The sequence below is a fragment of the Neoarius graeffei genome, chromosome 12, assembly GCF_027579695.1.
Source record: "Neoarius graeffei isolate fNeoGra1 chromosome 12, fNeoGra1.pri, whole genome shotgun sequence".
NCBI classification, from domain to species: Eukaryota; Metazoa; Chordata; class Actinopteri; order Siluriformes; family Ariidae; genus Neoarius; species Neoarius graeffei.
This window is the reverse complement of record NC_083580.1, coordinates 64,787,810-64,931,988: the sequence shown is the minus strand read 5'-3', so window position 1 is coordinate 64,931,988 and position 144,179 is coordinate 64,787,810. Positions and strand designations below refer to the sequence as shown.

At 39.1% G+C, this 144,179-nt stretch overlaps 2 protein-coding genes across 4 annotated transcripts; both read right to left on the bottom strand.

The window, feature by feature from the left end:
• Positions 1 to 1,565: 1,565 nt before the first annotated feature.
• Positions 1,566 to 23,600, bottom strand: ncbp3 (nuclear cap binding subunit 3). Its single transcript, XM_060936238.1, has 13 exons — positions 23,282 to 23,600; positions 22,652 to 22,717; positions 22,454 to 22,559; positions 12,235 to 12,360; positions 12,013 to 12,141; positions 11,712 to 11,875; positions 11,508 to 11,616; positions 8,827 to 8,926; positions 8,518 to 8,627; positions 8,027 to 8,336; positions 7,752 to 7,930; positions 7,475 to 7,657; positions 1,566 to 7,374 (listed from the first exon to the last, which is right to left on the bottom strand). Exons 1-13 carry the CDS (start codon positions 23,462 to 23,464, stop codon positions 7,067 to 7,069), a joined length of 2,073 nt encoding a protein of 690 aa, XP_060792221.1. The 5' UTR covers positions 23,465 to 23,600; the 3' UTR covers positions 1,566 to 7,066.
• Positions 23,601 to 52,035: 28,435 nt separating this feature from the next.
• On the bottom strand, positions 52,036 to 141,077 carry rap1gap2b (RAP1 GTPase activating protein 2b). Of its 3 annotated transcripts, XM_060935169.1 has the most exons (24): positions 140,888 to 141,077; positions 114,294 to 114,329; positions 82,936 to 83,020; positions 80,839 to 80,874; positions 80,630 to 80,677; positions 77,793 to 77,825; positions 77,456 to 77,674; positions 74,623 to 74,726; positions 74,417 to 74,495; positions 74,160 to 74,213; positions 72,972 to 73,055; positions 71,029 to 71,129; positions 70,592 to 70,721; positions 69,953 to 70,108; positions 67,022 to 67,093; positions 66,842 to 66,928; positions 65,725 to 65,865; positions 65,463 to 65,606; positions 61,434 to 61,549; positions 57,572 to 57,679; positions 54,896 to 55,013; positions 53,274 to 53,367; positions 53,027 to 53,097; positions 52,036 to 52,934 (listed from the first exon to the last, which is right to left on the bottom strand). In XM_060935169.1, the coding sequence occupies exons 1-24, from the start codon at positions 140,929 to 140,931 to the stop codon at positions 52,926 to 52,928; spliced, it is 2,169 nt and encodes a 722-aa protein (XP_060791152.1). In that variant the 5' UTR covers positions 140,932 to 141,077; the 3' UTR covers positions 52,036 to 52,925. The 3 variants fall into 3 exon arrangements, with proteins under 3 accessions (XP_060791152.1, XP_060791150.1, XP_060791151.1); XM_060935167.1 differs by lacking the exon at positions 80,630 to 80,677; XM_060935168.1 differs by lacking the exons at positions 52,036 to 52,934; positions 53,027 to 53,097; positions 53,274 to 53,367; ... (1 more) ...; positions 61,434 to 61,549; positions 80,630 to 80,677 and having other exon boundaries at positions 57,645 to 57,679.
• Between the last annotated feature and the right edge of the window lie 3,102 nt (positions 141,078 to 144,179).

The following is a 144,179-nucleotide window of genomic DNA, read 5'->3' as shown; positions in this document are numbered from 1 at the left end:
TCCAATAGCAGCATATTAAGAAGTGTTTTATTCCTCTTATACCACAGCAATTTGCCAACCCTAACAATTTGTAGGGACATTTCATGGTGAGGAACATCTGTGAAACAGGTTAGTTCCTGTTATCACTTAAGTTGCATCAGCTATACACAGCTGTTCCCTCACCATCCTCCTTTTTAACTCTCTAGATGTTAATAATAATAATAATAATAATTGCAAACAACTAAAACCTCATGTTGTACCTCTAACTATTACAAACATGCTTAATAAACATCTTAAATATAATTCCCGATAGAAATAATTACACAAGTTTTAAACTCATCACAGAGCATCTGAAATGCAAATCTCTCTGTAAGCTGTTGCTATAGAAACAAGCAGAACTTTAGAACTGGATGCAAATGACAACACTAAGCCTAGTCCTTATTGTTACTAATGTTTACCATAAACACCCTTAACCTTCCATCCATCCATTATCTGTAGCCGCTTATCCTGTTCTACAGGGTCGCAGGCAAGCTGGAGCCTATCCCAGCTGACTATGGGTGAGAGGCGGGGTACACCCTGGACAAGTCGCCAGGTCATCGCAGGGCTGACACAGAGACAAACAACCATTCACATTCACGGTCAATTCAGAGTCACCAATTAACCTAACCTGCATGGACTGTGGGGGAAAACAGAGCACCCGCTGGGCTCGAACCTAGGACCTTCTTGCTGTGAGGCGACAGCGCTAACCACTACACCACCGTGCCGCCCCACCTGTAACCTATACTTCAAAAAGGGAGGAAGCTCATCTCATCTCATTATCTCTAGCCGCTTTATCCTTCTACAGGGTCGCAGGCAAGCTGGAGCCTATCCCAGCTGACTATGGGCGAAAGGCAGGGTACACCCTGGACAAGTCGCCAGGTCATCACAGGGCTGACACATAGACAACCATTCACACTCACATTCACACCTACGGTCAATTTAGAGTCACCAGTTAACCTAACCTGCATGTCTTTGGACTGTGGGGGAAACCGGAGCACTCGGAGGAAACCCACGCGGACACGGGGAGAACATGCAAACTCCGCACAGAAAGGCCCTCGCCGGCCACGGGGCTCGAACCCGGACCTTCTTGCTGTGAGGCGACAGCGCTAACCACTACACCATCGTGCCGCCCCCAGGGAGGAAGCTTTTGAAGAAAAACCATTTCAGACACTTGACCTTGCTGTGACCTTGGCCCTGGTTAGATCAATTCCAAAATCTAATTAGTTCATCTGCTGGTTACAGTGAAAATTCCATATAAAACCTACAAGCATTCAACCACTTGTTCTTGAATTATTGTGCTAACAATGATCTTGGATGGACATCCTGGAAAACATAATGCTAATGAGTGGCAGATACATAACTTATTAGGACTATACAGAAAATTAGACAAGATTTACTCAAATTTCCTTTTTAGCCAAACTGTCTCTTGATGAATGCAACAGAACAGAAAAAAATTGTAGAAAAAGATACACATTCATTACAAACCACATTGCCCCATTAAAAATATCCAACTTGAGTTGAAGAATTGCACCATATATTTCACAGGATTATGTAAAAAGATGTTTATTTGCACATACAATATATTTTCCTTGCTTGTTGAGCTGACTGACCACATACTGTATGGGAATGTAGACCACTTTATTTACTCTGAAAAATGATTCATTGGCTACAATATAGTGAACCACCTTCAATCCTGAATTTGCACCACAACATCAATCAACATGGATGTTGATGTACCTAGCGCATGCACCTCGGTCAGGGATGCACATGGACATTGTGGAAATGGAAGGTCAGAATCCAGCCAAGGTAGGTCGTTTCTCTGACTTTGGGTGTAAACAGGAAACCCACCAAAGTTCAGTGGACTCTGGTGCTCCAGACTAGTTATCTACCCCTGATCTGTATGGTGTGCACCAGTGAAATAATCTGTACATCCCAAGCCAATTCTCAACTACAAAAACCTAATACATTTAAGAAGATTCACTGTAAGAATCTTAAGATTCTTTCATTCAACTTCAGTAACCATTTTACCCTGGTCAAAGTCGTGGTGAATCCAGGGCTTATTCCAGGAACACTGGGCAAGAGTAGGAATACATCCACTCCTTCACAGGGTACCATGTACACATTAATTCAGACCTAGGGCAATTTAGAGTCATCGATTCACTAACTGGCATGTTTTGGGGAAGGAAAAGGAAAACCTGGGTGGAAACATACAAAACTCCACCTCCACAGTAACCCAAGCTCAGAACTGAACTGGGGACCCTGGAGCTGTGAGATGGCAACACTACCTGCTACTGACAATATTTTCATGAAAAGTACTTCCTAGAGACACTGCATGTTTTGCTTGTTTTAGATCTAACATTATTCTCAGCCTGGCGCATCACCATAAAACATACAGTCAGGTCCATAAGTATTTGTACAGTGACAATTTTCATATTTTCGCCTCTGTACACCACCACAATGGATTTGAAATTAAGCAATTGAGATGTGACCAAATGGTAGACTTTCAGCTTTAATTGAAGGGGTTTAACCCCCCCAAAAATATTGCATGAACTGTTAAGGAACTAAAGCCTTGTTGTTGTTTTTTTAACAGTCTCTCCATTTTCACAGGCTCAAAAGTAATTGGACAAACTAATTTTAACAATTACTGTGGTATGCTTTGGGTCATTATTCATCTGTACTGTGAAGCAGCATCCAATCAGTTTTGCAGCATTTGACTGAATCTGAGCAGAAAGTATAGCTCAATACACTTAAAATTCATCCTGCTACTTCTATCAGCAGTAACATCATCAACTAGAAAAGCACTCGGAGAGCGCAGACCTCCGCCAAGAATCCTTTAAAAAAATCCAGGATCCAGAAGGTGATCAGGATCACCGCCAAAATTTAATGGATTGTTACTTGTGCCCAGTCACACCTCTGGAAAAAATTTCAGAGCAATCCATTCATTACTTTTTCCGTAATGTTGCTAACAGACAAACCAACAAACAAACACTACCGAAAACATAACCTCCTTGGCGGAGGTAATAATAATAACAACTAGAATGCATTTCTGGAGAAAATGCGAAAGTGTGCTTGCTCAGGTGCGCCGCCATGGCGACCGGCCAAGAGAGGCGACCGCACGCCCACACGACAAGTTTTGTGTCAACACGCGAAAGTTTGGCCAAGACACAAGGCGGATTGTCATACGGAGATGACAGGCTGGCAAGGTTCTTTACAGGGACATCCCAGAGCATCACTAACATGAACATTTAGATGCAATTCTAAATCCGTAAAGAGATATGACCCAAAACACGTTTTTTTGCTCATTGTAGCGCCCTCTAGTGGCCAAATGACACCAAATTTGATGAGGATAAATGAACTGGTGCCGAAAGTCATCTCAACAAATATGGTCTTGATACATCAAAGCATTTCTGAGATATGAGCTAAAATACGTTTTTGCTAATTGTGACGCCCCCAGTGGCCAAATGACACCATATTTGATGAGGGTAGTTTGGATGGTGTCCAAAGTCATGCCACTAAATACTAAATATGGTCTTGATACGTCAAAGCGTTTCCATGATATGAGCTCACTTCCTGTTTGGTGGCGTCGCCATCGAATTTGATTGGCTGCCATGGGCGAACCCTTCAATGTATGAGAGCGAAACGAGTATCATTAATTAGGCATGGACTGGAGATCATGTGTGCCAAGTTTCGTGATGATCGAACAAAACATGCGGCCAGGGTCACTCTACCTTCAGTTTGGACAAAATTCAAAATGGCGGAAAATCTAATTAGGCGGAGAATGACGTCATAGGGTGCGTTGGAATCGTCTAGCTCCAAGGATTCCAACGGCACCAGACTTATGAAAATCGGACATTCGGCTCAAAAGTTACGTGCATGAACGCATGTAAGATTGTGATCAGTTGGTAGCGCTAGAGCGCGAGACGTACCAACATGAAACTTGATGAAATCAATCAGGGTCCACTCCTCTATCAGTGTACCAAGTTTCATGACTTTACACCTTACGGTTTGGCCTACAGAAGGAAAAATCTTTTTTTTTGCGTCGCGCGCCCATTCACTTCAATGGGGAAAAAATTAATCCTTTAAAAAAATCCGGGATCCAGAAGGTGATCCGGATCACCGCCAAAATTTAATGGATTGTTACTTGTGCCCAGTCACACCTCTGGAAAAAATTTCAGAGCAATCTGTTCATTACTTTTTCCGTAATGTTGCTAACAGACAAACAAACAAACCAACGCTACCGAAAACATAACCTCCTTGGCGGAGGTAACAAGAAAAGCACTCGGAGAGCGCAGACCTCCGCCAAGAATCCTTTAAAAAAATCTGGGATCCAGACGGTGATCCGGATCACCACCAAAATTTAATGGATTGTTACTTGTGCCCAGTCACACCTCTGGAAAAAATTTCAGAGCAATCCGTTCATAACTTTTTCCGTAATGTTGCTAACAGACAAACCAACAGACAAACCAATGCTACCGAAAACATAACCTCTTTGGCGGAGGTAATAAACACCACTGACCCAGTTCCACTGGCAGCCATGCATGCCCATGTCCAGATGATGTGGTGTGCTTCGGATCATGAGCCTTCCTTTCCTTCTCCATACTCTTCCCATCATTCAGGTACAAGTTAATCTTGGCTTCATCTGTCCAAAGACTCTTGTTCCAGAACTGGACAGGCTTTCTAGCAAAGTCTAATCTGGTCTTTCCGTTCTTGAATGTTACCAGTGGTTTGAATCTTGAAGTAAACCCTTTTGTATTTATATTTATGACGGCATTTGTTCATTGTAGACTGACAATGATGCACCTACATCCTTGAGAGATGTTCTTGACTTGGCTAGATGTTGTCAAGGGGTTTTTCTTCACCAAAGAAAGGATTCTTCAATCATCCACTTCAGTTATCCTCTCTAAGCCTTTTGGTGTTGCTGAGCTCACCAGTGCATTCCTGCTTTTTAAGAATATACCAAATTGCTGATTTACAGAGATGTGATTGAATCAAGCTATGATGAGCATTGTTGAAACGAGCCTTGGGCATAGGGATCACCATCACACCATGCTCTGCATATTTTCTTGGTGGTTTTTTTTGTTCTTTGCCATTCACATGCTTGATTTAGCCACTCCTAAAATTTCTGCTCTCTCGCTGATAAGTCCGTTTTGTTTCTTTCAGTCAAATGATGGTCTCCTTCACTTGCATCCACATTTCTCTGGATCACATATTGGCATTGTTTCACAATCATGGTTGTCTTTTTGTATAACACCAACTAATTCCTGCAACTAGGTCCAGTGTGTGTGTGTGTGTGTGTGTGTGTGTGTGTGTGTGTATATATTTTAAATTTATTCATTTTCTGGACCTTCTTATACCTTATTTTACAGGGACACACCAGCCCTGCCTACAGCATTAATTTCCCTTATAATTTCTTATCAATATGTTTGTAAGCGTCAAATGCGGGCTCAGGTTTGACCTTATAGTCATTTCATTTAATTCTACTTTAATTATTACATTTATATTTTACTGGTTAAATTCAGGATTGCATTTTTAGCATTAACTAGGTTTCACTTTGGGACATACTGTACTTTCATTCACAATAGAAAGATATTTAAGTGGACGTTACGGGTTTTTTTGTGAACTAAGTACCTCTGACAGGATCCTTTGCCCGTCAAAAACGTCCTCTCCGAAAAACGCTCACTATGAGGTAAATGATTTTTTAAAGAAAATGTTTGTCTCTTTTGAAGCAGAACACTGTCGTTGCACAGTTTAATAAAAAAAAAAAGGACTTGAAACAGATGTGAGACAAATTTGCAGCAGAGCTTCACATGTAGTTGAAATGTGAGTCTGTCAAAAAAAAAAAAGTGTCCTCTCCGGAAAACCACAAGGATCGTCACCACTTTAGTTATTATTACAGTTATCGCCGTGTACAAATATTGCTGCACAGTACTTGAAAATTGGTACTTAAAATCACATCTATTTCAACACTTTCACTTTATATACCTCACTCTTGCAGACTATAAGAAAGCTGGTCAATTTTAGAAATACACTATATGCCATCTTCTCACCACAAGTAACATTCCCACTATATAACCTTTAGCTCTGAAATTCTGCGCAATTAAATTTCCATCTCAAAAGGTACTTTTTAGCCGCAAAGAGAAACAAATCTGAGCTTTGATTTTTAGACTACTGTGGACCCGAAGTGTGTACCCTGATTGTGAAACAGCCCATTGAAGGTTCCCATGAAGAGCTACCAAATGCAAATTCAATACTTGGAATTGACTCCAGACCTTTTATCTCCTTAATCTGTCATGAAATAATGAATCTCATGAGTCAACTGTCAAATAACTTCTGAACCTGTCAAAATGGAGGGACTATGTACAAAAAGTTGCTCGAATTCCTAAATGGTTAATGCAATATTGTTCAACACCTTGAATTTAAGCTGAAGTTCAACACTTCAATCATGTCTTGAAAGCTTCAAATCCACTGTGATGGTGTACAGACACAAAACGATCAAAACTATCACTGCCCAAATACTTATGGACCTGGCTGTACATCGGTCTTGTACGTACCACAACCAATCCCACTCCCACTCATTTAAAGGTGCAGTTCATAATTTTTAAAATGGTTTTCCAAACCTGTGCAAATCAGGGGAACCAACCCCAAAACTGATTTGCAATATTGCCATGCAGTGTGAGGCATATGCTTGTCAGTGTTTTCATTGCAAGTCAAATTCACATCACAAGCAGCAAAGGGCTCTAAAAATTATAAACTGCTCCTTTAAAGGCAGGACCAAACGATGTTTCTTCGTCACTGACCCTCACTGAAGTCGAGACAAAAACAAACTCTGGCATCCCCTCTCCTTTGGCAGGGGGCTCTTTCTGAGTCAAGTCTGTCAGGTGCGTTTAGAGAAAGACAGAGAACAAGAAAGGATGTTGGCAGGATCCATGTATGGACTAGGGCTGCAGAGTGAAACTATCTACTTGTAAGCTTTATTTTAACAAGTCAGCAGCGTTTTATTTCCTCTCTTTTCCGCCATATCCCTCTATTTTCAGTCTCTCGCTCCAGCTCAAGAGTCACTGTCGGAGCCGTTGCTGCTGTCTCGGCTGATCTCGATCTGCAGTGACGGAAGGTTGTCCAGACGGCTTTTTTTCATTTTATTGGACCGCTGCTCCTTCTGCTTGATCATCGCTCCCCACATCTTCTGCAGCTGTGAATCCTCATCTTCATCCTCAGACTCATCGACTCCGTCCGAGTCTGCATCATCTTTCTGCCGGCTCCCACGTGAGGACGCCACGCTGCTCCCTAGCCTGCCAGAAAGCTTGCCATCGCTTTGGCTATCTTTATTTGACGGCCCCAGTCGGGTCCACAGACCACCTGACCCAAAAAAACCCACATGCAGAGTAAAGTGGAGCACAGATATCAGAAAACAGTAACGTGTAAACTGACCACCGGGATGAGAGTTGCATTGTCTTACCTGACTTTTTGTCTTTTGTGGGCTCCGAGTAGAGACCCCGTGATTCATGTTTAGTTGTGCCGAGTCTGCTGTGCACGTCAGTAAGAGGCTCTCTCCGTGCGGCTGTGTTTCTCGGAGGGACGGGAGAGACAGAGCGGCGCCTTTTTGGAGAGTGTGGCCTCTTCCCCAACCTTTGTTTCACATCTACAAAGAAGTCTTCTATTTATAGCTAAATGTTTAATTCATTGAATAAGTAATGATTGTGTTTTTATGAATGATCACCTGAGCACCGTCTCACCTGTCTTTCCAGAGGAGGCCACAAGAGGGCGCGTCCTCTGTTGTGAAAGACCCTGTCTTTTCTCTTCCAGTAACTGCCTGACATCGGTCACTTTTTCTGAGGTAGGTTTGGTCACACTGCTACCAATGCGACTCCGTATACTGCTACTCGATGAGCTTGAGTCACTCCGAATGGAATTTCTAGAGGAAGCAGAATGAGAGGGTTTTTTTTTTTTGTTAAATGCCCATGTTTGAAAAGGCCTTTTAAAAAGCACCCATTCTTTAAACCTCACATACCTGATGGTCTTGAGGTTATTCTCAACCTCGTCTGCATACATGGTCATTTTCATGCTCTTTTTAGGTGAAGGTGTTGAGATCATCTTCAGCTCTAGGTCGTAGTCCATTTCATCTGAATCTGAGGACTCCGAGAATGAGCCCCCCAGACGGCTACGGAGGCTCCCTTCCCCGAGTTGCGACCCTCGCTCCCTGTCTCTATACTCGACAACTCTGTCATCAGCATCCATGTCTTCCTCTCCGTCCTCTTCTTCCTCCTCCTCCTCCTCCTCCTCTTCTTCTATAGGCTCCTCTGGTAGATTCACCAGATCAGCTGTTATGAGAAAGAGAAATGCTCTAGTGTCCGGTAGGAGGTGTTGACAAATTAAAGAACCATCTACGGCATGAGATTGATTAATGAAGTGCCAGACTGAATGACTAAGCACATTCATCTAACCGTGAGCCAGATTAAATCCATCAGAGCTGCCACGGCTGTCTGTAAATATGACTCATACCTGAATGTCGGTGTGTGTACGGTGGAGTGTGTCCCATACTGTCTCCTATTAAGGACTTTTTGGTCTTTAGTACATCGCGCTGGATTCTCCGTGTATGATACCTACGTTTCCTATAAGAAATATATAAAATTAACAGATTATACTAAAACTGCTAAAATAGAGCATCAATTCAACCTTGATTTCCATTTCAGAAGCAACACCTTGTCATGCTTTGTGTTCATTAAACTTCCTAAACACAAGTTAGAAGTAAATGAGTGAGGCAGTTTTCTCCAAAGTAAGTGTGCTAAGCAATCAATTATATCATCTTACCAAGAATTACTCAGGATGCCCTTCATGCCCCCATAGTTTGGATTGCCATATTTCATATAGTACCGACTTCGCCTTGCAGCACCCAACTCCTTTTTATCATCTGTTGAAATGAAAATCAAAACATGCATTATTGCATTACCTCTGGGACTGTTCGAAAGCAATTTTAATAATTAACTGCTAGACTAAACCAGCATAGTACATCTTATATGTACAGTTGCACATGCATCTGTTCTAATTCAATGAACTCTAATTAGAGGTCTGCGCGGGACAGAATTTTCAGTCCCGCTCCCGCATTGTGCAGTCCCGCTCCCGCAAAGAATTATGATTTTCAGTCCCGCTCCCGCCCGCCATATTTTGTCCCGCTCCCGCCTGCAAATCCCGCATGATGCAGACGTTCGCGTTACTTCTCACGAAAGTTCTTGTCATTGGTTTGGGGAATTAAACATGCTGAGCTTAGCTGAGCTCTCCACTGACCGATCCTTCACATAGCGAGGGTGCGCGTTGCCAGGCGGCATGCGCAGCTGAGGCTTTACAGAGATACCCAACACACCTACCAAAATCTACAGTGGATATTAAGAATATTGTACATAGCTTATATGTCACTCCTCACATTTACATTCTAGGAAATACAAGTAGGCCTATAAGAAATTAATATAATTTAAAAAGACACAGCTTGATGGTGCCCCGCCCCCTACTTTGAGTGGATTTGAGCATAAATATCTACAGCTCACCCATCTTAAAATGTTTTTATTAATGCCAAATAAAATATCCAGCACAAATTATACAACCCCGATTCCAAAAAAGTTGGGACAAAGTACAAATTGTAAATAAAAACGGAATGCAATGATGTGGAAGTTTCAAAATTCCATATTTTATTCAGAATAGAACATAGATGACATGTCAAATGTTTAAAATGAGAAAATGTATCATTTAAAGAGAAAAATTAGGTGATTTTAAATTTCATGACAACAACACATCTCAAAAAAGTTGGGACAAGGCCATGTTTACCACTGTGAGACATCCCCTTTTCTCTTTACAACAGTCTGTAAACGTCTGGGGACTGAGGAGACAAGTTGCTCAAGTTTAGGGATAGGAATGTTAACCCATTCTTGTCTAATGTAGGATTCTAGTTGCTCAACTGTCTTAGGTCTTTTTTGTCGTATCTTCCGTTTTATGATGCGCCAAATGTTTTCTATGGGTGAAAGATCTGGACTGCAGGCTGGCCAGTTCAGTACCTGGACCCTTCTTCTACGCAGCCATGATGCTGTAATTGATGCAGTATGTGGTTTGGCATTGTCATGTTGGAAAATGCAAGGTCTTCCCTGAAAGAGACGTCATCTGGATGGGAGCATATGTTGCTTTAGAACCTGGATATACCTTTCAGCATTGATGGTGTCTTTCCAGATGTGTAAGCTGCCCATGCCACACGCACTAATGCAACCCCATACCATCAGAGATGCAGGCTTCTGAACTGAGCGCTGATAACAACTTGGGTCGTTCTTCTCCTCTTTAGTCCGAATGACACGGCGTCCCTGATTTCCATAAAGAACTTCAAATTTTGATTCGCCTGACCACAGAACAGTTTTCCACTTTGCCACAGTCCATTTTAAATGAGCCTTGGCCCAAAGAAGACGTCTGCGCTTCTGGATCATGTTTAGATACGGCTTCTTCTTTGAACTATAGAGTTTTAGCTGGCAACGGCGGATGGCACGGTGAATTGTGTTCACAGATAATGTTCTCTGGAAATATTCCTGAGCCCATTTTGTGATTTCCAATACAGAAGCATGCCTGTATGTGATGCAGTGCCGTCTAAGAGCCCGAAGATCACGGGCACCCAGTATGGTTTTTCCGGCCTTGACCCTTACGCACAGAGATTCTTCCAGATTCTCTGAATCTTTTGATGATATTATGCACTGTAGATGATGATATGTTCAAACCCTTTGCAATTTTACACTGTTGAACTCCTTTCTGATATTGCTCCACTATTTGTCGGCGCAGAATTAGGGGGATTGGTGATCCTCTTCCCATCCTTCTGAGAGCCGCTGCCACTCCAAGGTGCTCTTTTTATACCCAGTCATGTTAATGACCTATTGCCAATTGACCTAATGAGTTGCAATTTGGTCCTCCAGCTGTTCCTTTTTTGTACCTTTAACTTTTCCAGCCTCTTATTGCCCCTGTCCCAACTTTGAGATGTGTTGCTGTCATGAAATTTCAAATGAGCCAATATTTGGCATGAAATTTCAAAATGTCTCACTTTTGACATTTGATATGTTGTCTATGTTCTATTGTGAATACAATATCAGTTTTTGAGATTTGTAAATTATTGCATTCCGTTTTTATTACAATTTGTACTTTGTCCCAACTTTTTTGGAATCGGGGTTGTATATGATAGACATAAATTAATAATTTATAAATTTTATTTTAAACATGTTTTTAGTTAGCGGGACTGCAGCTTATCACCTCTCCTGCCCGCTCCCGCATTGTGCACTCCCCCTCCCGCACGTGCCCGCAATGAGCTTTCAAAATTTGTCCCGCGCCGCAATGCTTTGCGTCGGGTCCTGCGGGACTCCCGCGGGAGTGCAGGGCTCTACTCTAAATGTTGATAATCGTAAGTAACAATGTTTGAATCATAAAGTGGAGAGTCACTTATAAAGGACGCTTCCTATAGGACTAATCCTCACCTTGTGTGGCAAAACGCAGGAACAGTTTGTTGCCTTTAAAGGGTTTGGTCGTGGGGCGCAGGTCATTGCGGAGCAGAGACTCATGCTCTGCCTGAGACAACTGGTCTGTCTGTGGACCACAGAAAACATCAACCGTAAACTCCCATCACATTTTCTCAAATAGAACATTAAACTTGGTTTTAATTAGAGAAACAGTTCATTTACCTGGGAAATTCCCAGTGTTGGTTTTTTCTCTGTTTCGTCGTCACTGTCTTTTCCTTCACTGTCATCAATGCTTTTGTCTGCCTTCACCACATCATCATCATCATCATCATCATCATCAACCTCCCCTTCCTCTTCCTCATCATCCGAGCCATGATTTCGTGTCACTAAAAGAAAATAATAATAAAAAATGAATACATAAATGAAAAATCCATGTTCAGTAATAACATCCAACAGTGAGAAAAATAATATGAAGCCAAATGTTCTTGATGTAAGCAACGTTTAGAAGACTGACAGGACCAACCTCTCTCTTTTTGGACTCGAAGGTCACTGGTTTTGGAGACAGCAGTGTTAGTGTCGTCTTTGTCAGGCATCCGGCTCATGTTAATTAGAGCTCGGGTTGAAGTTATGTCATCCAGCCAAACGACGTTACCTAGAAATTCATATTCAAATTCTCCCTCAGACACATTTATATATAATAGCAAAATTAAATGGCAATATTCATTCTACATGGTACTGAACTTACACGATGTGTCATCAATCCACTCAATATGTGCTGGAGGGTACTCTTGAAAGTAGCTAAAAACATCCTGGGTGCTCATGTCATCCACACCACTCAGGTGCAAGGCCTCCAGTCGGATCTTAGGAATTGCTAAAAGGAGAAAAAGGGTTGAACATATCAGTTTAAAATAATTTTTCAGGGTTCCTCCTGGGTTCTGAAAAAATATTCTCCACTTTTTCATCTCATCTCATTATCTCTAGCCGCTTTATCCTGTTCTACAGGGTTGCAGGCAAGCTGGAGCCTATCCCAGCTGACTACGGGCGAAAGGCGGGATACACCCTGGACAAGTCGCCAGGTCATCACAGGGCTGACACATAGACACAGACAACCATTCACACTCACACCTACGGTCAATTTAGAGTCACCAGTTAACCTAACCTGCATGTCTTTGGACTGTGGGGGAAACCGGAGCACCCGGAGGAAACCCACGCGGACACGGGGAGAACATGCAAACTCCGCACAGAAAGGCCCTCGCCGGCCACGGGGCTCGAACCCGGACCTTCTTGCTGTGAGGCGACAGTACTAACCACTAGGGCTGGGTATCACCAGATACCTCACGATACGATACTATGGCGATATTTTGCCCACGATAACGATAATATCACGGTACAGCGATTCTGCGATAATCGATATATTGCAAGAAATTTCAACCACATCACGATATCTGTGTCACTGAAGAAAATCAGAATTTACTGACCACTGTAAAATTACATTTCACATACATAACTACACACTCTTGCCAGACATATATTTGTCTCTATTCCACTGCTGGCAAAACCAAGAGTTGCTTCACTACAACATACAGAAAATTCCCATTTCTGTGCTAGTATTATCAACTTTTTTGTAAGCATGGACACATCAGTGCTGCTTAACAAGCAGAATCAGATTGTTTTATGAAAACTTACACTGCAGACTGCACATACATTTCAGTGCTAACACTAATATCAATTTGTTCTTTGTAAACTTGAGAACATATACCTGAGAACATTTAACTTGTGCTTATTTTGCAGGAACAACACACTGTCTGAAACACATTGAAAAGTGCAGTGGGCATCTTAGTCTCCCTGAGCACAATTATGAAACAAAGTGCAGTGTGGGTCAGTGTCCACACACTGAAACTGAACTGAAACCTCAGTGAATCATGTTTCTTCTGAACTTTGAGTAAATACTCAAAATAAAATGCAGTGTCTCACACACACTAAAATTGAAAATGCAAAATAAAGTGCAGCTTCTTGCCTTTGGCCTTAAATGACAAAATTAAGTTCACAGTTACAGTAAGTCACACATCACTGAAGTAGACGGGAGGACTTTGGTGCTGTCCAGTGTAGTTTGCTTCGGGTCGGGTTTCGGCGGCTCCGGCTGAGCTAATATGTCGGGGTGGTGTCGTGCTAAGCAAGTTCGCAAGTTTGTTGTGTTACCTGAATATCTAATTGGAGCGAAACAGGTTTTGCAGAGTGCATACTCTTTGTCCGGCTCACTGTTTTTTCTCCTTTCCTTTGGAATCCAAAGTGCCTCCAAACATCTGCCTTAAAGTTCGGCGGCGTCTCTAGGTTTACGTTAACAGCCATGCTTGCTTGTTTTTTTTTCCTCACTGCAACCGCCGGGGAAAAAAGAGAAGATGAAGAGTGCCTTGCAGTGAGGGAGCGGCACAGCGACACCTCGCGGAGCGGAGGTGCGGAAGTCGTATTGGATTTACAACCCGTCTGAAACATGATTTATTATTTGAAAAAATATCGATATTCAAATTTTGAGTATCGATATTGAATCGGAAGACAAAGTATCGCGATATATCGCCGTATCGATATTTTTGCACACCCCTACTAACCACTACACCACCGTGCCGCCCCTTTCTCCACTTTTTTCCTTGAAAAATCAAGTCAAAGAAGTATTCTTCACTTTTCCTTAGTTTGTAATTTCTTAGTTACCAACTTATCAAAGTGGACTTAATCCAGGTTTATACCAACCAAACTGCCACAATTCAAATATTTGTACAGCTAGGCCTCTCCATTACATATAAAATGTGGGCTCTACTCCAGCCTCTAATAAGAAAGACTTGATGTTGGGCAACCTGTGCACTATCAAACTAAAATAAACCTCTTTAGTTTGAGCTTATTTCAGGTTATTTTAGCATGGAATTATTCAAAAGAGGTCGTCGGAGTCCCTTTCAACAGAAAACCTGATTTGACCTGATTGAACAGAGTCAAGAAGAATCTTGGGACAACCAACAGTGAAGGAATCTGAATTTCCCATTGACTTAAAAACCGAGCACAGCATGACACCCCATTTTTTATCATGCGTTAGTGAGACCAGGGACGTTTCTATTCTAGCTACTGAACAAACCAGGGGCTCAGTCCAGTTTTCCTGGGCCTTGTATTTTTTTAAAGGGACACTGGCATGGATAGGTTATATCTAACTTTACAAGATAATATGATCACCCACACACATTCAAATGTTATGACATCTTTATTACTAATTTTTGCACTGCTCTTTTTAAAATTTATGTACTTCAGTTTCTGTCTCCTCATTATTCAGTTATTATCAACAGCCATAATGTCTCAGGAAACTGAGGCATGTGTCAACTGACTTAAATATCACTAGTAAAATGTATCATCGGTTTAATAAACATCTCATTTCTCTCCTTGAGGACCACAAAGACACCAATTCTAAGCTAAATTATTATATTACAAACATTCAAAATCCCAGATGACATCCAAGTCCAGTGGTCTCAAAGTTTAGGGGCATAAAAGGGTACGAGGCAGAGAACAGGAGGGTACAATTAAAAAGGCTGATGCCCTTCACTGTGAACCGTAGGCAAGAAAAATGGAAAACTGCATACCTGCCGACCTGTACGCATCTTGCGTAGCCGCTACGAATTTTTACCTCATTGTACGACTGTACGTTTCCACATTAAAAAGCATTTCAGTCAAGTTCTCGCTGAAGTTGATACCGCTGATCTGTGAGAAAACTCAAAGCCAGAATGGAACGCTTTGCCCAATCCCCCCGCCCCTCTTCCAGAGCGTGTGGCTCTGCCCTCTTCAGCCCCTCCCCTTCCTCCTTCGCGTCTCTGACTTGAGTGCAGCGGTGCAGCCAGGTGGCTAGAGCGAGTCGGGGATTGAAACGTCGGTTAGAGACGTCGTTTTTATATTTGTAACAGAAACGGTTGTGTTTCACGTGTTCTCAAGAGCTTCCTAGACGTTATTTTGTGCATTTACAGCACCAACGGTACAGGCTAGTTCTTCATTTAACTTCGAAGCCGTCACTCGAGGTTGCATATTCGATGCGGTAACCAACGAAACCTGATTACAATTCCTCTCGCGCTCTCATTGAATCACTATGATAAGTACCACTTTATTGATGTGCTCAACAAAACGTAGCGTGTTGTATATCTTAAGGGCAGTCGGTAATTTCTGTCAATGGTAGCCTAGAATGTTTGCAGATGATGTGAAGTCGAAAACTGGTCATCCCTCTTATGAAAAAACCTGCATGGTACTGCAGTATCAAATGCTTTTTTTATACAGTATTACTGCAGTAAATGCAATATTTCTAATGCAAATGCAATAGTTTGCATATGAAAACGGCATAGTACAAAATACTGCAGTGTACTGTATAATGCAATATTTTTACTGTATAATGCAATATACTTCCAACATGTTAAAAAATGCGAAAGTCTAAACCTATTGCATGGGAAATTTGTGCATACCATGTTTTGTGTTGAAAGTGCCTTTTTTACATACTGTATAATAATAATAATAATAATAATGTTAAATTTATATAGCGCCTTTCAAAAAACCCAAGGACGCTTTACAATTATCAAGGAAAGAAAAAAATAAATAAATAAAAATATTATAAAAAATAAAAAGTAAAAAGTCCACCAAGTAGGGGTCAGGATGTAATTCCCGTGGTGTAGCAGCCACAGTCCCACCAAAAGGCACACGAAAACAAGTCCCACATCTTCAGCACCACCGCCGTGACACCGTCAGCAACATCGCTCGAACACCACGCCGTGGATCCACACAGCGAGCAGAGAAGCTCCGCCACGCAGAGCGCTGGTGTGTCCCAAACCGCCTGCACAGCCGCCGCGACGCCACCGAGCAACATCGCCCGGAACATCACACCAAGCATTAAAGCACAGAGCGCTGGACAACCATGATGTAAATTGAGCAACGAGCTCACTGCAGTCCACAGCTGGGAGCACAGGCATCGCCCACAGCAAACCAAGGCCTGGAGGGAACCGACGCCCAAAACTGGGTCCGGAGCTACACCACAACCGGCGGACAAAACACTCAAACAAACACCAAACTACACAAACACACAGGAAAGAAAAAAAAAAATAGAAAAATAAAATAAGAGCTCCGGTGAGAAGCGGCAGCCAGAACGTGCACGACATACTCTCAACCGGAAACGGAAAAAACTGTATTAATTTAATGTGTTATTTATTTTGAAAGAGTGGCTCTGGTTTAATTTCATTTCATTTGCACATGTATTTAATGTTTGTTGTGCTGTTCAAAACGGAAGGAAGTTCCCAAGAGCCATCAATAACAGTTTCCCAAAGTCTATCAATTGGAATGTTTTACAAAACTGGACTATGTTCCCAAGGTCAATCAATAAAACTGGATTGGAAGTGTGTTTTTGGTCTGCTGGTTGTGGTCTGTGGGGGCGCATTCGCGCCGGGTTGGGGTGAGGTTGACGGGGGGGGGGGGGGGGGGGGGGGGGGGTGTACTCATGAAATTGTACTCAAAATTTTTTCAAGGTTGGCAGGTATGAAAACTGGGTTTATCTGAGACAGTTTCAAGGCATTTGGGGAGGAATTTCCAATTTATTGTAAACAACAAAACAGAGTCTGAAGTGATGGTAATCAATACTAAAAATTTTAATAGAGCTGCCATATAGTAATGAATCAAAAAGAACTCTGACAATACAAAACACTTTATATATCTTTGATGTTTACAAAATCAAGTAACAGTTACAATAACGATTTTGCAAACATCAAAAATATATTAAAAAAAAGTTTTGTATAGTCAAATTTCTTTTTGATTCATTATTCAATTTCTGAACAATCGGAGTACTGATCTAATACTAAAGCTTCTATAACAGTGTTCAGGTGCTGAACTTGATTCAGGTTTTTACATGTTCTATCTTCCCCTTTATCCTTCTTTTCTTTGAAAGGAACCGCTCTGTTGCCTTTTGCACAAGTCTATTCACTTCAGATGAATTCAAATTAGGTATATATAGCGTGTGATATCCCCGTTATATTAAGGAGGTTCAGAGTTCAAAAGATTTTTCAGATATTTTGAAAAAAAAAAAAAACATGAATTAATTTATCATAGTATTTTCATTTGGTATAGCACTATATAAAAGTTATAATAAGTGAATCTATATTCATCGGACAACGAGTGACAGTTCTTGCAACAGCAAGTGTACAAAAACAGATACGTATAAACCTGTATATATTTATAATTTTAACAATTACCGTTAACATCAACTGCAGGACCGATGTCAAGTCTCGATATGCGACTCCCCTACAAGGATACATTGCATTCCGTCGCAAGATAAAATGTAAACCATGTCAATGCACCAAGCATGCTGAGTGGGCGGGTTTGACCCAAAACAGGCCGCATACAATAATGGGATAGCGATCGATATTTATAATGTAATCTTTAGCTGATCAGCATTTATATGTGGGCCCATACACACACGTATTTCACTCGGTAATCATAGTGATGGATAAGATTACACTTATGCGTGGTTCGAGGCCTTTTTGAAAACCAGCCCTCTAACGTGCCGCTCCACTTCTTAGTCGCCATTTCTAGCCATGTGGTGGCGCGGCTCAATCACAGTACACGAAACACTGTCAACACCTTGTCAATCAGATTACATCTTAGTTACAGCACACGGCAGCATAATGGCTGCCTCTATTTCCTACGGACGTGCTAGTATTTAGCCATTATTTAGTTGAATAAAACTTTCACATCGCATGCTGTTCAGTTTTGTACAGATATGTAAACAAAAATATTTTTTGTTACTCAGTGAAAAATAGACGGCGGCAAATCCTCCTACAGACGTCGATTTGCCACCGCCAACCGGCTACTTTTGAGACCTCTGCAAGTCAATTGTTTTCTATTAATCTCTTTCTTTTTTTGAGGGCGAAAATACCCGGAGCTATAGCCCTGAGTGATGGGGCCTAATGACGCCACAGTGTTAGCTACAGGAACTCAACACGCCATGCCACCTGAAACTTAGAGCCCTTCAGTTGCTTGCTGGCTGGCAACACTTTCATTTTGTTGTTTTTTTTTTAAACCAACCCCGTATTACTGACACTGTCCGATGTGCTCGGGGACAGTAGGGACTCTGACGCTACGTTCACACTGCAAGGCTTAATGCTCAATTCCGATTTTTTTGTGAAATCCGATTTTTTTGTGAGGTCGTTCACATTAACAAATATATGCGACTTGTATGTGATCCTCAGTATGAACGAAAAGCGACCTAAAAGTGTTCCGCATGCGCATTGCAGGATACGACGACGTCACACGCAGTGAGCATGGCCAGTGTTTACGGAAGTAAAACCGCCCGGTTGCGGTATGACCCATCCAATCTAGCTTGAATAGCTGCATCCCCCCAAATGGAAATCAGCTCCCTAACCTCTGCGTCCTTCCATTGAGAAGATTCAGAACCTTCACAGCCCGAAGCGTCCCTCGCATTGATGTCATGCGCAGGGGTGCAGATACGTTTTTTGAACTGGGGGGGACAAAGCTGCCAGCAAACCAACCCCAACCCCAATATGCCTGTCAAACTTGTTGTGGGTTACCATAGCAACCAAGCTTGAGCTCGCAACCTGTGCAGTCTACGCAGCTCAACCAACCGAATATCAGTCTTTGTTTTGTTTTATGTGAACTGTTGCAACTATATATACACTGCTGTGCACCTCAATAAACCGAATGGTAATTAGTCTTTTGATTTTTCCGTGAGGTTTGCCTTATGCAAAGAAAGACAGCACAGACGTTTTTTCCTCCCTATAAGTGGGGGGGACCGAGCGAGGTGAATTTAAATCTGGGTGGGACGAGTCCCACCCTCTATCTGCGCCCGTGATTATGCGCCATGTTGTTGTAACTTTTTTTGAGAGACCCGCCGCCTACTTCAGCGCAGAATAGTGACGTTTGTGGCTTGTTGATGACGTGTAAGTCGGATGAATGCGACCTGGCGGTTCAGACTGAAGTCGCATATGAAAAGATCGGATAGGAATAGGAATTAGGACCACATATCCAAACGGCCTGGGTCGGATTTGAAAAAAATCGGATCTGTGTCGTTCATATTGTCAATAAAAGATCGGATACAGGTCACATATGGGCGAAAAGATCGGATTTGAGTCACTTCAGCCTGCAGTGTGAACGTAGCCTGAGTGTGCCTCCTTCGTGGCTGTTTCAGCTCTTAAATCATCTTCGGTGCTTGAAGAAGACTGCCCAAAAACTTCACCAGCTTAGACTGCGCCATTATTTGGTTCACATAGAGATAATTACACCACCACACCAGGCCGATTAAGACACACTGCGATTGGTCAAAAGCTTGGTGCTCATTTGGTCATTATGTGTAGTTGATTTTTATTGGTCACAAGCACGTGCTCATTGTTTACACTCTGGCTTCCCGCCGTCTCTTCACTGGGGTTGGATTCTGGCAAACGGAGGGATTTTTATAAAAAAATTAAATATGATAAAGATGACAAATACATTCGTCACTGTGATGACTGCTAGTAATTTTCTCTTTGTCAGTGACGGATTATGTTCGTCAATGACGAGTGTGACAAGCGCCAGCAGGAACCCTGTTTTTTAAATTCTTGAATTACTGGATTTAATTTAGGACAGTCTCATTGAGACATGCCTATTTACAGTGATGTCATTTCCTACATATATAGCGCGCTGCACCAGCATTGTTCAGCATGTCAGAAATATTTTTGAATTACAAACGTTTTTCCAGAGGAAGTTTGTTAATGCAATTTGAAGGATTTGACTGACAAATCATAGCCTGGCTAGGTGGTGGTAGCTCAGGTTGGTCAAGACACTGGACTACTGATCAGAAGGTTTTTCCTTTTCTTCTTCCCATTAGGGGTCGCCACAGTGTATCTGTTCCAGATGTCTGATTTGGCATAGGTTTTACACCGGATGCCCTTCCTAATGCAACCTTCTCCAATCTATCTGGATTTGAGACCGGTACCAAGTACCCAGTGGCTGGGTATTTTTTTACCTAAAATGCATGTCCTTGAACTCTGGGGGGAAACCGGAGCACCTGGAGGAAACTCATGCAGATCGGAAGGTTGCAAGTTCAAATCCCATACGCATCACCAAAGCTGCCCCTAAGGGCCTCTGCATGCTCTTGCGACAAGGCTTTCGCAGATAGCTTTTCGCAGACAGTTGTAATTTATCGTTGAGCGGGGAGTAATAGGCATGCGTGATGTTATTCACCACCACAACGCAAGGGGGCGCGAAGTCACGAAATCGCTAGGAGTAGTTGGTGGGTGTGGTTAGTGGAGTGTTTATCCTCCGGTTACTTATAATGACTAGAACTGGAGTCGTATAGATGTACGTACTTCCTCACTTCCTTGATCAACCGCTCTTCGTGCTGCTCCATCTTCGCTCGTGTTTTTAAAAATGGCGGTCGTGAAAACAAACCAAACCGGGAAAGTAGGGAAGCAGAAGTGTGTGTACAGCGGATGTAGAGTGGACCAATCAGAGCCCTCTTGTCTGCGACGCTGTCTGTGAGGCTTCTGCGGTGGTCACAATTTTTGGGAGGTGCGCGCAGAGCGTCTGCGAAGGGGGGGCTACGCAGACGCCATCTGCGACGCCATCTGCGAGGACTGCGTTGTCAGCATAAATTGGCCTTAATGACTAGAACTGGAGTCGTATAGATGTACGTACTTCCTCACTTCCTCGATCAACCGCTCTTCGTGCTGCTCCATCTTCCCTCGTGTTTTTAAAAATGGCGGTAGTGAAAACAAACCAAACCGGGAAAGTAGGGAAGCGGAAGTGCGTGTACAGCTGATGTAGAGTGGATCAATCACAGCTCTCTTGTCTGCGACGCTGTCTGCGAGGCTTCTGAGGTGGTCACAATTTTTGGGAGGTGCGCGCAGAGCGTCTGCGAAGGGGGGGGCTACGCAGACGCCATCTGCGAGGACTGCGTTGTCAGCATAAATTGGCCTTAAGGGCACTGGATAAGGGCATAGCCAAATGCCATGGATGCAGGGCTGTGTCAAATTGTGTGTAGGGCCCAGGCTTAGAGAATGTGGCTTAGCCACATTTAGTCAAGATTTCAACGATACTTTCCAATCTGCTCATCTCATTATCTCTAGCCGCTTTATCCTTCTACAGGGTCGCAGGCAAGCTGGAGCCTATCCCAGCTGACTACGGGCAAAAGGTGGGGTACACCCTGGACAAGTCGCCAGGTCATCACAGGGCTGACACATAGACACAGACAACCATTCACACTCACATTCACACCTACGGTCAATTTAGAGTCACCAGTTAACCTAACCTGCATGTCTTTGGACTGTGGGAGAAACCGGAGCACCCGGAGGAAACCCACGCGGACACGGGGAGAACATGCAAACTCCGCACAGAAAGGCCCTCGCCGGCCACGGGGCTCGAACCCGGACCTTCTTGCTGTGAGGCGACAGCGCTAACCACTACACCACCGTGCCGCCCCAATCTGCTCATATTATTAATTAATCAATCTTATCCTGTGTTGTCATAATCATTGCATAGAAGAAAGAAAGAAGAAGAAACCTTTTATTTTACTTCAAGCACAGTGAAATTCATCCTCTGCATTTAAACCATCTGAAGCACACACCCTCAGAGCAGTGGGCAGCCACACCAGAGCGCCCAGGGAGCAGTCAGGGGTTCGGTACCTTGCTCAAGGGCACCTCACGTCAGCCTAACTGCATGTCTTTGGACTGTGGGGGAAACCGGAACACCCGGAGGAAACCCACGCAGACACGGAGAGAACATGCAAACGCCACACAGAAAGGCCCTCGCCAGCTGCTGGGTTCGAACCCGGGACCTTCTTGCCGTGAGGCGACCGTGCTAACCACTACACCGCCCAATATATCCTTATGTGAACACTATGCCACACTCTAGACAAGACAGAAGAAATCGTGTCCCATCACACACCTGGACCACATGTTTACTGCTTCTCTTACCTTTTTTCATGAGCTCTCTGTCCAGCACCACGTTTCTCTGAGCGACGTTGTCGTCTGCCCGGAAGTGGAATCGCCTCGCTCTCTTTTCCTTTTTCTCAATTGCTTCCTGAGTAAAAGAGTCACACACAAAGACTAGGAGTCAAACACGACTAAGACAATTTATTCTTCTTTTGACTATTAAAACGATATGGTAGATACCTTGGATGTGACATCAATGCCGGTAATAAAAGCACCCGCCTTGTTTTCATATCGCCGGCTTGTGTCCTGAGAAAAGGTCAACACAGGAGTGACTTACTCAGGCAGCTGTGTTACATGACGCTGTCATTGCCATTATCAAAAGGTAACTCCATCATCCATTAAGGGGGACATATTTCACTGACTGATACTATACTAGATGCGGATCTGAAAATCAATCCCGAAAACGAACTTGCATAAGAGTTGCGATCACTTTCTTTTAGGAACTTAGCATGTTACTGTACTGCCATACAGCTGCCAGTTAACAGGCAACACTAGCTCGCTGTTTAGCAACAACTAGCACTAGCAAGAAAACTTACATTTTGTGGCAATTAACACATTTTGTTACACGGTGAATCTATGGCGCATGAAAATAAATCGCATCCCATGATAGGATATAATACATAATATATAATAGTGACTTTGATACAGTAAAGCTAACGCTAGCTGACTTGCTAATCGTAAGCGCTCTCCCTACACAGGTTCTACCGTCCATTCTGCACCAACCACCGGACACTTTCACTACGCGACACCGCGGCTCTGAGGCCTTTGCGCAAAGCGTTCTCATTAGTTAGCTAACGCTACCTAGCTTACCGGCAACAATTCCTTTAAACGTCGGCGGACAGGAATGGATTGAAGCTCAAGCTCTCCCTCCTCGACCTCCATCGGCTCTGCTTCACGAATATTCCGATCTGAGTCGGTGTCCGAGTCGGAGTCAGAACGGTCCGACGCGCTTTCGTGTTTCACAGAAACCCGCAAACTGCGAACAGCCGCCATGATGTAACGGACTAGCTAATAAGCGACCTAGCTAAAATGCTAAGCTTCTTTTTCATTTAACAGAGTGAACTGAAAACTAGTTAGCTCTGCTAGCTAACGCGCCGAACTCCGCCTCGCGAAGCCCGACGGCGCAGTGTGATTAGCGCACTGAGCTCTGAGAGGAGGCCACCTGTTAGTGTCGTGCTGCCTTCACGAGCGATCGAGATTAGTGTAATTCACGGTTCCAGATCTAAAATGGTGCCTTCAAATAAACCGTGAATTTGTGTTTTCGACACGAAAAGGCGAACTCACTGGATAGTTACGAAAAGTTGTAATAACATTGTTACTCTCTAGCATGAAGCAGACAGTTATTAAAGCAGTAAGCATGAATAATAATGTAGGTAAATAACAATTAGCTGTGTCTTAACAGATCCAATGCTAAGACAAGATGACAATCCCAATATGTCAGGGGTTTTCAAAGTGTGGGACAGTCGTTGTACACATTTTTATATTTTTTCTTTTACACATTTAAAACATATGAGCTTTATTAAAACATTTTTTACACATTTTAAACATCTGTGCTTTTTTAAAACCTCTTTTTTTTTTTACACATTTTAAACATCTGTGCTTTTTAAAACATCTTTTTTTTGCACATTTAAAACATATGAGCTTTATTAAAACATTTTTTACACGTTTTAAACATCTGTGCTTTTTTAAACATCTTTTTTACACATTTTAAACATCTGTGCTTTTTTAAAACCTCTTTTTTACACATTTTAAACATCTGTGCTTTTTTAAAACCTCTTTTTTACACATTTTAAACATCTGTGCTTTTTTAAAACCTCTTTTTTACACATTTTAAACATCTGTGCTTTTTAAAGCATCTTTTTTTACACATTTAAAACATATGAGCTTTATTAAAACTTTTTTACACATTTTAAACATCTGTGCTTTTTTAAAACCTCTTTTTTTACACATTTTAAACATCTGTGCTTTTTAAAACCTCTTTTTTACACATTTTAAACATCTGTGCTTTTTTAAACATCTTTTTTACACATTTTAAACATCTGTGCTTTTTTAAAACCTCTTTTTTACACATTTTAAACATCTGTGCTTTTTTAAAACCTCTTTTTTACACATTTTAAACATCTGTGCTTTTTAAAGCATCTTTTTTTACACATTTAAAACATATGAGCTTTATTAAAACTTTTTTACACATTTTAAACATCTGTGCTTTTTTAAAACCTCTTTTTTTTACACATTTTAAACATCTGTGCTTTTTAAAACCTCTTTTTTACACATTTTAAACATCTGTGCTTTTTTAAAACCTCTTTTTTACACATTTTAAACATCTGTGCTTTTTAAAACCTCTTTTTTTTACACATTTTAAACATCTGTGCTTTTTTAAAACCTCTTTTTTTACACGTTTTAAACATCTGTGCTTTTTTAAAACCTCTTTTTTATACGTTTTAAACATCTGTGCTTTTTAAAACATCTTTTTTACACATTTTAAACATCTGTGCTTTTTAAAACATCTCTTTTACACATTTTAAACATCTGTGCTTTTTAAAACATCTCTTTTACACATTTTAAACATCTGTGCTTTTTAAAACCTCTTTTTTACACATTTTAAACATCTGTGCTTTTTTAAAACCTCTTTTTTACACATTTTAAACATCTGCGCTTTTTTAAAACCTCTTTTTTACACATTTTAAACATCTGTGCTTTTTTAAAACCTCTTTTTTACACATTTTAAACATCTGTGCTTTTTAAAACATCTTTTTTTACACATTTAAAACATATGAGCTTTATTAAAACTTTTTTACACATTTTAAACATCTGTGCTTTTTTAAAACCTCTTTTTTTACACATTTTAAACATCTGTGCTTTTTAAAACCTCTTTTTTACACATTTTAAACATCTGTGCTTTTTTAAAACCTCTTTTTTACACATTTTAAACATCTGTGCTTTTTAAAACATCTTTTTTACACATTTTAAACATCTGTGCTTTTTAATACCTCTTTTTTTACACATTTGAAACATCTGTGCTTTTTAAAACCTCTTTTTTACACATTTTAAACATCTGTGCTTTTTTAAAACCTCTTTTTTTACACATTTTAAACATCTGTGCTTTTTAAAACCTCTTTTTTACACATTTTAAACATCTGTGCTTTTTTAAAACCTCTTTTTTTTACACATTTTAAACATCTGTGCTTTTTTAAAACCTCTTTTTTACACATTTTAAACATCTGTGCTTTTTAAAACATCTTTTTTTACACATTTAAAACATATGAGCTTTATTAAAACTTTTTTACACATTTTAAACATCTGTGCTTTTTTAAAACCTCTTTTTTTACACATTTTAAACATCTGTGCTTTTTAAAACCTCTTTTTTACACATTTTAAACATCTGTGCTTTTTTAAAACCTCTTTTTTTTTACACATTTTAAACATCTGTGCTTTTTAAAACATCTTTTTTTTGCACATTTAAAACATATGAGCTTTATTAAAACATTTTTTACACGTTTTAAACATCTGTGCTTTTTTAAACATCTTTTTTACACATTTTAAACATCTGTGCTTTTTTAAAACCTCTTTTTTACACATTTTAAACATCTGTGCTTTTTTAAAACCTCTTTTTTACACATTTTAAACATCTGTGCTTTTTAAAGCATCTTTTTTTACACATTTAAAACATATGAGCTTTATTAAAACTTTTTTACACATTTTAAACATCTGTGCTTTTTTAAAACCTCTTTTTTTACACATTTTAAACATCTGTGCTTTTTAAAACCTCTTTTTTACACATTTTAAACATCTGTGCTTTTTAAAAACCTCTTTTTTACACATTTTAAACATCTGTGCTTTTTAAAACCTCTTTTTTTTACACGTTTTAAACATCTGTGCTTTTTTAAAACCTCTTTTTTATACGTTTTAAACATCTGTGCTTTTTAAAACATCTTTTTTACACATTTTAAACATCTGTGCTTTTTAAAACATCTCTTTTACACATTTTAAACATCTGTGCTTTTTAAAACATCTCTTTTACACATTTTAAACATCTGTGCTTTTTAAAACCTCTTTTTTACACATTTTAAACATCTGTGCTTTTTTAAAACCTCTTTTTTACACATTTTAAACATCTGCGCTTTTTTAAAACCTCTTTTTTACACATTTTAAACATCTGTGCTTTTTTAAAACCTCTTTTTTACACATTTTAAACATCTGTGCTTTTTAAAACATCTTTTTTTACACATTTAAAACATATGAGCTTTATTAAAACTTTTTTACACATTTTAAACATCTGTGCTTTTTTAAAACCTCTTTTTTTACACATTTTAAACATCTGTGCTTTTTAAAACCTCTTTTTTACACATTTTAAACATCTGTGCTTTTTTAAAACCTCTTTTTTACACATTTTAAACATCTGTGCTTTTTAAAACATCTTTTTTACACATTTTAAACATCTGTGCTTTTTAATACCTCTTTTTTTACACATTTGAAACATCTGTGCTTTTTAAAACCTCTTTTTTACACATTTTAAACATCTGTGCTTTTTTAAAACCTCTTTTTTTTTTACACATTTTAAACATCTGTGCTTTTTAAAACCTCTTTTTTACACATTTTAAACATCTGTGCTTTTTAAAACCTCTTTTTTTTTACACATTTTAAACATCTGTGCTTTTTTAAAACCTCTTTTTTACACATTTTAAACATCTGTGCTTTTTAAAACATCTTTTTTTACACATTTAAAACATATGAGCTTTATTAAAACTTTTTTACACATTTTAAACATCTGTGCTTTTTTAAAACCTCTTTTTTTTTACACATTTTAAACATCTGTGCTTTTTAAAACCTCTTTTTTACACATTTTAAACATCTGTGCTTTTTTAAAACCTCTTTTTTTTACACATTTTAAACATCTGTGCTTTTTAAAACATCTTTTTTTACACATTTAAAACATATGAGCTTTATTAAAACTTTTTTACACATTTTAAACATCTGTGCTTTTTTAAAACCTCTTTTTTACACATTTTAAACATCTGTGCTTTTTAAAAACCTCTTTTTTTTTACACATTTTAAACATCTGTGCTTTTTAAAACATCTTTTTTTACACATTTTAAACATCTGTGCTTTTTTAAAACCTCTTTTTTTACACATTTTAAACATCTGTGCTTTTTAAAACCTCTTTTTTACACATTTTAAACATCTGTGCTTTTTTAAAACCTCTTTTTTACACATTTTAAACATCTGTGCTTTTTAAAACCTCTTTTTTACACATTTTAAACATCTGTGCTTTTTAAAACCTCTTTTTTACACATTTTAAACATCTGTGCTTTTTAAAACCTCTTTTTTACACATTTTAAACATCTGTGCTTTTTTAAAACCTCTTTTTTTTTACACATTTTAAACATCTGTGCTTTTTAAAACCTCTTTTTTACACATTTTAAACATCTGTGCTTTTTAAAACCTCTTTTTTTACACATTTTAAACATCTGTGCTTTTTTAAAACCTCTTTTTTTTACACGTTTTAAACATCTGTGCTTTTTTAAAACCTCTTTTTTACACGTTTTAAACATCTGTGCTTTTTAAAACATCTTTTTTACACATTTTAAACATCTGTGCTTTTTAAAACATCTCTTTTACACATTTTAAACATCTGTGCTTTTTAAAACATCTCTTTTACACATTTTAAACATCTGTGCTTTTTAAAACCTCTTTTTTTTACACATTTTAAACATCTGTGCTTTTTTAAAACCTCTTTTTTTACACATTTTAAACATCTGTGCTTTTTTAAAACCTCTTTTTTACACATTTTAAACATCTGTGCTTTTTTAAAACCTCTTTTTTACACATTTTAAACATCTGTGCTTTTTAAAACATCTTTTTTTACACATTTAAAACATATGAGCTTTATTAAAACTTTTTTACACATTTTAAACATCTGTGCTTTTTTAAAACCTCTTTTTTTTTACACATTTTAAACATCTGTGCTTTTTAAAACCTCTTTTTTACACATTTTAAACATCTGTGCTTTTTTAAAACCTCTTTTTTACACATTTTAAACATCTGTGCTTTTTAAAACATCTTTTTTACACATTTTAAACATCTGTGCTTTTTAATACCTCTTTTTTTACACATTTGAAACATCTGTGCTTTTTAAAACCTCTTTTTTACACATTTTAAACATCTGTGCTTTTTTAAAACCTCTTTTTTACACATTTTAAACATCTGTGCTTTTTAAAACATCTTTTTTTTACACATTTAAAACATATGAGCTTTATTAAAACTTTTTTACACATTTTAAACATCTGTGCTTTTTTAAAACCTCTTTTTTTACACATTTTAAACATCTGTGCTTTTTAAAACCTCTTTTTTACACATTTTAAACATCTGTGCTTTTTTAAAACCTCTTTTTTACACATTTTAAACATCTGTGCTTTTTAAAACATCTTTTTTACACATTTTAAACATCTGTGCTTTTTAATACCTCTTTTTTTACACATTTGAAACATCTGTGCTTTTTAAAACCTCTTTTTTACACATTTTAAACATCTGTGCTTTTTTAAAACCTCTTTTTTTACACATTTTAAACATCTGTGCTTTTTAAAACCTCTTTTTTACACATTTTAAACATCTGTGCTTTTTAAAACCTCTTTTTTTTACACATTTTAAACATCTGTGCTTTTTTAAAACCTCTTTTTTACACATTTTAAACATCTGTGCTTTTTAAAACATCTTTTTTTACACATTTAAAACATATGAGCTTTATTAAAACTTTTTTACACATTTTAAACATCTGTGCTTTTTTAAAACCTCTTTTTTTACACATTTTAAACATCTGTGCTTTTTAAAACCTCTTTTTTACACATTTTAAACATCTGTGCTTTTTTAAAACCTCTTTTTTTTTACACATTTTAAACATCTGTGCTTTTTAAAACATCTTTTTTTTGCACATTTAAAACATATGAGCTTTATTAAAACATTTTTTACACGTTTTAAACATCTGTGCTTTTTTAAACATCTTTTTTACACATTTTAAACATCTGTGCTTTTTTAAAACCTCTTTTTTACACATTTTAAACATCTGTGCTTTTTTAAAACCTCTTTTTTACACATTTTAAACATCTGTGCTTTTTAAAGCATCTTTTTTTTACACATTTAAAACATATGAGCTTTATTAAAACTTTTTTACACATTTTAAACATCTGTGCTTTTTTAAAACCTCTTTTTTTACACATTTTAAACATCTGTGCTTTTTAAAACCTCTTTTTTACACATTTTAAACATCTGTGCTTTTTAAAAACCTCTTTTTTACACATTTTAAACATCTGTGCTTTTTAAAACCTCTTTTTTTTACACGTTTTAAACATCTGTGCTTTTTTAAAACCTCTTTTTTATACGTTTTAAACATCTGTGCTTTTTAAAACATCTTTTTTACACATTTTAAACATCTGTGCTTTTTAAAACCTCTTTTTTTACACATTTTAAACATCTGTGCTTTTTAAAACCTCTTTTTTACACATTTTAAACATCTGTGCTTTTTTAAAACCTCTTTTTTACACATTTTAAACATCTGTGCTTTTTAAAACCTCTTTTTTACACATTTTAAACATCTGTGCTTTTTTAAAACCTCTTTTTTACACATTTTAAACATCTGTGCTTTTTAAAACCTCTTTTTTACACATTTTAAACATCTGTGCTTTTTTAAAACCTCTTTTTTACACATTTTAAACATCTGTGCTTTTTAAAACCTCTTTTTTACACATTTTAAACATCTGTGCTTTTTTAAAACCTCTTTTTTTACACATTTTAAACATCTGTGCTTTTTAAAACCTCTTTTTTACACATTTTAAACATCTGTGCTTTTTTAAAACCTCTTTTTTACACATTTTAAACATCTGCGCTTTTTTAAAACCTCTTTTTTACACATTTTAAACATCTGTGCTTTTTTAAAACCTCTTTTTTTTTACACATTTTAAACATCTGTGCTTTTTAAAACATCTTTTTTTTGCACATTTAAAACATATGAGCTTTATTAAAACATTTTTTACACGTTTTAAACATCTGTGCTTTTTTAAACATCTTTTTTACACATTTTAAACATCTGTGCTTTTTTAAAACCTCTTTTTTACACATTTTAAACATCTGTGCTTTTTTAAAACCTCTTTTTTACACATTTTAAACATCTGTGCTTTTTTAAAACCTCTTTTTTACACATTTTAAACATCTGTGCTTTTTAAAAACCTCTTTTTTTACACATTTTAAACATCTGTGCTTTTTAAAACATCTTTTTTTACACATTTTAAACATCTGTGCTTTTTTAAAACCTCTTTTTTTACACATTTTAAACATCTGTGCTTTTTAAAACCTCTTTTTTACACATTTTAAACATCTGTGCTTTTTTAAAACCTCTTTTTTACACATTTTAAACATCTGTGCTTTTTAAAACCTCTTTTTTACACATTTTAAACATCTGTGCTTTTTAAAACCTCTTTTTTACACATTTTAAACATCTGTGCTTTTTAAAACCTCTTTTTTACACATTTTAAACATCTGTGCTTTTTTAAAACCTCTTTTTTTTTTACACATTTTAAACATCTGTGCTTTTTAAAACCTCTTTTTTACACATTTTAAACATCTGTGCTTTTTAAAACCTCTTTTTTTACACATTTTAAACATCTGTGCTTTTTTAAAACCTCTTTTTTTTTACACGTTTTAAACATCTGTGCTTTTTTAAAACCTCTTTTTTACACGTTTTAAACATCTGTGCTTTTTAAAACATCTTTTTTACACATTTTAAACATCTGTGCTTTTTAAAACATCTCTTTTACACATTTTAAACATCTGTGCTTTTTAAAACATCTCTTTTACACATTTTAAACATCTGTGCTTTTTAAAACCTCTTTTTTTTACACATTTTAAACATCTGTGCTTTTTTAAAACCTCTTTTTTTACACATTTTAAACATCTGTGCTTTTTTAAAACCTCTTTTTTACACATTTTAAACATCTGTGCTTTTTTAAAACCTCTTTTTTACACATTTTAAACATCTGTGCTTTTTAAAACATCTTTTTTTACACATTTAAAACATATGAGCTTTATTAAAACTTTTTTACACATTTTAAACATCTGTGCTTTTTTAAAACCTCTTTTTTTTACACATTTTAAACATCTGTGCTTTTTAAAACCTCTTTTTTACACATTTTAAACATCTGTGCTTTTTTAAAACCTCTTTTTTACACATTTTAAACATCTGTGCTTTTTAAAACATCTTTTTTACACATTTTAAACATCTGTGCTTTTTAATACCTCTTTTTTTACACATTTGAAACATCTGTGCTTTTTAAAACCTCTTTTTTACACATTTTAAACATCTGTGCTTTTTTAAAACCTCTTTTTTTTACACATTTTAAACATCTGTGCTTTTTTAAAACCTCTTTTTTACACATTTTAAACATCTGCGCTTTTTTAAAACCTCTTTTTTACACATTTTAAACATCTGTGCTTTTTTAAAACCTCTTTTTTTTACACATTTTAAACATCTGTGCTTTTTTAAAACCTCTTTTTTACACATTTTAAACATCTGTGCTTTTTAAAACATCTTTTTTTACACATTTAAAACATATGAGCTTTATTAAAACTTTTTTACACATTTTAAACATCTGTGCTTTTTTAAAACCTCTTTTTTTACACATTTTAAACATCTGTGCTTTTTAAAACCTCTTTTTTACACATTTTAAACATCTGTGCTTTTTTAAAACCTCTTTTTTTTTACACATTTTAAACATCTGTGCTTTTTAAAACATCTTTTTTTTGCACATTTAAAACATATGAGCTTTATCAAAACATTTTTTACACGTTTTAAACATCTGTGCTTTTTTAAACATCTTTTTTACACATTTTAAACATCTGTGCTTTTTTAAAACCTCTTTTTTACACATTTTAAACATCTGTGCTTTTTTAAAACCTCTTTTTTACACATTTTAAACATCTGTGCTTTTTAAAGCATCTTTTTTTACACATTTAAAACATATGAGCTTTATTAAAACTTTTTTACACATTTTAAACATCTGTGCTTTTTTAAAACCTCTTTTTTTACACATTTTAAACATCTGTGCTTTTTAAAACCTCTTTTTTACACATTTTAAACATCTGTGCTTTTTAAAAACCTCTTTTTTACACATTTTAAACATCTGTGCTTTTTAAAACCTCTTTTTTTTACACGTTTTAAACATCTGTGCTTTTTTAAAACCTCTTTTTTATACGTTTTAAACATCTGTGCTTTTTAAAACATCTTTTTTACACATTTTAAACATCTGTGCTTTTTAAAACATCTCTTTTACACATTTTAAACATCTGTGCTTTTTAAAACATCTCTTTTACACATTTTAAACATCTGTGCTTTTTAAAACCTCTTTTTTACACATTTTAAACATCTGTGCTTTTTTAAAACCTCTTTTTTACACATTTTAAACATCTGCGCTTTTTTAAAACCTCTTTTTTACACATTTTAAACATCTGTGCTTTTTTAAAACCTCTTTTTTACACATTTTAAACATCTGTGCTTTTTAAAACATCTTTTTTTACACATTTAAAACATATGAGCTTTATTAAAACTTTTTTACACATTTTAAACATCTGTGCTTTTTTAAAACCTCTTTTTTTACACATTTTAAACATCTGTGCTTTTTAAAACCTCTTTTTTACACATTTTAAACATCTGTGCTTTTTTAAAACCTCTTTTTTACACATTTTAAACATCTGTGCTTTTTAAAACATCTTTTTTACACATTTTAAACATCTGTGCTTTTTAATACCTCTTTTTTTACACATTTGAAACATCTGTGCTTTTTAAAACCTCTTTTTTACACATTTTAAACATCTGTGCTTTTTTAAAACCTCTTTTTTTTTTACACATTTTAAACATCTGTGCTTTTTAAAACCTCTTTTTTACACATTTTAAACATCTGTGCTTTTTAAAACCTCTTTTTTTTTACACATTTTAAACATCTGTGCTTTTTTAAAACCTCTTTTTTACACATTTTAAACATCTGTGCTTTTTAAAACATCTTTTTTTACACATTTAAAACATATGAGCTTTATTAAAACTTTTTTACACATTTTAAACATCTGTGCTTTTTTAAAACCTCTTTTTTTTACACATTTTAAACATCTGTGCTTTTTAAAACATCTTTTTTACACATTTTAAACATCTGTGCTTTTTAATACCTCTTTTTTTACACATTTGAAACATCTGTGCTTTTTAAAACCTCTTTTTTACACATTTTAAACATCTGTGCTTTTTTAAAACCTCTTTTTTTTTTACACATTTTAAACATCTGTGCTTTTTAAAACCTCTTTTTTACACATTTTAAACATCTGTGCTTTTTAAAACCTCTTTTTTACACATTTTAAACATCTGTGCTTTTTAAAACCTCTTTTTTTTTACACATTTTAAACATCTGTGCTTTTTTAAAACCTCTTTTTTACACATTTTAAACATCTGTGCTTTTTTAAAACCTCTTTTTTTACACATGTTAAACATCTGTGCTTTTTTAAAACCTCTTTTTTACACATTTTAAACATCTGTGCTTTTTTAAAACCTCTTTTTTACACATTTTAAACATCTGTGCTTTTTAAAACATCTTTTTTTACACATTTAAAACATATGAGCTTTATTAAAACTTTTTTACACATTTTAAACATCTGTGCTTTTTTAAAACCTCTTTTTTTTACACATTTTAAACATCTGTGCTTTTTAAAACCTCTTTTTTACACATTTTAAACATCTGTGCTTTTTTAAAACCTCTTTTTTACACATTTTAAACATCTGTGCTTTTTAAAACATCTTTTTTTTACACATTTAAAACATATGAGCTTTATTAAAACTTTTTTACACATTTTAAACATCTGTGCTTTTTTAAAACCTCTTTTTTTACACATTTTAAACATCTGTGCTTTTTAAAACCTCTTTTTTACACATTTTAAACATCTGTGCTTTTTTAAAACCTCTTTTTTACACATTTTAAACATCTGTGCTTTTTAAAACATCTTTTTTACACATTTTAAACATCTGTGCTTTTTAATACCTCTTTTTTTACACATTTGAAACATCTGTGCTTTTTAAAACCTCTTTTTTACACATTTTAAACATCTGTGCTTTTTTAAAACCTCTTTTTTTACACATTTTAAACATCTGTGCTTTTTAAAACCTCTTTTTTACACATTTTAAACATCTGTGCTTTTTAAAACCTCTTTTTTTTACACATTTTAAACATCTGTGCTTTTTTAAAACCTCTTTTTTACACATTTTAAACATCTGTGCTTTTTAAAACATCTTTTTTTACACATTTAAAACATATGAGCTTTATTAAAACTTTTTTACACATTTTAAACATCTGTGCTTTTTTAAAACCTCTTTTTTTACACATTTTAAACATCTGTGCTTTTTAAAACCTCTTTTTTACACATTTTAAACATCTGTGCTTTTTTAAAACCTCTTTTTTTTTACACATTTTAAACATCTGTGCTTTTTAAAACATCTTTTTTTTGCACATTTAAAACATATGAGCTTTATTAAAACATTTTTTACACGTTTTAAACATCTGTGCTTTTTTAAACATCTTTTTTACACATTTTAAACATCTGTGCTTTTTTAAAACCTCTTTTTTACACATTTTAAACATCTGTGCTTTTTTAAAACCTCTTTTTTACACATTTTAAACATCTGTGCTTTTTAAAGCATCTTTTTTTACACATTTAAAACATATGAGCTTTATTAAAACTTTTTTACACATTTTAAACATCTGTGCTTTTTTAAAACCTCTTTTTTTACACATTTTAAACATCTGTGCTTTTTAAAACCTCTTTTTTACACATTTTAAACATCTGTGCTTTTTAAAAACCTCTTTTTTACACATTTTAAACATCTGTGCTTTTTAAAACCTCTTTTTTTTACACGTTTTAAACATCTGTGCTTTTTTAAAACCTCTTTTTTATACGTTTTAAACATCTGTGCTTTTTAAAACATCTTTTTTACACATTTTAAACATCTGTGCTTTTTAAAACATCTCTTTTACACATTTTAAACATCTGTGCTTTTTAAAACATCTCTTTTACACATTTTAAACATCTGTGCTTTTTAAAACCTCTTTTTTACACATTTTAAACATCTGTGCTTTTTTAAAACCTCTTTTTTACACATTTTAAACATCTGCGCTTTTTTAAAACCTCTTTTTTACACATTTTAAACATCTGTGCTTTTTTAAAACCTCTTTTTTACACATTTTAAACATCTGTGCTTTTTAAAACATCTTTTTTTTACACATTTAAAACATATGAGCTTTATTAAAACTTTTTTACACATTTTAAACATCTGTGCTTTTTTAAAACCTCTTTTTTTACACATTTTAAACATCTGTGCTTTTTAAAACCTCTTTTTTACACATTTTAAACATCTGTGCTTTTTTAAAACCTCTTTTTTACACATTTTAAACATCTGTGCTTTTTAAAACATCTTTTTTACACATTTTAAACATCTGTGCTTTTTAATACCTCTTTTTTTACACATTTGAAACATCTGTGCTTTTTAAAACCTCTTTTTTACACATTTTAAACATCTGTGCTTTTTTAAAACCTCTTTTTTTTTTACACATTTTAAACATCTGTGCTTTTTAAAACCTCTTTTTTACACATTTTAAACATCTGTGCTTTTTAAAACCTCTTTTTTTTACACATTTTAAACATCTGTGCTTTTTTAAAACCTCTTTTTTACACATTTTAAACATCTGTGCTTTTTAAAACATCTTTTTTTACACATTTAAAACATATGAGCTTTATTAAAACTTTTTTACACATTTTAAACATCTGTGCTTTTTTAAAACCTCTTTTTTTTACACATTTTAAACATCTGTGCTTTTTAAAACCTCTTTTTTACACATTTTAAACATCTGTGCTTTTTTAAAACCTCTTTTTTTTACACATTTTAAACATCTGTGCTTTTTAAAACATCTTTTTTTACACATTTAAAACATATGAGCTTTATTAAAACTTTTTTACACATTTTAAACATCTGTGCTTTTTTAAAACCTCTTTTTTACACATTTTAAACATCTGTGCTTTTTAAAAACCTCTTTTTTTACACATTTTAAACATCTGTGCTTTTTAAAACATCTTTTTTTACACATTTTAAACATCTGTGCTTTTTTAAAACCTCTTTTTTTACACATTTTAAACATCTGTGCTTTTTAAAACCTCTTTTTTACACATTTTAAACATCTGTGCTTTTTTAAAACCTCTTTTTTACACATTTTAAACATCTGTGCTTTTTAAAACCTCTTTTTTACACATTTTAAACATCTGTGCTTTTTAAAACCTCTTTTTTACACATTTTAAACATCTGTGCTTTTTAAAACCTCTTTTTTACACATTTTAAACATCTGTGCTTTTTTAAAACCTCTTTTTTTTTTTACACATTTTAAACATCTGTGCTTTTTAAAACCTCTTTTTTACACATTTTAAACATCTGTGCTTTTTAAAACCTCTTTTTTTACACATTTTAAACATCTGTGCTTTTTTAAAACCTCTTTTTTTTTACACGTTTTAAACATCTGTGCTTTTTTAAAACCTCTTTTTTACACGTTTTAAACATCTGTGCTTTTTAAAACATCTTTTTTACACATTTTAAACATCTGTGCTTTTTAAAACATCTCTTTTACACATTTTAAACATCTGTGCTTTTTAAAACATCTCTTTTACACATTTTAAACATCTGTGCTTTTTAAAACCTCTTTTTTTTACACATTTTAAACATCTGTGCTTTTTTAAAACCTCTTTTTTTACACATTTTAAACATCTGTGCTTTTTTAAAACCTCTTTTTTACACATTTTAAACATCTGTGCTTTTTTAAAACCTCTTTTTTACACATTTTAAACATCTGTGCTTTTTAAAACATCTTTTTTTACACATTTAAAACATATGAGCTTTATTAAAACTTTTTTACACATTTTAAACATCTGTGCTTTTTTAAAACCTCTTTTTTTTACACATTTTAAACATCTGTGCTTTTTAAAACCTCTTTTTTACACATTTTAAACATCTGTGCTTTTTTAAAACCTCTTTTTTACACATTTTAAACATCTGTGCTTTTTAAAACATCTTTTTTACACATTTTAAACATCTGTGCTTTTTAATACCTCTTTTTTTACACATTTGAAACATCTGTGCTTTTTAAAACCTCTTTTTTACACATTTTAAACATCTGTGCTTTTTTAAAACCTCTTTTTTTTACACATTTTAAACATCTGTGCTTTTTAAAACCTCTTTTTTACACATTTTAAACATCTGTGCTTTTTAAAACCTCTTTTTTTTACACATTTTAAACATCTGTGCTTTTTTAAAACCTCTTTTTTTACACGTTTTAAACATCTGTGCTTTTTTAAAACCTCTTTTTTACACGTTTTAAACATCTGTGCTTTTTAAAACATCTTTTTTACACATTTTAAACATCTGTGCTTTTTAAAACATCTCTTTTACACATTTTAAGCATCTGTGCTTTTTAAAACATCTCTTTTACACATTTTAAACATCTGTGCTTTTTAAAACCTCTTTTTTTACACATTTTAAACATCTGTGCTTTTTAAAACCTCTTTTTTACACATTTTAAACATCTGTGCTTTTTAAAACCTCTTTTTTACACATTTTAAACATCTGTGCTTTTTTAAAACCTCTTTTTTACACATTTTAAACATCTGTGCTTTTTAAAACCTCTTTTTTACACATTTTAAACATCTGTGCTTTTTAAAACCTCTTTTTTTACACATTTTAAACATCTGTGCTTTTTAAAACCTCTTTTTTTTAAATATTTTAAACATCTGTGCTTTTTAAAACCTCTTTTTTTTACACATTTTAAACATCTGTGCTTTTTAAAACCTCTTTTTTTACACATTTTAAACATCTGTGCTTTTTTTAAAAAAACATCTTGTTTTACACATTTTAAACATCTCATAGCATCGTTAGCTAGCACCTCTTGGCAGACAACACACTGTGGCAGTGGAGCATCTTCAGATCCAGTCCATGAAAATCCAAACTTTAAATAATCGTGGTCATACTTCCTTCTTTTTTTTTTTTTGTTTGGCCCAGACTCTGTCTCCTCACTCACTGTAGCTTTAGGTACTAAAAATCGATCCATTTTGTCTCTAGCAAAGGCTAGCTGAAGTTCGCTAAATGTCCGCAATAGTAACTTATTCTGGTTTATTTTTCCTCATGTTGTGCCCCCCCGAAGAACTCTGGCGCCCCCTAGGGGAGGCGCGCCCCACACTTTGAAAAGCCCTGCAATATGTAATAGTCTTCACGTTGTGGTAAATTACTAAGGGTAGTATCTCACTGGGCTGCGACAGCCCGTGACTAGTTGGAGACACAATTACGATAAAATATGCGAATTAGCGACAATTTCCACTTGGAATCACACTGAATTGATATTCGCATATTTTACCGCAATTGTTGTGTCTCCAACTAGTCGCAGGCTGTCACAGCCTGGCTTTCCCTCGGCAAGCAGGGAAGTAGAGGAAGCCTCACGGAAACTGACTTCAGAAGGGTTTGCGACACCAGCGACGCATTTGCGGCTATTCAGGCGCGGTTATAAGGGGTGGCAAAAGGTGGCAGTTGCCACTGTAAAAATATGTCTTGCCACCACAGTTGCCCCCCATTTTAAAAATAATTATTTATTAAAACACATTTTTGAAATTCAATTATCTATCTACAGAGATACTAAGCCCTCATCTCATCTCTACCTACCGTTATTTATGTTATTTCACACCCCACCCCTGGAATTTTGAAATGATTTCACCCAGAGAGAGACGTTCTTCTGTTATGATTCTTCTGAATGCTCGACTTCTGATGAGGCAACGTCATTGGTTGGCTGTATGGAGTGCTGTCTCGCTAGGTTCTGGTAGTAGCTGAGTCATTCTATAATTAGGGGTACATCTCAAGTCCATGTGCTGTATTTGTCAATTTCACTAACTATTAACTTCAGCCAATGATCTTTTGTACATTAGCACACATTTCTCTTTTATATAATACAAAAAGTCAACAAATTACATCATTTTACTCTGCAAAAATGCATATATAATACTGGAATTTGGTGTTTTTATGCTGTCCGATTTTCCAAATGTCAGGTTTGGTCTTCATATTTACATTTTAAAAAAAGGTTTTTGTTTAAAATTTTTACAAATATTTATTCATGGTAATTATTATAATCTGACAAAAGTGTTTAAAAGCCTAAAATGCTTTATATTATAAATTAAATGAAGAATTTTGTGTGCATCCGAGAAACTTATGTCAACTGTGTTACCCACTGAACCCCCCCCATAAATCGGCAAATGGTTTGGTCCTAAGTCATGTGACCAACATCATGTGATGTCATATCCTCTTTGGTGGGAAATTTGAAGACCGTGTGGTAAGTTTTGAGTTCACCTCTTCAATATTTTCATCAATACTGTTGTATAGTCCTAGAGAGGGTTAATTGTCTGTCAACTGTGTTGTCAACATATTCATATAAACCTGATTTAGAAATTGTATTTACAAAGTATACAGCTAAAGATAATAAAAATATGAATTGATTAAGGTCTTGTAGTGAAAGCTCTGAGGTCTGCAGTTAGCACAACACTCTAAAAATGGCCGAAATGTCAACTGTGTTACCGTCAACTGTGTTACCCATCAGCTATGACACAGTTGAGGAGGAGTATGTTTTTGTCACTTAATCTTCATATTGACAGACAAACAAACAGAATGATTTAATATGTTCAATTTGTTAAATAAGCTACGTTTCTCTGAAATTGTGTCTAAATGTTGTTTTAACAGTTCACCTGAATTCATCAGCTTATTTGTAGTTAAATTTAAAACAATAAAAAGCTCTTTTTATCCTAAAAAGTGTCCTCTTGTTCTTCTGCCCTGTCAACTGTGTTACTCCCGTCAATTGTGTTACATTGCCTGTCAACTGTGTTGCAAGTGTTTTTTGTGCTATAAATCTCTTATGTGTTTGATGAACTGTAAAATAAAAGATTGGGGATTATCTCTGGATAGGGAAGTCTTGTATAAGGAGGGAGAACAACTCTAAATTCGACGTAACAAGGATTTATGTTGAAAAAAGTGTCATTCTGCATCACAGTGAACCATAAAATCCTATTTATGAAGCTCAAAATTCATATTTTCCATAACAGTTGTACAGATTAATTAAAAACATCTTGTTAATGGACTTAAGCACTTTCAAACAAATGTGTTTTCAAATGTGTAGTATTTTTATATATGTTTAAGATGACATAACATTTGTCCGTAACACGGTTGACAAAATAAACAATCAAATGTTCATTTTCATTAAAATATTTTAAAAGTAATTTAAGATTAAGCTTGGCAATTAATTTGTTTAGGAACTTGAGGGTATATACCATGGAAACATATAGGTTATTTATTGAAAAAGAATACTGATATTTTGAGATTTTGCTTTACATGAAATGTACCCCTAATTATAGAATGACTCAGCTATACCTGTAAGTTATGTTTTACTTTCTGTGTATGCTAGGCAACGAAATGAAAGCTAATAGTTTTGTAAAGTGATAGGCTTTAGAAAGTAAACAACTTGTGTGTTGTGTGTTAGCATTACTAGCAGGTCAGCCTAGCTCAGGTTTTCGCCTGTGTGCTATTCAGTTTAGTGATATACTTAATTTGTTTCTTTTAGTTTTACGGAAATCGAAGATGAACACGTCTGTATAAGTTTGAAGTCTTCAGTAAAGATCCACAATATAAACCGTTCGCTATGTGTCTATTTTTTGATACATCGCTAGGGCAGAATTGTTCCATTCATTGCTTGGGAATATACTTTCAGAAAAGATGGTTTAGACGGTTGATTCCGTTTTCCTTGATGGTACAATAGCTCAATACATATTTGACAAGATGACTTGATTGTGAGTCTTTCTTGAGCGTAAGTAAAAATGATTTCTACGATTTGCATAAACTGCTGTATCGACAACCTATGCCCTCCTCCTGGAACCTATGCCCCTCCTTTGCCACCCTAAGGAAAAATCTCTGGAGCCGCCACTGTGGCTATTTTGAGAGAAATTTTGTCGCACGAATTTTTTGAACATGTTCAAAATTTCAGCGACGAAGGAGCAACACTTTGCGACTAATGCAAGGAAATTGAGAAGCCCCGCGAATGTTTCAAGACACTTTTGAAACTCTCTCGCGAATAATGTTAACAATTTGTCGCAAGCTGTCGCAGCTCAGTGAGATACTGGCTTAAGAAGTGTCTGCATGGGTTTCCTCTGGGTGCTCCAGTTTCTTTCCATAGTTCAAGGACATGCAAATTAGGTAAAAATACCCAGCCACTCGCAGTGGGGGTGGGGGAACTGCCCCCCCAAAAAAAATTATGTTGGGGGGGCTGCACCCCCCAAGTTACGATGGGAGTCCTTTGACTATTTACAAGGAAGAAAAGGAGAGAGTAGTGTGAATAAGCAGCCCGCTGCGTGCCTTTGTTTTCCCTTATTAAATCCCGCTGCATCCCAGCGGCATCCCTTTTATAATGTAGGTTGGTAGCACCCATTCGCACCAAAACCGATGCAAATTAGCCTGGCCCTGACGTCACCGATTGTCTCCGCTTTCCAGGATTTACACAGAACTGCAAAACCCATCACTTTTAGTAGACGAGCTGATTTATGAATATTCTGTGGACTACTTAACCCGTTGCTGTGGCAACTGTCTAGACATGTCTGGTCTCCTTGGATACTCGCGCCAGAGTGGGGACCCTGTGACAGCAAGGCTATGACAGTGTTGCTACATTTGTATCTGAATGATAACTCGTGTCCTGTCCGGATGGCTAGATAGTGTTCACGAGGCATACAAGCAGTTTTGGGCGCCCAAAAACTCGATGCTGCTGTAGATCTACATGAATTCACTTGCTGCCCTGACCACTCACTGAAAATCAGTATGAAGAGGAGTTTCAGACAAATATTCATTGCAAACTTTTTGGGCTCGACAAAGGCACCCAAATTGCTTGATGATAACGTGGTAAGTTTTCAGTATAAATTTTTTTAACATCCCAAGTCAAATTTCACAAACCAAAAAAGGAATGACTGTTTACTCGCACTGAAGACTAAAGGAAAGACAGTTATTCATGCTCTTGCTTTATACCATGTAGCTGAGCAGGTAATACCTGGTAGATACCAGGTATACTAAGTAGACGTAATTACGTTATAGTATCATTGGTTCCGTTTCATATAGAAAAAAAAATACATGGACGAAATGTACTATAGTAGAGACATTAAACTTAGCTTTACTCCATCAAAATTTGCCTCTCAAAATGCGGGAAAAAGCGTTTTAGAGGGTTAAAAATTCCAAAATTTCCTAGGGGGGTATGCCCCTGGACCCCTCTAGATTTGGTATGCCTTTGGTGTGCAACACATCGCCCCCTCCCCCCCAATCCAAAACTTCTTGCCGCTGCTTCTGACTAGGATAGTTGAAATCTTGGCTAACCCACATTCTCTAAGCCTGTGCCCTACATACCATTTGACACGACCCTGCTGCCATGGTATTTGGTAGACGCCCTTATCCAGAGCCCTTAGTGGCAGCTTGGCAGTGCATCTGGGATTTGAACTCGCAACCTTCCGATCTACATGGGTTTCCTCTAGGTGCTCCAGTTTCTCCCACAGTTCAAAGACATGCAGTTTAGGTGAAATACCCAGTCACTGGGGTTATACAACCCAGTGTATACTTCGTGCCGGTCCCAAGCCCAGACAGATTGGAGAGGGCATCCGGTGTAAAACCTATGCCAAATCAAATATGTGGAACAAATCCACCGCGGCGACCCCTAACGGGAGCAGCTGAAAGCAGAACATTACAAAGCAATTACATGCAGCATTGTGATTGAGATACAATTTGTGTTTCACTGATATTGCATTTATATGTCAATTTTATTATGCATTTAAATATACACCTTATAAAACATAACTTTTACAACATGTGTGCATGTTTCAGATAAATAACTTAATATTTAATTAAACCTACCTACAACACTTAGAAAACAGCATTTCACCTGTTCCAGTCCACTATAACGACACTTTATCTTCAAATATAACATCGTTAAAATACTTTTAAAAACATTATTTATTGCATTAATGTGCGAGTCTATTTAACGTCTGATGTTAAAAACATAATTTGTTATGAATCGTCTATTATAGGATATTAAAGAATGCACATTTTAGTTCTTTCAACCCTGTTACATTCACTGTTGAATTTCCTGAAGATCATGGAAAGAAGAAAAGTAAAATCTCTTATTCTTTTTTCTTTATATTCAGAGATAAATTGATATTGACTGGAAATATCACAATGAAAAATAGAAACCGGCTACCAAAAATTATAGAAAGTAAATTAGTAATTGAACAATTTTTAAAGTAAATCATTAGCATGTCTTTAATGTTAGTTAAACATATTTGGTGCCTTTGCTGTTTCTATGCTAAAAAACAAACAAACTCAATATTGATACTCATTTAAGGGCAAAATGCTGCTATTGTCAGCAAAGGCACACTTAAAAAAAAATAAAGTTTAATTTTTATGACTTACAAGATCACAAATACACAAAGTCATACACAAAGTCGTGTTAAAATGATGTACCGAAACTGCAACTCGGAGAAATCACAGCTGTTGCAAAACTTTGGCTTTCTGTTTGGGAATTACAAATCGGAAGGCCAAATGGATTTTTTCCTATTTAGGGTTTGAAAAAGCAGCATCAAATTATTATCCACCCTCTTCACATGAAAATACTGCACATTAACCAAGATGATCAAGAGTGGAAACTAACATTATTATAAAATGTTTTATTTATTTACCATACATAAGAAAGACATTGACTGGGAATCAATGAGTAATCTGTACCACAAATATTCAAGTCACCTGAACTACATTGTGTAAATCGGTGTTTTTCTGACAAAAATATATAGAATAAAGATCAAAACAATACAAAATACAATTATTAATTAAGAAAATCAGTCGTCATAAAACACAAGTAAATATAGTTTCTTAAATAAAATATCAGAGGAATTACCCAGACTATAAAAAACTGAAATATTCTACAACATAATGTGTTTTTATACCAGGGTCTCTCACTGTGGCCACACAACGGCATCACTTTATTGACTTTATAATTCCTAATACTGGAGGGATTTGATCAAAACACCCATCACCTCACAACAATGATTTAAATTAACATTAGATCAAAATAATTCATTACGTCTGCATGAATTGTGAGGACTGTTAGATCTCTCAGATAATATGAGGTTGGAGTTGGCTTGCTAATTGGAGTGCTAAAGTTTATTTTAGGGATGGCATGTTCCACGCTGTGACACTAGTGTGGCCATGGTTCTGGTCCAGGACAACCACTACCCTGTGAATTTTAGTTTTCTCTGCTCCAAACACAACCCTATCCAGAAGTCATCATCATTTTTTTTTTTAACACAGTACTAAACTCATTATTATTTCTCACAGTTTCAGGCAATTTAGCAACAAAATATTGTTTTATTGAACTGTTTTATATCATTTCAAATCAACAGAACAGTTTCTTATCAATTATAAATTCTTCACTTATGGCTGAATGCTTGAATCAAAATCCAACTGCTCCTGAGTTGCGATATTTAATAATTAGTCCACGAACTTGAGAGGTACAGGAGCTGATAGCCGATGAGGCGTGTAGCACTGAGTTGGCTATAATCCTTATACGACAAGATTGAGTGGAATAACTGTTTTATTCTATCCACATTCACTGGATTTTGAGAAACAGAGCATTTTTATTTTTTGCAAATTCGATAAATAAAAACTTTATACAAAACGTCTGACAAAATCATTTCTGCTTAGAAAGTAAACAAACCGGCGAAATGACAGTAGCAATTTGTGAAAAATGCTATAATAATTATTGAAAAATAAAAAAGATACGTTCTCACTATCAAATACTTTTATTCCATATTTTGTTGCCTTTTTTCATTTTCTGGGGTTTTGTTTGTGAGTAGAGTTTTTATTTTGTCCTTGTTTGGTACGGCAACATGCTCTGCCATTTTGTTTTTCTCTACTCATGGTATATGAGCTGATAGCCTAGTAGTAGAGTAGCCAATCAGAGCGCACGATTGCTCATATTCAGTGAATGTGGATGGAATAATTAAGGATATCTTTTTTATATAACCAAACAGTGAGTCAGTGAAGACTGAAATCTAATGTTAACTCACTAACATTTCAGTAAGTTACAATTCATTGATTGAATGACTTAAAAATCTTACGATTAGAATACGGCCTCGGCGAATTGGATCAGGCGTGTTGGCAACAGAGAAAACTTGAACCTGTGCATATCAGTGGACCTCCAGAGTTGAGAGCTAAATGTCTTTGTGGATTAGTGATTAAACCTCTGTTTAATAACATTCTGATGTCCTAATTGATATAACAAATATAGATATTTGTGAATTTATTATAGTTATTATATTTATAGTTATGTCAGTCAGGGAACTAAGAATGAAAGGATTTGTGTGGTGGTCTGGAAAAATCCATCAGACATCAGTGTGACTGAATTCTGCATGGAAAATAAGATTTTGACCAAAATTCTAATTCAATTTTTGGATATACACAGCACTGTGCAAAAGTCTTAGGCATCCTATTTTTTTTCCATACAAACTTTGTTATAGATTTATATTTTATGACTTCTACATTATCGAGTCAGTATAAAAACATTTTAGAGTTCCAAACGTTCATTTTCCAGCACAAAATTAAACGTTACAGAAAAAAAAATGTTTGTATCTGAACAGCATATGACATAAGAGAGCACTTTTCAGATTAAAAAAAGAAAACATAATGAAGGCTGCTGGGTTTTGCTGCAAAATGAAGAAGCGAGTGTGACAAAGTGTCCAGAAGAACTGTGGCTGGTTCTGTAAGATGCTCAGTAAAACCTACAGCTCATTTCCTTATCAAACTGCACTCATTGTACCTGAGACTACTATTTTTTTAAAGGTCCCATGGCATGAAATTTTCACTTTCTGAGGTTTTTTAACATTAAAATGAGTTCCTCTGACCTTCTTAAGTCACCCCAGTGGCTAGAAATTTCATAATGTGTAAACCAAACTATGCCCAACATTTGAGAATGGCGCGTCAAAACGGCGCGTTGATGAGCTCTTCCCTTTACTACGTCAGCAAGGGAGATGATCCCCACGCCCCCCCTCTGGATTCCCACCCACTGTATGGATTGCCCCGCCCAGTTGTAGTGAGGAGACCATAGAGGACACAACAACATGGCATCACCTAAGCGAGCGAAACATGGAAATTGCGCTGTACATGGATGTGACAACACAGAAAAGAGTCTGTTTTTACTGCCGACGGGAGAGCCCCTGAAGACGCAGTGGCTTAATTTTATTTACTTCAATAATACGCCGTCGAGTCTACCTAAGACGGTGTATGTTTGTCGGAAGCATTTTCCTGAGGAATGTTTCCACAACTTGGGACAGTACAGGGCAGGTTTTGCACATCAACTGTCACTGAAGCCTGGGTCCGTACCAAGCATCCCTGCCGCATCAGCAACAAACACCGAACAAGTAAGTGTATAACTGGTCGTTTTGCCGTGTTTTAAAATCGGTGCGTTAGCCTAGCAATGGCTACATTAGCTGTGCAGCTAACCGCTTCCTGCAGTTAGCCAGGTAATCTGCGCTACAAAACTAAAGAGCATGCAGCATGCTCTGTTAAACTGAGTTTAGTCTGGAAATTGACTGTAACTTATGAGCTTATGTTTGACTATTGCTCCGCAATGCATGTCTTCTGTTGGATAAGCGATATGTTGCTGTAGTTGCTGCTTCTATCCTCTTTGGTTATGGAGTGCGTGTTCAAGCCTAGGGTATTATACGTTCGTAAACTACCACTCCGAACACTCTCACTCTCTGTTCTCTGTGTCACGTTGAGTTTACGAAAGGAGTCCGAGGGAGAACGGGGTTTTGTCTTAGCAGCGTGGCTACAGGCGCTGATAGCAGCGAGTATGTGTGTGCACGCAAACACTATACTACTATACTATACTATACTACTAGTGTTGTACACACATTTTCCCACTCCCTTATTTAGACTTGTGAAGGAACCTGATTAGTGGTCATTTCTTCTTATGTTATGTATTTCTCATATTTATTTTTGTGTGTCCGTAATTTTCTGTCAGTATGTAGATCAGTATCAGTATTGCCATTGCTACTGTTCACACACAGCTAGCATGGCCGCAGCTTGGTCAAGCCCCTCCCCCCATGGCCTGCCCCCACCCTCTACCCTTCCCCGCCTCCTGCTTCTCATTAGCAAAACGACGCACTTGGAAAAGCGCTGAAATGGGGCTTTCTCCCAGGAGGCTACATTTACGTGCCGAGGGTTCATTTCGAGAAAGGCTGTGGATATAACATCCGGAAGCCTCCACGAGCCCGTTTAAAGCATCAACAAACCACCATGCCATGGGATCTTTAAAAGCAAAGGGTCATCTCACACCAAATATTGACTTTGTTTCATTTATTATGGCTTACTGATTACTGTTTATAGTATTTTTGAATGTTGAAACATTTCATTTCATTATTTTTAAGCCATTTTTGGTCGACTGCATTTCTTTACATGTGCCGAAGACTTTTGCACAATACTGTGTGTCATAGTGAAAATTTGGCCAACAGAATAGAACTGATTGAATTAATCAGCAATGATTTCTCCATCACTGTTTCAGTGTTCTCCACTGATGAACAGAGATCATTTGAGTGAAGAGACAACCATGATGAATTGCTTATTTCAGGTAATGAAACAGAGACTGATGTTGATGATGCTCATAATCAAAGGGGCAACTCATTTCTAAGTGTAAATGTATAATTCTTTTTAAAATATAGCAGAAATGTTGTTTTTCCATAAGTAGGTTATAAGTGTACAGGCAGGCGAGGCGTCTTTCATTGGAATTGGAATGAAATATTTAACTGCGTTTTTCCTCCTTTTCACATTTGATAAAGTTTAAAGTGCTATAACTTTTCTTATTGTTGAGATGCATGCAAAAAGAGAAAGATATTAAATTTAACAGCCTATAACCTTGTAGTTTTCAGAACTAATGTGATCATGTGAAAGGTTTTCCCAGGCCACCATATAACTGGGGAATTTCCTCCAGTTTTCATAATCATTTAAAAGTATTATATAGTACAACAAATAAAAAAGCAAGCAATGTGTAAGGTGCGGACTGACACACAAATGTGCTCAAAAATAAAGCTCTATCAGGTAAGAATGAAAAAAAAAAAACCCCAGTTCTGGCTTTATAGTACAAACAAGTGCATTTCCTTTCAATAACATCCTATCTCTATATGGCATTAACAATTCACAAAGTTAACAGCTCATTGTATTTGTCTGGATCAACCATTACAATACTCAAGTTTATTCCAAATCATTGTGCAACTAGAGTAAATATGTATATAGAGATGTAAAAAGGTGATTTCTAAAGCGGTCGTATTCCTCGAGGTCTGGATTCAGTACCAGTTTATTCTCTAAAATGAAACTTTTGCAGAAATTTGTTTCCTGGAAATTAAACCTGCACTTATGGTGAATGGAAGTTTTCTCTCCTGCTGAGGAATAAACATTTGTTATTTCCAAATTTTAATCCAATTGTTTTCTCTGTCATGCATGTCAATAACCGTCCTCACTTTATTTTTATTTATTTAATACCACAGTGCATCTGAATGCTTGATTCCGATTGGTCAAAAGATGATTAAGTTCCTATAACAGCAGTTCTGAAATCACAAGTTTATATCAGGGCTTTGAACCGGTTCAAGGAACGAAAACGAAAACCGGGAACTTTTTCTATTTCACATGGAACAGAAACGAAACCAGAAACTTTATTATTTTTTATGCTCCAGAACAGAAACGCTTATTAAAAATAATGGTAACCGGTTAATACCGGTTTTTATTTCGTTCCTCAAAGTTTCCGTAGCCTACAAATAAAAAAGTCATTCTTCTCCTGCGCAAGTTTCTACGACCCGCTGGGGTTCACTTCCTGTGTGACGTTCGCTGACTGAATGGAGAGAGCGGGAGGGTGGACTACTATCACGTCTCCACATCTTAAATAAGAGGTAAATATTGCAGTCTATCGTTATTCAAAAACGTCAATTTCAAACACGATATCAATATATTTGTCCACGTTAATGAGAGGCTCGCAAACATTAAATGACGTTAACCTCTGTTAGCCTATCAATGCATAGGGCCTGACTAGCCTTTGGTAACACACTAAATGAATTATCTTTCATTTTTGGCACTTTTTCTGTTTGTGTAGATGGGAAGACATACTGAGAATCCAAATCGCCAACATCTGAAATAATAATTGTTTTGAATTATTTCTTGTCTTATTTAATGAAGGTTGTAATAGAATTAGCCTACATTTGGCTTAAGCTGGATGAGACAGAGACATAATTTTATAGCCATTTGTTAAACAGCTGACAGGGAACGTAATTAACCGTTCCGGAAACGAAATTTTTTTTGTTCTAACCGGTTCGGGAATGTCTATTTAATAGTGGAACCCAAAACCGGAAACGTTAAAATTCCGTTTCTGTTCGGAACGAACCAATAGGAAAAAAATTCTGGTTCAAAGCCCTGGTTTATATTAACTAGTTATAATACATTGTGTTACTTATCTTATTTACCCTTTATTTAACCAAACTAGTCACACTGAGGAAAAAAAAAACTCTTTTTCAAGTTTGTTTCTAATGTTTCCATAGTAACAAGTCATACAGGGACTTGTATCTTGCGCTGCAGATTCTCTACAGAAATGGATTAAAATTGATATAATGAGGTGATGTTTATTTTGCATTGATGGAAGGAGCCTCTAGCATCAGAGCCTTGTAATAGTTAGATTTAAAGCTGTAACTTATATTTTTTGAGTCTCTTTGATGACAGAGGACATTCCTGTTTCTCATACCATGACAAACTTCAAGAGAGAGAGAGAAAAAAAAATGAGACGGTAGAGAGGGAACAACTGTTTATCACTGCTAAAAACATTAAACATAACTACAAAAATAGATAAGTAGTATAAAAAAGTAGATAAGTCGTATGATACTGTATGTCATGTTTTAACACAAACTTGTTAGGGTTGGCAAATTGTTGTGGTATATATCAGGAATAACACTTCAGGACATGCTGTTATAAGAAACTAATCAATAATCAAGGAACATAATCCTTACTTAATTGACAAACACAGATTTAATCAAGTTCTGTTCAGTAATGCAGTGGCCACTGGGACTCTGTGATATTTAGGCAAGGGGCCAAAGATTCTCATCTCATCTCATTATCTCTAGCCGCTTTATCCTTCTACAGGGTCGCAGGCAAGCTGGAGCCTATCCCAGCTGACTACGGGCGAAAGGCGGGGTACACCCTGGACAAGTCGCCAGGTCATCACAGGGCTGACACATAGACACAGACAACCATTCACACTCACATTCACACCTACGGTCAATTTAGAGTCACCAGTTAACCTAACCTGCATGTCTTTGGACTGTGGGGGAAACCGGAGCACCCGGAGGAAACCCACGCGGACACGGGGAGAACATGCAAACTCCACACAGAAAGGCCCTCGCCGGCCCCGGGGCTCGAACCCAGGACCTTCTTGCTGTGAGGCGACAGTGCTAACCACTACACCACCGTGTCGCCCCGGGCCAAAGATTATTTAAGATTATTTTTTATTAATGTTGTGATGATTGTCTAGTTTCATGCCAGCTACTACTGTAATATCTATTATTCTATCCACATTCACTGGATATGAGCAGTCGCGCACTCTGATTGGCTATTCTACTACTAGGCTATTAGCTAATATACCGTGAGTAGAGAAAAACAAAATGTCGGAGCATGTTGCTGAACCAACCAAGGATGGAATAAAAACTCTACTTCAAAACAAAACCCCAAAAATTGTTATCAAGTATTTAAAAGAAACAGAAATAGCTAAAAGAAAATATACCGCCCCCCCATATCTCGTGTTCCACACTCCAGCCCAGTTGGTGGCGGTAATGCACCTTTAAGTTGGTTTGCCAACCGTGAAAAGAAACCCTAAAGAAGAAGAACCCCCCCAAAAAAAAATACAAAAAAAGAGCAACAAAATATGGAATAAAAGTATTTGATGGTAAGACTATATCTTTTTTTATTTTTCAAGAATTATTATTATAGCATTTTTCACAAATTGCTACTGTCATTTCACCGGTTTATTTCCATTCTAAGCAGAAATGATTTTGTCAGACGTATCGTATAAAGTTTTTATTTATCGAATTTGCAAAAAATAAAAATGCTCAGTTTCTCAAAATCCAGTGAACGTGGATAGAATAAAACAGTTATTCCATTCAATCTCTTCATACATGGCTTATAGCCAACTCGGTGCTACGTGCCTCGCTGGCTATCAGCTCATGTATGACTCGATTTCGTGGAATAAGTGTTAATTATTTAGTTATATATGTAACTGGTCCTTTAAATTGAAAGGGTTTAATAAAAGCTATATAATATACAAGCAATCATAAATAATTTGAACTTGAATCTAAGTGCAGTATTCTTAACTAAAACTAAGAAAAGTATTGTAATGATACAAAATCAATATTCTGACACAGTGCAACTGGTGTGAGTTCTTTGGGGGAAAGTTCAGGAATGAAAATCTCTCAATAAATCTCTATAAATAAATAAATAAAATGGCTCATATTTGCTATATTTTTATCATATTTGTCATAATGCTCTTAAATATTTGTATAGTAGGATAATGCTATAAAAAATAATAATCTGTGCTGAAATGATAAGGGTGTCTGAGTTTTGTTCACACACAAAGGAAACCCAGGCTGCAAAAAGGTTGTGAAATCCTGCAACAAGTTACTTCATCTGCTTTTCATAGGCTTGCATGGTTTTTACCAACCATAATAACAGATTTGAGGGGCAGTAAAGGGGCTCTAATCTCATTCAGCTGAAATGTCAAAGGCAATAAAGCACAATGTGCGAAATATAAACCATGAACAGAAATATTAGGTGTCTGGAATACTTTGTTGTTTTGAATTAAATATGTTGCAGCTATGATGTCCTGCATAACGTTCACTGTTCTGTCTCAACAGATGATATCTATTGCTATTAAAAAAAAAAAAAAAAGCTCTAGCATCATCCTAGGAACTCATCACAAGCCTTTGTTGTGAAAAACTTCATCAAAAGCATAAGCAGAATATTCCAGGTCAACAGGATCAGTGGTGGATAAACCTGCTAAGCTCTAATAACGTTGTGTTATTTGTGTATATAACATGTAAGTGATCACATGACTCATGCCACTCATGCCATCTTGGAGGCAGGTCACGCTTTAGCAATCATTCAAATCCAGTGTCCCTCTTCCTCAGTATTTTGTCTTATTCCACAGCTCATGTTTGGCTCACACAGTGCTCCTGGTCTCTCTTCATTGTCTGGTCACTAGTGCCCCTGTCCACAATGACAACATCCAGGAACATCAGAGTCGAATACAATAAAAAGACCGGTACAATAAACTGAAGAATTACGAAATAAGATCTTACAGGTGTTGAGTGGGTCAACTTGTCGAAGCGGAACCTCAGGCTGGATCTGGGAGAATTCTTATTCTTGAACTCTTTATTGTGACAAAGCAAGCAAATGATTTTTTTTCCATGAAATGATCTCTTATTTGTAAGCAAACAAAGGATGAGAAATAAAACACTGGTGACTGGTTCTTAACTGTTTAACAGCATCTGAAGTAAAATTCAATTCAAACATATTAAGAAAATGCTCATATTTTCAATTCATTACCTGTGGGACTGCGGCACATGATAACAGGAGTTCCTACACTTTGACCCTCCACACCGAGAGAGGAGCCACACATGGGTGATAAACTGGGGGAAACCTGGAGATTGTTTTGAAGAGGAAAAAAAAACCCAACGTTGCTTATAAATCCTCATTTTGCAAATTTATCCATTTTCCTTCAACCACTATCCACTGTGCCATGAAAAGGACGTTTTGAACACAACCCAATCATCATTTAACTGGCTTCATATTATACATACTGTCATACATACTGTCACAAAGTAGCTTTACCGAAACCTGGATGTAAATTTAGATTTTGGTGTGTAAATACACAGAACCCCTATGGAATACCATTGGAAGCCAATATTAAAAAGACATAAATATGATGCAATTCATTAATTAAAGGCAGGGTAGGTAGTTTTAGAGAAACCAGTAAGAGTATGCTAGATTTTGAAAGTATCTAAATGAAAAATCCCATCCCACCCCCTCACTTCAGCACTTACTCCAAAGTCACTCCTCCAAAACACATGAACGCACACTGCCTGATTACTGCTGGAGTACGAGTCCATAAAATAGGGCATTGGGAGGCAGGGGTGAGTGTCACGCGTCATTGTCATATCCATCGACATCATTTGTCATTCACAGGTCAGAAAACATGTAATATTATCAAACTGAATGTAAAAAACGAACATGGTTATTAGCTCATCCGGCCGACAGGCGATGAGTTTATGCCGTCATATGTTGTCCGTCGTCCGTCTGACGTCCACGTTTCACAAAAATCACTTCTTCTCTCTCAATTCTTCACTGATTTTTTTTCAGGATTTTTGGCAGGAAGGTAGGTCTGCCTTGGGTGCATAAAACTTCTACCCAAATTTGCGTAATTGCAATTAATAATGAAGATATGGAGTAATTAAGCCCTAGCGAGCAGTTTCCACACAAATCACTTCTTCAATTCTTCACCAATTTTGATTCTTTCTGGCATGAAGGTAGGGGTACCTAGGGTGCATATAACCTCCACCCAGATTTGCTTAATTACAATTATTAATGAAGTTATGGACTAATTAAGCCTTAATGAACAGTTCAACAAAAATCGTTTCTTCTCGGTCAGTTCCTCGCCGTTTTGGATTCTTTCTGGCAAATAGGTCGGTATTCCTAGGGTGTATATAGTGTCTATAGCTTGCAACATTTATTGCACAACATGGCCCACTTTAGATCATTCCTTCTGGACTAGACAGGGCCGGAGTGAGCTACGCCGTCATTGACGGTCTTGTTGTTCGTACTCACAGTTGATGACTAGCTCACTAGCTTTATCAATATGTCTGCAATATGTCTGCCTAACCTTGTGGAAGACAGGCAGAGTGGGTGCATGGAGGCAGGTACGGTAGGTAGGTAGATAGACAGGCAGATAGGCCTGATTGTCCAATCTGATTGGATGGGCTTCGGAAAAAATTACCTACCCTAACTTTAATAGCATCATCCCACAATAATAGTCCAACTTTAATTGGATTGTGTAGTTCAGACAGCCATCTGATGCTCTACTGTCATGCAACAATAACTACTTGCATAGCTCCCATAGCATGATGAGTTGAGATTAAACTAATATAAACTCTGCCCACACACACACTCACAGGGTCTCCTTCCTCAAGGGTGTCCGTATCTCCAGCCACACTACTGAAGCTGCTTGTGCTGGATGGAGAGCGAGAGATTTCTGGGCTTCGAGTGCACTCCTGGAGCTTCAGAGTTGGTCTACAGTCAGACAGGAGAGACAGACAGAGAATGGAAATACGTTTGAAGAAGAGTAGAAGTTCAAGACATGAATTAGACCCACTAATAAGTAATGTAAAACAGCACAAAAGAGAAGTCTAGTAAGTAACTAACTACATGTAAGTCAGCGTACAAGATGGCCCTGCTTCATTCTGTTTGCTTAGTTACAGAAAAAAATATCAACATACAGCACCAGTCAAAAGTTTGTACACCCCTACTCATTCATAGGTTTTTCTGTATTTGGAATATTTTCTCCATTATAGAACAATACTGAAGACATCAAAACTATGAAATAACATATGGAATATACACTACCGTTCAAAAGTCTGGGGTCACCCAGACAATTTTGTGTTTTCCATGAAAAGTCACACTTTTATTTACCACCATAAGTTGTACAATGAAAAGAAAATATAGTCAAGACATTTTTCTGGCCATTTTGAGCATTTAATCGACCCCACAAATGTGATGCTCCAGAAACTCAATCTGCTCAAAGGAAGGTCAGTTTTATAGCTTCTCTAAAGAGCTCAACTGTTTTCAGCTGTGCTAACATGATTGTACAAGGGTTTTCTAATCATCCATTAGCCTTCTGAGGCAATGAGCAAACACATTGTACCATTAGAACACTGGAGTGATAATTGCTGGAAATGGGCCTCTATACACCTATAGTGGTGCTTGAAAGTTTGTGAACCCTTTAGAATTTTCTATATTTCTGCATAAATATGACCTAAAACATCATCAGATTTTCATACAAGTCCTAAAAGTAGAGAAATAGAACCCAGTTAAACAAATGAGACAAAAATATTATACTTGGTCATTTATTTATTGAGGAAAATGATCCAATATTACATATCTGTGAGTGGCAAAAGTATGTGAACCTCTAGGATTAGCAGTTAATTTGAAGGTGAAATTAGAGCCAGGTGTTTTCAATCAATAGGATGACAATCAGGTGTGAGTGGGCACCCTGTTTTATTTAAAGAACAGGCATCGATCAAAGTCTGATCTTCACAACACATGTTTGTGGAAGTGTATCATGGCACAAACAAAGGAGATTTCTGAGGACCTCAGAAAAAGCGTTGTTGATGCTCATCAGGCTGGAAAAGATTACAAAACCATCTCTAAAGAGTTTGGACTCCACCAATCCACAGTCAGACAGATTGTGTACAAATGGAGGAAATTCAAGACCATTGTTACCCTCCCCAGGAGTGGTCGACCAACAAAGATCACTCCAAGAGCAAGGTGTGTAATAGTCGGCGAGGCCACAAAGGACCCCAGGGTAACTTCTAAGCAACTGAAGGCCTCTCTCACATTGGCTAATGTTAATATTCATGAGTCCACCATCAGGAGAACACTGAACAACAATGGTGTGCATGGCAGGGTTGCAAGGAGAAAGCCACTGCTCTCCAAAAAGAACATTGCTGCTTGTCTGCAGTTTGCTAAAGATCATGTGGACAAGCCAGAAGACTATTGGAAAAATGTTTTGTGGACGGATGAGACCAAAATAGAACTTTTTGGTTTAAATGAGAAGTGTTGTTTGGAGAAAGAAAAACACTGCATTCCAGCACAAGAACCTTATCCCATCTGCGAAACATGGTGGTGGTAGTATCATGGTTTGGGCCTGTTTTGCTGCATCTGGGCCAGGACGGCTTGTCATCACTGATGGAACAATTAATTCTGAATTATACCAGCGAATTCTAAAGGAAACTGTCAGGACATCTGTCCATGAACTGAATCTCAAGAGAAGGTGGGTCATGCAGCAAGATGATAATCCTAAGCACACAAGTCGTTCTACCAAAGAATGGTTAAAGAAGAATAAAGTTAATGTTTTGGAATGGTCAAGTCAAAGTCCTGACCTTAATCCAATTGAAATGTTGTGGAAGGACCTGAAGCGAGCAGTTCATGTGAGGAAACCCACCAACATCCCAGAGTTGAAGCTGTTCTGTACGGAGGAATGGGCTAAAATTCCTCCAAGCCAGTGTGCAGGACTGATCAACAGTTACCGCAAACGTTTAGTTGCAGTTATTGCTGCACAAGGGGGTCACACCAGATACTGAAAGCAAAGGTTCACATACTTTTGCCACTCGCAGATATGTAATATTGGATCATTTTCCTCAATAAATAAATGACCAAGTATAATATTTTTGTCTCATTCATTTAACTGGGTTCTCTTTATCTACTTTTAGGACTTGTGTGAAAATCTGATGATGTTTTAGGTCATATTTATGCAGAAATATAGAAAATTCTAAAGGGTTCACAAACTTTCAAGCACCACTGTATGTAGATATTGCACCAAAACCCAGACATTTGCAGCTAGAATAGTCATTTACCACATTAGCAATGTATAGAGTGTATTTCTGATTAGTTTAAAGTGATGTTCATTGAAAAGAACAGTACTTTTCTTTCAAAAATAAGGAAATTTCAAAGTGACCCCAAACTTTTGAACGGTAGTGTATATGGAATATAGCACAGCTAGAGAGGAAAAGGTTACTTGTACAGTAGGAATCTAGAACAAGAGTGTATTGGTTAATGATTTGTGACAGTACCTGTCTTTACTCAAGCAGATCTCTGGAGAACTGGGGTTTGATGAGGTCTCTGATTTAACCTCTTGCGAGAGGTGACCGTTGTCTAGACTCCTCTGTTCACAGAGCATACTGGGGTAAAGTGAGGACAAACAGAGGAAATCACTCAGCAGTGTCTTTTCTCACAGCATGAGTACAAGGCTGTGTCTACGCAGTCATTTCTCACTGCACAATATTTGAGTTTGACAATATATCGGTACAGAGTGGGGATGATTTATAGCATCCTTCAGAGCTTTTGTGCATCAGAGGCAGTTCCAGTGCTGAACCATTCTCTTTCCCTCATTCCTCAGCAAAACATTTATGAAACATTGCAATATTACAGTATGTAGGAAGCACATAAAGGGATTCATATACAGTGGATATAAAAAGTATACACACCCCGTTAAAATGATAGGTTTTTCTGAGGTAAAAAAAAAAAAAAATGAGACCACAATAAATAATTTCAAAACTTTTCCCATCTTTAATGTGACCTATAACCTGTACAATTCAACTGAAAAACAAACAAATCTGTTGGGGGGGGGGGGGGACATAAAAAATAACAAATGTACAATAAGCTGGTTGCGTAAGTGTGCACATCCTTAAACTAATACTTTGTTGAAGCACCTTTTGATTTGCTTACAGCATTCAGTCTTTTTGGGTTCACACCTACCATCAATTAAAATGACTGATTAACCCCAAATAAAGTTCAGACATTTACTCGGTTTCATCCTCCAGCAAAAGCCAGGGTTCACAGAGAGCTTACAAAGCATCAAAGGGATCTCATTGTTGAAAGGGATCAGTCAGGACAAGGGTACAAAAAAAAATTTCCATGGCATTAGATATACCATGGAGCACAGTGAAGACAGTCATCAAGAAGTGGAGAAAATATGGGACAACAGTGACGTTACTGAGAACTGGACGTCCCTCCAAAATTGATGAAAAGACAAGACGAAAACTGGTCAGGGAGGCTGCCGAGAGGCCTACAGCAACATTGAAGGAGCTGCAGGAATTTCTGGCAAGTACTGGTTGTGTACTACATGTGACAACAATCTCCTGTATTCTCCATATGTCTGGACTATGAGGTAGGGTCAAAGACAAACATCCAGGCCCAGCTAAATTTTGCAAAAAAACCCCACATCAACTCTCCCAAAAGCATGTGGGAAAACGTCTTATGGTCTGATGAAACCAAGGTTGAATTTTTTGGCTAGAATTCCAAAAGGTGTGTTTGGCACAAAAACAACACTGTACATCACCAGAAGAACACCATACCCACGGTGAAGCATGGTGGTGGCAGCATTATGTTTTGGGGTTGTTTTTCTTCAGCTGGAACAGGGGCTTTAGTCAAGGTGGAGGGAATTATGAACAGTTCTAAATACCAGTCAATTTTGGCCCAAAACCTTCAGGTGTCTGCTAGAAAGCTGAAGAGGAAGAGGAATTTCATCTTTCAGCACAACAATGACCCCAGAAAAGTTTTGGAACGGCCCAGCCAGAGCCCAGACCTAAATCCAATTGAAAATCTGTGGGGTGACATGAAGAGAGCTGTGCACAAGAGATGCCCTCGCAAGCTGACATATTTTGAGCGCTTTTGCAAGGAAGAGTGGGCAAATATTGCCAAGTCTACATGTGGCAGGCTGATAGACTCCAACCCAAAAAGACTGAATGCTGTAATTAAATCAACAGGTGCTTCAACAAAGTATTAGTTTAAGGGTGTGCACACTTATGCAACCAGCTTATTGTACGTCTTTTATTTTTTATGTTCCCCCCCCCAACAGATTTGTTTGTTTTTCAGTTGAATTGTACAGGTTATAGGTCACATTAAAGGTGGGAAAAGTTTTTAAATTATTTATCAGAAAAACCTATCATTTTAACGGGGTGTGTACACTTTTTATATCCACTGTATGTGTGGCGGCCTGGGAAAACCCTTCACATGGTGGAAATTTTTACCAGTTTTGACTATTTTATATGAGGAAGCCATGACCTAATGGTTAGAGGAGCAGCTTTGGGGCCAAAAGGTTACTGGTTCGATCCCTGAACTAGCAGGAATGGCTGGAGTGCCCTTGAGCAAGGCACCAAACCCCCAACTGCTCTCCAGGCTGCTCTGGGTATCTTGTACGTCGCTCTGGATATGAGCATCTGCTAAATACCCTTAACGTAGTGCTATGTAGTTCTTTCCTGAACTGAATTTTTTATTTTTTTGCACATCGTCGTCGTCAGCTGTCCATCGCTAGCGATGATGACTCCTTCATTAGGATGCACAGAAACGCAGATGGGCCACGAGGCCCGCACCAGAGTGACAGAGTCGCCCGGAGTGGCAGCACAAACGGCCCGGCTGAGCCACCACGGAATATCTGGCCTTGTGAGCTCTCGCATCTCTCATTAGGAGAGGAGAATAGTATTTTTTGCACATAGCTCAACCACAACTGAAGTTCGAACATTATAAATTCTACTTTACCCCAAAAGTGAAAAGGGTGAAAACTAGATTTAAAGATTAAACTCTGACTGCAGTGCAGGACCATCACAGACATTTTCACAACCAGCATGTGATTACAAACAGAAGTAATTCAGCTTATGTCCATTTTGACACAGCATATCGCTATCCAAGAACTACTGTATGTGAGGAAATCCGACTTAGCTAGTAAGGGTTTTAGACATCACTAGGCACGCTGACTGACTGCTTCTTAAACCCAAAATGATTTGAAAGAAGATAGCTGAGGCAAGTCATGGCGCCAAAGCATGTTATAGACAGAAAAAATAGGCTTTTTTTTTACTGTTTGTGAGACTTCAGCTTAATCTGACAGGTTTTCCCAGACCACTACACAAAATCATTATGATATTGTTATATTGTTGTGGAATTGTACTCGAACGATGAAGAAGCCCACGTTACCAGCAGCAAAGATTATCTGATCTTGACTTTGCAGACGACATCGCTCTTATTGACGAGTCGGAAGAAAGATTACAGTATGCAACCACTCAAGTGAAAGAGGGAAGGAGTAAAATAGGACTAACCATTAACTCCACGAAGACCAAAGTTATGGCTGTCTCAAAGGATAAACGCGACATTACAATCAGTCTAAACAACCAAGATGCGTTGCAGAAGGTGGAGAAGTTTGTTTATTTGGGAAGTACGATAACATCCGATGGTGACTTAACCCGAGAGATTAACAACCGTATAGGGAAAGCAGCGAACGCCTTTAATAAACTTCTACCCATCTTGTGCCACAAGTCCATCCAGCTTCGCACAAAAATGGCAATCTATCAGGCCGTAGTAATTACCATCCTAATGTATGGAGCCGAAGCCTGGAACACAACAGTGCAGCAAGAGAAGCGACTATCGGCCTTCCATACTAGATGCCTTCACAGAATTCTTGGTGTTTCCTGGAGAGAGCGTAAATCCAATGCGGAGATCTTCCAAAGAATTGGACAGGTTCCTCTAACGAACATCCTTCGACAAAGATGACTATCATGGTTTGGGCACGTTATGCGCATGCCTCCAACACGCCTGCCGCGCCGACTTCTTTATTGGGCACCTCAAGGACACCGGCGCCCAGGCAGACAGCGTATGCGTTGGCGCGACGCGGTCACTAGAGACCTTCAACAGTCCCTAACATATGAGGAGGCTATGGTGGCGTCGCAGGACAGGAAAAGTTGGCGGTCGTTTGTGTTGGCGCTATGTGGGTCTACCCACGACAGCAGCAGCAGTAAGTATTGTTATAATATTATAAATACGTCAATAAATATGAATGTAAATAAGATTATCAAAACGTTCATTATTTTGGATGAATTGAGTTCAGTGGAGGTCATTTTCAAGCTACATGCGAGTGTGTTTCTGCACGTCAGCGTGCCTGACCTGCGTGTTGGACGTTCGCTCTGTCCGTCCATGCTAGTGTGCAGCCGAGGGAAAAGACATGAGCGTCTCTTCACCGGGCTCTTCAGAGGAGACTTGGCTGTAGATGATACTGAGCCCTAAAAATAAAGTTAAAGGAACAGTGAAATTAAATTCACTCAAGTCTCTCATTTCCTCTTACCCAAAATGTAGTCAGTGAATGAAGCGAATTCTGTTAACAAAGGGAAGCTTCCAGCCTCTAGTTTATCGTTGTACAAACTGCATGTCTAAATCATCACTCATGTGACTTGTTTCTGTGGTGTAGGATACTGAATGGCACTACTATGAGCAAAAATTAACAAAAAGGGGTTAGAGAGTGAAAACCATCATGGAGGCCATGGTAAACCTGGAAAAACTTTTTTTCTCAGCACATAGCTTGCCATCACTTCACACAAACATCAGACTCATGCAGGAAATGTGTTACAAAGTTTAAAGGTGGAACTGTACGTTAAAACTAACTATTATTTTTTTTTAGCAAATTCTATAAATAATATCTATATGATGTTTAATGTTAGTGTGGAAGCCATGGCCTAAAGGTTAGAGAAGCAGCTTTGGGACCAAAAGGTCACTGGTTTGATTCCATGGACCAGCAGGAATGGCTGAAGTGCCCTTGAGCAAGGCATCTAACCCCCAACTGCTCCCCAGGCTACTCTGGGGATGTTGTATGTCACTCTGGGCAAGAGTGTCTGCTAAATGCCATTAATGTGATGAATTAGATATGCAGGATTCTAAATTCTTGTTTTCTACTTCCTGTAACATTAAAGAGACGCACAAAACAAGTACATCTACATTTGGAGTAAAAGGACATTTTATTTGTGCATGGACGATCACTTTAAATAAGGGATTCTCAACCTTTTTTGGTTCCGCTGATCCTATCTTAAGGACCTAAAATTGTTGTGAGTCTAATGAGGGGACTGGGATTGTGCATCACACTGCAGCTTATCAAAGTCAGGAGATGTAGCCAAAAGCACATTTCTCATCTCGGCTACTAAATTTGATTTGATGCACACAAGGACACTGAACCCTGCATAAATAAGTGTTAGCAAATGATTAGGTTTGTTGTTTTAGTCTGGTCGACCTAGAAACCATGATCATGCCACACAAAAATAGGCTTCTTTTGATTTAAAGTTAAAAAAAAAGCAAAAAAAAAAAAGCCGACCTATCCACTGCCGGTGTCTGATGTAAAGGTTGCTTTGATTAACATCACAGCATGCTGGATAGATCACCGTTGTGGTCTGGTGTATATGGTCTTAACTTAAGAGGTCCTTCAGACTGAATGAAGGCTATTGAAATTTTAATATTAATAATAAGACCATTTTAATTATTTTTTTAAATATTAAAATATCAAGCTCATGCTCAAAGATCAAGATTATAAATAATGGTTGATAAAAATCTTCTTTGACCCCATCTGCATCTTAGGTGACGCCATTTGGGGTCCTGACCCCAAGGTTGAGAGCCTCTGCTTTAAACCTATTCAGAGCAAACAAGAAAGCATGTACAGTGGGGCAAAAAAGTATTTAGTCAGCCACCAATTGTGCAAGTTCTCCCACTTAAAAAGATGAGAGAGGCCTGTAATTTTCATCATAGGTACACTTCAACTATGAGAGACAGAATGGGGGAAAGAATCCAGGAAATCACATTGTAGGATTTTTAATGAATTAATTGGTAAATTCCTCGGTAAAATAAGTATTTGGTCACCTACAAACAAGCAAGATTTCTGGCTCTCACAGACCTGTAACAACTTCTTTAAGAGGCTACTCTGTCCTCCACTCGTTACCTGTATTAATGGCACCTGTTTGAAATCGTTATCAGTATAAAAGACACCTGTCCACAACCTCAAACAGTCACACTCCAAACTCCACTATGGCCAAGACCAAAGAGCTGTCAAAGGACACCAGAAACAAAATTGTAGACCTGCACCAGGCTGGGAAGACTGAATCTACAATAGGTAAGCAGCTTGGTGTGAAGAAATCAACTGTGGGAGCAATTATTAGAAAATGGAAGACATACAAGACCACTGATAATCTCCCTCGATCTGGGGCTCCACGCAAGATCTCACCCCGTGGGGTCAAAATGATCACAAGAACGGTGAGCAAAAATCCCAGAACCACACGGGGGGACCTAGTGAATGACCTGCAGAGAGCTGGGACCAAAGTAACAAAGACTACCATCAGTAACACACTACGCCGCCAGGGACTCAAATCCTGCAGTGCCAGACGTGTCCCCCTGCTTAAGCCAGTACATGCCCAGGCCCGTCTGAAGTTTGCTAGAGAGCATTTGGATGATCCAGAAGAGGACTGGGAGAGTGTCATATGGTCAGATGAAACCAAAATAGAACTTTTTGGTAAAAACTCAACTTGTCATGTTTGGCGGAGAAAGAATGCTGAGTTGCATCCAAAGAACACCATACCTATTGTGAAGCATGGGAGTGGAAACATTATGCTTTGGGGCTGTTTTTCTGCAAAGGGACCAGGACGACTGATCCGTGTAAAGGAAAGAATGAATGGGGCCATGTATCGTGAGATTTTGAGTGAAAACCTCCTTCCATCAGGAAGGGCATTGAAGATGAAACGTGGCTGGGTCTTTCAGCATGACAATGATCCCAAACACACCGCCTGGGCAACGAAGGAGTGGCTTCGTAAGAAGCATTTCAAGGTCCTGGAGTGGCCTAGCCAGTCTCCAGATCTCAAACCCATAGAAAATCTTTGGAGGGAGTTGAAAGTCCGTGCTGCCCAGCAGCGACAGCCCCAAAACATCACTGCTCTAGAGGAGATCTGCATGGAGGAATGGGCCAAAATACCAGCAACAGTGTGTGAAAACCTTGTGAAGACTTACAGAAAACATTTGACCTCTGTCATTGCCAACAAAGGGTATATAACAAAGTATTGAGATGAACTTTCGTTATTGACCAAATACTTATTTTCCACCATAATTTGCAAATAAATTCTTTAAAAATCAGACAATGATTTTCTGGATTTTTTTTTTTTATCATTTTGTCTCTCATAGTTGAGGTATACCTATGATGAAAATTACAGGCCTCTCTCATCTTTTTAAGTGGGAGAACTTGCACAATTGGTGACTGACTAAATACTTTTTTGCCCCACTGTATCTATTGAAGGATTATTTGATACCTCAAGATTACTGTTTAGCATGCTGTAGATCATCAAAATGTGTTTAGATTTCTATATCTGAGGCCATGATTATCCAGGCTCTGTGCTACAAGGGTCAACAGGTCAAACTGTGAAATGTATCTTTGTTAGCAAGTTGAGAAAATTAGAACTTTCTCATGCCAATATATTAGAGGCCTGAGACACTAAGGTGCATGAGCCCACTGTGAATATTTTCCTAAGATCACTGAGAAACTATGTTGTATTTACTTAGCTTGAATTTATGATACTCTACTTAGGGGTTTTTGTGTCACTAGGCTCCATTAGTTGCGCCTAGGAACAATTTATGAGTTTGAATATTTAGAGGATGGTGCATGTATCCATGATTATGTTTTCTTTACCACTGATTGTAATCATTGTAGAAGCACTTAAACAAAAACACAAGCACTGACCATAACTCGCTAATTGTTTAGCGAAAAGCTTGAGGCATCACTTGACGAAAATCACAAGTAGGTCTGTTCTATTTCAAACTTGGCAGAGTGTGTGCTTTAGCCAATGAGAAGTACTGTGGCAGCCAATCAGAAGACTGTGTTCAAACAAAAAAAGGTCCTTCTACAATGATTTTAATAGGAGCCGCCATTTTGTTTCGGGACGATTCGGGAGAGGTATCTTGTACTGGGACAAATTGTTTATAACGACCATGTTGTCCCTGAAAAATTCAGTGCGCTTCCGGACGGAACCACTCAGTGTTGGCATTGCTTTGTGCAATTAAAGTGCTTTAAGGTAACTCCTTTCATGTAAGTGTATTTTTGGATACTTTTGAGATTCAGACTTCCACTACACTGTGAGTGTATTGAGATTGTGGATGGTAGCTTGGAGTGCTCACCGACTTCCTATTGCACTCAGGGCTGCTATGGGTGAGACCCGCTCCACTCAGACTGGTGGGCACCCCTCCTCCCCCTGCAGAGCGGCCATGCTTCTGAGAGCTTGTCATCGTCTCCATTGAGTGACTACGCACACGCATTGCTCGCTGAGGCATAAACAGAGGAAAAAGGTCAAGAGGAAGATATCTCTGTCAGCTTTTTTATCAGGAGCATTGAGGTTGTTGTGCCTGGTTTTTAATGAAGCAATTTTTTGTTTCTGGGCACCTTGATAGACTCCAGTATTCCCCCATGGCTTCCATTTTCCATTCGCTCCTCATCACTGCTGAGTGGTTGACCCAGAAGCGCCTGAGTCTGTTTGTGCAATTCATTATGGAGGCTGTCCAGCAATGCTGTTCGCGTTCTCTCCTAACACATACATATAAGAAAATATACATATCATACATATACAAATAAACATACATATCATATCATATGAGCAAATGTATATATGCCTTATAACTCCCTCCAACAGTTGCTTATACAGTCCAGCAATGCATGCAGACACACACACACACACACACACACACACACACACACACACACACACACACACACATTATTTATATATACATACACACACACATATATCTCATCTCATTATCTCTAGCCGCTTTATCCTGTCCTACAGGGTCGTAGGCAAGCTCGAGCCTATCCCAGCTGACTACGGGCGAAAGGCGGGGTACACCCTGGACAAGTCGCCAGGTCATCACAGGACTGACACATAGACACAGACAACCATTCACACTCACATTCACACCTACGGTCAATTTAGAGTCACCAGTTAACCTAACCTGCATGTCTTTGGATTGTGAGGGGAACCGGAGCACCCGGAGGAAACCCACGCAGACACGGGGAGAACATGCAAACTCCGCACAGAAAGGCCCTCGCTGGCCACGGGGCTCGAACCCGGACCTTCTTGCTGTGAGGCGACAGCGCTAACTACAGTTGAACTAAAGTAAAAACTAATTCACACATACATACTAACCACTGAAAGCAAACATACTAATGAAATTCCAACAAACCGCCAAAACTAGTGGAAATGAGCATAAACAGCAGTGACCTTCAGCAACTGCATTGTTTTGGTGGAACAAGCTTAATGACCGTCCATCTTATAATAACGAAAATACAGGCAAAATTTTGATCCGGCTTGAGTTGCAATGCTCATATATTTATTGTTTAATTCAATCATTTATCTTCAGTAATTGCTTTATCCTGGTCAGGGGTGTGGTGGAGCCGGATCCTGTCACGAGGACACTGGATGTGAGTTGGGAATACACACTGAATGCGCTACACATATTGATACACTTAACGAATGTGATGTTGTTGACTGTTTTGTACTCACCTCAAGCTTGGCAAATCGATCTGAGCGGTAGCAGGCTAGCTCTGCATTGATCAGCTTAGTCAGCAAGAACTCTCTGAATTCTGGGCCCTGTGGATGGACAGAATGAGATAGCAAATGCAAAGACATGCAAAAAAAATCCTTTCTAATATAGAAGCAGCTATTTTGACTGCAGCTATTTACCTTTCTGAAGACCGGTGGATTTGGGAGCGGAGGACCGAATTGTGGCACATCATCTCTTGCTGTGACAGAGACCTGCAATGCATCATTCATTTAGCTAAGAAATAATGATATCTTATTAAGCCTGGGTATGACAATGCAGATGGATTGACTGTCCTTCATTATTATCTTCATGGCTGTCTATCCTTATGCAATGCAAGGCAGGTATACTGCAGGTATTACTTCAAAATACCATGTTATACAGTGGTGCTTGAAAGTTTGTGAACCCTTTAGAATTTTCTATATTTCTGCATAAATATGACCCAAAACATCATCAGATTTTCACACAAGTCCTAAAAGTAGATAAAGAGAACCCAGTTAAACAAATGAGACAAAAATATGATACTTGGTCATTTATTTATTGAGGAAAATGATCCAATATTACATATCTGTGAGTGGCAAAAGTATGTGAACCTCTAGGATTAGCAGTTAATTTGAAGGTGAAATTAGAGTCAGGTGTTTTCAATCAATGGGATGACAATCAGGTGTGAGCGGGCACCCTGTTTTATTTAAAGAACAGAGATCTATCAAGGTCTGAGCTTCACAACACGTTTGTGGAAGTGTATCATGGCATGAACAAAGGAGATTTCTGAGGACCTCAGAAAAAGCGTTGTTGATGCTCATCAGGCTGGAAAAGGTTACAAAACCATCTCTAAAGAGTTTGGACTCCACCAATCCACAGTCAGACAGATTGTGTACAAATGGAGGAAATTCAAGACCATTGTTACCCTCCCCAGGAGTGGTCGACCAACAAAGATCACTCCAAGAGCAAGGCATGTAATAGTCGGCGAGGTCACAAAGGACCCCAAGGTAACTTCTAAGCAACTGAAGGCCTCTATCACATTGGCTAATGTTAATGTTCATGAGTCCACCATCAGGAGAACACTGAAAAACAATGGTGTGCATGGCAGGGTTGCAAGGAGAAAGCCACGGCTCTCCAAAAAACTTGCTACTTGTCTGCAGTTTGCTAAAGATCATATGGACAAGCCAGAAGGCTATTGGAAAAATGTTTTGTGGATGGATGAGACCAAAATAGAACATTTTGGTTTAAATGAGAAGCATTAAGTTTGGAGAAAGGAAAACACCGCATTCCAGCATAAGAACCTTATCCCATCTGTGAAACATGGTGGTGGTAGTATCATGGTTTGGGCCTGTTTTGCTGCATCTGGGCCAGGACGGCTTGCCATCATTGATGGAGCAATGAATTCTGAATTATACCAGCGAATTCTAAAGGAAAATGTCAGGACATCTGTCCATGAACTGAATCTCAAGAGAAGGTGGGTCATGCAGCAAGACAACGACCCTAAGCACACAAGTCGTTCTACCAAAGAATGGTTAAAGAAGAATAAAGTTAATGTTTTGGAATGGCCAAGTCAAAGTCCTGACCTTAATCCAATCAAAATGTTGTGGAAGGACCTGAAGCGAGCAGTTCATGTGAGGAAACCCACCAACATCCCAGAGTTGAAGCTGTTCTGTACGGAGGAATGGGCTAAAATTCCTCCAAGCCGGTGTGCAGGACTGATCAACAGTTACCGCAAACGTTTAGTTGCAGTTATTGCTGCACAAGGGGATCACACCAGATACTGAAAGCAAAGGTTCACATACTTTTGCCACTCACAGATATGTAATATTGGATCATTTTCCTCAATAAATAAATGACCAAGTATAATATTTTTGTCTCATTTGTTTAACTGGGTTCTCTTTATCTACTTTTAGGACTTGTGTGAAAATCTGATGATGTTTTAGGTCATATTTTTGCAGAAATATAGAAAATTCTAAAGGGTTCACAAACTTTCAAGCACCACTGTATACTCTATCTATCTATCTATCTATCTATCTATCTATCTATCTATCTATCTATCTATCTATCTATCTATCTATCTATCTATAGTATGTACAGTGTATATATAGTGCTATCTATGATTATTGGCACCCCTTGTAAAGATTAGTAAAAAAGGTTCAAAAAAATGATTTGGTTTGTGTGATCTCTTATCTTTCCCAGAGGGAATTTGGCCTCTGTGTCACCTCATATTTGTACCCCAGTTCATCAGGAAGTCGTGGATTACAGCTTGAAAGTTCCTACACACTCCAATCAACTCAAAAATGTACAATTTAAATGCAAATCATGCTCCAGTTACATTGTGTTCACTGTCATTTCCAGGGGTGCCAATAATAGTGTCGCATGTTCTTTTGTTGAAAATAATTATGTCCCAGTAAGGGATTTGTTTTTTCTCTGAATAAATTTATTTCAATTAAAGGTTGGATTTTTCTCATTTTTTTAGTGTGAGATGAAGCGACTTCAGCAAAATATGGATTTTTTTTCTAATCTTTATAAGGGGTGCCAATAATTGTGGACGGCACTGATTTATATATACACTCAAAGAGCTGATTCACATATATGATCTGTTGAAGATGTACTGTATGTTGCCACATGTATGGAGATCACTAGCATTAATGCATGCATGCTTTCTGTATTTGTCAGTGCACATCTGTAGTGACTTGCTGATTTCGCAGTTATTTCAATGGATTTTTAGAACATTCGATGCAAAGTCATGTTGTTTTTTAATTTGAAGGAAGAAGAAGATTTCATGAAACAATTTTAGCCATAGTTCGACAAAGAAAAACAATCACGAAACAAAACATTGCAGAATTTGTCTGGTTTAGAAAATAATGGCAATGAGCCACTTGTGGGCCAAAAGAGTCCATACAGAGTCATGTGATCTGACTCAGTAAAAAGAATAGCCATCATTAACGGACACACCCCACACCTCTGCATATAGTTAAACATAAGTAAAATTTAAATAAGAAATGTTTGATTGAAATACTAGTCAATATAAGTGTTTTGCATAATGGTATTAATTCACCTTTATTTATTTATTTATTTATTTATTTTACCTTGTACGTGGTGTCGTCTGTACCCGGATTCTCTACCTGGACCAGGATATAGGCGTGAAGAAAGTTGGATGCGATCATGTCAGGCACAAACGGTGTGGCCTCTTCTTGGAAAACCGTTGCCACGATGTCATTTCCTATATGTCTCTTCCTTTGAACCTGTGTGTGGGTGAAAAAAATAACACATCCATTTGGAAGTATAGCCCCAGATGCTTCAGAAAACTTATACATTTAAGATGTGCAGCACAGCTTTATGAAGAAGAAGAAGCCTTTATTTGCCTTAAATACATTACAGCAAAATGTTTTCCTTCACATATCATGAATCATCCATGATACAGCATCCCTGAAGCAGATGGTCTTGCTCAAGGACTCAACAGTGACAGCTTGATTGTGCTGGGGCTTGAACCCCCAACCTTCTGTGCAGAGTTTTCCAAAAGCACCGTAGCACAAAGATCATCGTTAAAAATGGTAGAGCGAGCAGTACAATGAACACTCTCTCTCCTAGTTAAGCTGCTTTTAGTGTTAAGAGGCTTTTGGGAAACCCATCACTGATCACCACCTCAGACATTTAATTACTGAGACACCACAACCATTGCTAGCTGGAGGTGTAGTTAAATGATAGCTCTCTGGCTGAATATGTACCTGTTGCATGTCCCCTTCTATGAAGGGTAACTTGGTCAAGACGTGGAACATGAGCTCCTGCCCTTTGAAAACAGTGTAGACTGACTGTGAGCCTGTTTGCCCGTTACGAACATCCAGCCCACCTCGAAAACTAGCAGAGAAGAGAAAGTTCAGTCAGACATCTGAGGCCTCAGGTCATTTCTTCCAAAAGAATAATTTATCATCAATATACAGTACACTATTTACTATTATTAATATCTCTTGATTTTGACATAACTGATAGTAAGGAGTAGTAAGCAATAAAAGACCGAACATCTTCATTTGTGACTTTTTTCTTTTCCTCCGCAGTTGAAAGATCCTACTATTTTGAGCCACTGTGCTTAAATGAGCGTTCATTTAAAAATGAAAGGTTTCCTTCTGTACAATAAGATGCCCTTGTGACTCTCTAGCTCTCTTACCCTTTAAAATCCTGCAGCTCCACACAGTCTCCCAGCACTTGGAGGAACTCTGTGAAAGCTGGTGTTTCCTCATTGTTTCCAAACAGCTCCTCTTCTGACGTCTGGGTGAAACAGAGAGAATAATTCAACCGCAATTTACAACCCCGATTCCAAAAAAGTTGGGACAAAGTACAAATTGTAAATAAAAACGGAATGCAATAATTTACAAATCTCAAAAACTGATATTGTATTCACAATAGAACATAGACAACATATCAAATGTCGAAAGTGAGACATTTTGAAATTTCATGCCAAATATTGGCTCATTTGAAATTTCATGACAGCAACACATCTCAAAAAAGTTGGGACAGGGGCAATAAGAGGCTGGAAAAGTTAAAGGTACAAAAAAGGAACAGCTGGAGGACCAAATTGCAACTCATTAGGTCAATTGGCAATAGGTCATTAACATGACTGGGTATAAAAAGAGCATCTTGGAGTGGCAGCGACTCTCAGAAGTAAAGATGGGAAGAGGATCACCAATCCCCCTAATTCTGCGCCGAAAATAGTGGAGCAATATCAGAAAGGAGTTCGACAGTGTAAAATTGCAAAGAGTTTGAACATATCATCATCTACAGTGCATAATATCATCAAAAGATTCAGAGAATGTGGAAGAATCTCTGTGCGTAAGGGTCAAGGCCAGAAAACCATACTGGGTGCCCGTGATCTTCGGGCCCTTAGACGGCACTGCATCACATACAGGCATGCTTCTGTATTGGAAATCACAAAATGGGCTCAGGAATATTTCCAGAGAACATTATCTGTGAACACAATTCACCATACCATCCGCCGTTGCCAGCTAAAACTCTGTAGTTCAAAGAAGAAGCCGTATCTAAACATGATCCAGAAGCGCAGACGTCTTCTCTGGGCCAAGACTCATTTAAAATGGACTGTGGCAAAGTGGAAAACTGTTCTGTGGTCAGATGAATCAAAATTTGAAGTTCTTTATGGAAATCAGGGACGCCGTGTCATTCGGACTAAAGAGGAGAAGGACGACCCAAGTTGTTATCAGCGCTCAGTTCAGAAGCCTGCATCTCTGATGGCATGGGGTTGCATTAGTGCGTGTGGCATGGGCAGCTTACACATCTGGAAAGACACCATCAATGCTGAAAGGTACATCCAGGTTCTAGAGCAATATATGCTCCCATCCAGACGACGTCTCTTTCAGGGAAGACCTTGCATTTTCCAACATGACAATGCCAAACCACATACTGCATCAATTACAGCATCATGGCTGCGTAGAAGAAGGGTCCAGGTACTGAACTGGCCAGCCTGCAGTCCAGATCTTTCACCCATAGAAAACATTTGGCGCATCATAATACGGAAGATATGACAAAAAAGACCTAAGAGAGTTGAGCAACTAGAATCCTACATTAGACAAGAATGGGTTAACATTCCTATCCCTAAACTTGAGCAACTTGTCTCCTCAGTCCCCAGACGTTTACAGACTGTTGTAAAGAGAAAAGGGGATGTCTCACAGTGGTAAACATGGCCTTGTCCCAACTTTTTTGAGATGTGTTGTCATGAAATTTAAAATCACCTAATTTTTCTCTTTAAATGATACATTTTCTCAGTTTAAACATTTGCTATGTCATCTATGTTCTATTCTGAATAAAATATGGAATTTTGAAACGTCCACATTATTGCATTCCATTTTTATTTACAATTTGTACTTTGTCCCAACTTTTTTGGAATCGGGGTTGTAATCAAAAAGGATCAGCTCAAGGGACTATGAGAATATAGAAGGTAATGCGTGAGATCACTGGAAAAGGTCAAGGAAGGGAAACAAAAGCAAGTGCTGCACAGGGGAAATAACTCAACATTTCACAAGGGAAGTGGTTCAAGAGCTTCACATGCAGTGCACATTTTAAATAGTTCTGAGAGCTGAGAATGTGTGAGTCACTGACCTGACCGAACTTCTGGTAGATGACACCGAACTTGAAAGTGTTGTTCAGCTCATGTTCATCATAGTTCAGTATTAACTGAGATCCCTGTCAAGTAAGAGCAGTAGATTTCCCTTATTTATGATTTTTTTCCCCATGAATACTTCAAGAGTATTCGTAAATTGTAAGATGCTGGGTGAGTTTAATTGCACCATCACTGTTTCATAGTATTAAGTGGTTTCGCTATTGTGCAGTATTTTACTATAATAATGTTCATAAAAGGTCAACAAAGTCTCATCTCATTATCTCTAGCCGCTTTATCCTGTTCTACAGGGTTGCAGGCAAGCTGGAGCCTATCCCAGCTGACTACGGGCGAAAGGCGGGGTACACCCTGGACAAGTCGCCAGGTCATCACAGGGCTGACACATAGACACAGACAACCATTCACACTCACATTCACACCTACGGTCAATTTAGAGTCACCAGTTAACCTAACCTGCATGTCTTTGGACTGTGGGGGAAACCGGAGCACCCGGAGGAAACCCACGCGGACACGGGGAGAACATGCAAACTCCACACAGAAAGGCCCTCGCCGGCCACGGGGCTCGAACCCGGACCTTCTTGCTGTGAGGCGACAGCGCTAACCACTACACCACCGTGCCGCCCCCCCAATCAAAATCATACTTTTTATTGTTTTCTGTTTTAAAAAGCTATGAGCCAGCGAGCTACACTCTGAGCACAGGGACATCGAGATAACACCTGATGAAGTACTGAAAATCTATGGCAGGAGGAGACAAAGTTTTACGGTTTTATGAGATAAGATGTCATGACCATGCTTCAAATAATTCAGTGACAAATTTGGAGATTCTCTGTACGCATTAGCAACTTTTTTCAATCAACAGCCTTATTCTTCAACCGCTTAGTTGTATCTCGTCTAAATAGTAGCTTCTTTAAGATAAAATAGCATCAGCCAAATTAGCAAATGGACAGGTAAGTATGTCAATTTAATTCACACAGTGATTCTATTCAGCATATTTTTCATCCCACCCTGAAATTAATTCCTGGCTACGCTACTGATGCCAACCATGTTCTTGCCAGTGCCTTTCAATTATAGTGTGAAATGCTACAACTTATTTTTTTAAAAGCCATGGTCTAAAAGTAATTTTCGTAAAAACTAAGGTTACAATTCCCAATCCTGTAGACTGAACTCACTTTAGGGTACAACACAGGACTGAACTTCAAGCCGAAAATATCTTCACAAAGCAGCTGCAGAAAAAGACAGACGGAGTCATTGAATTAAAATCTGATGCAGGTTCACTGACCTCAGTCGATGCACTGAGATGCAATCTTATTATCTTATGCCTAAAACTGTTATAAGTTTTAAAAGGAAAACAGTGTTGAAAATAAATGCTCAAAAGGCATCGTGATTTCAAAGCTCACAGTGGAAATGAAAAACCCTGCGCCATTACCTTGGCTAACTGAGGGACGCTGGGGAGTTTACGCAAACCTGTGACCAAAATCCTGTCATAGATTGTCTTTGCTGGAGTCCTGAGAGGAGGATTGAGAGCGTCAGATTCAGAATTTAAATACAAATGCAACCAATAAATGCAGTCAGCATTAAAATAATTTCACGTTGCATCATTGAGAATAAAATCTGTCCCAAAGCTGTTATTACCTCAAAATGATGTGCAGATGCTCCTGATCCTTTGTTTCTTCATGCCGGAGGGACAGGACAACGTTGCCATGGTTGCTGGCTGTGCAGTAGAAGTCAAGGTGTTCCTGTGAAGTGAGGTGTTTCGGAGTCAAGCAAAGAGATTGCAAATGGACATTTACCTGTCTAATCAAATTTCTCAAAAGGACTTTTGTCAAATAAATCACACACCTATATATATATTAGTGCAGAAGTCTTAGGCACATGTAAAGAAATGCTGTAGACCAAAATTGGCTTAAAAAATAATGAAATAAAATGTTTCAACATTAAAAAAAAATACTATAAACAGCAGTAAGCCATAATAAATGAAACAAAGTCAATATTTGGTGTGAGACGACCCTTTGCTTTAAAAAAAAAAAATATATATATATATATATATATATATATATAGAGAGAGAGAGAGAGAGAGAGAGAGAGAGAGAGAGATAGTAGCCTCAGTTAGTGAGTTAGTGCAGTTTGATAAGGAAATGAGCTGTAGGTTTTACTGAGGATCTTACAGAACCAGCCACAGTTCTTCTGGACACTTTGACTGTCACAATCGCGTCTTCATTTTGCAGCAAAACCCAGTCGCCTTCATTATGTTTTCTTTTTTTAATCTGGACAGTGGTCTCTTATGGAATATGCTGCTCAGATACAAACATTTTTTTCTGTAACATTTAATATTTGTGCTGGAAAACGAACGTTTGGAACTCTAAAATGTTTTTACTCGATAATGTAGAAGTCATAAAATAGAAATCTATAACCAAGTTTGTATAAAAAAAGCGTGTGTGATATATATATATATATACATATATATATATATATATATATATATATATATATATATATATATATATATATATATATATATATCTTCCAAGTGTGACTTTCAGCTCATGTTTAGTCATTCAAATTCTGTAAAGCTGCGTTGTGACAATGTGTATTGTTAAAAGCACTATAGAAATAAACTTGACATACATACATACACACACACACGCACACACACATATATACGTACATACACACACACTCAATCTTAATAGCCTGATAATGACTAAAATGATAATCGTTAATTATTTTAATCAAATACAATTTTAAAACTCATACTTAAATAAAAACATATTTATATACGATGAAAACAAACAAACAAACAAACAAACAAAATAAATTTGCCACCCTATTGTACAACTAATTAGTCAGTTATAAAATGTTAAGTAATCGGGTAACGTAGTGCATAAAACTTAATAAAATGTGATAAAAAAGAGCTAATTTTACATCAGCTCACTAGCCTCACAGCCAGTTATGTTCAAATAATCAAAGAAACCAAAATTGATGGTTATTGTTACAATAAGTTGTGCAGTCCTAATTATTGCTTAAAGAAGATTAGAACAGCCATGCTTCCAATAATTTAACAAAACTCATTTTATCAAGATCACAAGTTAATTACTTTGTGATCTCATGATAACAATCTCATCTCATCTCATCTCATCTCATCTCATCTCATCTCATTATCTCTAGCCGCTTTATCCTGTTCTACAGGGTCGCAGGCAAGCTGGAGCCTATCCCAGCTGACTACGGGCGAAAGGCGGGGTACACCCTGGACAAGTCGCCAGGTCATCACAGGGCTGACACATAGACACAGACAACCATTCACACTCACATTCACACCTACAGCCAATTTAGAGTCACCAGTTAACCTAACCTGCATGTCTTTGGACTGTGGGGGAAACCGGAGCACCCGGAGGAAACCCACGCGGACACGGGGAGAACATGCAAACTCTGCACAGAAAGGCCCTCGCCGGCCACGGGGCTCGAACCCAGACCTTCTTGCTGTGAGGCGACAGCGCTAACCACTACACCACCGTGCCGCCTGTATTGATTTTGGTTTATGTAATTATTAATGTATTTTTATTTATTGATTTTTCTTTTCTTTCATTCATTATTGACAGACTGGCTGAATGTGAAATCCCCTTCATTGGAAGGTCACTCAGGAAATAAATCTTTCATCTCTTCAGAGGCTGTGGGTGTGATCCATTTCCATTTGAGTACACATGACATCCCACTAAATCACCTATATCATAAATTTGTTGAAAAAAGTCCAGGGTCATAGTCGAGTGTCTGTCGGCCCAGCAGAGACGCTCTGGGTGTCGCTATGTACAGTGGGACGGGCTTGCAAATCTCACGGCAAACTAGGTGGCCTTAATAATGTCTTTAACAGTTAAACAAAATTAATAAATATGATTCATAAAACAAAATGACTAAATATTCAGTGAAAAAAAGAAAAGAATTAATAATAGTTAATAAATAATTTATTTATTATCATAAGAAAACAAGCTTTGTTATCTCAAGATAATGAAACAATGTTCTTGTTCTCATGAGAAAACGGCTGTTAACGATTATTGAAGCACGTTCTTTCTTGGATTCAGTAATTGCCTCCTAACAAGCCCCTAATAATTAAAGGATAACACATCATACTTTTTATCCATTTAACTGAAAGAAACCGCTTTATCTATTACTTTTACAGAGCGCTGACACTGGACACTCCTTCCAAAATCTCCAAACAGGAAGCTTCAATATATCAACAATTAAACATTATTTTTAAATTTATTTTAATCCAACATACAAGTCCTCAATTTACAGTCAGGTATTAGAATGTATGTATTAATATAAAGTAGTAATTTGCTTCGCAGATGGTACTACTGTCCAAGGTTCTGTTATAGAAATTTATTAATTCAACCTTCAACATTGTGTATAAATTTTCAGAATTTTAATAATAATCTTTCCTTTTGGTTGTTATTATATTTCTCCAGATGCTTACTCTGCCCAGAAAGTGCTTGCGGTAGGCTCGTATGCCATAGTTACTCTCCAGTCGATATCCAAAATCTCCCCCTGAGTTTGCACCTTCTTCATCCTCCTCAGGATACCAACTGCTTTCTCCAGAATTTGGTGTGATGCCTGGATTCTCAGGGTCTTCGATCCAGTAACCTCCAAGCTGTGGAAGGATCACCTGAGGATACGGTGGGCCATCCTGGAGCACCTAGAAGACATATTAAAGCAATGTAAAAAGAATGTGTTTCAGATTGAGTTAAGACCCAAAACATATACTAGTAATTCAGCTGATTGGTTGAAAGCAAACAAATTGAGATCTCGCTCACCTTTTCTATACTCGGGTATGAAACATAGTTATCCTAAAGGGAATACAAATAGGTTAAAAGTTTTGTTCTCTGTAAACTTTCACATTTTCATCACCCATGCACACACACAAGAATACAAACACTGAAAAATATGTAGTTTCACAGATGAGATGAGATGAGATGAATGGACATTTACATTATCAATACTGCAAGCTGATGACAGAGTAGGCCTGTATTTTAAATTTCCTAACAGCATGTACAGAATCATGCACATTACCAAAAAGACTATTTGTCAGCGTAAAATGATATGACAACAACAAAAAAAGTGTTAATATCTTGAATATAATCAATCTTATCTAATACTCCAAATTAGAAGATTATAATAAAACAAATATGAGCTTACTAAGCCTATTTCAAAACATCGTCTCATAATTTTAACCTTGAAATGTCTTTTTCTTTTGATGGATAATTTTATGTCTTCGTAAAAATCCATGGTTGAAAACTTATCCTAAAATCATAATGAGAAATATTACATAAATTCATCTATATTCAAGATATTTTCACAAATATTTTTTGTACTGTCAAGGACACATCTTTGCCCAAAAGGAACAGTTCAGGTCAGTGATACAGGTGGTGTTTGAATTGTGAAAATCTAGGAAGAGTTTGCTTTTGTTTCTTTGTAATATGACAAAGTGTATTTTTTAATGTTTTATTAACTTCAAGAGAGACAAAAAAGAGAGGCTAGCGAGGGTATGACTGTTTATCGTTGTTATAGTGTAAGTGATAACAAGAATTAACTTTTTTTGTGGATGTTCCATAATATTAAACATAACCATTATTAGCTCATCCGGCTGACAGGCGATTAGCTTATGCCATCATGTGTTGTCCATCGTCCATCTGTCGTCCATCTGGCATCGTTCACATTTCACGAAAATCAGTTCTTCGCTCTCCATTCTTCACTGATTTTGATTCTTTCTGGCATGAAGGTAGGAGTACCTAGGGTGCATATAACTTCTACTCAGATTTGTTTAATTACAATTATTAATGAAGTTATGGACTAATTAAGCCTTAACGAGCAGTTCAACAAAAATCGCTTCTTCTCGGTCAATTCCTCTCCGTTTTGGGTTCTTTCTGGCAAATAGGTCGGTATTCCTAGGGTGTATATAGCTTCTATATATAGCTTCTATATAGCCTGTATATAGTGTATATAGCTTGCAACATGGGTGGCACGGTGGTGTAGTGGTTAGCGCTGTCGCCTCACAGCAAGAAGGTCCGGGTTCGAGCCCCGTGGCCGGCGAGGGCCTTTCTGTGTGGAGTTTGCATGTTCTCCCCGTGTCCGCGTGGGTTTCCTCCGGGTGCTCCGGTTTCCCCCACAGTCCAAAGACATGCAGGTTAGGTTAACTGGTGACTCTAAATTGACCGTAGATGTGAATGTGAGTGTGAATGGTTGTCTGTGTCTATGTGTCAGCCCTGTGATAACCTGGCGACTTGTCCAGGGTGTACCCCGCCTTTCACCCGTAGTCAGCTGGGATAGGCTCCAGCTTGCCTGCGACCCTGTAGAACAGGATAAAGCGGCTACAGATAATGAGATGAGATGAGCTTGCAACATTTATTGCACAAGGTGGTCCACTTTAGAGCGTTCCTTCTGGACTAGACGGGGCCGGAGTGAGCTACGCTATCATTGACAGTCGCGTTTAACAATCATTCGCTGAAGGTTCAGTGAATATCGGTGAATAATAACTGAGACAAAGTCAAGATTATTGTACACTGATATTCACAGAGCCTGAGACGGATAATTGTTTTAGTATAAATACACAGGTGATTATTTTTTTTAAAATTGTATTAAAAAGAACATTTATTGCAAACTTTAAAAGCTGCATGCAAATGTAATAAAGGCGCTGTGCAGACTTGTGTCACTTATCTATGCCGACTCACATAAAATACTTTGTTTTGAAATGGATAAAATAAATCTCAAATCCACCTTAGCTTTGAATAGTTTTAGACCAAATTTCGTAGCATCTTTAGTGCTTTTAGGAACAGCATTTTCTTTCATAATTTGTAATTCTTCCTCACTTACGGTGATGAAGCGACTGGCTGCTATTTTGCCGAGTCGCTCAAGGTGATTATTGAGAAATAATCTGAATTTTTCGACCAATCAGAGCATGTGATTTTCTATAATCAAGGTGGTCCACTTTAGAGCGTTCCTTCTGGACTAGACGGGGCCGGAGTGAGCTACGCCATCACTGACGGTCGCGTTTAACAATCATTCGCTGAAGGTTCAGTGAATATCGGTGAATAATAACTGAAATAATCTGAATTTTTCAACCAATCAGAGCATGTGATTTTCTATAATCACCTGCATATTAAAGGAAAATACTTCACTTAATGTTGGTATCTTCCCTCCACTTTTGCTTTATCTTGTTGAGTTCTCAAACCTAATTGGTCAGAAAGTGTTCCATATTATCTATTACTAATAATAAATTGATAATAAACATGTGTAATAATGAACATACTTTCTTTAACTGAAGATTATTGATATGTTGACGCGTTCTGCTATGTCAAAGCTTTTCACCATGGGATGTTGGTGTTCGTTCTTTAATAAATATAATAGAAGATAATATAAAAATATTGGAACTGTTGACAAGTTGCTGTGGCGTAAGAGGAATAAAACATTTTGGATCATTGTTATCGAAAAATAACCAGCTTCTGAGTGGTAATGGCCATCCATCACACCACCGCACTGTTGATTATTTTCCTCTAACAGCATATCACATTGTGTTTCACTCTTACTTCAAACCCAAAGACACCACCTTTGACCTGAAGTGTAGCCTTGAGCGTATTATTTGTGCTCTGCAGACCTTTACTCTCTGTGGGCCTGGCCTCATCTCATCCACCTCAGACACCTGCTAAGGGTCAAGGTCAAAAGGTCATTGACTATTTGAGAAGTTACATTTGTAAATTTTATTCAAACATGTTTTAAGCACAGGATTTACTCTAGGGTGCTTGTTTGATGGTCATGTTACTATGTTAATTGAACAGACAAAAATATAACGGTTTTTATTCTTACCTCCATCTTTTCTAGCGAGTCAAAAAATGGTGTAGACTGTGGAAAAAAGATCAATTAATCAATGAGCCCAATAGATATGATACGCTAATTAGTAAACATGACAGCTTACTCTTACTTGATTGACCTGACTGTGTCGTTCATGGTAAACTAAATTTAACAGTTAAAAAAATAGATTGCTACAGAACATTTTCTTGAATGTATTCCTGCATTATTATTTCTGTCCAACATGTGAACAAGGCTGTGGAGAGAATTCTGGTGTCTGTGTTCGTTCAGGCATATTTTATCGTTAGTGATACTCAAAAATACTTTCCCCTTCCAAAACTGAAAAAAATATTATTTTTTTGTTTCTGAGTCTAGGGACTGCCTGAGTCATGGTCCACTGATCAAGCAGGACACTATTTCTGCGAAATCAGAAGCTCTGATACATAAAAGACAAAGGAGGTGCTGTTTATTTCCTATAGGCCTGTGCACCAGTGGAATACCCAATTACCTCCTCATCTCCCGGGGCCCTGGTCCTCGTCATGCCAAGGAACAGTTAAAGAGACATTCCAGCAAAAATAAATAAATATTTAACAGACTATTTATCATTGTCTGTACTATTCTGTAGAGCAGTAGTTCATCTTACAGCATAAGTGTTTTGGCAAAATTCACAATTGTGTCACTTTTAGGTCTTTCTCTCACTATAAAATCAAGCATGCATTCCACCAATACATTATGCAGTCACTGGATCATTGGGAACCCTTACCATGAGCAGCCAGTCATTACTGATATGATGCTTGTGGACATGGTGGAATTTAGTAGCGAAACAAATAATGCACAACCGAACAAATAACATTTTTTTCCTTCTTTGTTATTGCAGATACAATTTGGTGTGGTAAATAAAAGAAGCAAATAGTTTATGGATTTATTCAGTTTCCGAGAAACAAATACAAACCTTAGCAAAAAGTGCGAAGCCAAAAGTGTGAGACAGAGGCGAAGACAGAATTATTTGCATTTGCCAAAGATGATTTTTTTAAAAACCCGAAATTTCACAGAAAATGGATGCTCATTTGCTAAATTTAGCTTTTAGGTTGACAATTTTTGTATGTAGATATGTCACTATCATGGATGTGTCGCTATTTGAACTCTTTCACTTTTTCCGCCAGTTTTCTCACCAAACTGGTCTTCGCCAATTCCCACCCATCAGCCAGCTCTCCCTTTTCATACGACAGATACCAAATGTCGAGAGGGAGTGCTAACATGTGCTTCTTCTGAGAAACATGAAGCCAGCCAAATGTATGTCTTTGAATTGCTGTTCATCCAGTGTAACACACTCAGTGGTCAGTATAACACACTTTGCTATCTGCCCTCTTCCACATACAACAGATAAGCCTTCAGATGCCCATGACTGGCTAATGTTGTTGTGATTGACAGGGGAGAGGGATTATGCTATCCCTCCCACCAAGTGAGCATGGCAAATTTTGCTCCTGGGCACGGATGGCTGTGGCATCACTGAAATTCGAACCTGAAGACTTTACTAGAAGATGATTGTGCTATAGCCTGTACCCTGTGTTTTGTAGTACTTCAAAATTGACCTCCACGTCCATATGAATCATCAGTATGGGAAATACATTTAGTATTCATGCTCTAAAATATCATTCTATAGACTACTGTATCACTGTGAGAGATAAGTTGGAATGTCTACAACAGTTGTATTGTTGGTTAGATTTGTATTTCTGCCCCTTTAATAAAACCCAGATGAACTGTTTGCATTCTGGTTTATTACGATATCTACAGATACACACAGACTTTTATGTTGTTGAGCTACACACACCTTGTGAAACTCTAAAGCTTAAACTGAATTTCTAAAAGCAGCGACAGATCAGGTAAACCTCAAAACCCAGTATGTGATATGCAGCATAAACTTTTATTAAGTGGATTGTTATAGATGTTGACGTGTTGCTGCAGCACCTTTCAAGAAATACTGCAAAGCATAGAGCTAAAAAAAAAAAAAAAGACAGAATAAGCTTTCCAATCTGTAAATTTAACCATCTCCAGCTTCTTTGCAGGATGTGTGCTGTATCCCTGAGTGAGAAGATACAAAGAAACTTATCTCACCTTCAAGGCAGCAGGAGCAGTTCTTGGTGGAGATGGAGGGCAGTCTGCCAGGGGAACACTCGAGATGGTCAGCATCTCCTGCTTCCTGTAATACAGCATTGTCAGGTATGAAAAATTAGAGTGTTATACCAACTTCATACTGAAAGCATTTGCTTTAAAAGACTTGTTTTCTTCTCATCATATGGTAAACAGCTTGAAACCTTCAACCATAATCTTGGATCTACATCCAACCTTTCTCACTCTTTCACTTGATTCAGAATGAGCTCGATCTGTTTCATCATTATAAAGTTCATCCACAAGAGATGGACCTCATCTACATCCTCTGTTCTCTGCATAGAACTTTTCAGAGTTTAATACCTCATTCCCAGTCACAGTGAATACTGAACATTTTCTGTTATTATGCAGTAATTGTGTCCTGTGGGAATGGCAGCAAAACGTCAAAGTCTAAACGGTAATCTTCTCTCTCTCTCTCTCTCCCTCTCTCTCTCTCAGGATTCTGACATTTCTACTTCATATTTTTATCATGGTTGAGGTGTGGAGATGGACGCAAGTGCAGAAGAAGTGAGGAACACAACACGCATTGGGAAGGAAAATAAAAACCAACAAGACAAACTAACAGAAACTTGGGTTTAAATAAGGAGATAAGTGAAAAAAGGTGAAAGCAGGAGTGTGTGGTTATAGTGTCTATAGAGAACAGACAATTAAGTCATGAAAAATACGTCATGGCATTCTGGGTGTGTAGTTTGAAGGGTAACACTAGTATGCTTGAGTGAGTCAGCAGATGCAGCGGTCCCACTGTATAAGCAAAAATGTTATAAATATCCTTTGCCTTTAGGTGACATTGGGCATACGTAACAACCTGTGCCCGTGTGTCCCCCCCCCCCCCCCCCCCCCCCCGTCTCTTCCCTCTGTCTATCCCTCTCTGAGTTACATGCCGATCCTGAGACACCAATAAGATGCTGACCTCTTCTGCTCCTCGGACCTGCCTGATCCATCCTGATGCCCTACGTCTGGCTGGAGTCTCATCAGATCGCTCCTGTGGAGGATGGCGCCATGTGGACAGTCGAAAGTCGCACTTGGAAGACGGCTCTGGACACTTACAGTAATACATTTATGTCTGAGGACTACAGTTGACTTGCTAACTTTAGGACTACAGTTGTCATGAACAGTTTTGCACTCGAGTTTCCATTAATGAACAGTTTATAACTTCAACAAAACAGACTTCATGTTAAAACTATAATGATTTTCCTGGTTTCACAGTTATACTTTGTGACTATATAGGACACAGTTATAGAAGCGAGTTATTTATAATCACACTATCTGTTATCACCCAAATGAGGATGGGTTTGTTTTTGAGTCTGTCGTCTGAGGGAGGTTTTCCTTGCCACCATCGCCACAGACTTGCTCATTGGGGATAAATTAGGGATAAAATTAGCTCATGTTTAAAGTCTTTAATTTTCTGTAAAGCTGCTTTGCGACAATGTCTGTTGTTAAAAGTGCTATATAAATAAACTTGACTTGAACAAAACAAACGTTTACCATTGTGAAACTGGAAAAAAAAAACTCTCTCAGCAGAGACGGGATGCAGCTATGTTGCTAACTAACTAATCTCAGCTTCTGACTTGGGCTTTTCACACAACAATGGACTTGCTGCTTCATGAATTATATGTTATATTCGATCTCACACGGTTGGTGCTCCATAGCATTCTGCTAAATACAGTCAGGTATAAATACAAGATACACTACTGTTCAAAAGTTTGGGGTCACCCAGACAATTTTGTGTTTTCCATGAAAAGTCACACTTTTATTTACCACCATAAGTTGTAAAATGAATAGAAAATATAGTCAAGACATTTTTCTGGCCATTTTGAGCATTTAATCGACCCCACAAATGTGATGCTCCAGAAACTCAATCTGCTCAAAGGAAGGTCAGTTTTATAGCTTCTCTAAAGAGCTAAACTGTTTTCAGCTGTGCTAACATGATTGTACAAGGGTTTTCTAATCATCCATTAGCCTTCTGAGGCAATGAGCAAACACATTGTACCATATGTAGATATTGCACCAAAAACCAGACATTTGCAGCTAGAAATTAAGAATACACTGTAAAACCCGATAAGGTCACTGAGCTCAAATTTTATTGAAACCGATTATGTAAAAATTTTTGAGGTAAGTAACTAAATTTTTTAAGGTAAGATTTCTTAAAAATTACACTATAGTTACACTTAATTGTAATTTTTAAGAAATCTTACCTTAAAAAATTTAGTTACTTACCTCAAAAATTTTTACGTAATCGGTTTCAATAAAATTTTTGAGCTCAGTGACCTTATCGGGTTTTACAGTGTAGTCATTTACCACATTAGCAATGTATAGAGTGTATTTCTGATTAGTTTAAAGTGATCTTCATTGAAAAGAACAGTGCTTTTCTTTCAAAAATAAGGACAATAATAAGTGACCCCAAACTTTTGAACGGTAGTGTATCTGTAAGTTTTCTGTTATGGAAGACTAAGTGGGAATGAAAATTTGTTGTCTTTGCCATGTTGCTCTTTACCTCAGACATTAACAGATTTCATATGTGAAAAGGGCTCAAGAAAAAAATCCCAGCCTGCTTCACATTCACTTTTCTCAGCATTGCATTTTTTAGAGCATGGAATATTGTATGGTAGAAGATTGAATGTGTGTGTGAGAGAAAAAGAGAGACAAAGTTGAACATGCCTAAAAATACCCACCTAATAATTCATAGGTCTCTGTAGAACTTAAGAATAGATTCCAAGAATCCATCATCAGACATGTCTCTAGTAATTATGGAGCCAGTGCCATGCCATCCATTATACTTAATATAGAGCCCATAACTCCATCCTCAGACATTACTGATGAAAGTTTTGGAATAGCAAACAGTGTCATATTAGAGAGCAAAATATTATATACTTAATAGTGCTGTCAAAGTTAACGCGATAATAACGCGTTAACGCGATCTCAATTTAACGCGATTAAAAAAAATAGTGCCGTTAACGCAAATTCTAATTTGGCCCTGCGAGTCACCCGTAGTTCCTATTGAGGCTTGTCGCGTGCTGCTTCAATAAGGGTACGTGTGAGTGATGGAGAAAGGCATAGACATATAAACATCCTCGCCGCCATATTGGATGGGGCAAAGTGGAGAATAAAGATGCCTCATTCATGTGCTGCGTTTAACTGTACCAACAGGTTTACTGTCCAAACGAGATCACATGGGATTACCTTTCACAGGTGAGACTGGAAAAATACTTTTCAATACTGTTCCTTCAGTCTTCAGTTTCCCAGCTCATCTCCACCGGGTAGGTGTAGAGTTATAAGCAGTGAGAATTAGATAATACAGTGCCGGGCAATTCCATGTAAATGTCAACCTCACCATGCAAAAATAAAGCAACATGTAATACATCAAAACCACTCCCAGAGATATCACTTAGGCCTGTATTTTACAGATGTGAATAAGCTGAACCAATTTGTAACCAACCTAATATGTCACTGTCAGTCTTTCTTTCTTATAATGTAAAACCCAAGCTAAAATCAACTTTGATCATGTACAATTCTATATTATTGCCACAAGCCACAGAAATGTATGCAAAAATCCACAAAACAGCAAAACAATAGCCATCCTAAATATTATTTAAGAACTTTGATAGTTTTAGCTGATATTTAGAGAGTTTTTCAAAGGGTTATGGTGGTTAAATTGCTGATTTTCTAAACATACGCCATGTCTATTTCAGACGCGTCACATCCGTAACGGAATTTCGTCACATCCATAACGCTGACTTTTCCTTCCGAAACTCTGCATAAAATACAAAATATTTTCAACAAAGATTTTTTTAATATTCACCTTGGACCCCTCTATCAAATGGATATCTCCATTTCGACATTAGGTTTACAATTTCACAGAGTTTGATAAAAATGTACAGTCACCCAAGAAAAGTGATACTTTTTCTGTCACATCCATAACGCATCTTTTATTGGCATTTTCCGGCATGCCCTAGATGTACTATGGGAATTGTTCTTGTTCTATCACTTCTCCAGTATGGTACAGCCTTAAAATATGCAACACCTGTTTAAATACTGGGAGACAATAAAACATGCACTGGGTCATTTGTTGCCATTTTGAGTTCAAGTGTCACGTCCATAACGCTGGAATTGCTCTGCCACACTATGATGAACGTTTTTGAACGTATGATGAATGTTTTTATTTTTGTTATCTGTTTTTTTCTTCTTTTATGGCAAATACTTCCCTTCAAAAGAAACTAATGAAGAGTAAAATAAAACATTTTTTTATTTTCACAGTGATATGCACTTTATTTTTCATCCCTTGGTTTTCTCATCTAATATGGAAGTTATGGATGTCAGTGGCTGTGACAAGACGTGTTATGCTCTGCAATAAAAAACAAACAAACATTGGTACAAAGCAAGCCCATTCAATTTTTTTATGCTTATAAGAGAATTACAATGGTTTTTCATGTGACAAAAATGTGCGATTAAATTGCGATTAATCGCGAGTTAACTATGACAGTCGCGACATTAATCGCGATTAAATATTTAAATCGCTTGACAGCACTAATACTTAATATACTATAATACTTCCCTTGGAATACGAACAACATTGTTTTTTTACTTTTATCATAATAATGTTAAAGTAGTGACAAATCATAAGATCCTGATTTTAGTGACTTCATTTTAACAGCTAAACCAGGTAAACCGGATATTAATCTTTTATAGCAATCCATGCTGTGTCATAATCCCTATCTTTCACACCCCAGAAAGATACAGATTAGGGGGAAAATCTGGTTTGGCATTTTTTCACATCCGAATCCAGGCTGTTGCTTTGGTAACCAATGACTTTCCACACAGCTCATCCCCACTTCATCACTTTTGGAGATAGACTTGGCCAAATGTGTAGACAAAGCCATCTTGTTTGCCAAGGGCTTTAGGCACCCAGAATACAAACTCTTAACACCATGTACACTTTGTTTCATAGTTTGGCAGATATTCACTAATCACAACTTCAAAAGTAAACATGACATGTCAAGGGTTGCCTGATCCATACTGATAATTGTTTAATTATAGATATCAACCTGCATCAACACTCTTCCCATGTACACAAATGGATGCTTAAATAGCTGTTTTAAAGATAATAAGTTTATTTCTATCTCATCTCATCATCTCTAGCCGCTTTATCCTGTTCTACAGGGTTGCAGGCAAGCTGGAGCCTATCCCAGCTGACTATGGGCGAAAGGCGGGGTACACCCTGGACAAGTCGCCAGGTCATCACAGGGCTGACACATAGACACAGACAACCATTCACACTCAAATTCACACCTACGGTCAATTTAGAGTCACCAGTTAACCTAACCTGCATGTCTTTGGACTGTGGGGGAAACCGGAGCACCCGGAGGAAACCCACGCGGACAACATGCAAACTCCACACAGAAAGGCCCTCGCCAGCTACGGGGCTCGAACCCGGACCTTCTTGCTGTGAGGCGACAGCGCTAACCACTACACTACCGTGCCGCCCAGTTTATTTCTATATTAAATAATAAAATGCTTATCTCGTGGTTCTACAGAAATTATAACTAGCACCATGAAGTCCTCAATTTATTAAGTAATCAACTGTAGGTTATGCAAATTAGAAACGCCCTCCTTCCTCTGGTGAGCTTGTATTGTAAGGCCTGTGTTTGCATAGTGGAACCTGATTGGCTCTTATATGGCTCTTATAATAATAATAATAATAATAATAATAATAATAATAATAGAATGACTTGTACACCAAGATGACCAGATTTGACACTAAAGTATATGCAAAAGAAAGCAATATATATCGTGGATATGGCGTGTCCGAATGCATCCAACAAGAATGAAAACAAAACGAAAAGGTACAAAAATACCAACAGCTGTGTTTCGATTACAAGAAAGACAAAAACAATTTAAAGTTAAAGTAATCCCTGGGATAATAGGTTGTTTAGGAGGAGGAATAAAACAACTGAAAGATAATATTAAAGATTTAAAAACTGTTTGATGACGTAAATGTAATAGAAAAACTCTAACAAAATGCAAAAGACAGTAATATGGGAAAGTGAAATGATAATTAGAAAGACGATATCCAGCCTGATTGAGTGAAAATATTTGAGTTTCACACACGGCTACCAAATCTTGTCAGTCATTGGCCTTTCCCTAAATTTCCAGGTTATCCACCCCCCCCCCCCCCCCCCCCCCCCCCCCGCTTTATTTATTTATTTGGGAAAGAGCATTGGCCAAATAGACAATAGTTTTGTATACCCTAGATTGTATTTTTATTTTGATCTTTGGTACTACTTACTATTGTAGAGTTGGTTAATAATAATAACAACCGTTGAGACCATCAATGATGGCGTAACAAGATTGTCAGTAATGGCGTAGCTCACTCTGACCCCATCTAATCCAGAAGGAATGATCTAAAGTGGGCCACCTTGCATAATAAATGCTGCAAGCTATATACACTATATACAAGCTATATATAGAAGCTATATACACCCTAGGAATACCGACCTATTTGCCAGAAAGAATCCAAAATGGCGAGGAATTGACCAAGAAGAAGCGATTTTTGTTGAACTGCTCATTAAGGCTTAATTAGTTCCTAACTTCATTAAATAAGCAAATTTGGGTAGAAGTTATATGCACTCTAGGTACCCCTAACTTCATGCAAGAAAGAATCAAAATTGGTGAAGAATTGAGGGAGAAGTGATTTGTGTGGAAACTGCTTGTTAGGGCTTAATTACTCCATATCTTCATTATTAATTGCAATTATGCAAATTTGGGTAGAAGCTATATGGATCCCAGGCAGACCTACCTCCCTGTTAAAAAGAATAAAAATCGGTGAAGAATTGAGAGAGAAAAAGCAATTTTCGTGAAATGTGGATAATGCCGGATGGCGCCGGACAACACATGATGGCATAAACTCATCGGCCTGTCGGCCGGATGAGATAATAATAATAATAATCACAAAAACCATGGAAAAAAATCATACTTTGATCAGTGTGTGTACCGGTTAATTATCAAGAAAATATCCAACCATAAAAAAATGGATTTTTACAGAATAAAGAAAATTAAAGAATAAGGAAAAAAATAGCGGAAGGTAAAAGTGCAGACACAGCAACAGACTATTTTCAGCAACTAATCGATGTACACTCCTAATTCTGCTTAGGTTTGGATAAATGAAGCCCTTCAGGACTGTAGAATTTTGCAAACGGCAGTAATATTTCATTTGTAATATATTTTACCACTCTGAAGCAATGTCTAAGAAATTCACTTCTCGAATGCAGGCAGCCAAAAGACTAGTAGTAATCATTTATCTCTGACTAGTCACATCTGTGAAGGAACACACACACAGATCAAACATCACACGCTCACCCACCGCTGGCTGCCTCTGCTTCGGAGTCTCTCTCTTTCTCGCTGTTTGCGTGAACGGTGCAGGAGTCCGATGAGAGCCACGGCTGCACGTATCCCCGCTCTCCTGCAGCGCACTCTGGATCTGAGCTCAGACATGCCTCAGTCTCCGAGACACAAACTCGCACCTGGATTCAATCTGTCTGCCTACATTACACTGGCACTGAGCTTCAGTCAATGCTATTCCACTATTTCCTGAGAGCGAGTGTCTTTGTGTATGAGCATCCTTCATCATCTGTCTGTCTGTCTCTCTCTCTCCCTCTCTCCCTCATTTTGTATCTGTCTTTCTAGCGCTGCTCCACCAGCCCTCCCTTTCAGCTGGCATGTCACTGCATACCTCTCTCTCTCTCATTATCTAGCTTTGCCTCATTAATCTCTGTGATCCTCTCTTAATATGTAATACATCTCTGTGCTGTGTCTACATGTTATATGTTACTCAGATCAGTTCTCTCACACCTTTGTCTCTCCTGCATTCCAGGCTGAACCTTATCCCCGCTGTCCCTTTACACACAACGAGGACAGGTTGTACCATTTCACATCCCTGTTCTCTGGATTTTCTGGTTACACTGAGTAAGTCTAAGTTTAACTGCCATGTACTACTGTTGCAAATATGGACATGCATTTTCAGTAACCCAGTGGCTTACGGTAAACGGTGACAACAGAAGCAAATGAAGAAATTACCAGCCATCTACTGCAGAAACTGTCCTATATTTGCCCTAGCTACGATAAAGGTCAGAAGCTTTGGAAACCAAATTATTCCTGAAGCTTGCACATAATTATGAGTTGAACTGCTGAGATTTATGACATTCAGGCAATTCATATTTACAGCAAGACTAATAGGATATAAAGGCTGCACGAGCTTACCAATTGCACAATAGCTACCAATCTGGGAAAGCAAAGACCAACATGTTAAGAGGAGAGCACTAATTGAAGTTTACTCTATATACCAGGCAACAAACACCCATGATTGGCATCATCAGGGATCAAATTCACAAACTCTTAAATAGTTGGGTCAATTAGAACCCCATCTTGGACATGCTTAGCCATTTATTAAGAAGAAGAAGCCACCTTTATTGGTCACATGCACACTCAAATGCATCCTCTGCATTTAACCCATCTGAAGCAGTGAGCATACACATGCACACACACAAGTGAGCAGTGAGCACACATATACCCAGAGCGGTGGGCAGCTATGCTACAGCACCCAGGGAGTAGTTGGGGATTAGGTGCCTTGCTCAAGGGTTGCCCCATGTTAACCTAACCACATGTCTTTGCGCTGTGGGAGAAACTGGAGCACCTGGAGGAAACGCACGCAGACACGGAGAGAACATGCAACTCCACACAGAAAGGCCCCCGTCGGCCACTGGGCTCGAACCCAGAACCTTCTTACTCTGAGGTGATAGTGCTAACCACTACACCACCATGCTGCCACCAATTAAGACCAGCACAAGCACCAGTTAACAAGGTAGGTGTCTACCTGTCCAACACTGGCAGATTCCCATTCAATTCTGTCAGGGTCCATGCTTTTTTTTTTTTACTGCCATTCTTTTCTGTACCAAGGAAAAACTCCCTGAAATGACATGAGGAAGAAACCTTGAGAGTGAGACTCAAAAGGTGAACCATTATCTTCTAGGTGACACCAGATAGTGCTATTATACAAATCATTACAATATGCAGTTGTAGAAGACTAAAGGCAAACAAAAACTAAATGTGTTAAAAGGATATCCTGTATGTGTATGTGAATGAGTCCTTGAATGAGTACAGGATGATTATTACACAATTACAATTGAAGTTTTTAGGTACAAAGCTTCAATATCCGGGCGGCACGGTGGTGTAGTGGTTAGCGCTGTCGCCTCACAGCAAGAAGGTCCGGGTTCGAGCCCCGTGGCCGGCAAGGGCCTTTCTGTGCAGAGTTTGCACGTTCTCCCTGTGTCTGCGTGGGTTTCCTCCGGGTGCTCCGGTTTCCCCCACAGTCCAAAGACATGCAGGTTAGGTTAACTGGTGACTCTAAATTGACCGTAGGTGTGAATGTGAGTGTGAATGGTTGTCTGTGTCTATGTGTCAGCCCTGTGATGACCTGGCGACTTGTCCAGGGTGTACCCCGCCTTTCGCCCGTAGTCAGCTGGGATAGGCTCCAGCTTGCCTGCGACCCTGTAGAACAGGATAAAGCGGCTACAGATAATGAGATGAGATGAGCTACAATATCCAGGGAGACTGTCCACTTGTTTGGGGAGTGCAAATCCTTAGGATGGAACCGTCTACAGCAGCAGAAGGTGAGTCACAAGTGCAGAAAATGGCGAATAAAAGTCAAGTGTCAGGATGAAAGGATGTTTTAGCTCATGTTCCTTGACGAGCTGGCAGTGTGAAATACTTTTAAAGGATATAATTTGCAAAAGAATACATAACTAGGGTGAATGGCTATCACTTCAAATCACATGGCTGAGACTGAGTCTTTATCCCACATAGAAGAATGGTCAATAATGAGATGCTGGCAGCATGCAAATCTGCTCTGTCCCTGTGCATCTAGCTTCAACACAGTACTTTGCAATTGCCAATACTTATCCAGGAGAAGATGATAATGTATTCTGAGGCTACTGTAAAAATAGCCCTCCTTTCTCCATCTAGCCATTATCCATAACCGCTTATCCTGTGCAGGGTCACGGGCAAGCTGGAGCCTATCCCAGCTGACTATGGGCGAGAGGCAGGGTACACCCTGGACAAGTTGCCAGGTCATCGCAGGGCTGACACATAGACACAAATGACAATTCACACTCACTTTAGAGCCACCAATTAGCTTAACCTGCATGTCTTTGGACTGGGGGGAAAACCAACACAGACATGGGGAGAACATGCATACTCCATACAGAAAGGCCCCCGTCGTCCACTGGGCTCAAACCCAGAACCTTCTTGCTGTGAGGCGACAGTGCTAACCACTACACCACCGTGGCCCTCCTTTCTAACATGCATAATGAATTGGGCATACATACTGTATGTGCAGAGATATGAAATTTCAACTAGAGGTGAACTGTAATTAGTCTGACCGGAGATGCAAAGAGCATACGGGGTGAAGTGCTTAAGTTACAGAGAGAATGCATAAAAACAGTAAAGGGTGCTATTCTCTAACCAGATGAAGTGCACACGCTTACTGAGAAGTGCATGTGAAAACGAGAAACTAATATGATAACGACGCCAATATAGCCTCAGGAGCTGGAGTCCACAAGCACACGCTGCTGTTTATTTATTTTCTGTATTGAAAAATACATCACCTGACATGGATGTTGGACCAAACACTTTTAATCATATCCATTTTTATGTGATGTAGCTGAGGTTGAGGAACTGTCAGACCTAGAATTCACAGGCCACTGATATTTCTAATTCTGTTTTTTTTTTTTAAGAGAAACATATTTAAAGGGCGGCACGGTGGTGTAGTGGTTAGCGCTGTCGCCTCACAGCAAGAAGGTCCGGGTTCGAGCCCCGTGGCCGGCGAGGGCCTTTCTGTGTGGAGTTTGCATGTTCTCCCCGTGTCCACGTGGGTTTCCTCCGGGTGCTCCGGTTTCCCCCACAGTCCAAAGACATGCAGGTTAGGTTAACTGGTGACTCTAAATTGACCGTAGGTGTGAGTGTGAATGGTTGTCTGTGTCTATGTGTCAGCCCTGTGATGACCTGGCGACTTGTCCAGGGTGTACCCCGCCTTTCACCCGTAGTCGGCTGGGATGGGCTCCAGCTTGCCTGCGACCCTGTAGAAGGATAAAGCGGCTACAGATAATGAGATGAGATGAGATGAGATGAGATGAGATGAGACATATTTTTAAAAAAAATCATACATCTGGTTTAGATCAAGACAACTTTGGATTTTTATCCAAATACAAAAATGCATATATGGAGCAGTAAACAGATATAGATACAGTACTAGCACTGCATTACATCCCTCGTGTATATGATATACATCTCCAGACCCTTCTCTTTCTACAATCACTGTCATCTCTGTCTTGGCTTGCGCTACAAAATGCATATATTTCAAATATGAAACACAGCACATGTAAGAAATATATTTCAGTGGTTGGTGGATGAGGTGTCTATAGACTTCTGTTTCAGTAAAGCAGACAGCCAGAGCGCAATCGACACCTGTTGTCTGCAGGGTGATGGAAAAGTCAAAACAAAATCAATAGCTGTGAAGGCTGGAGGTTAAATGCAGTGTGTGGTGCTGTATAGACTTAGAGTGCTTCATTAAGACCATTCATTCCAGCAGACAGGCTGAGAGAGGCAGAGACTCTCGCTCCACGATAAGCAATCACAGCCGATAAGATGGGAGACATGCTCAGGGACAGGTGTTTAGTGTGTAGGGCCATGAGTGACAGTTCTACACACACACACACACACACACACACACACACACACACACACAGTTTCAAAACACCGTGGCATAGATTCTACAAGTTTCTGGAACTGTAATGGATGCATGGAGCACTGTTATATTCAGAATTATTCTATCCACATTCACTGGATTTGTGCAATCGCACGCTCTGATTGGCTACTCTACTACTAGGCTATCAGCTCATATACCGTGAGTAATAGAAAAACAAAACGACGGAGCGTGTTGCTGAACCAACCGAGGATGAAATAAAAACTCTACTCGAAAACAAAACCCCAAAAAATACAAAAAAAGCAACAAAATATGGAATAAAAGTATTTGATGGCAAGAATGTATCTTTTTTATTTTTCAAGAATTATTATTATGGCATTTTTCACAAATGTCTACTGTCATTTCACCGGTTTGTTTACATTCTAAGTGGAAATTATTTTGTCAGACGTTTTGTATAAAGTTTTTATTTATCAAATTTGCAAAAAATAAAAATGCTCCGTTTCTCAAAATCCAGTGAATGTGGATAGAATAAAACAGTTATTCCACTCAATCTCATCGTACATGCATACCTGCCAACCTTGAAAAAATTTTATGAGTACAATTTTACAATTTCATGAGTACACCCCCCCCCCCCCCCCCTCGCGTCAACCTCACCCCAACCCGGCGCGCATGCGCCCCCACAGACCACAACCAGCAGACCAAAAACACACTTTCAATCCAGTTTTATTGATTGACCTTGGGAACATAGTCCAGTTTTGTAAAACATTCCTATTGATAGACTTTGGGAAACTGTTATTGATGGCTCTTGGGAACTTCCTTCCGTTTTGAAAAGCACAACAAACATTAAATACACGTGCAAATGAAATGAAATGAAATCAGAGCCACTCTTTCAAAATAAATAACAACACATTAAATTAATACAGTATGTAAAAAAGGCACTTTCAACACAAAACATGGTCTGCACAAATTTCCCATGCAACAGGTTTAGACTTTTGCATTTTTTTAACATGTTGGAAGTATATTGCATTATACAGTAAAAATATTGCATTATACAGTACACTGCAGTATTTTGTAGTATGCCTTTTTCATGTGCAAACTATTGCATTTGCATTCGAAATATTGCATTTACTGCAGTAATACTGTATAAAAAAGCATTTGATACTGCAGTACCACGCAGGTTTTTTCATAAGAGGGATGACCAATTTTCGACTTCACATCATCTGCAAACATTCTAGGCTACCATTGACAGAAGTTACCGACTGCCCTTAAGATATACAACACGCTACGTTTTGTTGAGCACATCAATAAAGTGGTACTTATCATAGTGAGTCAATGAGAGCGCGAGAGGAATTGTAATCAGGTTTCGCTGGTTACTGCATCGAATATGCAACCTCGAGTGACGGCTTCGAAGTTAAATGAAGAGCTAGCCTGTACTGTTGGTGTTGTAAATGCACAAAATAACGGCTAGGAAGCTCTCGAGTACACGTGAAACACAACCGTTTCTATTACAAATATAAAAACGACGTCTCTAACCGACGTTTCAATCCCCGACTCGCTCTAGCCACCTGGCTGCACCGCTGCACTCAAGTCAGAGACGCGAAGGAGGAAGGGGAGGGGCTGAAGAGGGCAGAGCCACACGCTCTGGAAGAGGGGCGGGGGGATTGGGCAAAGCGTTCCATTCTGGCTTTGAGTTTTCTCACAGATCAGCGGTATCAACTTCAGCGAGAACTTGACTGAAATGCGAGTTCGGACGATATGCGTACTTTTTAATGTGAAAACGTACAGTCGTACAATGAGGTAAAAATTCGTAGCGGCTACGCAAGATGCATACAGGTTGGCAGGTATGTACATGGCTTAAAGTCAACTCGATGCTACGTGCCTCATCGGCTATCGGCTCATGTACGACTCGATTTCGTGGAATAACTGTTAAATATATTCCTTCAATGGTGTTTTAATCACTTATATACACACACACGTCACTTTATTAGGAACACCGTATCCATGCAACTATCCACTCAAACAATCGTGTGACAACAGCACAATGCAAATACAGGTGAAGAGCTTTGGTTAATGCTCACGTTAAACATCAGAATGGGGAAACATATGGTCACAGTTGTTTTTGACCATGGCATGGTTGTTGATGCCACTGTAGGTGTGGGCTGGTGTGAGTATTTCAGAAACTGCTGATCTCCTGGGATTTTCATGCACAAATGTCTCTAGACTTTTATACAGAATGATGCAAAAAATAAAAATATGCATTGAACAGCAGTTCTACTCACTGGAAATACCTTGCTGATGAGATATGATAGAGGAGAATGGCCAGATCGGTTTGAGCTGACAGGAAGGCTATGGTATCTCTCTTATAATCACTCTTTACCACTGAGGAGAGCAGAAAAGCATCTGAAAAGGCACAACACTGAATCTTGAGGCAGAAGGGCGAAAACAGCAGATCACATGAGGTTCCAAGCCTTTCAGATGAGAACATGAATCTCAGGCTATAACTGTCCAAAACTGGACAGCAGAACATAGGAAAACATTTCCTAGTCCTTTTCCTATCTTTAACTGCCCAGTTTCTATCAACCTGGTATATATGATATACATATACATATGAATGTATCCTAGGAACACTATACAGAAATACACTCAGGATGCAATGCAAGTCCATTGCTGAAATATGCATGCTCCCAGACAGGATTCTGCAGAAAGGACACCAATTATTCTTGACACCAGACATGTGAGGACACAAAGACAGGTTTGTCTGCCAGCCTTTCCATCTTGACAAAAAAATCCCCTTTGAGACATGCATTAGACAGTGCACTCAGTAGGGAAGCTGCAGTGTCTGCCCTTGCCCCATCACTGTTCATGCTCATGTCTTCCTCTTTTTTCCCCTCTGCACAGCCTTTAATTTACGTCCATTGCAAATGAAACAGTACTGACCTACAGTCTCTCCCTTTCTTTCTCTGGCATCCTGTGTACATCACTGTTATGCACCTGTTCTGCCTCTGACCTTTAACAGTGTGTAATTGTCTCTCTTTCCCTGAGCTTTCTCTGGGTTAGAGCAACACATTTAGATAGATAATGGATAATGTCAGTAGCCCTACAGCTTTCTCCTCCTAATCCATTCTGTACCCATAAAGGTAGAAGTGCTGAATTTTTTTTTCACTAAAATGTCAGTTTTAAATTTGGTTCCAGAAATACCTTGGCATTGTACTGAAGGAAAAGACCAAAACCTGTCTGACAATGCAGAGAGAGAGAGAGGCTGCAGAGGATGTATGAAAACACAGTATGATGGAATGTAATAGAAAAGAAAGGGTAAATATAATAATAATGTAGTGGTTAGCACTGGGGCGGCACGGTGATGTAGTGGTTAGCACTGTCGCCTCACAGCAAGAAGGTCCTGGGTTCAAGCCCAGCAGCCGGCGAGGGCCTTTCTGTGTGGAGTTTGCATGCTCTCCCTGTGTCCGCGTGGGTTTCCTCCGGGTGCTCCGGTTTCCCCCACAGTCCAAAGACATGCAGGTTAGGTTAACTGGTGACTCTAAATTGACCGTAGGTGTGAATGTGAGTGTGAATGGTTGTTTGTCTCTATGTGTCAGCCCTGCGATGACCTGGCGACTTGTCCAGGGTGTACTCCGCCTCTCGCCCATAGTCAGCTGGGATAGGCTCCAGCTTGCCTGCGACCCTGTAGGACAGGATAAGCGGCTACAGATAATGGATGGATGGATGGTTAGCATTGTTGTCTCACAGTAAGAAAGTCCTGGGTTCGAGTCCAGTGGCCGGCGAGGGCCTTTCTGTGTGGAGTTTGCATGTTCTCCCCGTGTCTGCATGGGTTTCCTCCGGGTGCTCCGGTTTCCCCCACAGTCCAAAGACATGCAGGTTAGGCTAATTGGTGGCTCTAAATTGACCGTAGGTGTGAATGTGAGTGTGAATGGTTGTTTGTCTCTATGTGTCAGCCCTGCGATGACCTGGTGACTTGTCCAGGGTGTATCCCGCCTCTTGCACATAGTCAGCTGAGATAGGCTCCAGCTTGCCTGCGACCCTGCACAGGGTAAGCGGCTACAGATAATGGATGGATGGATAATAATAATTATAATAATACACAAACAACTGTGTATTATATAATACACACACAGTATTTTTTTTCCAAGCATAACAACCATATAGTGATGATGGTATGGTGTGATGATGAAGATGGCACATAGTGAAATAATAAAGGCCTATTCTTTATTTATCAACCAAAGAGACTTATGTTTAAATAAAGAGGGAAAATGTATTACATATTTAAATATTAACATGATGACGATATTCAGTGAGTATTAAGTATATTTAGAAGAAGAAGAAGCCTTTATTTGGTCATATGTAAACTCAAACACAGTGAAATTCCTCCTCTGGATTTAACCCATATGAAGCAGTGAACACATGCATGCACACAAATGTGAGCAGTGAGCACACACACTTATCCAGAGCAGTGGGCAGCTATGCTACAGCACCCAGGGAGCAGTTGGGGGTTTGGTGCCTTGCTCAAGGGCACTTCAGCCATGATACATTTTTCTTGCTGGTCCCGGGAATTGAACCAGTGACCCTTAGGGTTGTTTCGCTAACCTTCAGGCCATGGCTGTCCCCAATTTATCTATATGCAGTCCTTATTATACCAGTATAGCAATGGTGTACATGGACAGAAAGTTTGTTTTTGGTTGTGCAATTCAAACTGCAGGTCCAGTGTCACTTAATGAAGCTCAGATGCTGTATCTTGTGGGTTTCTTTCAGAACAGGCTTCTTCTTATACCTCATTCAAAACTATTACTGTTATTTTTGTGGTGTTGGGGGCGGCACGGTGGTGTAGTGGTTAGCGCTGTCACCTCACAGCAAGAAGGTCCAGGTTCAAGCCCCGTGGCCAGCGAGGGCCTTTCTGTGTGGAGTTTGCATGTTCTCCCCGTGTCCGCGTGGGTTTCCTCCGGGTGCTCCGGTTTCCCCCACAGTCCAAAGACATGCAGGTTAGGTTAACTGGTGACTCTAAATTGAGCGTAGGTGTGAATGTGAGTGTGAATGGTTGTCTGTGTCTATGTGTCAGCCCTGTGATGACCTGGCGACTTGTCCAGGGTGTACCCCGCCTTTCGCCCGTAGTCAGCTGGGATAGGCTCCAGCTTGCCTGCGACCCTGTAGAACAGGATAAAGCGGCTAGAGATAATGAGATGAGATGTGGTGTTGATTCTGAAACTCAGTGACTAACAATCAACTAAACAGTGAGATCTTTTGGATCATCTTTGCCTCCCTCACTATGCTTCATTGTGCAAAAGGGCAGCATGCTCATGTGTCCAAGTCATGGCAAAGTATTAACATTTCCAGACTTGTAAAACTTTATATTTACCTTGATTGTGCTTAGCTGTTTTTTTGTGTTTTTTTTTTTTTTAACTTTTGGGTTTTGTGTGTGTGTGTTGAAAAGCTCTTTGATTTTCATCATAGTAATGAATGACTAAAAACAAAGGGTTTTTTACACACGTGTAACCTCAATTATAAGTCCATTATAATATTTCAAATCCTGAAAGCAAGTTTAAAGAATAAAAACATTGTTTGCAAGCATGATTGTTTGTTTGCATTAATTAATATTTCTCAAGGATGTCAATAATTTAGTCATATATATTTCTGGAAGGAGGTATTATAATTGTAGCTAGGTCTCATGATTAATACACAAAGTGGAAAAACAAAACCTCTTCTCCATTACATGATTTATATAACCCCTTCGGACATAACGTGTACAACTGTACACATGAAGCTCCATAGCATTTTTCCTTGTGTCCGAGGGGGTTATGATGGCTAGTTTTATGTGCCACATCTTTATGTGCGCACTTAGATTTATTAGGACCTTTGACACCAAAAGCTGGGAAAACTTATTTTAAACAATGAACGACACAAACTAATATACAAACTACTTCAAACCTGATATGCAGGTGTATATTCAAACCCCTTGTTCACCAGGACCACGATTTCACTATTTATTCTTAAATAAAAAGCGGTATCTTAAATTTTTGAGTGGAAATTTGTAATCACGATGTGTAAAGGTGCCAATATTTCTGGACTTGTGTGTATTTCAACAGTAGCTACCATGTTACCTTAATCATTATCCGTATAGCTCAATTATTCTTGCATGTTCATGTAGCTGTGCTAATTTAGCCAAATTAGCTTGTTTTCAGTGAGCTAAACACTGTTCAGAATCAACAAATTACCTCAACACACCATCAAAGATCTCATCTCATTATCTCTAGCCGCTTTATCCTTCTACAGGGTCGCAGGCAAGCTGGAGCCTATCCCAGCTGACTACGGGCGAAAGGCGGGGTACACCCTGGACAAGTCGCCAGGTCATCACAGGGCTGACACATAGACACAGACAACCATTCACACTCACATTCACACCTACGGTCAATTTAGAGTCACCAGTTAACCTAACCTGCATGTCTTTGGACTGTGGGGGAAACCGGAGCACCCGGAGGAAACCCACGCGGACACGGGGAGAACATGCAAACTCCGCACAGAAAGGCCCTCGCCGGCCCCGGGGCTCGAACCCAGGACCTTCTTGCTGTGAGGCGACAGCGCTAACCACTACACCACCGTGCCGCCACCATCAAAGATGATCAATAAATTACAATCTTGTTGTCTTCCATCACTCTGACTTGATTAAGTATGATTAAACTTGGAAATGGTATGCTGTATGATGTGTGGTTTTAGTTGATGTTGATCATAATGCTAGTTTATGGTTAGCCTGTTTACTAGGGTTATTAGCAAACTGAAAACTAGCTCTCAAATCCAGATTACGTAAGTGGGTCTAGATTTACATTTTAGTTGCTAAATACTCCAGAATCAAACTGATTAATATGCTTTGAGATTAATATTTGACTCATAAGCTGGGGCTTAATCAAAACGATAATAAATGCAAACACAAACTGAAAAGCTCAAATAAGTATGAACTGGCATAAGCTGTGGTATGTCAAATGCTAGAACCTGATAACAGAGACAGTAAATGGAGACAAATAATAAACATGAGCTATTGGACTGAAGTAAAATGCACATAGAGGACTAGTGAGTTCTGCTACACAAACCAAAAACAGCATTGCTTTTATATCTCCTCCACAAAACAGTTCTGTTGAACTGTCTGTTGTACAAAGCCCATCCATCATCTGTAGCCGCTTATCCTGTCCTACAGGGTCGCAGGCAAGCTGGAGCCTATCCCAGCTGACTACGGGCGAGAGGCAGGGTACACCCTGGACAAGTCGCCAGGTCATCACAGGGCTGACACATAGAGACAAACAACCATTCACACCTACTGTCAATTTAGAGCTACCAATTAGCCTAACCTGCATGTCTTTGGACTGTGGGGGAAACACGGGAAGAGCATGCAAACTCCACACAGAAAGACCTTCATCGTCCGCTGGGCTCGAACCCAGGACCTTCTGCTAACCACTACACCACCGTGCTGCCCTTGTACAAAACAATCTTTTTTCACTAACCTCTGGAATAATGAAAGGAGGATAAATCATATTCTGGCCAGTATCAGCTCTTTAAAAATAAAAGTGTGCATCTGTGTGTGACTACAGGTCCCTCTACTGGCAAAATGTTGGTAGGAAAATAAAAACGCTCTTCTCCATGACACCATGTATAATAGATGGATGGTTTTAAGTGGCACATCTTTAAGGTCCACTTGCATTTGGTTATTTACAACCATGGACATTAGCAAGATGGGGAAGAAAAACCTGATCTAAACAATGAACCACTTCAAATTTGATAAAAAGTATAAAAATAACTTTGATGCTGGAAACCAACAAGGTATGTACGTGTGTGTGTGTGTGTGTGTGTGTGTGTGTGTGTGTGTGTATTATGATTATAGTTCAATGGTATTATTGTTATCATTGCTATTGTTGAGTACTAATAGTAGTAATGCTGTTAAACTGTTACTAATATTTTTAACACAATGAGAAAATTAGACTTTAATCAACCTCCAAGCATGTTAAGGTAACAAGTATTTATCCAAATAATACATATCTAAAATCTATTCCAACAACAATTCTTAACTTCTGCAAAAAAGCTCTTGCAAAGAAAAAGACATCTTGATTAAAATGCCTTCATTGAAATAACATTTCTAACCATCCAGCTAAAAGCAAATCTAGTGTATCTAGCATAAGTCAATTTCAATTCCCTGCTCAGTTTCATAATAGTGAGAAGAGAAAGTGCTCAATGCACAGTTCTGTTCACAGACCAGCAGGCAACATTAGGCAACCCTGTCCTCAACGTTCACTCTAAACCTGGTCTACCCCGAGAGGAACAATGGAAAATGAAAGAGTTAAATATCTACTGTGGGTTTATGCAAATTGTGCAAGATTTCAGTTACTGTTGCACAGTGGAAATTTCAAAAAAATAAAAAATACGCACACAATGTACTGTGGGTGATCATTACTGTCTACAAAATCAGGTTATAGCTCATTGATATGAGCTAATCAAACATTTTGGTTATTTTACACAATTACTAAAAAAATAAATATGTGAAATTTGGAGTGATGCATTTTGGTACTTCCACTACTTGCTCGTTACATTAGCCTCAGAAAGTCAGTGGAAATATAAAATAAAATGAAAAGCAACCATTCCCCAGAAAAATGTATTTAGCAAAAGAAAGAAGAAAAGAAATACAATCCTGCTGTATAAGGCTGATTCTGTTACCAGTCTTCTAAACTGGTTGTATAACACTTTTCTCCCTGACTGAGCACCTTCGCTCCATCTATTTTTCATCAGATGAAGGCGCCACTACCGGCCCACTGTAGAGGAGAGAGAGAGAGAGAGAGAGAGAGAGAGAGAGAGATGATGGCAGTGATATAGAGAGTGAAATAGCATTAAGGGATGAATGGTGGAGTGGAAGAGAAGTCATCACTGCTGAGACGCAAAACCCTAGGGAAAAAAATGTATGCAAACAAAAGGGGTCCTAAAAGTGGTAAGGAACTCTCCAGAGACACAGGGATGTAGCAGTATTCCAAATATATTAAGGTAAAAAGAAAGTGCGAATAAAAACCTTTTCCAGATCAAATTAAATCTTTATAATAAATGTATATAAAGATGACTTAATGAAAGGGGAAAACTAACAGGAGGGAGCAGAATTTAGAGCTGCATAATACAGACAATACGTAATAGCACACTGTAATTATATTGCTACAGATTGTGTCATGTTGTGGTGATGGTGATATTTAAGTTAAAGCATGCTTTGCATTATGTAAGGAATAAAATACAAACGAGCACGCTGTTATCGGAAAATAATCAAAGTGGGGTGATGTGAGTTACCATTACCACCCCAACAACATGTCTCAAATATTTTTATTCCTTTTTCTCCTCCAAATTCTACACAATTTGGTCACTTGCCAATTCCCACCCACCAACCAGCTCTTCTCTATCATATGGCAGCTACAACCCGAGAGACTGAAGGGTAGCACATGCTTCTTCCAAGACATCTGCAGTTAGGAAACCCCATTTGTTCAAACTGCTTTTCCATATAGATGTGCTCACAGACGTTTATGATTGGCTAGTCATTGTGATTGACAAAAGAGAGAGTATGGCCAGTTTGACGCCATTGTCCTGGGGCCATGGATGGCTGTGGCCTTATCGAGAACTGAACACATGATCTCCTGATGACAGAGCAAACACTTTTCTGTTACAAAACCATTTTATTCCTTGTATATAACATAAAAACCACGAGTTGGCCTAGTGGTTAGTGCGTCTGCCTCTCGATTGGGAGATCGTGAGTTCTGCTCATGGTCGGGTCATACCAAAGACCATCATAAACATGGTACCTACTGCCGTCTGGCAAGGCACGCTGCAATACAGATGCGAATGGGGAGTCGAACTCTCGCGGTTACCAGAGGACTAGCCCCCCACTGTAACCCTAGCTGTGTAACAGGCGAGAGGCCGAGGGCTACAGAAACGGAGATCGGTGCCGCCCTATGCGCCACATGGTGTGGGAAGGGACTTTGACTTTAATATAACATAACAATAACGTTATTTATCTGGGATTGATACAATACTCACAGGAACACATAAAAAATGATGCTCATTTGCTTTTTACAGGCATTTGCAAAGGACAATAATAATAATAATAATAGCCATGTGACATTGTTTACTCAAATCTTACTTATGAACAATTATTGAGGAAAAACGTTTTTAGAGAATGTGTTCATATTTTTTTTGTCAGAAGTATTTGTACTATTTTTTTTTTCCCCAGAGAGAATAATGTGTGGTTGTGTTATCAACATCATCTAGGCAGACCACAATCTGTGATTGCAGAGATACCAGTATACCGTAAGTAACTGGAATTATATTAACTGTATTGGTCTATTGTTGGAAAATTGGATAAAAATGCAGAATAAACTGCAGCTATGCTAAAAGACGTTCTCTTCATTGTTAGCGTGAAACAGTTGTCAGGTTTAATGTGTGTTAGTCACATATTTTAAACATCTATTGAATGCCCCAACAGCTGCCCAAAGAACTTCCATTATAAGTGAATTCCAAGTACTGTAATTTTTTTCTATTCTTTTCTCAGTACAGGGATATGTGTAAAAAAAACCTGTCCATAGTAATCACATGGACAAACGTACAAAAAAAATCAAAAAGTAAAAAAAAAGCTCTATTCCTTTAACAAACAATATATTGTGCAGTCTAGTGGAGTGGAGTTCTCTACACATGCATAATGCAATGGATGTCATCTCGGTCATCTCTCAGGAGTCCAGCTACACACACGAATCCCATCAAATCCTTTTAACAACACACTAAGCAACAAGTGGACCTGCAGTGTATCAGTTTTACATTCAAGTTCTATATAAATGACTGAAAAATTCTCCTCAGCGCGCACACACAAGCATCTATACAGAGTTTTTGAATACTGATCACTTTTGATCACAAGCATCCCAAGACTAAAGCTTGGCTAAAATGAGACAAAACAGATATAGCTAGGCTAAACAACATACCATAATAAACATGAAAAGAGTTATGCACACACACACACACACACACACACACACACACACACACACACACACACACACACAGTTAATATGCATACTAAACTCACCACAGTTTGCGTGGCATGTTTCCTGTGCTGTGTCTTGTCTAGTTACTCAATCTCCAGTTTTCACTCACAGGATGGAACAAGAGATGCGCTTGCAATGCCTACTTATTACACTATCCTAGGATAAATACAAAGCACTTCACTTTGTTGTGTCTGTAAGGGGTGGGAGGGGAGAGAGAGAGAGAGAGAGGCCAGCGATTGATGTCCTCACAGAAACCCTGTTAGCCCTATGTACCAATTCTGTCAACCTTGGTTTGATAAATAACACACACTTGGATGGGCAAGAAGGCTGTAGAAAAGAGGTAGGAACTAATTAGCATAGATGATGCCAACAGGATGCATAATATGCATTTGGCATTAACCATACAGTGGGGAGAGTTGATATTTGACATATTTCAATAAATCATGAACAAACCAGACTGGCAGATAGATTGACATGAATTCGTGCCACGTTCTTGCAATAAACTGGATAATGTTTAAAGCACTTGTCATAGAATTTGAGTCAGAATTAGGTTAGACCTAAATTTGACAACTAATGAGTCATTTCATGATAGGGATGCTATTTATGTCCCACTGATATTACATTTACAAATAATGTATATCAAGTAAAGGTATACAATCTATTAAACTTAGATAACACTAGTAGTTGTATAACACAGGTCTAGAAGGCCCAGTGGAGAGTTGAGTGGGCACATGTGATATATATGTTTTCACTGTGTTCTGCCAGAATGACGTAAATCGCTTCCCATGTCTCCTCAGTGACGTAGACTCGGCCCTTACGTAAGTCTCCAGTAAGGAGCGCTGATTGCGAGGTCCCGTACAATCAAAATTCTCAGGCGAGTCGGGGAGGGGATTCCCCACCGAGGCTGTGCGCAGTGTGTTAGCGTGAACATGTAGCCTATGGAAAATGAATAGTGTGTTGGATTAGCACTAATCCCATGTTCTGGAAAATCGAAAATGTTGTCTTGGGCCCCTCAGGGGTGTCATCAATCCATGTGCAAAGTATGGAGTATGTGTGTCCAGCTGTGTCGATTTGCATAGGTGAACAGACAGACAGACAGACAGACAGCCTTTAGTAGTACAGATGTCCTTCACATCAACATACATGTAGGTTTCAGATAGATAATTTATACCGTTAATAAAGCCTATCGTAAATCTAGAAGATAGAGAAACTCTTAAAATAGCATTTCTACCTGTCATAGTGCACTATAATTACACTTTACCTTCAAATATAGTCATTAAAATCTTAGTATATTTGCAATGATGTAGCAACCCATTTAACATCCCATCTTTTTTCCTTCAGTCCTTCATTATAGATTGTGAAAAATGAACATTTTAGTGTCACACAACGTTCACTCACATCACATGTTCACCAGGAAATTTCATTGTCCAAATTTCCTGAAGCAAGTCTTCTCATTCTTTTTCTTTTCATTCTCATTTAAATTTTCAATTATTTTTGTGATTTTGATTAAAGCAGTCACTTTGAAAGGTCAACAATTTTAACCAAATTATCGATTGGAAGTTAATTATGAATTTAAAAATAAAATCATTTTTAATAAATCATTAGGCTATCCTTAATATCCACATTACCATTGGTGCTATAGTTACGCATTTTGTGGATTTGTGTATTTTAATTCCATGCTAAAAACCCCCACCATTACTCATTTAATAGCAAAATACAGTAATTGTCAACAAAGAAACATTACAAAATGAAATTGTTTGACATTGTTGTCTTAAGTCTTTCAAAGACTAAATGACACTGTAATCATGAAATCACCCTTATGACCACCAGCTTTTTGTCAGCACCACAGCCTCTTGACACGCTCCGTCATCTACTTAGCCAAGCATAAACAACAGGGGTATCAGACTGCTGTCAGCTGTGATGAAAAAATTCTGCCTAAAAGATATCCCTGAGGTATTTGGAACAGCACCGTACAACCTGCTGAAATATTTTCAATTAGCATCCAGGCTAGCGCTGACCTTCTCATGACAGAAGCATACAGGATAACCTTTACCAGTGCAGTCCTCTCAGATCAGGGCAAAATGTATAAGGAGTCACTGAGCACAACATGAAGGAAACGGCATATGGCAGAGTCTTAGCATGAGACTTCTATTTAGACACTTAGAAATTTGTTGGATATACCCAAGCACACTGTATTAGAGTGTTATATAAACAGGCTTCTCGTAGCCATCCTGCCAGCCTCTGTGCCTGGCACACGGAGTGGTGCACTCTGTTGTCAGGGAGACTGAACAGCAGGTGAAGACTAAGGTGTGGAGATACCACCTGTTACCACTGTAACTGCTCGCCAAAGTGAACATAACTGGCTTCCAGTTACACAACACTGGCCATTATTTTTAGAAGAAAATCCACTCCAGAATCCAAGCATTGATTGTCACATAAAGACAAAAACTTTTTTTCAGAACCAATCATTTATTGCTGATGATTCATAGGTGTAACCTGTGCTGTGCATATGCGCCCACCATTTATTGAAAGTGTAGTTCATTAAAATGTATTCACACCTGTTGAATTCTTGATTCTGATTGGTCAGAAGGTGTTGATACATTTTCTATAACAGCAACTCTGACAGTCGTGCAGGGTTATGGGGTTATGTTAATGCACTCGTTCTAATACGTTATTGCTTCCATAGTAACAATCTAAAAATGGACTTGTATTCTTCACACAAACAGATTTTAAATGTGTGTAATTGTTGATATGGTGACGAAGATGTTTATTTAACATTTTTGGAAGTACTCTCTAGTGTTAGTACTTTGTTATAGTCAGAGGTAAATCTGTAACTTTACGTTTTCCACCACAGGAAAGTTTTCAGGACAGAGGACTTTGCACTTTATGCTTTCTCAGTTTCATGACAAGCAAAATACGAGGAATAAATCACTTTGGGACATGCTGTTATTGTGCACTCAAATTAGAATCATAATCAACTTTGGGGTGGTAACAGTAACTTTGCGAGAGAGCATATCACACCACACCACTGCTGATTATTTTACTATAACCATGCACGGTGGTGTAGTGGTTAGCGCTGTCGCCTTACAGCAAGAAGGTCCGGGTTCGAGCCCCGTGGCCGGCGAGGGCCTTTCTGTGTGGAGTTTGCATGTTCTCCCCGTGTCGTGTGGGTTTCCTCCGGGTGCTCCGGTTTCCCCCACAGTCCAAAGACATGCAGGTTAGGTTAACTGGTGACTCTAAATTGACCGTAGGTGTGAATTTGAGTGTGAATGGTTGTCTGTGTCTATGTGTCAGCCCTGTGGTGACCTGGCGACTTGTCCAGGGTGTACCCCGCCTTTCGCCCGTAGTCAGCTGGGATAGGCTCCAGCTTGCCTGCGACCCTGTAGAACAGGATAAAGCGGCTAGAGATAATGAGATACATGATTTATTCCTTACCCATGTTATCATTTGTGACTGAAATGGTGTAGTACTTGAGATCGGTCTTGATTTTGAGACTGCTTTTTGAAGGTCTCAACAGCACTTTTACTTGGTATTGTCTCAATCTCAGACATAAAGGACTCAGAATTTTATTTCAAGATGGGTCAAGACCAAAACTGTGGGGCAATTACTAAATTGCCTGTGTATTGTGTGATTTATTTGTTAACATTATTCCTGTGATCAGTTGTAAAATTTCCTGCTTCAAATGCAACCAATAACATGACTAATTGCTAAAATTATTTATTTATTTATTTTTACTACTAATGGCTGTCGCCCCTCCCCGCCCCTTCACATGCACTGGTCTGATCCTGGTCTTGACTCAGTCTCACTTTGCCTTGGTCTCGGTCTTGTTCTTGACTTGGTCTCAACCCCTCAAAATCTTGGTCTTGTCTCAGTTTTGATACACTCTGGTTTTGGTCATGACTTGGTCTTGGTTTAGGCCGTCTTAACTACAACACTAGAAACTACTCTAAACATGAAATGCCAGTTACCTCGTTCAAATCATTTCCTGCGGTAATGCTACAATTATCGCAGCCAGTCACCTTAAATTAACAAGGTGCTTGCAAGTTTCTAGCAGGTTATTTTTCCTGCAAACTCAAATGCTTGTGTCACAAGTGGCAATGTAATTATTGCATGTTATTATAAAAGGCCATTTAATCAGACTGCAGGATCACGCTCCTTGACTTATTTTCGTTTTCATTCGAATGGGCTTCCAGTTAAGAAACAATATAGGCAATAACAATTACTTCCATAAAATCTGTCATTCTGTGAAAGTAATTGTGCGTTCAAGTACTAGTTATAATTGAAGCATATCTCTTTCTGAGAGTTGTCCTGGTTTCTAAATGATTACATTGTGTTTCTCAACATTTTTATCTCCAGTACTTTTTAAAAACAAAGTTCCGCTATGAGATTATTACAACCATACTTTGCAAACAACAACAACAAAAATTCTGGATTACACGATGTTCCTCTACTGCAAGTGATCAGCCAAGACATGTCTGTTGTAAGATTCTTGCTTCTTTAGTTTCATACTGAAGAAGGGTGATTTTAGCTAACAAAGCATGAGAGTTTATCTTATCATTGGAAATGTTCTTCATATACATATAAATGACCACAAACCACAACTTGGCAAATAAGTTTGAGCTTTTTGTCAATAAAGAAGCAAAAATTATCTGCAAAATAAAATAAGACAATAAAAGATGCCCAATAAACATATATTTCTTCGATCTCATAATGAAAAGTAGGAAATAAATTTGTCTTTATTCAGGATATTTTCACTTGCTAATATAACTTTTTACGTATGACTTACTGTAGTATATATTACACAGACATACTCTCACTGGCCACTTTATTAGGTACACCCATTCACCGGCTGTTTGCAGTTCTCTAATCAGCCGATCCCTTGACAGCGGTACAATACATAAAATCATGCAGATACAAATCAACAGCTTCAGTTAATGTTCACTTCAAACATCAGAATGGGAAAAATTGTGATCTCAAAGTGTGACTTTCACTGTGGCATGAGTGTTGGTGCTAGATGGACTGGTTTGAGTATTTCAGAAACTGCTAATCTCCTGCGGTTTTCACACATAACAGTCTCTAGAGTTTACACAGAATGGTGCAAAAAACAAAAAACACTGAGTGAGCGACAGTTCTGTGGGTGGAAATGCCTTGTTGATAAGAGAGGGTCAGAGGAAAATGGGCAGATTGGTTCGAGCTGCCAGGAAGGATAGAACAACTCATAGCAACTCTTTACAACCATGGTGAGCAGAAAAGCATCCCAGCATGCAACAGGAGAAGACCACATTGGGTTCCACTCCTGCCAGCCAAGAACAGGAATCTTAGAATCAATAACAAGTTCCTATTAAAGTGGCCAGTGAGTGTACATAAATATTATAAATAAAATTAACAAAACTTTACAATGTAGCTTTGCTATATAACGTCTTGGTAGCCATCTTGGACAACAAGGATTCAATCCTTCCCAAAGGCCCCTCTTCTAAAAGTTTGAAGGTGTAGTTGTGTCAGAAAGCTGGAAATTCTATGGATCATAATTAAGTTCTGTTTCAAACTTTGTAAAATATCTACTTTTTTGAGAATTACTTATTAAAAATTAGATGACAAAAATGAGAGAAAAATATGAGAGAGGTTTTGGCTGATCATCTCCAATTGGTTATTTTTATTCACTGGACTGCTATTTATTCTCTGATTAAAGTTTACCTATTGTGTTGAACTGAAGAGCATTACATATTTAAATCAGCAAGAGATAATGGCTCAGGGCTTTAATGCATGCTGATTCATGGGCAACACAAACATACAAGGGACATCAGAAGGTCCGGAGCCACTACAGGTTCAAATAATTCACCTTATAAATGGGAATGTTATAAATAAATGCACTCTGCTCTTTCTGTGGGCATGTGAGCCTTCATGAGCAGACACTACAGCTGGAAATATTACAATTTGCCTTTCATCGTGTCTGTGGGGGAGATGTGGCAGCCAGCATGAACTGAGGCTAAACGGTAGATCATTTCCATGTGTATAAGAGTAAATGGATGTGAGACAGCTATGTAGTCACGACCTCATTCAGTCAGTTCATCCCCACTTATTCCCTGCTGACAAATAGCACTTTAGCAGTCCTTCAAAATTTCCCATGAGAGAGGAGGTGAAAAAGACAGGGAGTGAGAGAAGGGGAGGCTCAACCAATACTGAAAAAAAAAACAGCTGATAAATCACTAAGTAAGGAATAAAACACAATAGGGTGTGCTTTTAGAGAAAAATAATCAATGACAGGGTGGTGGGAACCAACATGAAATGGAACACTACCAACCCAAAATTGATTCTTTTCCAATGACAGTGTATGTCCCAAACTGCTTTATTCCTCTTATATCATAGCAATTCACCAGTGCTAACAAGTTTTTATTTATTATCCATTTATCATTACATTTAATGTTGTGGAATGTCCACAAAACTGGTATGTTTCCCGGTATGCAGTGGTTAGTACCTACCAAAAGTGGTCCAAGGAAGGACAACCGGTGAAATGGCAACAGGGTCATGCGTGTTGAAAGCTCATTGGTTCGCATGGGGCACGAAGGCTAGCCCATATGGTCCAATCCTACAGAAGAGCTACTGTAGCACAAACTGCTGAAAAAGTTAATGCTGGCTAAAACAGAAAGGTGCCAGCATTAACTTTTTCAACAGTTTGTGCTACAGTAGCTCTTCTGTGGGACTGGACCATGTGGGCTAGCCTTCATGCCCCATGCAAATCAGTGAGCCTTTGACACCCATGACCCTGTTGCTGGTTCAAGGCCAATTTATGCTGACAACGCAGTCCTCGCAGACGGTGTCGCAGATAGCGTCTGCGTAGCCCCCCCACCTTCGCAGACGCTCTGCGCGCACCTCCCAAAAATTGTGACCACCGCAGAAGCCTCGCAGACAAGAGGGCTCTGATTGGTCCACTCTACATCCGCTGTACACGCACTTCCGCTTCCCTACTTTCCCAGTTTGGTTTGTTTTCACGACCGCCATTTTTAAAAACACGAGCGAAGATGGAGCAGCACGAAGAGCGGTTGATCGAGGAAGTGAGAAAGTACGTACATCTATACGACTCCAGTTCTAGTCATTATAAGTAACCGGAGGATAAACACTCCACTAACCACACCCACCAACTACTCCTAGCGATTTCGTGACTTCGCGCCCCCTTGCGTTGTAGCGGTGAATAACATCGCGCACGCCTATTACTCCCCGCTCAACGATAAATTACAACTGTCTGCGAAAAGCTGTCTGCGAAAGCCTTGTCGCAAGAGCATGCAGAGGCCTTCACTGGTTGTCCTTCCTTAGACCACTTTTGGTAGGTACTAACCACTGCATACCAGGAACACCCCACAATATGTGTCATTTTGGAGATGTTCCGACCCAGTCATCTAGCCATCACAATTTGGCCATTGTCAAAGTCTCTCAGATCCTTACACTTGCCCATTTTTCATCTCATCATCTCTAGCCGCTTTATCCTTCTACAGGGTCGCAGGCAAGCTGGAGCCTATCCCAGCTGACTATGGGCGAAAGGCAGGGTACACCCTGGACAAGTCGCCAGGTCATCACAGGGCTGACACATAGACACAGACAACCATTCACACTCACACCTACGGTCAATTTAGAGTCACCAGTTAACCTAACCTGCATGTCTTTGGACTGTGGGGGAAACCAGAGCACCCGGAGGAAACCCACGCGGACACGGGGAGAACATACAAACTCCGCACAGAAAGGCCCTCGCCGGCCCTGGGGCTCGAACCCAGGACCTTCTTGCTGTGAGGCGACAGCGCTAACCACTACACCACCGTGCCGCCCTTGCCCATTTTTCCTGCTTCTAAAACATCAACTTTGAGAACTGACTGTTCTCTTGCTGCCTAATATATCCCACCTCTTGACAGGTGCCATTGTAATAAGATAATCAATGTTATTCACTTCACCTGTCAGTGGTCATAACGTTATGCCTGATCAGTGTATAGTTATAGCTATCTATTCTTTAATATGCATGTTCCAGGCATGCCTGATAAAAGATATATGAAAGATACAGTTTATTAATATGTATTTGCTTTGTAGTCCACATTAAAAACATAAATTGTACTCAAAGCACCAAACAGAGCAATCATGCCTCTAAATCAAGGCTGCAAACCATTCTTGAACTGAACGTGTTCTATTTGTGTTCCTCGCTCAGATTACGTGATTGCTGAATGGAAATCTGATTGTGATAAGTGCCTCTGCATGTGCAGTCCTGAATGAGAGAGGTATAATCTTTTCGACATGTGGCTTTCCAGGCCCTTTTCTGTAGCTAGGTATAATGCTAATTACACACTCATCATCCTAGTGACTAATCATTAATCCATCTCTATACAAATACACATATAATCAGACTCTCTTTTATATCTTAACTCTGTGTGTGTGTGTGTGTGTGTGTGTGTGTGTGTGTGTGTGTGTGTGTATGCACGCGCGTGCGGGGTGATGTTTAAGGAGAGCAGATTACTCACCGGGTTCGAAGCGCGGTAATGCTAGATTTGTCAATCCTGGATTTGGATGGAAAGAGAAGAAATAGTTTGGGGTTAGATATCAAATCTAAATAAATTGTGTCCTGCATAGTTAAACATTTCCCCTGCTCTAACATTCCCAATGAACCCAATTCAGGCTTGTTAATTAGCCGATTAGTTCAATCAAGTGTGTTGTGGGCAAAGAAGACAGTAAACTGTACAGGGGTGGGTCCTCCAGGAGCAAAAATTAAGAAACACAGGTCTATTAGTTTTACATTTCATGGCCTGCATAATTTTGTGTTTTCTCTGCTCAAACATGATACAACAGATCAAACTGCACTGACATTTAGTAAAAGGAAGTTGGATGTACTGTACATGCACATAAACCTTGATAGTAGGTACTGTATTAATAACAAATTACAGCCCAAATTACAAGGTAGGGGTCAGAACACAAGCAAAGGGATATCCAGACCCAAACCCCTAAAAAAAATGTCTGCCAGTGCTCAAAATCTCAGAACACATGAAGATACTGAAGCTAACAAAATAAGAAAGCACAGAAGTGAAAAACAGATAAGAAATTCAGGAGAATTGTACATAAATTTAAAAAAGGGCACACAACAACCAATGGGGCATGGACAGGGTGGAACTGTGGCACGAGCTGCAGAAAACAGGAAATAAAACAGTAACAACGGACCATATCAGTATTTTTATAAGCAGATGCAGATGTGTAGAACTAAAAAAAAAAGAAGAAAAAAAACTGTAATACTGACTAACATCCATATGTTGCCCTATTTATAATACACTTTTTGACCAGAGCAGAGCATGTAAGTAAATGTATGTGGTGCATACACAGTAGTAAATGTTTAATTTAAAAAAAAAATTTTCTTTAACACTCACTTATAAAATCTACTCTAGGTGTGTCAATGTATGTGTTTGTGTCTCATGGTTATGTCTAAAAGATATTATAAACAGATATGCAGGTTATTAATCCAACATGAATTTTACCTCGATGCAATGCAAGCTAGTATATAATCATTGTGGAAAGTCAGCACGTTGGTGGTATTGGCAATAATCGATTTGAAACAAGTTTTAAGCATTTAGGTTTAGTTATTTATTATTACCTATCTAGCATAATCAGATTGAACAAAATATTATTTAAAAAGTACTTTACTATAGCAGATGGCTAACGTGAAGTAGCCATCTATCTAACTCCATGCTAGCTAGTCAAAGGAAACAATATAGTCTGCAAATCACCAATATTGAGGTATTTCACTCACGTGACCAAGTCATGTGATGCTGCCATTTTGGACGGCACGGCTCGAATCAGTTTGAATGTGAGGAAGGCGACAAACGAAAAACATAAAAGAAAAAGGAGCGAGATGCAGAAAACACCTTCACTATCCAGCGACGTAGGGCATTTACAGGGTGAGCAGAGGGAGAGGTATTTGCAAAAATTGAGGTTAGCAGGCTTAGAGAACGACGTTTACCTGCTTCCACCAGGATTGTTCACTGACGTACGGAAGTACACGAAGCCCTCGTCTTTACCTGACTTCGGCCCACACCTATGTATACCTATGTCGTTAAAAACCCATCGCCATACACAGGTATTGATCTGAAAGCGTATACGAGTTCGGATGCCTACAAATATTTTGTGTCAGGCTGGGTAACATGCCTACATCAGCGGGTCGTCCCTGGAGCCGGTGGTCGCCATCTGATTACAGCTAAGGTTTGTTCACATTTTCATTTACTTTCGGTCCTCAGGATAAACAAAATGTTATTAAATGTCATTGAAATAACTTCTTAGTCTGTTGAGACATGGCCCGTTATAAATTTGCTGTTACCAGGCAATGACCAAGAACTGTATTATTAGGGTCGGTGTAGTTGTAGCAGTGTATTAGCAACTAGCTGTTAGCACTAGCTAATGTCAACAACATAGTAGCTGGTATGTTACTGTAGCAATATTTACGTTCAGTCATTTGGATGACTGTTAAAACCTTTCAGTCTCAAGTTTTTCCTTTACTGGATTTACTAGTTTACTGAGCTAGCGCGCTCGCCGGCCAAGCCGGGAGCCATCGTGTGCTCGCCGGCCAAGCCGGGAGCCATCGCGCGCTCGCCGGCCAAGCCGGGAGCCATCGCGCGCTCGCCGGCCAAGCCGGGAGCCATCGCGCGCTCGCCGGCCAAGCCGGGAGCCATCTCGCGCTCGCCGGCCAAGCCGGGAGCCATCGCGCGCTAGCTCAGTAAACTAGTAAATCCAGTAAAGGAAAAACTTGAGACTGAAAGGTTTTAACAGTCATCCAAATGACTGAACGTAAATATTGCTACAGTAACATACCAGCTACTGTTGTTGACATTAGCTAGCTTGCCGTCCAAAATGGTGGACACCGGGCGTCACGTGACCCTGTGACGTCAGGTGAAATACCTCAATACATTCCAGTGAGAAGCTTTTTTTTTTTCCCTCAACGCAAAGTCTAAAATGACCAAACTGATTCTTCCAGCACAACTCTGTGGTTAGCCTCAATGCACAGAGTCATGCAGCTTCTTCTTCATTTTCTGCATAATGCTAGTTCATGGGTCATCTTGCTTGCTATAACAGTAATTCAGGGGTTATTCTTATAATGCTAATTCATAAGTTTGTCTGTTTAGTATAATGCTAATTCAAGGATTAGCCTTTTTCCTATAATGCTAATTCATGAGTTTGTCTGCCTTCTCTACCGCTAATTCATCGGTTACATTTGAAACACTGCTGTGGTCCATTTGTAAGTGTACTAGAAGCCCAATTCTTTCAGGTTGCATCATAAATTAGAAGGAAGTTACAGAAACAGCATGTCTGTTGTAAAACATCTTTTAACATAAAACATTCATTGTTTAACTGATTACTTGTGTAAACAGAATATATTAACAAGCTTGTGTATAAATGTGTTAAGGTACATGATTAGAGGCCCACTGTTCATTTCAATCTGCATTTATTTTGTTTATACATTGGGGAACAAAAATTAAATGTTACAGAAAATTTTTTGTATCTGAGGAACATATGATATAAGAGAGCACTTTTCAGATTAAAAAAGAAAGCATAATGAAGGCTGCTGGGTTTTGCTGCAAAATTAAGAAGCGAGTGTGACAGTCAAAGCGTCCAGAAGAACTGTGGCTGGTTCTGCAAGATGCTCAGTAAGACCTACCGCTCATCTCATCTCATCTCATCTCATCTCATCTCATCTCATCTCATCTCATCTCATCTCATCTCATCTCATCTCATCTCATTATCTCTAGCCGCTTTATCCTGTTCTACAAAACTGCACTCATTGTACCTGAGACTACTATTTTAAAACAAAAACAAATGGTCGTCTCACACCAAACATTGACTTTGTTTCATTTATTATGGCTTACTGCTATTTATAGGATTTTATTAACGCTGAAACATTTCATTTCTTTTCATTATTTTTAAGCCATTTTTGGTCTACAGCATTTCTTTACAATGTACCTAAGACTTTTGCACAATACTGTGTATTAAAAAAAGACAGTTTTTGATATAAAAAAAACAGTTATACCAATATTTCCAGTCACCCCTGTGGAAATATTGGTATAACTGTCTTTGATATCAAAAACTGTGTCTTTATTTCCAGTGTTAACCCCCGCCTTACAAAATCTTTCACTTGCACTACACCACCTTGGTTTTTAAGTAATATCTGCAGACAGTCATTATAGGCAACCTGCAGCTTATGCATACTCCTCTTTTTAAACTTGACCCCCAAAGGGGCAGTAAACAAAGATCCATGCATGTGTTGTTTTGTTGTTGGTTCCAATTAGAGTGAGGCAGGTTCAATGTTATTCACAATGACATGCAGAAAAGGTCATCCACTAAAACTGCGTCATTCTAAACACCAATACACAGAAATGCCACAGTGAGACGTATCATACACATAAGCTGCATAAGCCTGGACCCATATCAGAGAAAGTAATAGTGAACTGGTAAACATAACCAATCTTTTACTATATATAGTGACCCTGCCCCAACCGACCCAAAAAAACCCAGATATCTATGATGCTACCGGTTCACAGTGAAGTGTACACAGTGTTAAGCAGCAGCAGCTGTGTAATTACACAATGTAGCCCAGGGAGGAAAGGGACAAAATATAAAGAAGGAATCAACATGAAAGTGAGTTGGAGAAGTGAGAATACATTTACATTTCATATTTACATTATTGATTTGACAGAAGCCTTTATCAAGGCCGAAAACAACCCAAGTGTGGCAGAAAACAACTCCTCTGCAGCAGAAAATGAACCAGCTGAGGTAGAAACCAACCAAAGAACCCAGCTGTTAAAGGAGCTGATAATGATAGAAAGCATCCAGATAGTATATTGAGCAGAAAACAGCCTTGGGAAATACAGGAGTCAGTCACAACTACACAACTAAACTTTAGAGTAAGTGCTAGTATTCAGGGCTCTACCCACACCTGTAATAAAGCAGTCAGTCAAACTACGAATGATTTTATTTGCAATGATAATAATAGTTGAACTGAAGTGGTGCATCAGACTTTTTCAAATTTGATTTGTCATAAATATGAGCGACATTGTTCTAACGTGACCTGAAGCATGAAAAACTACAGCCTACATTTTATCTAGTACATGAAATTGCAATGCGTGAATGCTTCCATGTCCGAATAACAGCAAGTTTTAACATCCATGACTTGAATAGGGCATAACCCATGAACTAGTAATACTGTATAGTTAAAAGGCTAACTCATGAACTAGAATTAAAGTTAATAAGGTAACCCATGAACTAGCGTCAGTGTAAACATGGAAACGCATGAAGAAATATAGAAAACAGGCAAACGCAAGAGTTAGCATTAAAAGAAACCCAAAGCGAACCCATGAATTACTTATCAGTCATTTTAGTGAACAGTATGTTTTGTTATTTGAATCAATACAAAATGTAGCTTGTTGAACAATAAGCTAAATTACCATTGGGTTAGACATCCACAAGTACATGTATCCTGATGAGAACAGCTGGATCTGCTTTAGTGTAGAAAAGCTGCAGAAACAGTCAAATTTTGGGGTATTTCTAGATGGTTCCAAGGAGTCTGGTTTTAAACTTAATGCAATGCATACTAATATATGCAGTGGAAGAGTTATTTATATCTGTTGATGAGAAGTGGAACGAGAGTGCATGGGTGTGTAATAGCAAAATAAGTTTGTCTGCAGGAGTAAAAAGTGAAAACTGCTCATACTCCCATTACAGTACTTGCATACATGGTTCCCTGTAATGCTCTTTTTCTTGTGCATGGTTAAATTTTTTCAGGCCCCATTGATCAGGTTTTGTCAGTTTTAAACAGAATTATAATGATCTGCAAGTTATACCATGGAGATATCAACATTTCATAGCTCAATATCCAACCTGCTGAAACATGTACAGGCAAGTTAATATAGTAGGTCGCTCAGAGAGCTAGAATAGCTCGCCAGATGTTTTACAGTATGTAAACTCTGTATTAACCTTAAGATCCATCCATTATCTGTAGCCACTTATCCTGTGCAGGGTCACGGGCAAGCTGGAGCCTATCCCACTTGACTATGGGCGAGAGGCAGGGTACACCCTGGACAAGTCACCAGATCATTGCAGGGCTGACACAAAGAGATAAACAACCATTCACACTCACACTCACGGTCAATTTAGAGCCACCAATTAGCCTAACCTGCATGTCTTTGGACTGTGGGGGAAACTGGAGCACCCAGAGGAAACACACACACACACTCAAAAAAACCAACATGGGTGTCTGTTACATGAACCCAAGTCTAACATGTAATGGTTGACATTTAGGTCACTCAACAAAATTGTTTCTGGCCAAGTTAACACATTTTACTTGAGTGGAAATACTTTCCATAATTTATGTTCACTGAGCAAGTTTTTTTTTTTGAGTGCAGGCACAGGGAGAACATGCAATCTCCATACAGAAAGACCCCTGTTGGTCACTGGGCTCAAACCCAGAACCTTCTCGCTCTGAGGTGACAGTGCTAACCACTACACCACCATGCCGCCCTAACCTTAAAGCATATATGCAGAGCCATGGCCTCACTTTCGTTTATAAATGCCTTGAGACCCCAAGAATGGCACAGGAATAGTTTTAAGTGTTAACAATAAATCTAATATAGTCATTTTTACGATTAAAGTGATTTATATAGGTAGCGGTCTGAGTGAATGACCTTGACGTCCGTAACGTCACAGCAGGAAGTCTATCAGTCTCATCGCCATTACCACTATACTAAAACACAGAGCTGACTGCAACTCCGATCCTCCATTTTGAGCTAATTTATCGCCATGCCATGTAGATGTGTTGCTGCACCCGCCAGCAACACGACAGAAGGTGGATTTACGTTGCATTCATGGTCCAAGAATGTTCAAACTGCAAATATTTGGAAGCGGTTTGCGAGAAGTTCATGGGCACATTGGGTGCCTATGAAGTGGTCTCTCCTCTGCTCTGCACATTTTACTGAAGACTCGTACGAGACTTCTGATCTGTTGAGGAGCGTTGGCTATAAGCCCGTATTGAAAGAGGGTGCAGTATCAACAATTAAAGAAAAAGAAAACTACAAGAAAAGGAAATTATTTTATTTGTTTATTTTTTAAAGCAAAATTCAGTTGCACCAGTCCTCCTGGAGTGAGCCGAGGGATGTTGCTAAAACCCGGGATGGAACGGGACGCGACATATCGCTTGGGCAGTGACCTCCCCACGGTTGTTGCTAAAACCGGTGACGTCCCATTCCGTCCTGGGTTTTAGTAATTGCCTGAGCCGAGCAGTAATGGCGGAGTACTCCGTATGGACAAAATAGAGAATGAGTGTAGCAGTCATCTTATTTCTAAACTGGATATTGCTGCCATCTCGCCCTTACGTGAAAGAAGTGAATGAACGGAGAACTGAACGAACAACTGAAAGTCAGATTGTTTCAAAACAATCGGCCACAAGCTCGGCCTTCAAGAAGCGAGAACACAGACAGGTAAGCTCCGACTCTCATTTGGATAAAAAAACAACAAAAACAACACGTTGTTTACCTGCATTTAGGTTAATACATGTAACTTGTATTGTGTGCTTAAGTTACCGGTACAAGATTATTTAATTTGCTTCAGAATGTGATTGTCTCAGTTCATCTGATTATTTAATTAGCCTTTTACGTTTTATCAGTGAAAATGTATGCATGTACATGTATGTTGCATAAGTTATACAGTAACACCTATCCTGTTTTAATGAGAGCCAACCCACAATCACTGAAGTCAAATCAGTCTTAGTTGAGCAAGTCGGTAACGGTATTTCTTACTTTTACCATAAATTTTTATTTATATGACTTTGGTCTATAGCTGTAAAAGGCCTCGGCCTTGCCGGTTCCTGCTGTGATGTCACACACTCAGGGCTGGCTGGCTCAGCAGGGCAGCTTGAATGCCAACTTTGTGGTTGATTTTAACTCTCAAATATATATATATTTATTCCCATTTTTGCAGCATACAAGAGTCAAGGATGGAGCTACTATCCACTCAGAAATTTATTTAAAAATAAAAGCTCTGTGTATCTGCTTTAAGATATCTCATCTCATCTCATTATCTGTAGCCGCTTTATCCTGTTCTACAGGGTCGCAGGCAAGCTGGAGCCTATCCCAGCTGACTACGGGCGAAAGGCGGGGTACACCCTGGACAAGTCGCCAGGTCATCACAGGGCTGACACATAGACACAGACAACCATTCACACTCACACCTACGGTCAATTTAGAGTCACCAGTTAACCTAACCTGCATGTCTTTGGACTGTGGGGGAAACTGGAGCACCCGGAGGAAACCCACGCGGACACGGGGAGAACATGCAAACTCCACACAGAAAGGCCCTCGCCGGCCCTGGGGCTCGAACCCAGGACCTTCTTGCTGTGAGGCGACAGCGCTAACCACTACACCACCGTGCCGCCCTATACATATATATATATATATATATATATACACACACACATATATATATATATATATATATATATATATATATATATATATATATATATATATATATACATACATATATATATATATATATATATATATATATACATACATATATATATACATATATATATATATATATATATATATATATATACACACATGGGCGGCACGGTGGTGTAGTGGTAGAAGGATAAAGCGGCTAGAGATAATGAGATGAGATGAGATATACACACACACACACATATATATATATATATATATATATATATATATATATATATATATATATCAGGGGCGATTTCTCAGAGACAACAAGGGAAGCCGAGCTTCCCCTAAAATTCTCTCCCCAAACTGCGGCGTCTACGACGTTGAATTCTCATTAAAACAATAACTTGCATAACATAATATATGCCCAAGATTGTATTTATGTTCATAACTATCCTGTAACTTATTTGAGTGATGTCTGACGAACTTGCAGTTCGCTATGAGAATCACCTTTGCTGCCAGGCTGTAACCTTTCTTATTTCAATGGGCTCTATGGACTGGCAGCAGTGTTGCCAGATTGGGCAGTTTTAAGTGCATTTTGGCGGGTTTTGAACATATTTTGGGATGGAAATTGTCAGCAGTATCTGGCAACACTGACTGGCAGCCGGGTATCCGTTGCAGTCTACGAGACGGCTCTGAACAGCCAATTTCGGCTAGTTGTTATTGGTTAAAATCAACAAAATCGTCACTTCCAGGGAAGCCGGGCTTCTCTGGGACTAAACGAGACAGTGGGAGGGACAAGAAGCCAGGCTGATAAAGGATTATTGGAGGTAGTGTTTGAAAGACATGACAAGGGCGGTACTTCGGCGAGGAACACGGAAGTATGATCAGTCAGTCCCTAGCGGATGTCGAGAAAGTGTAGTCGTGTGCCAAAGTGCTGTCCGAATTTCTTTTCATATAAACGGCTCTTCTCATCGATGTCTCTGTACATTACTCTGTAAATAAATGTAAATATTACTTGTTGTGCTCCGTTAACTTTCATCCATTCTATTAGTTTGATCATTCGTGAATTCACTCGTTTATTTCATTTGTAGTTCAATCTGGTTGTAGGCTAGCTTGAGCCTTATTGGGATCTGCAGTGCTAGCTGCTAACAGAAATTGGTAAAGTCTCTGGAAAGCACAACCAGCTGGTATGACAGGGTCACAGACCATTTTCTGGAAAAGGAGCGGAGGGCAGAATTTGTGTATAAATAGTGTTCATGTTCATGAATCTGAAGTGTGTATATTGTTCAGTAATGTTAAGAGAATGGTGGGCTCTGTGTTATAGGTTATACCTGGGTATAATATTCAAGGTTCTGTGTGTTGCATAGCCTACCTGGTTATGAATTTCCAGACTGTGTTGCAGATGTTGTTCAAGGATGTGTTGCACAGCTGGGTGTTGTGTTAAAGACAGGGTATGATGTTCAAGGCTCTTCGTTGAATAGCCAGTGATTTTTGGATGTTTGATATTTTTGATTAAGGATATGAGGCACTAGCCTGGCAAGCCAGACTATAACATGAAATGTACAAGCAAAAATACTTTCTGCCACTAGGTAGGGTTGTCTAGTTCAGTATGCTAATGGGGCACACCTTTCTATGCTTTGATATCCGGCCTACAGGTTTTACGATGAATGCGTAAAATGGGCTTCCCCTGTTTTAAAAACCAGCAGCCGCCACTGATATATATATATATATATATATATATATATATATATATATATATATACACACACACACACACACTCTCTACTTGAAGTTTTTACGTTTACTCACATGCATTATTACTATAGTAGCAGCATTTTTACTCAAGTGTGTTTTATACTGTATCTACCAGAGGTTGTCCACAAGTTGTAATAGATAATAGATACATACAGTACAAGCGTGTGTACTGTGTGAGTATCTCAGGCAAGTGTTATAGACTTTATCAAGATGAAAAGTGAAACAGCACAATTTTCTACTTCTTGTTTTGTATCACATGTGAATTAATGCAAACTCAGTGCCCTATTTCATTTGTGCTTTGTGTGTGTGTGTGTGTGTCTTTTGACCGAGTTACCAGTAGTGCGATTTTGGGGCTTGTGGTTTGCCTGGGTGTGGTGGGGATGTGGGTGACGAGAGGAAGGGTGTGTATACGTGTGACAGATTTTCTCACAGCGAGTTAAAAAAAAAAAAGCTGATGCACAAAAATGTCGTAAACAGATAATCTGTGCTAATGAGTACAAGTGAGCTGCAAACATGGTATTTAACACTAGAAAGCAAGTGCAGTCTGTAAAGCTACAACATGAATTTTTTTTTTAGAATTAACTTACTATATGGTCAAAAGTATGTGGACACCTGACCATCACACCCATAACTGGCCCAGACTGTTGCCACAACGTTTGAAGCACACATGCTGTACAATTACACTTTCCCTGCACTGGAACTAAGGGGCCCAAGCCTGTTTCAGCTTGACAATTCCCCTGTGCACAAAGCGAGGCCCATGAAGACATAATTCTGTTGTCAAAGTGTTATGACTGTTACTGTTAAACCCTTCATTATATAAGGAATTAAACATAACAGGACATGTTTTTGTAGAAAAGTAATCAACAATTGTGGTGGTACAGTATTACTTTTGTGGAGTTACTGATACCACCATGAAGTTGATTATTTTTACTATAACACCATGTCTCAAAGTGTTTTATTCCTCTTATACTGCAGCAATTGAGATGGTCCTCGTTTCAGAACCAAAAGTCCAGCTGGATCTGATCCAACTCCTCCTATAAGCCTAACCCTAACTCTAACCCCTAACCCTAATCTCCAAGCTTAACTCATCAAATACACTTATCCAGCTTGAAACACACTCAGTTGTCTCTATCCCATGGACATTTGGTTCAACCCCACCTAAGAAGGAGGGGCTAGATCAGGTCCAACTCCACCCCCTCAACTTTTGGTTCTGCAGTGAGGAATACTTGCAGCAATTTGTCTTTATGAAAGAACGACATTGTGATTTTAACTATATGTCTATTTTTATGTTTAATGTTGTGGAACTGTCAGACTTAAATTAATTAATACCTTCTGCCCAATGAGATTTGAGAACTGAACAGCACTGAGGTAGAAGTAAAAGTGATATACAGCAGAATTCAATGCCCATGCTATTTCCGCTGAGTCACCACTTCAGGAGACACTGCTGATCATCATTTGGAAATGCTCACCTTTGTCTGAATTTTGCAATTTAATGCCCATATGTCACATAATCACCAGTACGCCACTTTGACATACCAGAAGTCTCATGTCTTGTAATGTAAGTTAGTGAGGAAATGTCATAACACAACCTTAAAAAAAAAAAAAAGACAAAAAAAAAACCAGCTCACTTGGCTCATGGGTAGGTTGAACTTGTCATGAAAAGCAGAACTGTTTTGTCAGAATAAGCCTTTGTTAAGGTCCCATGGCATGAAATTTTCACTTTCTGAGGTTTTTTAACGTCAAAATGAGTTCCTCTGACCTTCTTAAGTCACCCCAGTGGCTAGAAATTTCATAATGTGTAAACCAAACTATGCCCAACATTTGAGAATGGCGCGTCAAAACGGCGCATTGATAAACTCTTCCCTTGCCTACGTCAGCAAGGGAGATGATCCCCATGCCCCCCCTCTGGATTCCCACCCACTGTATGGATTGCCCGCCCAGCTCAAAAGTTGCCACCAAACATGGAAGTTGCGCTGTACATGGATGTGACAACACAGAAAGGAGTCTGTTTTTACTGCCGACAGGAGAGCCCCTGAAGACGCAGTGGCTTAATTTTATTTACTCCAATAATACGCCGTCGAGTCTACCTAAGACGGTGTATGTTTGTCGGAAGCATTTTCCTGATCAATGTTTCCACAACTTGGGACAGTACAGGGCAGGTTTTGCACATCAACTGTCACTGAAGCCTGGGTCCGTACCAAGCATCCCTGCCGCATCAGCCACAAACACCGAACAAGTAAGTGTATAACTGTTAAGTCGTTTTGCTGTGTTTTAAAATCGGTGCCACGTTAGCCTTGCAATGGCTACATTAGCTGTGCAGCTAACCACTTCCTGCAGTTAGCCAGGTACTCTGCGCTACAAAACCAAAAAGCATGCAGCATGCTCTGTTAAACTGAGTTTAGTCTGGAAATTGACTGTAACTTATGAGCTTATGTTTTGCCGTGTTTTAAAATCGGTGCCACGTTAGCCTTGCAATGGCTACATTAGCTGTGCAGCTAACCGCTTCCTGCAGTTAGCCAGGTACTCTGCGCTACAAAACCAAAAAGCATGCAGCATGCTCTGTTATAATAGCCAATCAAAACAGTTTTTACAAAGACACCCACATTCTTTTTTTTAAGTCACTCGTTCATTGTTTGTTTGTTCAGTAAAAACCCAAACATTTGTTGAATTTATTTTATTTCCTCGCATCGCACCTTAATGACGTCAGCGCGCGGTATTTTTCCCTTCGCGGTTTGTTCCTTCTCTCTAGCCATAGTAAGACACCCACATCCGCTTGTTCTGACCCACTGGAGGTAGCGTCACAGTGCTGTTAGCCAATCAGAGGTAACACGTTTACATGTCATGAATATTAATGATAAGACCCGCCCCCACCCTCTATCCTTCCCCGCCTCCTGCTTCTCATTAGCAAAACGACGCACTGGGAAAAGCACTGAAATGGGGCTTTCTCCCAGGAGGCTATATCTACGTGCCGAGGGCTCATTTCGAGAAAGGCTGCGGATATAACATCCGGAAACCTCCACGAGCCCGTTTAAAGCATCAACAAACCACCATGTCATGAAACCTTTAGTGTTTATGTCATTATATCAGTTGTCATTAAGGTTTTTACATAGGTCTGTAAGTGAAGAACGATTTTTCATATGATTAATTTATTTAACTTTTTCATTCTTCATGTGTAGAGCACATATATTTTTCATATGTGACTTTCCTACATGAATAACTGTGTAATGGCTATGACTGAACAACTATACTAGTGCATCTCAAAAAATTAGAATATTTTTTAAAAAGTCCTTTTTTCATAATTTAATTCAAAAAGGCATGTTTTCATATATACTATATAGTCATTACATTTAAAGTGAAATATTTGAAGCATTTTGTTTTTAATTTTGATGATTATGGCTTATAGCTCATGAAAATCTGAAATCCAGTATCTCAAATTATTAGAATATTTCATTTCGAGTTTGAGTAAAACAGTATAAATACCGTGTATCTCTCTATCTAGTTCAGTACACACAATCACAATCATGGGGAACACTGCTGACTTGACAGTTGTCCAGAAGACGATCATGGACACCCTCCACAAGGATGGTAAGCCACAGAAGGTCATTGCTGAACAGACTGGCTGGAAAAGGTGCACAAGCAACAGGGATGACTGCAGCCTTGAGAGGACTTTCAAGAAAAGTTGATTCAAGAACTTGAGAGAGCTTCACAAGGAGTGGACTGAGGCTGGTGTCAGTGCATCAAGAGCCATCACGCACAGACATCTTCAGGAAAGGGGCTACAACTGTTGCATTCCTAATATCAAACCGCTCCTGAAACAGAGACAACATCAGAAGCATCTTACCTGGGCTAAAGAGAGAAAGAACTGGACTGTTGCTCACTGGTCCAAAGTCCTCTTTTCAGATGAAAGTAAATTTTGCATTTCATTTGGAAATCAAGGTCCTAGAACCTGGAGGAAGAGTTGAGAGGCACAGAATCCAAAGTGTTTGAAGTTCAGTGTGAAGTTTCTGCAGTCTGTGATGATTTGGGGTGCCATGTCATCTGCTGGTGTTGGTCGACTCTGTTTTATCAAGTCCAAAGTCAACACAGCCATCTACCAGAGGATTTTAGCACTTCATGCTTCCATCTGCTGACAAGCTTTATGGAGATGCTGATTTCCTTTTCCAGCAGGACTCAGCACCTGCCCACAGTGCCAAAACTACGACCAAGCTGTTTGCTGACCATGATATTACTGTGCTTGATTGGCCAGCCAACTTGCTTGATCTGAACCCCATGGAGACTCTATGGGGTATTGTCAAGAGGAAGCTGAGAAACACCTGACCCAAAAATACAGATGAGCTGAAGGCTGCTATCAAAGCAACCTGGGCTTCAAGCTGATCACTTCCATGCCACATTGATGCAGTAATTTGTAGTAAAGGAGCCCTAAGCAAGTATTGAGTGTATAAATAAACATACATTTCAGAAATTGGACATTTCTGTATTGTAAATTCTTCTTTGACTGATCTTAGGAAATATTCTTATAATTGGAGATACTGGAATTCTGATTTTCATGAGCTATAAGCCATAATCATCAAAATTAAAAAAAAAAATGCTTGAAATATTTCACTTGACATGTAATGAATATAGAATATATGAAAATTTACCTTTTTGAATTAAATTATGAAAAGAAATGAACTTTTTTACAATATTCTTATTTTTTGAGATGCACTGACTTGTACAGTGGTGCTTGAAAGTTTGTGAACCCTTTAGAATTTTCTATATTTCTGCATAAATATGACCTAAAACATCATTAGATTTTCACACAAGTCCTAAAAATAGATAAAGAGAACCCAGTTAAACAAATGAGACAAAAATATTATACTTGGTCATTTATTTATTGAGGAAAATGATCCAATATTACATATCTGTGAGTGGCAAAAGTATGTGAACCTTTGCTTTCAGTATCTGGTGTGACCCCCTTGTGCAGCAATAACTGCAACTAAACGTTTCCGGTAACTGTTGATCAGTCCTGCACACCGGCTTGGAGGAATTTTAGCCCATTCCTTCGTACAGAACAGCTTCAACTCTGGGATGTTGGTGGGTTTCCTCACATGAACTGCTGTCGTTGTTTTGCTGCATGACCCACCTTCTCTTGAGATTCAGTTCATGGACAGATGTCCTGACATTTTCCTTTAGAATTCACTGGTATAATTTAGAATTCATTGTTCCATCAATGATGGCAAGCCATCCTGGCCCAGATGCAGCAAAACAGGCCCAAACCATGATACTACCACCACCATGTTTCACAGATGGGATAAGGTACTTATGCTGGAATGCAGTGTTTTCCTTTCTCCAAACATAACGCTTCTCATTTAAACCAAAAAGTTCTGTTTTGGTCTCATCCATCCACAAAACATTTTTCCAATAGCCTTCTGGCTTGTCCATGTGATCTTTAGCAAGCTGCAGACGAGCACCAATGTTCTTTTTGGAGAGCAGTGGCTTTCTCCTTGCAACCCTACCATGCACACTATTGTTGTTCAGTGTTCTCCTGATGGTGGACTCATGAACGTTAACATTAGCCAATGTGAGAGAGGCCTTCAGTTGCTTAGAAGTTACCCTGGGGTCCTTTGTGACCTCGCCGACTATTACACGCCTTGCTCTTGGAGTGATCTTTGTTGGTCGACCACTCCTGAGGAGGGTAACAATGGTCTTGAATTTCCTCCATTTGTATACAATCTGTCTGACTGGGGATTGGTGGAGTCCAAACTCTTTAGATGGTTTTGTAACCTTTTCCAGCCTGATGAGCATCAACAACGCTTTTTCTGAGGTCCTCAGAAATCTCCTTTGTTCGTGCCATGATACACTTCCACAAACATGTGTTGTGAAGATCAGACTCTGATAGATCCTTGTTCTTTAAATAAAACAAGGTGCCCACTCACACCTGATTGTCATCCCATTGATTGAAACCACCTGACTCTAATTTCACTCAAATTAACTGCTAATCCTAGAGGTTCACATACTTTTGCCACTCACAGATATGTAATATTGGATCATTTTCCTTAATAAATAAATGATCAAGTATAATATTTTTGTCTCATTTGTTTAACTGGGTTCTCTTTATCTGCTTTTAGGACTTGTGTGAAAATCTGATGTTTTAGGTCATATTTATGCAGAAATATAGAAAATTCTAAAGGGTTCACAAACTTTCAAGCACCACTGTATGTCACTACTCCGATACTTGCAATCACACACATATGCAGCTCCATATATCCACATGGAATTAGAATAAGAAACACAGACACTGAACAGGATAAAGCGGCTAGAGATAATGAGATGAGAACACAGACACTAATGAACAAACATACTCAGATTTCTACCCCAAATGTAGTCAATCAGCCAATGCATGTTTGACGTTCAATGTGAAAAAAGTAATTCCAATTTTCCAAGATGGCTGCCTCCATAATGTTAGCTAAATGGTGACATTTTGTTCATGTTTACAGATGACAGCACATCCTTTTATGCCCTAAACCACATGTGTGCGATATCTTTAAAGAACTAGATGTGGTGTGAAACAGATAATTTAAAGGTGGCTATATATGTATGAAAAAGATTTTGAGTAAGACATTCATTGCCTGTTAGTTACATTAGCCTTATTGTTCCAGTGCATATCCAAAAATGCAAACATGCCTTGACTTACTGACTACTTTCAGTGTAATTGCAAAACTATGTAAATTTGATTCTTTCAGGGTACAAACTGACAAGAAAAGGAAACAATGCATCAGTCTTGCATCAAAAGCATGAAGAAAGACTAGAAGCATAGCTTGTGCATGGAAGCAGAGAGTAATGCTTATGTCTCTTCTGATGTTTCTCCTGCATTATTAACAACCCTGGCTCTGATGATGACATGAAGTAAAACAGTAGATATGCCAAACTGAACAGAATGCACACTGCTAGACAGAGTGTTTGTGTCATCACCTGGCACTAAACACACAATCAGTAGTCATCAGAGAAAAAGAGTGAAGGGTCTAATTATCGTATAAAGGACTTGAACCAAGAAGATTGGGTCATCCTTATAAAATTTAGTACCTTAAGGGTTCTATGGAAGTTTATCAGTTTTAGCTTTCTGAAGAGCTTGTACCAGTGTTGTAGTCAAGTCACTAAACCTCATGCCCAAGTCCAGTCTTGAGTCCCCAGTGTTCAAGTCTGAGTCAAATCCAACTCATTAAAGAAAATTCCAAGTTGAGCCCACTATTGACCAGAGTCGAGTCCGAGTCGATTCCGAGAACAAGACTCCAACCGCACCATTTGACGATGGTTGTTGCTGCCTTTATGTGAAACCGTCTCTGCTACTGTGTTGGACTAACATTACTGCTTGACTGCCCCATTTTAGTTAACAGGCTATAGATAGTTTTCACATGACGTCACAGAGTCGGGGATTCCCGAGTGGCGGCCATCTTGCGGGTCAAGCTTACCGTACGGGTGACTGAGCACACATTGTAACACGCGAGTACAAAGTCTTCAAAAGAACCCAAGCAGGCTATTTAAAGCTAGCAATGGTGCACACCTGTTGTATTCACGACTGTCGTAATAGGTCAAATGATGAAGTCAAGCGGAGCTTTTATGGAATTCCCACTGTACGGGAGCACGAAGGTGAGCAAACAAACTCAGCATACAAAGGAGAAATCTATGGCTTGCAAGAATCAACCGCAAGGATTATCAGCCTTCCAAACACAGCAAAGTCTGATCCGATCATTTTATAAGTGGTAAGTTGTTTAAATAAACAATCAATTGTGTTTAAGTTTGTTTTTGGAAACCAAAACATCATGTGAACAATCTCTGGAGAATGCCTAACTGGAACCGCTGAGTGTACGTTTACATTGTAATGTACACTTCATATCGCTCGTTTGTCACGTTTCTATTTGAAACTTGTCACTTCACTCACGCAAGGGTCATTTTTGAAAAACATTTTAGGTCTATTCTGTATGATTTGATTTGTGTTTGGGATGCAAACAGCGCGCCTTTTGGCGGATGCCACCTGAATCGCGCAGATCCGATTTTTTTTTTAGGGGGGGCGTTGGAGTGTCTGATTATAATTTCAAAGTAAATTCTGTATTAAAATTACTAAATAAGCAAATCCGTTACAGTCCATGAAACAGGAAGTATAAGGATGAGAAAAAAAACAGTTTAAATCGGAAAGCTGCGCACATTTGCGCAGTCCTGCACACCGCTCGGGCTACACAAATGTGCGCAGCTTTCCGATTTAAACTGTTTTTTTCTCATCCTTATACTTCCTGTTTCATGGACTGTAACGGATTTGCTTATTTAGTAATTTTAATACAGAATTTACTTTGAAATTATAGTCAGACACTCCAATGCCCCCCGAAAAAAAAAATCGGATCTGCGCGATTCAGGCGGCATCCGCCAAAAGGCGTGCTGTGAATACATAAAGTTGTATATATCAGACAGCCTTTAAAGTTTGATGAAGTCAGTTTCAGGCTTTGGAGCAGGCTTTGGCAGTTTCAGGCTTTGGCAGCCCTGCATAGTCACTTGAAAATGCATCTTTGTCCACTTCGTAGGGGTCAATTCCCCCAATCAAGGCCAGTTTGGCTGCATACCGTTGTCGTGAGATGTCATCTAACATATCTATATACTTCTGTTTGCTTGATTTTGCCGACATTGATCTTTATTTTAGAAAACTGACTATATAACTTCATAAATTCGTCCGAGATAACGTAGCTGGTAGTGGCGATGGTCCGTTTTGTTTGCCCCGCAAGATGGCGGCTGGGGGCGTTCCCCGGAATGCCGTGACGTCAGTGAAAACTATCTATAGTTAAAAAGCCTGTTCATCGCTCAGCAAGCCCCAATATCAACAGGGCAAATAACATGAGAGCAGGTTAACACTAGCTAGTTCATCACTCAGCAAGCAAGCCTTGCTATCAACAAAGCAATGAACATAGCATGTCACCTACTTCTCTGGGTGGAGTCCTGCCAAATGTCGATTGAAGTTCGAGGTTGTCCCTGTCATCTCCTCGATACTTCTTCTACACAGCAGTGCATTTTTTCCCACTGCACGAGAAGTCTGTATAAGCAAAGCGGACAATCCTAGGGGCTTCTCTCTAGGCATTTTAGTGCCATTAACATTAGTTTGTTCCTGAACATGACGTACGAACAGGTGAATGTGCATTCTCTTGCACAAAATTAGTATAAAAATTAATGTAGATATAAATACCTTATGCCAAATTATTATGGCATATTGCAAAAAATAAAGAAAAAATCCAAGTCCTCATTTCCAGTTTATGAGTCTGAATGGAGTTAATGCACGAGTCCAAGTCATCAGCGCTCAAGTCCAAGTCAAGTCACGAGTCCTTAAAATTAGGCCATGAGTTGGACTTGAGTACTACAAGCCTGACTTCTACTTTGTACCTTTCCTGAACTAGAGACCTTTTGTTGTTTGCTTGTTATATGGATGAACCCTTTTTTTTATAAGTTTATGAGTCAAACATGGCAAAAAAGGTTAATTGAGCCTGCAATATATCTAAATTAAACCGTAACTTTCTTATCATCCATATAAGTTGAGTGTGAGATTAAGGCATGGACATTTTAAAAAGCTATAACTGATCGCTACTTGTTAGCGCTTTTAAAATTGTAGCTTTAGTAGAAACCTAAAGATGTAATCATCATTAAAAATATATTGGTGGACCTACTGCAGGAGAGATGAGGGGAAACCCTGAGTAAATTTCTTTTTGAATAAATAATTTATTTCAGAGTTTGACACCCTTTATTTAGGGTTAAGATAGTGTTGACATAATGATTGCACACTTACAGTGGTGCTTGAAAGTTTGTGAACCCTTTAGAATTTTCTATATTTCTGCATAAATATGACTTAAAACATCATCAGATTTTCACACAAGTCCTAAAAGTAGATGAAGAGAACCCAGTTAAACAAATGAGACAAAAATATTATACTTGGTCATTTATTTATTGAGAGAAATGATCCAATATTACATATCTGTGAGTGGCAAAAGTATGTGAACCTTTGCTTTCAGTATCTGGTGTGACCCCCTTGTGCAGCAATAACTGCAACTAAACGTTTCCGGTAACTGTTGATCAGTCCTGCACACTGGCTTGGAGGAATTTTAGCCCGTTCCTCCGTACAAAACAGCTTCAACTCTGGGATGTCGGTGGGTTTCCTCACATGAACTGCTCGCTTCAGGTCTTTCCACAACATTTCCATTGGATTAAGGTCAGGACTTTGACTTGGCCATTCCAAAACATTCTTTATTCTTCTTTAACCATTCTTTGGTAGAACGACTTGTGTGCTTAGGGTCGTTGTCTTGCTGCATGGCCCACCTTCTCTTGAAATTCAGTTCATGGACAGATGTCCTGAGATTTTCCTTTAGAATTCGCTGGTATAATTCAGAATTCATTGTTCCATCAATGATGGCAAGCCGTCCTGGCCCAGATGCAGCACAACAGGCCCAAACTATGATACTACCACCACCATGTTTCACAGATGGGATAAGGTTCTTATGCTGGAATGCAGTGTTTTCCTTTCTCCAAACATAACGCTTCTCATTTAAACCAAAAAGTTCTATTTTGTTCTCATCCGTCCACAAAATTTTTCCAATAGCTTCCTGGCTTGTCCACGTGATCTTTAGCAAACTTCAGATCAGCAGCAATGTTCTTTTTGGAGAGCAGTGGCTTTCTCCTTGCAACCCTGCCATGCACACCATTGTTGTTCAGTGTTCTCCTGATGGTGGACTCACGAATATTAACATTAGCCAATGTGAGAGAGGCCTTCAGTTGCTTAGAAGTTACCCTGGGGTCCTTTGTGACCTCGCCGACTATTGCACGCCTTGCTCTTGGAGTGATCTTTGTTGGTCGCCCACTCCTGGGGAGGGTAACAATGGTCTTGAATCTCCTCCATTTGTACACAATCTGTCTGACTGAGGATTGGTGAAGTCCAAACTCTTTAGAGATGGTTTTGTAACCTTTTCCAACCTGATGAGCATCAACAACGCTTTTTCTGAGGTCCTCAAAAATCTCCTTTGTTCATGCCATGATATACTTCCACAAACATGTGTTGTGAAGATCAGACTTTGATAGATCCCTGTTCTTTAAATAAAACAGGATGCCCACTCACACCTGATTGTCATCCCATTGATTGAAAACACCTGACTCTAATTTCACCTTCAAATTAACTGCTAATCCTAGAGGTTCACATACTTTTGCCACTCACAGATATGTAATATTGGATCATTTCCCTCAATAAATAAATGACCAAGTATAATATTTTTGTCTCATTTGTTTAACTGGGTTCTCTTTATCTACTTTTAGGACTTGTGTGAAAATCTGATGATGTTTTAGGTCATATTTATGCAGAAATATAGAAAATTCTAAAGGGTTCACAAACTTTCAAGCACCACTGTAGGTGTCCCTATAGCATGAATTACATGTGTGCATGTAAGAAACAGAGAACCCAGATTTACAGTGTTATGTACCACCAGTGTGAACAATCTGATGCTGCGATGCCACTAGACAACAGTGGTTTATGGTCTGAGCACTAAAATGCTTGAGCAGACAGAAAATCACGATAAGACTAAAATATTAATACACTTCATAAAAGCATGTTACAGATGTAGGTAAACATCTTCCGAATCAACACTCACACAACTCATTGGATTGTTCATCTTTTTGATACATTGTTTGCTTGAACTGGAATTTATTTCTTAAATTACATATAAAACACTCAGAAATGTTATTTTTAAGTGGTTAACTCCTTTAGGAAGATCAAAATTTGTAACATTGTGCTACTCCACATTAATTCTGTTTAAAACTGAGAATTATTAATAATATTACTTCAGTGGGCATTACATATGACTTCAAGAAGTGTAATGGTTTTGGCCCAATCACATACAATTTTAGGGGATGATGCGCTACTCAGAAGGTGCATGCAAAGGCTAGCTAGCTGGCTAACGTAGCTAAAGTTATGTGTGAATCAAATAATCTCTGCGATAGACTGGCGACCTGCCCAGTATGTACCCTGCCTCTCACCTGAAGTCAACTGGGATTGGCTTCAGTTTCCCTGGCATCCTGGTGGATAGGCGATATAGATAATGGATGGATGAATGAAACTGAAATTGTGATAAGTTTTGGCAATGACTGGCAGCTGCAGGCCGACCTGGGAAAGCAGCTGAGGTTTCCCCAATATGTGGCAGTAACAACTCTCCGTCCAGACGTGATGATAACATCTGAGGCTTTAAAACACCTCATCATTCTGGAACTAACAGTTCCCTGGGAAGAGCGTCTTGAGGAGGCCAATGAGAGGAAAAGAGCCAAGTACCAGGAGCTGGTGGAGGAGTGCAGGGAGAGAGGTTGGAGAACGTTCTACGAGCCCATAGAAGTTGGCTGTAGGGGTTTTGCAGGGCGCTCTCTCTACAAAGTCTTGAGCCACTTGGGCATTGTAGGAGCAGCTAAGAAGAGGGCCATTGCATCCGCAAGCGAAGCCGCAGAGAAAGCCACATGGTGGCTTTGGATTCAAAGGGGTGATCCGTGGACTGCTACTGGGACGCAAGTCGGGGCTTGATCAACCCCGGCTGGGTCACCTGGGTGAGGGTGTATGATGTTGCGAGACCCGAAACACCCGAGCACCCCAGGATACATCACTGAGGATGCGTCCCAGTGCATCCATGAGGTGTTTCTAGCATAGTGAATGTCTGGCACAGCCAGTGACTCCTAGGAATAGACTAGGTGACAACCAAGAACAGTTTGGTTGACTACTGGAGAGACAGTTGACAGCACAGAAAGACGGCACCCGGGACAGTTTGGGTTAGCAGCCCAAACTGTATCTTTCGTGAGAAAGAACCCAAACAAGCTACGGAAAGCCCTACAGTGAGATACCCCCAGGAGATCCCGAGAGGGGGGGAGGATGAGATCTCCAATTAGACGGACCAACCGTTGACGACCCATGCAAATGGACAGATGACGAATGTGACATGCATTTGCGGAAAGCTGTGCAAGAATCAGCGTGGCCTGAAAATCCATCAGACCAGAATGAAATGCTTGGAGCAGGAGATTGAGGTACAACGCACAGGTCCAGAACCTGGTGAGACGCAGGAGGCGCCCAGCCAGGAGGCAAACCACAGAGCCCAGTCCCTCCACGTACCTGAGCCTCCCAATCCCAGCAGAGTAATTCCACAGCAGCGGATTAAGTGGCCCCCAGCCAGCAAGCGGAGTGAGTGGTTGGCGTTTGACCAGGATGTATCCAACATCATCCAAGCTACAGCCAAAGGAGATGTTGACAGCCGACTCCAATCGATGACCACCATCATCTTCAGCTATGCCTCAGAGAGATTTGGGCAGGTAGAGAAAGGAGGATCTAAGCCCACCTCCTACACAATGAACCGCAGGACCACTAGGATACATCGCCTGCGCCAGGAGCTTCGCACTCTGAAGAAGCAGTATAAGACAAAGCAACCTTTAACAGAGCTGAAAAACATCCTGCGGAAGAAGCTGATGACCCTTCGCAGAGCAGAGTGGCACTGGAGATGGGGAAGAGAGAGAGCGAGGAAGCAAGCTGCGTTCATTGCCAATCCCTTTGGCTTTACAAAACAACTGCTTGGGGACAAGCGCAGTGGCCGGCTTGAGTGCTCGATAGAGCAAGTGAATCGCTTCCTCCAGGACACAGTGTGCGATCCTCTGAGAGAACAAGACCTGGAACCCAACAGATCTCTCATCAGCCCCGCCCCCTCAACAACAGAGTTCAACCTGAAGGAGCCAAGCCTGAAAGAGGTCGAGGATATCAAGGCAGCTCGCTCAGCATCTGCTCCAGGCCCCAGTGGTATTCCCTATCTGGTTTACAAGCACTGTCCAGAGCTTCTACAGCACCTGTGGAAGATCCTGAAGGTGATTTGGAGAAGGGGAAAAGTCGCTGACCAGTGGAGGTGTGCTGAGGGAGTATGGATCCCCAAAGAGGAGAACTCAAAAAACATCAACCAGTTTCGGACCATCTCACTCCTGAGTGTTGAAGGGAAGGTGTTTTTCAGCATCGTCTCTCGGAGACTGACAGAGTTTCTCCTCAAGAACAACTACATCGACCCATCAGTGCAGAAGGGAGGGATCCCTGGAATACCCGGCTGTCTGGAGCATACTGGAGTCATCACACAGCTGATTAGAGAGGCTCATGAGAACAAAGGCGACCTAGCGGTCTTGTGGTTGGACCTGACCAACGCCTATGGGTCCGTACCGCATCAGCTGGTCGAGCTTGTGTTGCACCTCCATCATGTTCCCATTAAGATCAAGGACCTCATCTTGGATTGCTACAATAATTTCAGGATGAGGGTCACTTCTGGGTCAGAAACATCAGACTGGCATCGCATTGGGAAAGGAATAATAACAGGCTGTACCATCTCTGTTATCCTTTTTGCGCTAGCCATGAACATGGTGGTCAAGTCAGCCGAGGTGGAATGCAGAGGGCCCCTGACTAAGTCAGGTGTATGGCAGCCCCCGATAAGGGCCTACATGGATGACCTGACTGTCACTACAACATCGGTCCCAGGGTGCAGGTGGATCCTGCAAGGGCTCGAGAGACTCATTACCTGGGCAAGGATGAGTTTCGAGCCCTCCAAGTCAAGATCGATGGTGCTGAAGAAGGGGAAAGTGATTGACAAGTTCCGGTTTTCCATCTCAGGAACTGTCACTCCAACCATCACAGAGCAACCCGTCAAGAGTTTGGGGAAAACCTTCGACTCTAGCCTGAAAGACTCAGCTGCCATCCAGAAGTCCAGCATGGAACTTGGAACCTGGCTCACCAAGGTTGACACATCTGGTTTGCCTGGTAGATTTAAACCCTGGATCTATCAGCATTCTATCTTGCCACGAATCCTCTGGCCCATGCTAATCTATGCAGTCCCAATGACAGCAGTTGAGTCCCTAGAAAGGAAGATCAGTGGCTTTCTTCGAAAGTGGCTAGGCCTCCCACGCAGTCTCATCAGTGCGGCACTGTATGGGGTGAGTAACACACTGCAGCTTCCTTTCAGCGGCCTCACCGAAGAGTTCATGATGGTATGCACCAGAGAAGCCTTACAGTACAGGGACTCAAGGGACTGCAAGGTGTCAGCAGCTGGCATCGAGGTGAGGACAGGAAGGAAGTGGAAGGCTGGGAGAGCAGTGAAGGTGGCAGAGTCTCGCCTAAGACAGAAGGCACTGGTGGGCACTGTGGCAACAAGAAGAGCAGGCCTGGGTTACTACCCAAAGACCCTGATCAGCCAGACCTGCGGTAAGGAGAGACACCACCTGATCCAGGAGGAGGTCCAAGCAGGCGTGGAGGAAGAGCGTGTAAGCAGGGAGGTGGGACTCCGGCAACAGGGAGCATGGACAAGGTGGGAGAGAGCACTACAGCGCAGGATCACCTGGACAAACATCTTGCAGGCAGACTTCCATTGGGTCCGTTTCCTAGTGCAAGCTGTCTATGATGCCCTGCCTAGCCCAGCGAACCTCCATGCCTGAGGAAAGAGTGAGACACCCTCCTGCCTTCTGTGCTCTGGTAGAGGCTCCTTAGAACATCATCTCAGCTGCTGCCCAAAGGCCCTGGCTGATGGCCGCTACCGGTGGCGCCATGACCAGGTGCTTAAGGCAGTTACTGAAAGCTTAACCTCTGCCATCAGCTCCTGCAAGCACCATCATGCCCCAAAGAAGGCAGTCTCCTTCATAAAAGCTGGAGAGAAACCCCGAGCACGCCAACATATAACAACAGGCCTCCTCCACACGGCAAATGACTGGCAGCTGCAGGCCGACCTGGGAAAGCAGCTGAGGTTTCCCCAATATGTGGCAGTAACAACTCTCCGTCCAGACGTGGTGATAACATCTGAGGCTTTAAAACACCTCATCATTCTGGAACTAACAGTTCCCTGGGAAGAGCGTCTTGAGGAGGCCAATGAGAGGAAAAGAGCCAAGTACCAGGAGCTGGTGGAGGAGCGCAGGTAGAGAGGTTGGAGAACCTTCTACGAGCCCATAGAAGTTGGCTGTAGGGGTTTTGCAGGGTGCTGTCTCTGCAAAGTCTTGAGCCGCTTGGGCATTGTAGGAGCAGCTAAGAAGAGGGCCATTGCATCCGCAAGCAAAGCCGCAGAGAAAGCCACAGGGTGGCTTTGGATTCAAAGGGGTGATCCGTGGACTGCTACTGGGACGCAAGTCGGGGCTTGATCAACCCCGGCTGGGTCGCCTGGGTGAGGGTGTATGATGTTGCGAGACCCGAAACACCCGAGCACCCCAGGATACATCACTGAGGATGCGTCCCAGTGCATCCATGAGGTGTTTCTAGCATAGTGACAGATGTAGCTGCGCTTAAAATTATAGAAAATATGACAAAGCATATCAGGCAAATTGGGATGTCAGGAGGGCCAGGGAGCATTGCCAATTTGCATTTACATAAATATTCATAACACAATCCTGGTATTTTCAGTGAGGTTAAAGGTATAGAAAAGTTCTTAGGCCTTTTTTTATTTGGACATTAAAACTGTCTAATATTCTACATAGATTTTATGGCTACAGGATCAAGGGTACTTTAGGAAACACCTAGCTTGAAAATATTGTGGAGGTGAACTTGTGCCATATGTTTCCATGTTGTAGCTTTGATAACAGTAATACTTGTTAAGACATTCCCTGCACCTTCACGTCCATTTTCAGTATAAGGTTTATGATCTTGATTTAAAACCATGTTCATGATAATAACAAATATTCATGCAACATAAAACTCTCATTCAAATCACGCACACACAGTTTCTGTCTCACCTTCACACATACACACAACACACACACATGCACTCCCAGCATCTGGTCCAAACATCCATACACCATTTGGTTAGTGCACAGCTAGCAGCAGCTGATCCTGCTGCACGTGAGGCACCTACCATCCAAATCCTCCGAAGGACACGCTCCTCTTCCTCCTCAGCATGGTTGCCTTCTTCCCACTCTTTGTTTGCCTCCCACTCTTTCTCCTTCTTTCTCTGGATGCTTACTCCCTCGTCTCTCTGTGGTGTGATGTGTAGGTCTCTTTCTGTTCTTCCACTAGTTATACTTCAGCCTCCTCTCTCACTCTCTCTCTCTGACAGTTTTAAAACCTGCACTTGCTATATGTTGCCACTCCCTCACTTTAACACTCAACTCCACACATGCTGACAGTGAGCGAGAAATAGAGGGAGGAAGGAAGGGTGGGAGAGGTGGGGCTGGATGCAGTCATTGCTCTCTCTCTCTCTCTCTCATTTTCACTCTCACCACTTTCTCAGTCTCTGTCAATGGTCCTCTCTCAGCCTTCCACTGCTGGAATGAAAAACAGATCAGTGAATATTCATGAGCTTTATTTATGCATTATTAATTGGATTAAATTAGATATTGATCAAAAGCACCACTTGCCATTTTAGTCATCATCCAATTGTTAACCACATCCTGTTCACACCTGGTATTAACAGCTGTTTCAAATGATGTAATGTGATCACAGAAATGTCCTGCAAAATTCAGCTTTATGTACACATATAGTCTAGTTAACCTTCAGCAGTAGTCCTTTCTGTCAGCAGAAAGCTTTTTATTTATTATTAAGACCAAGTCCCCTGCCTCAATTGCACCATTAGTTTTTCTTTGGCTAATCACACACAAGGTACACCACCACGCTTACCAGAGAGTTTGGGGATTAGGTACCTTATTCAAGGGCACTTCAGTCAGGCTTGCTAGTCCAGGGAATTGAGGGTGTTTTCACACCTGGTCCCCTTTAAAGGAACCAGACTCAGTCCTCTTTAAGTGGACCAAAAAGTGGACCAACAGAAAAAGAACTCAGTTCTTTTTGTGTTCACACTGTGAATTTATTACAAAGAGGACTGGGTTCTCTTTCTGGTCCAGTTAAGCTTTGATGGGGCCTCAGTCCTCTTTCTGTTCACACCAGGTCCTCTAGAGCCCTCAGACCCCCAGTGCACAGAATTCTGGGTAATTTTCTCTTGAATCAAAATGTCTGCTGCCATGCTTGCCCTGCTGTATTCTTTGATCAAAATAGTGCGGATTAAGGAAAATAAATGTATTATATTATATATATATATATATATATATATATGTGTTTATATCTATATATATCTATATATATATCTATATGTATATGTGTGTGTATGTGTATATATATATATATATATATATATATATATATATATATGTGTGTGTTTATATATATATATATATATATGTGTGTTTATATATATATATATATATATATATATATGGGCGGCACGGTGGTGTAGTGGTTAGCGCTGTCGCCTCATAGCAAGAAGGTCCGGGTTCGAGCCCCGTGGCCAGCGAGGGCCTTTCTGTGCGGAGTTTGCATGTTCTCCCCATGTCCGCGTGGGTTTCCTCCGGGTGCTCCGGTTTCCCCCACAGTCCAAAGACATGCAGGTTAGGTTAACTGGCGACTCTAAATTGACCGTAGGTGTGAATGTGAGTGTGAATGGTTGTCTGTGTCTATGTGTCAGCCCTGTGATGACCTGGCGACTTGTCCAGGGTGTACCCCGCCTTTCGCCCGTAGTCAGCTGGGATAGGCTCCAGCTTGCCTGCGACCCCGTAGAACAGGATAAAGCGGCTACAGATAATGAGATGAGATATATATATATATATATATATATATATATATAATATAGTTATATTATTGTGGCCGACTCATCAGTCAGTAAGTTCAGAGAACTGTAAAGTGGCTGTGGTAAGTTCCAAAAGGAAGTTGAGTTTCCCTGCTACAGTCACGTGACCAACTACGGCAAACGAAGAAGGTTAAACTACAGTGAAAAAGGCGAAGTGAACCCGGTGCGCTTTTTGTTCACAATGCGCAGATTAGGCGAACTGTACCGTTGATTTTTAGCGAACCGTACTGAGACCACCTCCTGAGGTGGTCTCAGTTCGGTTCGCTTTAAAGGGGTCTGGGTACGGTTGGAGTGTTCACATATGCGCAAAAAATGCTGAGTCATCGATCTGAGTTCGGTTAGATGGCTGAAAGGGACCAAGTGTGAAAACACCCTGAACCAGCAACCTTTTAGTCCCAACACTGCTTCTTTAACCATTAGGCCATGGCTTCCCCATGGTTCAAAAACAACTTATCAGACATTTTTCAATCAGTATAAACAAATGAATTATTTTATCGCCACAAGTCTGTTATAAGCTTATTCAGAACATTGTTGGCTTTCTGTGTGTAGAGCATCGTGACTCTGTAGCCCCTTTCACATACCAAGTCTGTTAATGTATGAAGTAAAACCATTGCAGAATAGATAAATTTTCTCATCTCATCTCATTATCTCTAGCCGCTTTATCCTTCTACAGGGTCGCAGGCAAGCTGGAGCCTATCCCAGCTGACTACGGGCGAAAGGCAGGGTACACCCTGGACAAGTCGCCAGGTCATCACAGGGCTGACACATAGACACAGACAACCATTCACACTCACATTCACACCTACAGTCAATTTAGAGTCACCAGTTAACCTAACCTGCATGTCTTTGGACTGTGGAGGAAACTAGAGCACCCAGAGGAAACCCACGCGGACACGGGGAGAACATGCAAACTCCGCACAGAAAGGCCCTTGTCGGCCATGGGGCTCAAACCCGGACCTTCTTGCTGTGAGGCGACAGCGCTAACCACTACACCACCGTGCCGCCCCATCATAGGTATATATGTACACAAAAAACAACTTTATATGGTTCGCTCCAATCCGCAGTTTTGGTTATCAGTGTTAGATATTGGAATATACTCCCCGCAGATACAGCACTCCCACTGTATCTGCCAATGTTTGCTTGTTGTTTTGAGTTTGCTGCCGATTGTTTTGCACTGGGGCAGTATGACTAGTGCTGTCGCAATATCACTACATCATTTACATCACTGCCAGCAACTTCACGACCGTCACAACACGTAAATATGACGGTCCTGATTCCCACTGGAGCTGTAACAAAAGATTTCCATAAATGTTACGAAGTTGACAGGAGGGAGATTCACGTTTTGACTTTGCATTTTGGTCCCATTCCCATATGACACCATTACTGCATAATAACAGAAAATTTATGTTTCACTGTGGGGGGAATGGGGCATGTGTTTATTTGCTGCTGAACAGGGCAATGGGAAAAAATGGTGCAGTGTAAGCCACCTGCTGGGCAAATAATTCACACCTCTAAACATTAACACTGTACA

Excerpts from the sequence above, each read along its gene's own strand:
- ncbp3 (XM_060936238.1), bottom strand. The coding sequence starts at position 23,464 with ATGGCGGCTGTTCGCAGTTTGCGGGTTTCTGTGAAACACGAAAGCGCG. Across the intron at positions 11,876-12,012 it reads TCGAGTCCAAAAAGAGAGAG|TGACACGAAATCATGGCTCG; the intron begins GTTGGTCCTGTC and ends ATTTTCTTTTAG. Across the intron at positions 7,658-7,751 it reads GGCCTCCTCTGGAAAGACAG|ATGTGAAACAAAGGTTGGGG; the intron begins GTGAGACGGTGC and ends ACTTCTTTGTAG.
- rap1gap2b (XM_060935169.1), bottom strand. The coding sequence starts at position 140,931 with ATGCTGAGGAGGAAGAGGAGCGTGTCCTTCGGAGGATTTGGATG. Across the intron at positions 114,330-140,887 it reads TCCTTCGGAGGATTTGGATG|GATTGACAAATCTAGCATTA; the intron begins GTAGGTGCCTCA and ends ATCCAAATCCAG. Across the intron at positions 70,722-71,028 it reads GAGCTGCAGGATTTTAAAGG|TTTTCGAGGTGGGCTGGATG; the intron begins GTAAGAGAGCTA and ends CTTCTCTGCTAG.